This window comes from Coenobita brevimanus, chromosome 94 (genome assembly GCF_032717465.1).
Source record: "Coenobita brevimanus isolate Jiangsu-jjx chromosome 94, ASM3271746v2, whole genome shotgun sequence".
NCBI classification, from domain to species: domain Eukaryota; kingdom Metazoa; phylum Arthropoda; class Malacostraca; order Decapoda; family Coenobitidae; genus Coenobita; species Coenobita brevimanus.
Window position 1 is genome coordinate 4,077,375 of NC_137047.1, and position 144,179 is coordinate 4,221,553.

At 43.4% G+C, this 144,179-nt stretch overlaps 1 protein-coding gene across 1 annotated transcript; it reads left to right on the forward strand.

Annotated features, from left to right (window-relative positions):
- Positions 1-1,634: 1,634 nt before the first annotated feature.
- Positions 1,635-62,726, forward strand: LOC145412979 (uncharacterized). The gene is made up of 6 exons (XM_080282802.1): positions 1,635-1,764; positions 7,269-8,164; positions 22,508-22,693; positions 52,611-52,640; positions 55,756-55,857; positions 62,706-62,726. The coding sequence occupies exons 1-6, from the start codon at positions 1,635-1,637 to the stop codon at positions 62,724-62,726; spliced, it is 1,365 nt and encodes a 454-aa protein (XP_080138928.1).
- Positions 62,727-144,179: the final 81,453 nt, after the last annotated feature.

Consider the following 144,179-nt stretch of genomic DNA (forward strand, 5'->3'; position numbering starts at 1 on the left):
GATCTTGTACTAGATGGACGGTGTCTTAATGGTGACAGCAGGGTTGGCGGGAGTTAATCGGGTTGCATCCCCATTGGCGTGCTGGGAAACTATAGGTTGCACCAGCCACAGAGCGTCAGGGTAAAGCGGCTGCTGCTGCTGAAGTTTTTAATTCATCACAACTCGATGGCATGCGTCAGCATGATGGAGTGAAGGGATCTCATACATTACAATAGGTACTGGACAGCCTTATAGACTACAACAGCTCAATGAACTGTAACCCGATACGTTGCTTTGTAGGCAGTCAGGTGGATCATGGCAAACAAAAATAGGTCAGGACCTTTAGGTGATGTTTACCTTTTGTCAGATAAAGTAGATTTATGCATATCCCAGTACGTTGTTGTGTGGGCAGTCAGTTGGGTCGTGACAAATAATAATGGGTCCAAACTTTTCGGTGTTGTTTACTTTTTATCAGAAAATTAGATTTATGCCTGTCAGTTACACAATAGGTCATTGAGGCAAATAAACATTAATCATAAAATATCTGCGGATAGAACATCCCCGTCCGCTGCGTAGCTTGAATTGGAAATTATCTACTCCGACTGCATACACAGGGTGCTTCATGTGAGTTGTTGCATAGAAGGGCTAGCGACTTATGAAGAAAAAAAAAAAGGGAAAAAAACAAGGGAAAACACTTGCTGATTTCTGACCGTAACTACGAGTAAACTCACTCTACACATAAGTACCGTTTATATTCGCTTATGAAACGTTCTAGAAATTTCCACAACGTTCTACAAACTTTTTTTTTCTTTTCCAATAGCCATCTACGACCTTCCATTTATTCTTTTCGGTAACAAAACATTCTAGGAACCTCGTGAAACTTCTTAATTTGTTCTTTCTCATTTTCTAGAACTTTTAAACTTTTTATATTATTTTTCTATCGTAACCTTCTTAACAGGATTTAATTAATTTAATGAGTTGCGTTTTTAGTATTATTTTCATTCGAATTTCTCATTCCTTCCATATGGGGGGTACCCCCCTCCCCCCGTATGCATGGACCTGTTTATGAGAACTGGGGAACCATGTGTGAAGTCCTCCCCACCCCAGTCAAACCTCAAGCAAACAGTAACTGAGGCACCTAAGTAGAGGTCACCCTTGGACACCAGTTGTGAGGAACACGGCTTCGGAGGCAGCGAAGACGCTATCACTTAGACGGATCAGCATCACTTTTGTAGTGTAGTATCCTTGAACACTACTGATTATGGAGGCTATGTGGTCCCACGTATAAATTTTTGTGTGTTTAATAATGAGTACAATCCGCCGCCATTCTTCCCGTACTTTTCCATCGGACAGAAGAATAAGAAAGAAATATAAACTTGGAAAGTAAAGAGAGTATGTCACTTCATACGCATATGTTTGCTGAGATACGAGACATCCCCGCCACGCACACACACACGGCAGTGTTTCGTACTTGCCACAAACTAAGTGCTGAAGGGGTAGTATTGGGAGAATTTACAAGTAATGAGAACTGTGTACTAACTTTTTAAAAATGCTGCAATGAGAAACTAAATTCTCAGTTGTGCAGACACTATCGTTTAAATCTGGCGCGCCTTGTGGATTGGTCGATGCTCTTCTGACTACCCAAAACAACAGTAATGGCATCTCAGGTGGACGAATTTACTCTCGAGGCTGTGAAGGATTTTATGGTGTCCCGGGGTGGAAGAGTAACAAATCATGAACTAGTGAAGCATTTTAAGGTCTTCTTAACAAATCCTGCGGGAAAAGGTAAGCATTATATATATTATAATCCTGAAATAGCCATGTTTACATTCGAATCTCACCTGTTGCAGTCAGCTGATTTTTGTAAATATTTACATTTCGGACATTTAATTCGACTAAATGTTGATATTTAAACGTCCATGGATATTTTCGAAATGCGTTTAAAGCCATGACAATAAAACAAATGCGACAGAATTCACCGTTTCCCTATATTTGATATATCAGTTAAAGGTGACTCATGTTCAATACCGTTATCGTTATTGCTTGATGGACACTGATTGTTGATCTTGCTTTATGTTTTGCAAGGGTAGATTGATGTGAAAGTACAGGGGCATAGCCATGAATGATATGAATAGCCACTGTTACCGCGTGTTATTTGTATATCTCTAATACCAGGCTCGTTGACTTGGAGCTTTCACCAACTAGTGAAAACCCTAACTGCAGCACTTAAAATACTTTGTATCTCATGATACAGCTCTAAAAGAACTGTGATGTAGACTTTTTGTTTGTATAGGTGATTTAAGTTATTAATGTTACTGTTATTTATCAAGCATTTACCTCGTTTGTGTAGGAGTCAAGTTAGTAAAACCATACTGTGACTTGGATCAAAAGTTCATTTGCTAAATTGAATTGACTTCCATAGACACAGTTGTGTGAAAATTTGGGAAAGCACCCTCTCCTATTTGCCAGGATTTTAGTCTTCTTCAGTAAAATTGCAATTGATTGCCAAAAGAACAGGTTTAAGTGATGCAGAAATCCATAATTTTGACATTGCTGTAATTATAGAACATCAGAGGCAGGTTTTCACGACATTAAAAGCCACGACACTGACTGATCTTGGTATCATACCGGTATACTGATTATTGTGCTGATACCCATGTTTATGAGGACCAGAAGTCAATACAGAACTGAATCTTAGTCAGTATTAGTCAACGTTGCTCCTGAGGTATTTTGACTGATTGACGATATGTTGACTTCTCCTTAATGTAAACACATACAGTGTGTTGGCTTCCAAGATGAAATATAGGCTAGGCTCCTGTGGTGAAGTAAGCAGTTTGCTGGATGTGAACTTAATGTACATAGGCTAAGTCATATCGATGGCAGAGCTATCATGGCATGATAAAGCCAAGTGGAGTTAAATGTGACCACATGATCGGCTGATTTCCAGTTTGGTGACACTTTCCATATACAGTATTGTCAAAATTGGCCAAATTTTGTTTGGATTTAAAATTCTCACTAAAACCTGCCTCAGCAGTCTTAAGCTTGCAGAAAGTGGATGGGCCATTAAACTAAGCCTAATAGGACCTAACCTAACCATGAAAACATTCTTCATTCCCATTCTTGGTATCATTTGGTCTTAATCTTAGTATCGGTATCACTCGGCTGTTAATGGCAGTTATATTATACCTGTTAAGTTCAACTAAGTCAGTTCTCACTAGCCTACGTTATAAGTTCCATATAGTATGAGAATAACATGGATGTGTTCCGTATATATATATATATATATATATATATATTGTCATATAGTAGTTCGTAATTAATAATACCCTCTACATAATTAATATTAAGTGAGAAATGTATGTTAAATTTAAAAATTTGGAGTGAATAGTGTAATCCATAATGAAACGTAAGCTTTTTGTCTGTGCCTGTTGTTTGACTTTTGTTGCTCAGAGGAGTTTACTTTGTTTTTGGTCATTTATATTACTCAGTTAGGGGGGTTTCAAGAATACTCCCCCAGTATCCCTGCTTGTCGTACGAGGCGACTAAAAGGGTTGGTGGTGGGTTAGTGCCCCACCCTGTAAAAAGAACTAACTAAAAAAGCAAATAAAGCGCCTCGGACCCGGACGGACCATACGTTGACGACTAAGGAACGGACAAAGGACATTCTGAGGTTAGGAACGTGGAATGTGAGAGGAATGAATGATGAAGTGAAAGAGAGAGAGATTGTCCAGGTGCTTGAGGATGCAAAAGTGGATATATGTGGATTGACTGAAACTAAATGGAAAGGTGAAAGGATGAGAGAATGGGAATACGGTGTAGGTATATGTGCGGGAGTCAGTGAGAATGAGAGGGCAAGAGAGGGAGTATGTCTGATGATAAGCAAGAAGTGGAAGGAGAATATAAGAGAGTATGGAACAGTGGGTGCAAGGATTGTATGGGTGAGGATGAAAGTAGGTATACAAGCATGGGCGATTGTATGTGTGTATGCTCCAACAGAGGATCGAGTGGCAAGAGTGAAAGATGAGTTTTGGGCGAGAGTAGAAGCATGTATGGACAAGTTTGAGAGGAGCGTGAGAGTGCTGTTGATTGGAGACATGAATGGCAAAGTTGGGAATGTACGAGTGGATGGAGTGGTTGGTCAGTGGGGTGTGCCAGCTGAAGTAGATGGGAATGGTAGTGCTTTGGTGGACATCTGTGCTGGTAAGGGGTTGGCAATAGCCAACACCTACTTTCGTCATAAGATGATCCACCGGTATACATGGAGAGTAATGAGGAGGATGGATGGTGAACTTGTTGAACGAAAGGCAATGATAGACTACGTGTGTGTGGATGAGCGAATGAGAAGACAAGTGTTGGATGCAAGAGTGTGGAGAGGGTGGGGGAATGGAGTTTTTGACCATCACTTAGTGATGGCCAAGGTAGAGCTGCAAAGAAAGTGGTTGAGGAGGCGAAGGGGAAGACAGGAGGAAACAGCTCCTGTGAGAAGAGTGGAGAAATTGCAAGATAGTGAGAAAAGGACAGAGTATAAGAGCATAGTGGAAGAAAGATTGGGAAGGTATGAGCCAGAGCAGATGGAAGGGGTGGAAGACGTATGTAAGATATTCACGGAAGAGATGTTTAAGCGCAGCGCAGAGGCGGTTTGTGGAGTGAGGAGGAGATGCAAGGGTGTGCAAGGGACAGCATGGTGGAATGATAAGGTGAAACGAGCTGTGGAACAAAAAGAAGAAGGCATATGGTGAATGGTTGGCGAGTAGAGGTAGGGGAGAAGATGAGAGAGAGAAGAGAGAGGTATATGTGAGCAGGAGAAGGGAGGTTAAGAGACTGGTGAAGGAGAGTAAGAAGAAAGTGGATGAAGAGTTTGGGAGGAATCTGAGTGTGAAATGGAGGGAGAGTAAGAAATTGTTTTGGAAGGAGATAAAGAAAGTAAGGCAGTGTGAAAGGGGAAATAGTAGGGGAGTGAAAGATAGGAATAATAGATTGTTGGTGGAGAAGAGAGAAAGTGAGGAGATGGAAGGAGCACTTTGAGGATTTGTTGAATGTAGAGAGTGAGGACAGTGTGAGTATAAGTGGTTGGGGAATGGCTGGGAGAAGAAGAGATGAGAGGAGGGAGGAAGAGATCAGTAGGTCGGAAGTAGTGGAAGCGATGAAGAAGATTAAGCTGGGAAAGGCCCCAGGAATTGATGGAGTGTGTGGTGAAATGCTTAGGTATGGGGGTGAGATTGTTGTGGGAGTGGATATGGAAGTTGTGTGTAGATTGGCTTGGGAAGAGGGAAGGGTTCCAGAGGATTGGAAATCAGGTATAATTGTTCCTCTGTACAAAGGAAAAGGGAGAGAGAAGTATGTGGTAACCATAGGGGTATTTGCCTTCTTAGTGTGACTGGTAAAATATATGGTAGAATACTCATTGATAGGGGTAGGCATATGACAGAGGAGCTAGTTGGAGAAGAACAAGGGGATTTAGGAAGGGAAAAGGGTGTGTAGACCAGATATTTGTTCTAAGATGTTTAGTGGAGAAGTATCTAGAGAAGGGAAGGAAAGTGTATGCTGCCTTCATGGACTTGGAGAAAGCTTATGACAGAATAGATAGGCAAGGTATGTGGAAGGTATTAAGAATATATGGAGTGGAGGGGAAATTGTTGAGTGCTGTGAAGAGTATGTATGAGGGAGCTAGGGCTACGGTGCGAGTGGATGGTGAGCTGAGTGAGTTCTTTGATCTCAATGTGGGACTGAAACAGGGGTGTGTAATGTCTCCATGGCTGTTTAATATATATATGGATGGGGTTGTAAAGGAGGTTCAAGGTAGGGCAGTGGATGTAGGGGTGGCCCTAATGAATGAGGGTGAGATTTGGAAGCTTCCGGTGTTGCTGTTTGCTGATGATACAGTATTGTTGAGTGAAGATGAATGGGAGTTGCAAGGTTTGGTGAATGAATTTGGGACAGTGTGTAGGAGGAGGAAGCTGAAAGTTAATGTAAACAAAAGTAAAATTATGGTGTTTGAGAGGAATGAAGTCACAGAGTGTGCAGTGAGGTTGGATGGTGAGGATATGGAGAATGTGAGTGCATTCAAGTACTTGGGTAGTGTGATGAGTAAGGATGGAACTTTTGGGGATGAAGTAAATGAAAGGGTACAGCAGGGAAGGAAGGTTGTTGGTACACTGAAAGCAGTGATGAGAAATAGGGAGGTGAGTATGGAAGTTAAGAAGTCACTGCATGATGGTATTGTGATCCCTACCCTGGCGATGGAAGCGAGGCGTGGACCTTGCAAGAAGGGAACAAGTCAAGAGGAGAGCAGTGGAAATGAGTTACTTGAGAGGAGCATGTGGAGGACGTGAGGGACAGGTTGACGAATGAAGAAGTGAAGGAACGCGTTGTGGGGTAGATGTGGATGTGGTTGAAAAGATTAGGAGAAATACACTGAGGTGGTTTGGACATGTGGAGAGGATGGAGAATGAAAGACTGACTAAGAGGGTGTATGTAGGTGAGGTGGAGGGAGGGAGAGGGAGGGGTAGACCGAGGATGAGTTGGAGGGATGGAGTTCAGAGGTATATGAGGGAGGGGGGGGTGAGTTGGGGGGAGGGGAGTCAAATGGTGGGTGACAGAGTGACTTGGAGGCGTTTTGTCTGCGGCCACCCTTTGCGGGATTAGGGCGTCGGGCTATAGATAGATAGATAGATGTTTCAGAAATAAATACGGTAACACTACAGTAGTTATAGTAGGTGGTAATGACCATTATCCACTCACTTGGTATAGTGCTGCCTACTTCTTCCTTCACCTTTATCATGCTTTTTCTGGCTACCCTCCTCTCATCCTGTTTCTTCCAGCTTTTCTGTTGCTTTTTATCACTCTTCTTTCCTTTTCAGGTGGCTTTACACTGAGTGTTTCCTGATTTACAACACTGGGTGGTAAACCATATAATCAACCCATATGTGTTCCCACACTTGTCAGCAAGTGCGTTGGTGGATGGTTAGTGCCCTTCCCTGTAAAACAACTAACTCAGAGACAAATGGCCACCCCTCGTGGGATCGTGGTGTCTGGTTACAGATAGAATAAATAGTCTGGTAACATTAAACTGGGACCTTGGGAAAATTCTGGGATATTGTTCTGCCTCATTATCCAAATAACAATGATTCGTATGGCACAGTTTATGTGTTTTCGTTTACACAGTAATTTTTATCTCCACATCAGCCTCATAAATGGAGGGTTGACTGTACAGTATAGCAGTACATTATTGTACTGCTGTAAGAGGAGAATTAAACATGTTTTATCTTTTGTTTATTTTCCACTTACAGAAACTGCAAGGAACCAGTTCAAGCAGTATGTGAACACTCTGGCCAACATCAGTCAGGAAGGAGGAGAAAAGTACTTGGTGCTAAAACGGAGATTTCGTGAAGGTACACATTTGGCAGAAACTGTTCACACCAGTCCAGTCAGCCCACCAACCAATCTCTCTAGCCCTGGGTGTGCACCTGGTCACCATTCAAGCCCTGGGCAGTTTAGTGCATATGGGTCCCCTCAGCACCCTACCCCACCATTCAGCCCTCAAGTCTGTGGCTCTGGTACAACTACTATCCCTCCTCCACCCCTACGAGCCACACCACCTTATCGTGCACCCCCACCTTACAGACCTCCCCCACCTGCAACCCCTGCTTATCATGGGTATCCCCCAGGGGAGGAAGGCAAGTATGGAGAACGAAGATACGACCCACCACCTAACCCACACTATAATGGGAGACGTAGCAGTGATCCCAGATACCCTGGAGATCTACTCACTCATCCCCCAGGAGACCCCAGGTATCCACCACCTTCTGAACCACGATATGCTTACCCTTATGAAGATCCAGCAGATCTTGGTATCCCTCCACCTCCTCAAGTAATGCGCTCAGCCAGCTCAGTTTCCTCTCTGCCAGGTAGCATGTCTCCCCATGTTCCACCTCCTTATGGTCCCCCAGTCCCTATGGCACCATTATCAGCTTCCCGCCCCAAGTCACTCTCTGTTCATCAGATGTCAGTGTCATCTCTGTCAGAAGATGGAGATTCTTTATCGATATCAGCAGCAACTACTGTTTCATCTGCTTCAACGCCATCATCCGACGAGCCCCCACCTCCAGTCCCGCCCAGAAGACGACCTGCAGACAACAAAGAAAATATGAGACCATCGCCTGAGGGTGCTGAAGTAGGAAAAAAAGTAAGTACCATTCAGAGATATTTTACATTGTAGTATCAAGTGTAGATATTGAGAGCAGATTTTCTGGGGGGTGGAATGTAATACTGGTAATCTAACACTGTGAAAAATGGATTACAAAATACAGCCAGTTCTGAGGTTGCCATTGGCTTTAGCTAAAAGTTGGGTTGTCCAGCATAGGATGAATTACCCTTTGTTGATAGTTGGAGCTCTCTGGGAATTGATTATGACTTTTGCCAACACTTTTATTCACCTGAGAGAACCATGCCAAAGATTTGAACAATATTTTTCATTTAACTTTAGCCTGTTATAATACTCTGTATTTTTTGTAAGAATTATGCGATTCACCCATCATTTCGTAGACCTGTATTTGACACATTTCACAGTAAAATGTATATTGTTATTTGTTTAGTGGTTTTTGTCACAAAAAGATGAATGCTGAAGACGAAGGAGAGCTGCAAGGCTTGGTGGATGAGTTTGAGAGAGTGTGTAAGAAACGGAATCTAAAGGTGAATGTAGGGAAGAGTAAAGTGATGGTCTTTGAGAGAGGTGAAGTCAGTGAATGTACAGCGAGGTTGGTAGGTGAGGAATTGGAAAATGTGAGTACGTTTAAGTACTTGGGTAGTGTGATGAGTAAGGATGGAGGTTTGGAGGGTGAAGTGCTTGAAAGGGTACAGCAGGGAAGAAAGGTTGCTGGTTCTTTGAAAGCAGTGATAAGAAACAGGGAAGTGAGCATGGAAGTGAAAAAGTTACTACATGACAGTATTGTGATACCAACTCTAACGTACGGAAGTGAAGCTTGGACGTTGTTGGAAGGACACAAGTCAAGAGTGAGAGCCGTGGAAATGAGTTATTTAAGAGGAGCCTGTGGAGTCACATGGAGAGACAGGCTGACGAATGAGGATATAAAGGAGCGTTGTGGTGTTGATGTGGATGTGATAGGAAGCGTTATGAGGAACACACTGAGGTGGTTTGGCCATGTGGAGAGGATGGAGGGTGAAAGACTGACGAAGAGAGTATATGTGAGTGAGGTGGAGGGGGAAAGAGGGAGGGGGAGGCTGAGGATGAGGTGGAGAGATGGGGTGGAGAGATACATGAGAGAGGGGGGTGTGAGTTGGGAGCAGGGGAGTGAAATGGCGGGGGACAGGGCGACTTGGAGGCGATTTGTTTGTGGCCACCCCAAACGGGATTGAGGCGTCTGGCAATAGATAGATAGATAGAAGTTTGTGCAAGTGTAACATATGGAAACAAAGCTTGAACCCTGTTTGAAGGACACAAATCAACATTGAGAACAGTGGAAATGAGTTACTTGAGATGAGCATTTGGTATTACATGGAGAGCTAGACAGACAGTTGAGGAAGTAAAGGAGCATTGTAGTATTGATGTGGATGTGATTAAAAGCACTAAAAGACATAACTACTCTGAGATGGTTTGGCCATTTGAAGAGAATGGGGAATGAGAGACTGACCAGAATAATGTATATGAGTAAGATGGAACGGATGAGGAACAGGGTTAGATCTATGGAGATGGAGGGATGGAATAGAAAGATATACGAGAGAGGGCTATGTGAGTTAGAGGTAGGGGAGTCAAATGGCAGAGGACAAGGTGATGAGGCCACCACTGATGGGATTTAAGTGTCTGGCTGTAGATTGAGAGATAGCCTTATATAAATGTAAGTGAATTTATTATAAGATTTCAGTGTTTTGTATACCGTAAACATGAAGTGGTGCCAAGTGTATGTGTAAAATGTATTTCTGCTTGCCATAACTTTTCTGCCAGCAATGTTGTTGTTGGATAACCCCAGTCTGCCTAGTCAAACAGACACATCAACTGCAGGCAAGCAGTCACCCCTGTAGGGCCATCCCATTGCCTGCTATGTACTGCCATTATTGCTATGTCATATTCAGTGTTTTGACATTTATTTTTCATTGTTATATAGTTGTATATGGTTATGAATTATTTTTATGGAAAGTTAGTTATCCTTGTGGGAGGAAGGAAGGACAGCCAGCCCTTTCTTCATTCTTCATGGGTTCAGTAAAATGTCATTAAGCTCCTCTTTCCCTGTATCATGAGACACCTGAGTGGTGCTTGGTAACATTATTGTTCCATATTAGCCTAATTCATTATGCTTCATTTTTTGTGAAACAGTTTGTAGGTGCATGTTTGACTTTGGGACTTCTTTGACTTTTAAGGATTTCATATGATCATCAGTTACTCAGTGCACTTATTTGCATCGAGAATAAGACCATCATCACTTCCAGACCTGCTCCTCTTCATTCCTCTCAAAGCTGTTGTTGTTTCATTTATCATCATTGTGTAGATCACTGTGGCCACCACTGCATTATCCGTTCCTGTTTGGAGTTGATATTATTTCTGTAAAGCTTTATGTAGAATTCTTTTGCTATTGGTACATAATATTTCTTTTGTTTGTCCTATTGGAATTTTATAGAACAGATATCTGTATTTTGTGTCTGCCAGTGACTAGTCACCGCTTTGATGTTTTCAGGCTTCCTTTAGTCCTTAGAATTTTTCCACATCTGTTGTCTGACCTTTTGGATATCTTCATTCTTTAACTTGTTGTGGTTTTATTCAGTTTGGCTGCCTTTGTGTCATCTCCCCTTGTTCTTACAGCTATGTTCCATCATTTGTTTGCAGTTCCTCTGTATTCTTAAAATGTATCCTTTTTATTTTGGGATTTGTACCTCCTGCTTCAAGAACTAAATCATTTACTAAAGGGTTTTCAAGAAACTTGTAAGTTTCATGTGTTGCCATCTACATCATCCATCAGTTGAGAGATTATTCTGAAATAATAAACCAGCTCCATTGCCTTCTTTCTCATGGCTCAGAATGTACTGATACGGGTGTATATTATTGCCGTAGTTCACAATTTCTAATTTCTACATAGACAGCTATTTAGTCTATGTATTAGGATACTAATACCTATACAATGCAATATGTTTACGTTTTGCTTCTTGTTAAATGCAGTGAAATATCGCATGGTACCCTAGAAGAATGTTATAAGTGATATGTAGCTATACTGTCAAGTAGTAATCTGTTAAGAGGAAAAGTGAGACAAGAGAGAGAGAGAGATAAAGTGTTTCCTGTAGTTGAGTGAGTATGGGTTTTACGTCACTCACACTTCCAGTTTATCCTAGTGGTGGAAGAGTTACCAGTAAAGCTTGGTGTTATTGAACTTGTAGTTTGATGTGGTTATAGAATATTGTATTGTGACTTCTAGAATTTTGGCTGTACATGCTCAGTTTTGTGCTATTACACTTGAATGACAGCTCTTCCCGCGAAATACAGTAGGGTTATTGTAATACAGGAGCTACTGAACTGAATACAAATGTTCTCTGTTGGTGTGCAGTTGCAGTTTTCTGGGATGCCATGATCCCAGTATCAGAACATTAACTTATACATTGTAATTTGTTTGATGACTGTATTTTATTGTAATATGCTACTTAGGACATAAAAGCCAAAAGTCAAGCGAAGATGCTACATCGTTCTGCATCAGACTCACAGATACTGGTGCCACCACCACCAGTGATTATTGTAAGATTTTTTTTTTTCTTTAAGTTACTAATGATGCAGTATTTTCAGTATGACAGTGAGATTATTAAATTATTGCGTTACAGTATGACCTTTTTTTTTTTTTTTTTTTTTTTCTGAGGGGTGGTTTGGGGTTTCTTGTTCATGTAATTGTACTTGTGGGTGAGTGAAGCTGGTCACAAACACCTTAAATGTTGGGACCGAGTAGCCTAGCCCTGAGTCTCTACGCTTCTGTGTATATGGGACAGTCTGGGAGTGGATACTGATGATGATGATATGTACTGTATGTTCAGGAACATTATTGATACAAGGGTGAAGATATTTGACTGCATGATTGTGGTATGCAAAATGAAATTGAGGTGAGCTTGGAGGATAAGAGACAAGATGATTACTCAGAGTGAAAGACGATGTGGAAAAGCTGAGAAACAGAATAATGGCAGATGAATATGAGTGAAGGGTATTAGGGAAGTTAAGAATAATAAATTGGGAACATGTGGATATGAAAAACTTGCAAAGTGCATACAAGAGTGTTTGGTTAGGAATACTAAAACTCGTTTGTGGTGTTACATGAGTACTGTGTTCATTACTAGGAGGGAACAGCTTATTCAGATGTGTGGACTGAAACAACAGTGAAAAAAAAAAAAAAATTGTAAGTGGATGCATGAAAAGAGCTCTGATGAAAGGAGAGAATGTATACAGTATTTGGAGTAAGTACTTGTGTATTGGTTGATGAAGAGAGAGAGAGGGGTAAAAAAATAGTAAGGAAAATGAGACTAAACTTAAGAAAATAGGAGGGGTGGAAAAATGTAAAAATGAGTGTGGGAAACAATATGAAATAATAAGGGATAAGAGCTGAAGAATGCTTACAAAAGGAAGAGAAATAAAGGAGATGGTGGAAATAATATGCCGAAAGACTGCTTAACGAGAATGATGAGAGCAGAGCAGTGGTAAACATGATTAGTTTTAGTGGTTCTCATAAAAAGGAGTAAGATACAGTACAAGTATGTGGGAATATGGGAGTGGCAAAAGTGAAGAGTGCAGTGAAGATATAGAGTGGGATGACAGCAGATATTGATGAGGTATGAGCAGAGATAATAAACAGAGTGGAGAGTGAAATGAAATATTTGTTTGAAATATGCTGGAAAACTTGGATGAGTGGAGTTTATAAGTGGAGTGGAAGCAGGCTGTGACTGCCCTTACATGCAAAAATAAATATGATTGAGGCAAGTGCAAAAATATCATAGGGTAAGTTTGCATAATATTGTGGGGAAGATTTGGAAAAATAATAATAGAGATATTAGAATGAATGGTGAGCTATGGACTTGGGGATTTAGGAGGATGTGTAAGTTAGCTATTTGTACAAGGATAGATAGTGGAGAAGCCATCTGAGAAGGACAGTTAGGTATCTTTGGCAATTATGGATCAGAAGAAAGTGTACGATGAGGTGAAGAGGGATGGATTATAGGTTTAATGAATGTAGGATGTGTGTGGAAAACTGTTCTGTGCTGTAGAGGATTTATTGTGGTAGTGAAGTGTATGTAAAAGTAAATGGATGTTTTAATGTTTGTTGAGCAGTTTAGTAACTGCGTTAGCTGGAGACAAGTTTGTGTGATGTCTCATTGGTAGTCCTGGGTATCTCAGGATGGAATTGTGAGAGGTCAAACCTAACAGTACAAAAAGAAGGAATGGGGTTGGTGATGACTGAGGAAGTGTTGAGTATATCAGATTTGATGTATGAAGCTGGTGCCATACTGCATGTTAAGAGTGAACAGTGGCATTGTTTTTTAAGTAAATGTTGACGAGTAATTTGACTTTCGTTGAGAGAAATGGTGACTTGCAGTACAGTATAATATGCTTGTGAATGGAGAGAGGCTTCATTTGGTGGAAGCATGGTGTGAAAAGCTAAGTATGAGAGTAGTTGTAATTAAGCTGTTAGGAATGCATTGCACAGATTGATTAAGATGAGAAACATAGTGTACTGAGATGGTATGGTTATGTGGAGAGAATGGATAACAATAAAGTAGTGAAAAAGGTATATCTGAGCCAGTTTGAAGGAGGAAAGAGATAAGGTAGGCCAAGGAGAAGGTGGAAGGGTGGATGTGTGTGTGAGGAAGAGATTTATGGAAGCTGGTGAGGCTAGGGGACTGACAAGAGATTGAGCTGCCTGGATGAGTATTGTGAGAAGAAGCGCCTCATCTGGGACGTGGCACCCCATTTTAACGTGACAGTGTCCAGATTGACTCTATGGGATACTTTTATGTGAAGCCTCAGAATGTGGTGAATGTTTTTGGCATATCAGATGGAGCCAGGATTCCGGGGGCTTGAATGAAGAGTGAATGGAAGTGTGGCCCATTGGATGGGCAAACTTAGGCTGTCTGGACATTTCTTCTCCTCACTCTGCCCTGGTGTGGGAAAGGAGGTCCTGATGATGATGATGATGATGATGATGATTTATATATTTTTTTTTTAGATTCTTGATTTATCATTCAGTACAAACCCAGCAGTGTGGGACAGTGTTCCTGAAGATCAAGCACAAGTGATTTGACTAATGCTAATAAACGTCAGTTAGAAATACAGAATGGTTCCTTTATTTTTCTAGCAAAGTTGTAGTACAATATGCCCTTGTTTGACAATGAGGATGCATTTTAAAAAGTTCATTGCATGATGCTTTATTGTATAACAAGTCAGTTATTGCGTGGGTTAAGTGGGGATACATTTTGGGCCAAGGGTCACTCACCCAGCAAAATCTTAAAAACAAGTTTCTAACAGCCAGTTGCAGTTTCACTTCACTGCACTTCATGTGCTACATACCCCCAAAAATAAGTCTAAAACCAAGTTTTCAACTTGCCTATAGTGGTAGTTATTTCACATCAATGCACTTTGCATGCTCCAACACCACACTTGTACCATCACTGACACTAACACACTTGATAGTGACGAGCGGAAAGGCCGTATTTGACCAGACAGATGACTCACAACATGGATGAGGGCAATTGTAAAAGCAAAAATAGTGACCTTATATCAACTAGTGAGGCTTCGTATGGGATTGTAATCATTGTACGAGGTCTGATCAAAAAGTACCCCACATTTAGCTGGTGAAAAAAATAATTCTACTTACTGTATTGAGTTCAGACTTTAATCCCCTTCAAAGTATGCCCCTTGGTACTTAACACACTTAGCCCAGCAGTCCTTCCATTGCTGAAAACATTGTGTAAAGTGCATTTTTTTGGATTGCCAACAAGATCTTTGTTGCACTTGTCTTTATTTCATTTGTGTCCTCAAACCCTGAACCCATCAGCAGTATCTTCAGTTTAGGAAATACAGAAGGGCATCAGGTTTCACACGTAATAGGGACTGTGAAAAGTGCCGCCAAAGTTGATTCTTTCAAAGCTGGGGCATTCACCTTATGGGAAGTAAGCTGATAGTGACTGGGCCCATAAGAGAACTCACCCCCATAGTGTATTTCCTACTTTAAATATGTCCTGAAGTTACCTGAAATGTTGCTGTTAACCTGCCTTTGAACCTCTGTAGGCAACGCTATGAAGCAGTGAACTTTTGGGATGATGCAATGTTATGTTTCTTTGCAACTGCATCATAAAATAGGCAGGCCAGGTCCCTAATTTCAGGCCCTTACACACTAACTCCTTTCTGGGCCCTCCTATTCAGTCACAGTAACAAATAATGTTCAGCCACTAGCATAATTGAGCTCTGCTCTGTTACTGTTTTCACTCATCTGCCTCCGGCGCCTGGTTCATAATACGGTACTTTTTCACAAGGGCTAGATTGGTGGTTAATATTCAGACGTCCTGTACTGATATGCAAATTTAAATGTATTCCTCTTAAAGTTATATATTGGTCCAATGATCAGGAAAAAAATATAATTTCAATGTGCAATTTGTATTTTTTATATTTATTCCAAATCTATTTCCTGTTGAAATTTCTAGGGTGGTAGTCACAGAGCTATCACCCTGCAAATTTTGACAAGAAATAGAATTTGATATAGATATGAAAAATATAAATTGCACAACAAAATTAGATTTTTTTCTTGATCATTGTACTAATATACTTACGAGAAATACATTTAAATTGACAGTTGACTCTAGCACATTATATATTTTGCATATTTCAGAGTTACAAGCACCTTTCTCCATTTCTGCCATGATTTTATTTTTAACTCATCATCATACTTGCATTATTTAACCCCCTTGGGGTGGTAGTTGCTTGGCCCTCCCTTTACAACCTGCTGTTCTAGGTTCGCTCCTTCGTACATGATGTCCGCTATCACCCGGTCCACCTCCAGCTTCACTTGAAGCACATGATAACATATATCTATCAATTACTAATCAAGGATGCAAGAGTGTAACACTCAACTTGCGGACACAATGAACATGTGGGAAAACAGGCTGAAACTGAGTGTTGGCATTGCCATGGCAAGAATTCAAAACTTGTGGTACTGGAAGGTGCGATTTTTTTTTTTTTTTTCCTTGAATGCTCAGTCATGGGAATATTTTATGGCTGCTGTGAAAGTATATTTCACCCAGCTGAATGCCACGAAACCTGGTGCCCTACTGTAGCCATAAGCCACAGTGAGCCATGTCAGGAGAATAGGGAGCCTGCTGGATTTGTTTGATCCTGTGTTTGGCCAAAAAATCCTGGAGATATGATGAGTGGGATGGAGCATTGTCGTGGTGGAGCTGCTAGTCCTCCGCCTGCCACAACTCTCAGCTTTAGCAATGCTCAGCATTCCATAAGTGACAGAGAACTCCCGGGTAGTATTCTTTATTGATTGTTTGGCCTTCTTGAGCACTCTTATCTTGAACAACGCCCTGGTTGACGAAAAAAACTGTCAGCATGAGCTTCACCTTTCTCCGAACCTGTTGTGCCTTCTGTGGCCATAGCTTCATCGTCAAAAGCCTGCTAAATCTTCCTAATACTGTAGTTTCATATTGCATATCACCAAGTTTTTTTTTACAAAATTTTATGATATAACTTTGCTCAAATTCTCTCAGTCATTGTGGCATAAAATGAAACTGTGACGAGCAAGAACACTTTCTCAAACATATGCTGCTCAGCAGCAGTTGGGCTGGGCAGCAGTGCTGAATATATTTGGGCATGTGTACAGCGATTCAGGGTCAAGCTCCACAGAGTCTTATCCCTTTGCTGCTACTGTTTTATGGGAAAAAAATGCAATCGTGTATTTTTCGATCAGACCTCGCATAAGCAGCGATTCTGTTGCATGTTGAAAAAGTTCCTAACCTTTTCATTATTGTGTAAGTGATTCATTGCATACTGGCTCATTGAATAACAAAGGTCTGCTATAGTAGTAGAAGGGCAACATGCCTGTCTGGCTGAGCAGACCCATCAGCAGAGCAGTCCCATGCAATGAACCAATGTTTTCTTGTGACAGACAGCACCTTGCCACAGCTAGGTGCAGGGAAGAGTATGGAGGTTATGTTCCTGGGTGGACATGGCTTTTGTGTCTCTCCACCCAGTTAACAGGGGTACCAAAGTCGACTTACTTGGGTTACAGGAAACCATTAGGCCTGTCACTCAAAACAGAATCACTTACAGGCAGCACTACATCAAATAAGAGGATGGGGGATGTCCCCATGGCAGCATAACATGAATGAGGCTAACTTGACTATCATTCTTGCTGTGTCACTCCTTACTTTGATTCTTTTGTTCTCTTCCAGTTGTACTCTCAGTAACCTCTCCATTGTTAATGTCTGGGTCTAGGAGGTGCTGGGTACCAGAAGGAAGAATACATATTCTGTGCTCCTGGTAACTATCGTACTGCAACAACATGTGGTGGTTCTTGTCTTGTTTTAAGACATCTAACTCTTTTGTCATCCTAATTTATTTATTTATTTATTTTTGTGTGTGTGTGATTTTTTTTTCCTATGTGTATCTAATCCTGGTAGGGATGTTCAAGATGAGAGTTGCATTGGAACTATTAGCCACTCAGATAATTCATGATGATATCCTGTGCACTCTGTTCATACAGTTGGTTAGTGTAGTCTGTCACATAATTCTATTACAGGCAACCTGTGGTTTCTGAACAACCGATGTCCAGGTATTCTCTTATTTGAACTGTCATTTTTTGCACCAAAACCCTTATCCAAATGAGCATTCCTGGTTATTCTAATTCCCAATACTGTATCAAAGATTGCCGTTTTTTTTTTTTTTTTTTTTTTTTTTTTTTTTAAGCTGTACAGACTGCTGGATGCAAAAAAAAAAAATGCCCAGCCACTGCCCTAGAAAGTATTCCTGTACTGTATTTTTGCACAAAACCCTTTAACCAAATCAGTACAGGAATTCTTGTGTGTCTAGGAGTAATCCTCTTTGATCAGCTGACATAACCCCCATGTAACCCATGTGCTATTGAGTGTTACCTGAATTCTGCTGCAGTGTTGTGCTTATGTAAGTGTGTAATTGTGACTGGATATGTACTTATGGGAACTAAAGATACATATGATAAACCTATACAGTATGGCCACCCCATATAACCCATGTGCTCTTGAGAGTTCTCAGAATACTGTTGCAAGTGTTGTGCTTTTTTAAGAGTGTAATTATGACTGCTTGTTTAGTGGGGGGAGGATACTAAAGTCACATATGATAGCCATGTATAGTATGACCACCTGACATCGCCCCATATAACATATGTGTTGTTCTCTGTTATCCGAATTCTGATGCAGGTGTTGTGCAACTGTAAGTTTGCGGTTATGATAGTATGTACTTGTTGGGTAACTAAAGTCACCCGTGATAGCCCTGTACAGTATGACCACCTGAAATAGCCCAATATAAGCCATGTGTTATTGAGTGTTGCTGAATTCTTTTGCAAGAGTTGTGCTGCTGGAAATGTGTAATGGGCTTATTATAACAGGATATGTACTTTGAGGGGGGTGGCAGAAGTCACACAAAAGTAAATCTCCATGGCCACTTGACATAACCCCATAGAACATAGAACCCATTTTATACCCACCTTATTGTCTAAAAAATTGTTAATCGAACTGACTTGATATAGCCCCTTAGGATATTGTGGATGTGTGTAAGTTGGTTATAGCTGGTCAGAGAGCACAGTGGCTAATGCATTATGGTTTGAGTACAAGAGATGGCCAGAAGTTTTTCAGTTTTGTAAACATTAGCCTACCAGGTGCATAGGTTGGTCTCCTACCCTTCACTATTCTGGACTAATGGTGGCTTGGTCTTTTGTCCCTTTGCTCCAGAATGGGGCAGTCTGAGATTTTGCAGTGTTTGACAGTTGTATCAAAATAGGTAGAGAGGAAGGCAATCAACTGCATGAGGATCATTAAGGTAGACTCTCAGTATTTGTTCCCCATGTGATATGACCCACAGTAGTCATTTTACTTTCAGGTACCCATTTTTACCGCACAGTAAACAGGGACAGTGGAGAAAAAACTGTATCCACCTGTCTATTTGACCTGAGAATAGAACTTGGGTTCTTCCATTTGGGTGCTGGGCATGCTAGCCGATACACCACTGGCAATGAAGATGGGTAGGAAAGTCTTGACTGAGGACTCTTGCACTGATTATTGATGGGGTGACGGAAAGGTGTCTCCTCACACATGTCCAACCATTCACATTGTATCGCTTTCACAGCCACAATAGTTGATTAGAATCTCGTTTGAGATAAGATATATGTGTGTATGATATGAGGGCATAGCGTGGAGCTGGGAGGGGAGAGATTGTGAGGTCTTAGTGTCTTTGTCCTGTCACATTTCGTTGGTGTTGGGAATTAACAGTCAGCGAGCAAAATGGGTCAGGTGCGGAGAGGAAAAGCAAGGGGAGGAGAGAGAAATGAAATGGATAAGAAAGAAAATAGAAAATGATAAAACAGTAGGCTTATGTTTAGCCAGAGCTGAGAATAATGTTGGGAGAGTGCACATAAACCGCTTTAGAGGTTCCAATTCAGTTTTGTTTAGTGACCGAGTGATGTGCCATGTGTTAATTAATTCAGCGTAATGTAGATAAGTGGATTAGTGTTTGAGTGATGGTCCATGAGTTACTTCAGTGAAGATTAGTGACCAGTTGATAATGAGTTGACTCAGAATAGCTTGGGGATTCAATGATATCCCGTGTGTTAAAAGAGTTTTGGCGCTGGCGGTGGTGGTGATGTGTAGCTGATGGTGTGTGTGTGTGTGTGTGTGTGTGTGTGTGTCTTGGTGTTGGTGATGGTGGTTGGTGATGTGTGGGTGATGACAGTATGTGAGTTGTTATGGTGATAGTGCTTGGGCAGTGAAGGTGTCGATAGTGATGGTGATTGGGCAGTGATTGTGTGTCGGTGGTCCTGTTGATGGTGATGGTGTGTGGGTAGTGATGTGTTGGTGGTGATGTATGGGTGATGCTGTGTGTGTTTAATGGTAGTGTGTAGGTAGTGATAGTGTGTGGATGTTGGTGGTGATGTGTGGGTGGTGATGGTGACTGTGTGTGGCTGGTGGTAATGTGTGGGTGGGGATGGTGTGTGGGTGGTTGTCACGATGGTGGTGGTGGTGGTGGTGGTTGGAAGTCATTGGAGGTGGTTGTTTGGTGTTTGAATAGAAATGATGTGTAAATGGTAGTGGTGTCAGTCGTAGACATGTGACTGCAGAATAATCGTTTATAATCATTATAGGTTTTCGTGTGTGTAAGTGGTATTGATGTGAGAGGGAAAGGTGTATGTAGGGGTGGCAGTAGTGTGGCAGAGGTAGAGAATGTGGATATGGAAGTATTGTTTTGTTGTGGTGGGTGATAGTGATGTGAGAGTGGAAGTTGTGTTCGAGTGGAAGTGGTGTGTGGGTGGTGGTGGTATGTGGGTGACAGTGGTGGTGTATATTTATCTCTGACTGCCACCACTGCCTCGGTAGTGGTGGTGGTTGAGATTGTATGGAAGGCTTGTCAGTGTATCTAGCCTTGTGTTGCTCCCCAGTGCTATGGAGTCAGAGGTTCAGCCTGTAATCCTCATCAAGGTAAGGTTAGTCCTTTTTAAATGCTGTATCAGTATCGTGTGAGCGGAATATAGAAGATAAAGTATTCATTTTGTAAGAAAATGTGGGCAGTGTAGTAATTTCTTTATTGTATTTTGAAATAATTAAAAGCATAATATTGTGTTGTGACAAAATGATTTGTTATTTGTAATAAGCCGTTTTTGTGGGTTTCTGCTGTGTGTCATTGTGAAGTATGATTTCTGTATTTTAGCTATACATTATTGTTAGCATTTGTTACATGCAGTGCTGTAAGACAGACACACAGCTTGACTTACATATATATATATATATATATTACGGATTATCAATAGTTATAGGTAGATGACCGTGCTGAATGATTAGATAGATTCTCCGATTGATAGACGAACACTTAACCGTCTGGCTGTAATGTACCCACTCTGGTATTTTATTCCGATTGACAATGCTATAGAGGGACGCCTTCACGTGATGGTACCCTCTGCCCAGTTATACAAACGTCCTTCAGCTTTTTCCCAACCCCCGCAGGGAGGATGGTGGACTGCCGGAGAGGGGCAGCGTCAGCCTGCAGTCAACCGGTGCACGTTTAAGATAAAACTGTCACTACTACTACCGACTCACATCAAGCAGTTGTGTTCAGCTTAAGCCAAAATATTGACCCCTTCAATAAGAGTACTTCTTTTACGTTTTGTTCTTGCCATTCCCTGGGGATATAATTCAGCACTAGATAATCTTTTGGAACTGGAAATGTTAGATAGATGCCTTATTAACCTTGTACTAAAACTTTTCGAACTGGAAGGGTCAGATACAGCCTTCATTAACATCTGCCAAAGTTTTCAGACTGGAGGGGTTAGGTACAGCCTTAATTAATCTCTTCATTATCAGGAGGGAGTGCTAGGGTGACTAAAATCGTACTGATGGTGGCAAGATCAAAATGAAAAATACGTCATCGAACTGAAGTGGTTAAGATGACTGCCAGACTTTCGCGGCAGTGGACGTACTTACGTATTTTATGCAGGCTGGCGCTGGGCGATTTTGTGCAGCTGAGAGAAATCTGACTGTCAAGAGGCCAGTAATAAAGTTGGCATACTCGGGAGCATCTCCTCAGCGATTTATTTCATTCTGTTTATTTATGTTTAATTATTGCTTATTTGCCCTTCGTGTTGTACGGTACTGAGGGAAACTGTCTCATTTCTGAAATTAAGTATTATACAGCATAGTATCAAGGTGTAAAATGCACAGTAAGTCGCTAAGACGGTGCGTATAAAGTCTCCAAAGCCACTTAGAATACGGGCCTTAGAGTGTGGCTTGATGATAAGAAAGGCTCGCTCATTGATGGACTAGCCCGCATATAGGTTCGCGGTGGCTGTAACTTTCTCGATTGTGTCATGCCGTCAGGGGGAGTTGGCTGATTATCTACCTCGAAACCTTGAAATCTCTGGTAGCTGACTTAGGTTGTCACTAGGTACTGTAATATTGTTCTCTTGAAAGCCCTAGCAGCAGTGGTAGATCTAACGGAGGGGAGTGGGGGTGTTCAAAAGCCCAGCTCCCCCCCCTCCCCCTTTTTTTTATTTACCTTGCCATTACTTTCTTGCCTTTCAGAAGATATCTTTGACTTTCATTAGTATAAATAGCTGATCTATTACAAGAAACAGGCAAAAGTAAAAAAAAAAAAAAATGAAATAAAAGTAACTCGTGTTCCAGTAGTCCCTTGTGAATTTGACCCCAGTAATTTGGCTCTATTGCAGGTAAAAATTTATTGTACTTGTCCATCACTGATTGCTGGATCCGCCCCAGAGCAGTCAGCTAATACTGGATCTTCTGTCTACGTTAACAGGTGGTGAACGAGGACGGCGATGACGTGGACGTGGGCAGCGACAGCAATGGAGGGGACGGGGAACGCAAGATCTCGGTATCGGTGAAGGAGACGACTCAGAAGTTTAACCGCATGGCCTCGGAGTCTCAGCTGCTCTCCTCCTCCCGCGCCTCCTCCAAGAGCAACCGCAGCTCCCGAAGTGACAAGGTGAGTGCCACACACTTTTTTTTTTTTTTTTTTTTTTTTTTATATAGTCGTGTAGGGTATGTTTCTGACTGGATAATTTGTAGTTTTCGCACTTTTTATATCTTTGCATTTATTTTTCATTTATTATGATATGATAGCTAGCTTTTTTTTTTTTTCAAGTTTTCAGGTGTTTCGAATTAGGTGCTTATTTGATAGCTATTGTTTTTCTCGCCTTATTTTTTATTTTTATTGTTTTTTTTTTTTTTTGCCTATTACTGTATATAGTAGCAGATGTTTATTGTTTTTAATTTTAGGTTTGTATATCTAGCAGAGTAGTATTAGATTATTTGTGTAATATTTTAAGTGGGTTTTCTGTTTATAAACTTTGCGCATCTTGTCTTGCATTGTTTACATTGCTAGTAATTGTTCAAAAAATTTGTCTGTTTATGAAGGGATGACTTCTGGGAATTTATGTACAGCACATTTCAGTAGTCATTGCAACGTTGGTTTTGAAGTGATGCCTGTGTATGTGTTGGAGTAGATGTTTCTTTTATTTATTTATGGTAATGTAAGAAGGTAATGTTGAATGAAGAGGGTGATTGGTAGGGGGTCAGAGTTGATGCTAAATTATAGAAGTTAAGGAGATGAGATTGTTATCAGGCAGGAGGAGTACAGCTGTGACAGAGATGGTACAGACGAAGAGCCAGAAGAGACTGCAGAGGAACGGAATGTGTCAGTGGTGACAGAGGCAGAGTGATCAAGATGAAGATTGAGAGTAGGGAATGCGGTAGATGAAAAAGAAAAGCGAGTTGACATGGAGAGAGAGAGAAGTGGACGGAAGAAAAAATGGTTTGAGAGAGAGAGAGAGAGAGAACGACAAGGGTGACGAAGGAAGGAGTGAGAGTGAAGGAGGGAGGGAAGGGTGGTGTCGGGTGAGGAAGATGGGGATAAGTGGTAGGGCGGAGGGGAGGGTAAAGACGAGGGACGGTGTGGTGTGATGAGGCATAAGGTAACGGTGTTAGGTGGTGCTAGTGATCGTACACAAAATGCAGTGTTATTAATTAATGGATTTTATTTATGATGATTGTTTGATTCAACGTTTGTGTTTCTCTAAGTTAGTTGGCGTAGTGTGCTAAGCTTCACTTCGATGACGTCTCTGTATTTTAATCTTGCTACTATCAGCCGACTGTAATTAGCTCATCGGAGCCATCTTGTTGAGTGAAGTGGATAATGAAGACAAAAATCGTCGGGAGGAAGCAGGAAGGAAATAAAAATGGCCATCTTACTGACATGTGTATGCTTAATGTTTGCATTTTTCGTCAAGGCCTTCTTACCCTCCCTCCCCGTCCCTTGCTATCCCCCTCCTGTGCTTGTTAAGCGTGGGGTCATATGCTTGGTCACGGCCGAAGGTGAGGTGGGTGTATCACTCGTGGGGGGGGGGGGGTGTTGTCCGAGTGTAGAGTTGCAGATAGTAAATACTTGGAGGTGGTTGAGAGGGACTGAAGAACAGAAAAGAGGGGAGGAAAGAAGAAGAAGGAAAGGGTTGGTGAGAGAGAAGGATTGAGTACAGGCAAGGAGGGACGTGGAAGAGAGAGGAGCGGCAAAAGTGAGGCTGGGGGATAAGTTTAGTGTGTCAAGTGTGATTATCGTCGATCATAACAACAGCGACTCCCGTGCTCTATCTCCATCCCCAGTCCCTCCTATGCTCGCTCCGTCGTCGAACCCGCCTTTGCTGCTGGTGTTGGTTAAAGGAAAAACGCGAAGAATAATCCAGCAAGCAGAATAATCATGTACAGAAGTTGCTTGGTGATCATGTGAATGCTGACTGCGATAAGCTCGTCTTGTGATGCCCCCGTCGTGTGTTGGTGTTATAAGCAGAGCGTCTGTTGGGGTAATATTGTAAGACGTACAGTACAGGTTCTATTAGTGGCTAAGTCTCCTCACCCCATCCTTAGGTGAGGAAACATGTCACGATGATCGTGTCATATGGTATCGATGATGCATGATAACTGATACATCCGGTAGTGACTATGTAGCTGTACGGGTATGTTTATCTTTGAGTTTCTTCCCACCAAAACTAAGGAGCGTGACTCCCCGCACAGGGAGATTTTTCCTGGTGAACTTAACATTGCTAAGTGTCATAAGTTCTGTTAGTGATGTCCTCATTGTGCATTGCTGATATAAACCAAGGAATATAACTAGGCCTTCAAAAGACTTTCGTATCGTGAAGTGTGGTATTTGACAAATCTAGTGAATATATGCTCTTTATTTGTTTATTTATTTACGTATTTTTTGCGGGTGGGCTTCGGACATAAATTGCTAGGTGTATAGACAGATTTTTATTACCTTTGCTGAATTTGGACCTCCCGAGCAGAAAACTAAATGCAGTGACTTGGCTTACTTGTAATTTTGCTGTAAGTGAAACGAGGTCTTTGGCTGTGATACTTGTCCCCCCCACCCATGCCGCGAGCAGCACCCCAATTAAGTTCATCTATGCTGTGGCCGTGGTGGTGAGGGAGCCATTTGCATAGGTGGGGTGTTGGTGGTGTTGATGCATGGTGTTGAGTGGAGGAGTAGTGCTATTCACCTGGCCTGGAGAGGAGAGGAAAGGATGCGGATCAGGTCTAGAAAGGGGAGCAGGGTACGGGTAGGTTGTATTTTTCCTGTTTGGGGGGTTACCTGTTTTGTGTGTGTGTGTGTGTGTGTGTGTGTGTGTGTGAAGTTCTGTATGTGTATTTTTCTTTTTTCTTTACTTAGTGTCCTGTATCATCAGCTCTCTCACCCCCAAGTTTGTATCTTTTTTATCAGCTCTTCAGTGAATCACTTTCGTATCTTTTCCTTTGTATTGTGTTATTTGTTGGACTCAGAATATTCACTTGCATGTAGCTTTGAAGGCAAGAATTATTGGCGTATTAAGACTGTCCTTTGTAGCATCCTCTCACTATTTTTAGCTGTCATTTGAAATCTAATTGTCGAATGGTCATATCCTTTCTTTCTTTTCGTTTTTCATTGTAGTCACTTGAATTATTCTGTGCCTTATGCTACTCTTGCAACTCTGTTCTTTACCGTTTCTTGTTATTTTTCTGGCCTGTATTTGCTTTTCCATGGCATTTTTCTTTTTTTAATTCTTTCTCTCGTAGTCCCAATTTCTTTTTGTTTTCGAAATTTGCCTTTGACTGGACGAGGGCAGCTAGCTTCAAGGACGACTGAGTTTTCTGACCGTAACCACTTACTTTTTTCAGTTCATTTTACGTTTTTTGGATGTTATTTCCTTCGTAGTCCCATTTTCTCTTCCCTCCCTCCCTTTCCAATTCGCATCTCTCTCTCTCTCTCTCTCTCTCTCTCTCTCTCTCTCTCTCTCGAAATTTACCTTTTGACGGGACGAGCCCACCAATCATAAAGGAAGCCTGAGAGCGGTGTCGTCCGTGTACTGCCTTGATGGAAGCCCCGCCGACCGCCTCTCCTTTTTCCAGGCGGGGGCCGAGGGACAGGGATGGAAAACTGGGGGAGCTTTGGTTGGGAAAATTGAAGCCTGTGGTTGAGGGAGATTTTGACGAGAGAGAGAGTTTTGTGTGTGTGTGTGTGTGTGTGTGTGTGTGTGTGTGTGTGTGTTGCGTGAGAAAGTGTAGTAATGGAAAATTAAGGGAGCTAGCATGGAGATTTAAGGAGCATTTTGACAGAAAACCATGAGAGGTTTAAGTCGACAGGTCAGAGAGAGAGAGAGAGAGAGAGAATTGCATGAGAAAGCAAAAGAGGTATGGATGGAAAACTGTGGGCGACTGAGATGGACAACCGAGTGATGTGGAAAATTCAGAAAGAGTCGGATGGAACAGAGGGCGATTGGATGAAAAACTGACGGAACTTTGTATGGAAAACCGAAGTAGATTTCTGTGGGACATTGTTGTGGATGTGGCTGGAAAATTTGGGAGAGATTTGGTGGGAAAATTAAGCTTCTTTAGCACAATGGTGACTTCAGTTGTAGTTATCTGATTCAATTATTGTGATTTGAGTACCTGCTGGCGATTATATATTCAGATTAAAGGGAAATGGAAAGTCAGAATTGGGAGGTTGGATAGAAATTAGTGAGAGTTTGTTGATAGAAAACAAGGGATTAAGATACATGCTTAAGTAGGATATTGATGGTTACTCGACCGGTTTGGATTGACATTTGAGAGAGATGTAGATGGATAGTTAAGGGAGAGTTAGAAGGATTGTTAAAGCGTGTTTTGGATGGATATTTGAGGTAGATTTAGATGGATATTAGAGGGTGATTAGATAGGTAATTGTGGGAGATTTGGTTGGGCAGTTTGGGCGAGAAATTGCTTGGAAAACTGAGGTACTTTGAATGGAAAATTGTAATACGGTTGGGGGAGCATTGGGTATTGAAACTGACAGCGATTGGGGATGGAAAGGTGAGAGATTCATATGGACAGCTGGAGGGATGTGGATGAATAATTTATGAACTTTGGGATGTAGGCTGGACAGATGTGGGTGTGGTAAAGGGGGTTTGGTTAGAAAATTAAAGGAGGTTTGGAGGAAATAGCTGAATAAAGGCCTGACCTGTGATTGATGAAATTCTGTAAACGATTTTTCGAGGTTACTGGCTCTTAGGATTTATTAGTACATATATCTGTCTGTTTATCTGTGTCTCTAGCTATCAGTCTGTATAATCTCCGTCTATCATTTATCTGTCTTTCTGTATCTATGTCTGTTTGTCCATCTATCTGGCTGTCTGTATCTACCTATCTGTGTCTGTTATACTGTACTTTATTAATCCTGGTAGCATTGAGTTTTATTTTTACAGTTTAAACCTAGTCTTGCAATTATCATTGTAGTTAGGTTGAGTTTTAGGATTATTTTTCTTGTCTTCATTCGTCAGTCACAAGTAAGAAATTTTCTTTGTGTTCAAACAGAGATCCAAGACAAATTGAAAATTTTGATTATGTTCACTCATCGTTCACCTATTGGCATTTTTGTTTGTATTCACCCAGCAGTTCCAATACCGATCAGTATCTATGAGCCAAGTATTTTCTCAGTATCCCCACGTCTGTTCTACCACACTTCCTATCCCATACCATAGACACCATCATCCCGCGTATCCCAGGCAAAGCCATGTCGGGAAAAAGTCGGTCTCGAGGCCAGGTGGTATTAATACAGTACATACCGGTATAGATCAGCGAATATTTTTAGCGGTGTGTCAGTATGGCTAACATGGCTGATCAGTGTTGTAACACGGGGTGGCTACGAGCAAGCGGGGTGTAGGGAGGATATATATGTGCTTTCGGGTCTCCCCTTGTGGCCGTGTCTCCTTAAGTATGGATGTGCTGTGACGTGTGGGTTGGCACCGGTGGGGGAGTGAAGGTGATGAGTGATTTGATGAGGGCTGGTGTGGGTGTGATGGGTCGTGTGGTGAGTGGTGTGATAGGTGACGTTTGGGTGGTGGTGGTTGCAAGTGGATAGTGTTGGGGGGGACGGGATGAAGAGTGTTAAGAAGATGGATGTAAGAAACATGATGTTGCAGAGTGGTGGGTATCAGTGGGGAGTGAAATGGATGATGTGTGTGTGTGTGCATTGGGGGATGGGAAGTAGAGGAAGGGTGATATGTGTTTTTGTAGGTACATTGGGATGTTTAGCTGGTATGAAGATGAGATGGTTTCTAACCAGGAGTGGAAGGTAATAAACGTTAGTAATAAAATTAGCGTCATGTGTGCTTTTATAATAGTCGTTTAAATTTATTTACTAAGCTGTTTATCATCATTCTCATCCTATTTCTTATTAAAATTGAGGTGGGTGGATCTTGAAATTTGAAAAGGGAAGCATAAAAGTAAGAGAAGTACCATCAGAGTGCCCAGTGAAATGAGTCACGCAGCAGCCCTTCAGATTTTCCTTTGCATATGAAAGGCAAAGCCATTATTGTAATTTCATGTGCCGCACTGGCCTGTGCAAGTAACGTACAGAAAATAATTATACTTGCAGTGATCGCTTAGGCGATAATGTTGATGAATTGCTGTTGTAATAATGAATGTAGTTACCGTGTGAGACTTAGTGTAGGTGCAAATTTAATTTTTACCGTATACTCTGTTGATTCAGCTTGCGCTTGCGGCGACTTTCATTCTGTTCCATTGGTCCTCATAGTCTGATAAAAAGTTTTTGTTTGCTGTTTACAGATTCGGTATTAATAGGTACCTCATTATTCCAGCCGGTTACAAGGATATTGTGTCACAGATAGGTCACTTTCCTCGCAGAAATTTCTTGAGCAGTGTACGTCCCTAGGATTATATATGTTTTGTTGTGGATTAAGTATATGTAACTTGTAAAGTTTGCACCGAGATACGGACAGAACATAGCTATTACTGTAAAGTGTACGGATATTGTGAGTTTTATGGGCTGGTAATTACGATTTTGGACATGAGATCAGTGGCATTTACGAACCGATGCAACAGACGAACAACTTACTTATCATCAGGAACGCCTTTATTTACGAAGTGGTTAACATTGTTCTTACTAACCAGCCTATTTACGACCGGCTTGCGATAGCGAACCGTTTAGTCCTCTTGCCAATGTATTATTTCCACAAAGGGTTAAGCATCTGTGAACATTGTATTTAGGTGTAGGTGGGTATTAGAGTGAGTGCGCCTGGTAAACTCGTCCCACTTGTAGGTAATGGTGAGGGTGAGCAGGGACGAGGGTAAATACAGACTGCTGCTCCACGTCTTACTTCTCCGTGTAATTGTGGCTTGGGATAAGAGCTTTGAATGCGATGATTGCTGGTTTGGATGCCTCCTCCTCCCACTGCTTCTGCGTCTCGTTACAATCTTCCATCTCTGGATTCTTCTTCATGTCTTCGTTGTCTGGCTGTCTCATTCTTCTTCTTCCCTCTTGTCTTCTCGTTACCTTTTTTTTCCGTCTTACATTTCCGTCTTCCTCTATTCTCTTCCTTTTTTCCTTTCCATGCCCAATTATATGTTGTTTTTGTCTTCCTAACCTCTCTTCTGCTTCACATTATTTCTTTGTCTTCCCGTCTTTTCTTTTCTTTCCAACCCTCCCTTCATCATTTACATTTCTTTTCCATCCAGCGCTTTCTTAATCTCTCTACTTTCTTTTCTTCATACCTTCTCTTTTTCCATCCCTTTCTTCGTCTTTCTACCCACTTGTCCTCTTCCTAGCTTCTTCACATCTTTCTGTCTTCCACCTTCTCGTCTTCCTTCATTCTGTTATCGTATTACCTTCTGTTTACCTTCCGGCCGTCTCTTAATCATCCTACCTTGTTTTCTTCCCTCGTCACTTCGTCATCTTATCTTCAGACAATTTTCCTACCTTCTTTTCTTATTCTTACCTTCTCCTCGTCTCCGTATCTTCTCTTCGCTGTTATGTCTCCTTTCTTTATTCTTACAGTTTCTTCATCATCATATTTTCTTGTTATATGCTACCCACTCTTTGTCTTCCAACCTTTTCTTCCTACTCTCTTTTTATCGCTTTATCTCCATTCTTGTGCTTTTATTGTCTGTCTTCTCTTCCTAACTTATCGTTGTCTTATATCCATTTCATAAACCTGCATTTCGTACCCACCGTTTCCTCATCTTCCTAGCCTTTCTTTCCTCTGTGCCTTCCCTTCACATTCCTGCCTTCTCTTTATCTTCGTACTTGTCTCCATTTTCTTACCTTTTTTTTCTACCTTCACGTCATCTTTCTACTTTCTCTTTATCCTCCTATTTCTCTTTATTTTCTTACTTTCTCTCTTCCTACTCTTTCTTCATCTTCCTACCCTCTCTTCATCATCCTGCCTTCTCTTCATCCTCTTACCTTCTCTTTATCTTCCCACTTCTCTTCATTTTCCTGTCATCTCTTCACCTACTTATAGTCTGTTCTTCTCTGTTATTCCCTTCCTCGTTTCCATTTCATTCCATCTCTCCAGCCGTTGGTTCCCTTCTCCCCAACCTTGGTCCTTGTCGTCGTCCCCTCTGCTTCTCCCCATCACCCTCTCTGTCGTGTTCCGTACCGTTCTTTCTGTCCCGTTTTCTTCAGGCTTGTACCTTTCACTAGATTTGATCGCAGTTTGCCCTCCGACTTCCTCTTTTCAACCTGTTAAAGTCGTGCATCGGTCCTAGCTTCTTAATCATCTTCCCTCCCGGATGTTCCTTTTCATACCTCGTCCTTGCTCGCTTTTCCTGTTTGTCTCCCGCATCTCTCCAAACTTATCCCTTCCCTCTCCTTTTGTCGTCCGTTCTTCCTCTTTCTCCTTTTTTCTGACTTTATCCTTCCTTTTTCTCGTCCCTCTTACCTCAGCTGTATATCTCCCCTCCTCTCCTCGCTTTTGTATTTTCTGTTTCCCGGAGTTGTCTTACTTTTCTCACCCTGCACTCTTTTTTTTCCCACATGTCTTCCTCTTTCTCTCTATCCATCATGTCCTTTGTCCTTGTAGTTAACTCACGTGACCTTCCCATTCAGATTTTCAGTGTCTTCCCTGTTTTCTCTTCCCATTTATTCGTCCCCTCTTAATATAAAATCCCTCCACTTCCTCTCTTTCACGTTCTTTCTTCCTTGAACTTTTCTTCCTTCCCCTCTCCCCCCCCCAAGCTAGTTTTCTTCCCCTCATCCCCTCCTATCCTTCCCGTTCTCTCCCCCTCCTTCACTCGTACTTATTCTCTCCCCTCTCATCCTTCTTTATTCTCTCCTCCTCCTTTTCTTCCAGGTGTCGTTTTTCCTCTTTCTCTCATCCTGTCTTCATCTGTCGTTTCAGTCTATTTTCCGTATCTCCTCCCCTTCGTATTCTTTTTCAGGTCTTTTTTATTCTTTCCCTTCTTATGTTTTCACTCTTCTTTCCTTCCAGTTAACTCTGCCCACCTTTATCTCGTCCCCCTCCCCCCACCATCTGACCTTCCCATCCCCCGCACTTCCTTCTCATCCTTCGTCCGTCCTCCCCATTACTTGGAACAACTTAGGAGACGCTAGTAATTACCGGGAGTAAATGAACGACCAGCATTTAGACCTCAGCTGGCAATTTGCAGTCGGGTGCTCAGATATATCCAGTTTATTGCCGATTTTGAGCCACTCTGATTTACGCCTCTGTGTGCACTCGGGGGAAAAAAAAAAGTGCACACGACGCGAAGCAGTCTGATTCTGCTGATGATGGCTGTTGCAAATTCCCGATGAGTCTACCCAGTGTTGGTGAATTTTAGTCAAACTAAGGGGGGGACGTTTAAAGGGCATGTATTAATCCTTCATATCGAAAAGTTTCACTTAAGTTGAATAAAATCATCAAAGTTCCTCCTGACCTGAATAAAGTCGTCTACTGGTACGAAGAATAAAGTGTTAAAGACATCTTCGTTCTGAACAGATTGATGCTTGCGTTTGATGGCTCGTGGCCACCAGGAGTCGTCACTTATTTTTCACCCTGGCATGTGTATCTAGCCACGTCACTATGATGGCTGATTTTTCCCCTTGCAAACTTCACAAACCTATATTACAGCTTAGTAGAGACTCTTCGAACAAGCGAGGTTAGATAAAGCCTTCATTAACCTCTTCAGTGCAAGAGACCTTTCCTAATTTGAATAGAATAGTCAGCAGGTAGAAAGAAGAAAGTATAAAAGATGTCCTCCTATTTAATTACTTGACTTCACGTGTAGAGTAATACGGTATTATTACGTGAAGTGTTTGGTGTTGTGGAGTGCTCCTTGTTGAGTGGTCAGGGTTTTTTGGGATTGGCGTGGGTACCTTCTTGATGAAACCGTGTGTCTGTAGTTGTAATATTTAAAGTACTGGTGTGTCCTAGTGTTTTGTACTTCAACAGGCCACGCACTCTTCACCTTGGTATTAACTTCTCGTGTAATTTGATGTTATTATACGAGATGAATCAGGTTTGGGATTAATGTTCAAGTTTGACAGTCCGTGGTGATCGGGAGTCACCACTGGTTTTTCCCATCATATCGCGTATTAAGTTCTCGTGTAAGACGGTGTTATTATGTGGGGTGTTTCGAGTACTGGATTACTGCTTGTCCAGTGGCTAGGGTGTGTTTGGAGCAGTGTGAGTAGCTTCGTGATTGAATTGTGTGGCTGGTTGTTTAATTGCGGGTGTAGTTGGTTGGTATCAGTGTTGTGGCACAGGTAATGACGGGTGGTTCTGGTAGCTGCAGCCTTCATGATACCTTCATCTGTTTCTTACATCAGCGCACACATACATACCTCTAAATACATACACCGGCACTCCACGTAAACATTTACTCTCGTACCTGTACTGTACATCAGTCAACACGTATACGTCTTTGAATACATACCGTGCTCATACATTGACATTCACAGGCATACTTGTACATTCATACCTGAATTCATAAATACAGTTGATCAACCATTTACTGTACATTCGCCTTCATTGATAAGTATTGCAAGGGATGATGTGCCTATGTTATGCGTCACCACTGTGTTTTTTTTACGTCTCAGTAGTAGTGTGGCTGCTAGACGTGACATAAGTAAATACTCTAGTGTCACATAAAACCTTCAACATACCACTCTCTGTAGTACTTGCGTGCACATGCACGCGATGTGTACGCAGTACATGTAAGATTTTACGTGACGCGCGAGCATTGACAGTTATGCACCACTGCACATAACCTGCCCTGTACATACCTGTACAGACACATAAGCATATGAAGAGAACAGTTCGCACAAACATAGATAGTTTATGTGTGCATGTGCCGTACTGTGGCGAGACATAAGCATTTGTGTAGAGAGAAAAGTATACACAGACTTAGACGCAGTGTGTATGCATGTATGTATGTAACGGCCGGCTTGCACACGTTGGACATGGTCTGGCAGCTCTACTATACATGTTCAAGTCGTGTTTTACTGGTCCTGACGGGCAACTGACCCCTTACGGCCAAGGGTTCTTCCCTAGAGAAGTGACCTGCCCCCACCTATAGTGCTTCACGCATGGGTCTAGGTGTGGAAGGCTTTTGGGGTGTAGTGTCATAAATGTGTGTGGAAATTTGTATTGTTGAGTGGCTGTACTATACATTCACACACCAAACTACATTTACATAGTGCTCATACACCAGCTCAGTCTCACATACGTACAGTGCAGTCAGACTTCTACCAACACACACACCCTACCCTCATTCCCCCCCCCACACACACACACGCACACACACACCACCTTGTCTTGTCCCAGGTATTCAGACATAGGTTAGTCGTTTATTTACAACGCAACTTGGTATCTATACTGTGACAAGTTTAGGAGTCATGTCACAGATAACCATTTACAGCTTTCAGTCAAGTTAGAGTTGTCAGAAACAACAGAGTTTATTGACAGAGAAGTAAATTAAGCCTTGACACTAGTATAGCCTGCCGTGCCTAAGAGTGTACAGTGTTGCGCCGCACTCCGTTCTTCTCTATGCTGCCACCCTTGGACCGTACCTTCAAGTTAGGACAACCACTCCACTAGAGACCCCCTGTGGCATGGTGACCCGGTTTTAGGTCGGTCCCAGAGATTAAAAACCATTGCTGTACACTTTTCTCGCCCCCTCCCGATCTTTTCTTTCAGCTCGTACTCCCAATTTCATATCTCTTATTCACCTCTGCCCCTGTTTTTAACGACAATAGGCATAGACTTTGAAAGTTCACCCATTGAAGTGCGGCAGTCCTGCCATATGCCACACACCTTCGCATGTCACCACTTAGTCGTTTTTCCTGTCACATTCAGCCACCCTGTCCACACTTCTCAATCTATTTCCATAGTTCCCTTAATTAGTCGTCTCCCTCTGCCCTCCGCGTATTCATCCTTCTTTTTATCCTCGTAATTTCTCCTGTCTTTCGCTCCCCTTTCTCCATATCCATGTTTCCCATCCTCTACACCTGTTATTCTTTCACTGATCTCTCCTTCTTTTCCTCCCTCCCTCCTTCCCTTCGCCACATCTCGGCATTTGTACTTTCCATCTCTTCTCTTCTCCAAATTCACATTTCCTTTCATTTTCACCCGTAGTCATTCACTGCTCTCTGCATCATTTCCTCTGTGCATCCCTTTGCCTTCCCATCCTCCCAGTCTTCCTTACATTTATCTTCACCATCCTCTTTCCCATTCCCATCTCCCTTCCTTGTTGGCTTCCTTCCACCCTTCCTTGTTGGTTTCCTTCCGTCCACCTTTCCTTCCTCCCTCCCTCCCTTCCTCTTTTCCTCAAAGCCTCAAACTTATCACCGTTCGTTCACTCGCATTCACTTCCAGATCCATTTAACTCCGTGATCTAAATCCCATTCCCTACATCCACACACACTCTGCCACGTTCATTCTCTTCCTGTATACTCTCCTCCTGCTCATCTACTTTACCATTCCATTTAAAACCAAGCTCACCCTACCTCACACGCGCACCTGTATCTTCTCAACACTTTCCCTTCCCATCCCCTTCATTCACCTCTTAACCCATTCAGCACGAGGACCGTCTTGTTTTATTCTTCCCATTTGCGGGCGATTTTTTTTTTTTTTTTCATAAGGGAGACATCTGGTGGTGAATGGGATAATGACACCTTTATATAAACCCCCATTGTTCGAAAAAATTATTCCCTGCAAGTTAGAGAATCATCGGGCCGTGGGAGGAATAAGATTTTTAAAAGATGTCATCGTTGTGATGGGTTATTTAGGAGAGGGCGGAACAGTGTAGTGGAGATTATTGTAATGTTGTGTTAGGTACTGCCTGCTGTTAAAGGAGGCAATAAGGAAGGAAGGCGTGTTAAGAATTTGGAAAGAAACGCTGGAGGTATGTGAATACGTCCAATAAAGAATGAAGGGGAAAAGAGTTCTTGAGGAGTAATTAATAATGAGAGAGAGAGAGAGAGAGAGAGAGAGAGAGAGAGAGAGAGAGAGAGAGAGAGAGTATTGTGCTATGAGGAGGACATATGGAGACTAGATAAAAATGTCGAATAAAAGGAGTGGCTTTCGAGAACGTGTTGGAGTGGAAGAGAGAAAGGCTGACAATTGAAGAGGAAGAGAGATATATGTGAGGAGGAGAATGGGTGTGTCTGTGAGATAAAGAATGATAGCGCGACAACGATTGCGGGAGCTGTGGATATAAGTAAAGATGTGATAAAAGATTAGATAGCACCGGAGAAGGGGAGTGTACTAAGGAAGGGTGTGTGTGAGGGTAAAGATTTTGAAATAATAGGGATATGCCGTAGGGAAGGAGAGAACTTTAAAGTGAGATAAAGTAGATATGCGATGGTTAAACATCATGAGAAAGGAAAAGTGAATTTGCTGTTTATAAGAATCTAAATGGATGGGAGCTCCAATGTCACAAAGTATGACCACCTGAACACGGGAAAAACTAGCAATGATCAAGTACAGATAACTGGTGCATCATCAGCAATAGAAGCTTCATGTCTACGCAAGGTTGTGCTGAGACTGGTGGTGGGGCTCAGCGGGGTTGCCTCACTGTCTCACTGCCACTCTTCTGCCACACCCTTGCTCGGTATACCGTACCACCTCTGTCATCCACATCCCCTTCCACAGTATCCTTCCCTTTCCACTTATCTTACTTTTTTTTTTTTATGTGACCGACTCTGGGCATAGGTTTCACAGCCTGCTTTCAAGGCCCAGTAGTCCTCCTTCGTACCGCACACCTCTACATGTCACCACTTCGGCGCTAACACCCACCGTCCATACTGAATACATGCTAGGGCTGTCTCATACAGGACTGGTGTATTGGTATTAGCGGGGGTATTTTTACGACATGTCGGTAGGTCTTGTGGTAGATCAGTAAGGTCTGATTTTATGAAATTCAAATCCTTAAACTGTTCCCTGCCACAGCAGGCTTTGAACCCGGGTCCGTTAGGACTGCAAGCCAACTCTTTACCGATTGAGCCACCGCCTCCCCCAGCATCCTTGCCTTTCCGGCCACGACATTCCACTTTTCACTCTTCAGAACTTCGTGTCATACCCTTGCTGTACTTACCTTACCGTACCGTATCTCTGTCTTGCATGCCACGCACTGAAACCTCCCAGTCACACCCCTGCCCTGGTTATCAAACCCCTAATGTGATTTTATTATTGCATCCCAACCCTGCCACGTCCTTGATCCTCCCAACACGTCACACCGCTCCTCTTTTCATATCCTTGTCCTACACGCCAATCTCTAATGTCCATGTCACACACTTAATCTTCCCAGTTACATCTTTGCCCAAGCAGCCATACTTCAGATGTGCAAGCAACACCTTCTCCAAGACGTACCACATCCTTGCACCTCCCTGCCGCCTCACCTCTTCCCTGTTTATCACATCCTGTGCTCTAGTTGCCATACCTTTGCATTGTTGCTCCCAGGCCCAGCGATATTGCACACGTCAGTGGCATGAGAGTTACTGCTTGCTCCTGGGGGACTTGAGGTCAGTGCATGTGTGGCCGGAATATGGGATGATAAATGTTGTTATTGCCAATGCTGATTCTTGTGCTGATAACAGAAAATTGAGGCAATTATTTGCTCCCGAAGTGATGGGAGGCTTGGTGACGAGGTTCAGTTATCAGGGTGGAGAGGTAGAAGCACCACTAGTAGTGCGAACAGCATGGATACCAGCTCGTGTGTTACTTGTGAGTGGGTAAGATAATAACATAATGGTCTTGGTGTGTGAAAATTTACAATGAAACCAGTGGCTGAGGCGTTTCAGACATGTGTGTGTGCAAGGGTATTTTGTTTTTATTTAATGAATTACTTGAGTACTGTACATTATTAACCTTACTGGTGCATTTACAAATGCACCTCTGTTTTAAAGAGTGGTATCAATTTGATAATACTGTAGACTCTGTCTTCTGCAGTGTGTCGTAGTCGGTCTAGAGTGTCACAGGGTGTAGTGAGGTCGATGTCACCTTGTTAAAGAAAACAAGAGCTAGACCTTGCAGGTTGCATGTTTGTCGTCATATTACCCTCTGCTTTGATCCTGTGCGTCTAAGATCTCGTGGACGTGTTTTATCCTCATCTTGTGTACACATTAACCAAGGAGGTAGTTATATGTCTCATTCGTTGTGAAAGAATAGACTTGGCCAGATTATGTGTGTGGGAGGAAAGTAGGCTACAATTAAACTTTAGTCTGTAAACACTGGTATGAGCTTTGGCCAAGGAAGTGCATCTGTCTTTAATATATTAAAGGATCAGAGGTATAATTTGTGTTGGGTAAAAAAAAAAAAAATTAATATTCACCAAAATGATAGTGGAAGTGAGGCGCACAAGCACAGTTGTTGGCATAGTAATGGAAATGAAACTTTGCCGTATAGTACATCAGTGGTGTCTGGTATCTGGTACGGTCCTTGAGTATGTTCTTTAAAGACTTTCCGTTCAGTTTACTATTGATACGGGTAATCAGAGTGTTTCCCTTGCAGTACCGTAAAGAAATAAGAGTGAAGTGAAGAACTGTGTGGAAAAGAAATGGGAGACCAAGAGGAAGAGGTTAGTAGGAACGCTAGAGAAAGACAGCCATCAGTTTGGAACACTAAGCATTTTCTTCACCCATCATTATACATATTTTGCCACGCTTCACACTGTTTTGTCGTAAGTAAAGTATATTCATCGGAAAAAATATATATGGAGGACGATTAATATCTCGTGTTGCCTCACATTCCTGTTCCCCTAATTACCCCCTGCCCTCCATCGGCTCTCTTCTCCCTTCAGCACATCTTACATCTTGTCACACACCCGCCCTCGAAGCATCTCTCCTTGTCTCCTCCTATCTCTTACACCTAACTCACTCCTCCGACTTTTTTTTTTTTTTCTTACCTACCTGCAGATCCCTTTTCCTGTCTTCGTTTTTGTTTCTTCGTTCCGTAGTCATTCGCATGTTTTCTAGCGTCTGATTATTTTTCGTCCGTGTATAGTTAGACCTGCTCATGCAACAGCAATGGAATCGTGTTTAGCTTCTCCGTCCATTTGTAGTTTCATATCGCATCAGTTGGCCAGTCTTGTTATAGTCTGCAGTAGCTTTGTATGCTTGTTGTGGTATAAGAGGGATTCTGAAGGTCTATCTATCTATCTATATACCTAGGCTGCTTCCCCCAAGGAAAGGGAGGTAGCCGAGACAGGACGACTCACTCTCCATTTACTCATCCATTCAAACACATTTATTCGCATCTTAGCCCCAAAGGGGAGAACGGACAGATCCTCACTGCATCACAACGCACAAGGGTCAACTGCGCAATGCAATCAGTGACATCCACAGCAGGGCCCGACAGCAGAACTGGTTTACCCCTGCCACATCATAACAGACCCATCCCCTTACCCGCACCTGACCTGACTAGCTGATCAGACCAAAAGCGGGAGAATATCCCCTCAGGGCTGCGTCATCACTTATTCATTCAATATTTCTCTCCATTTATTTCTGTCACGCACAGCCACTCTTCCTTTGCTCAACAGACATCCCTCTCGCATCCAGCGCTCTCTTCACACTGTCCATCCATCCTATTCGTGGTCTTCCTCTCAGTCTTACACCTCTCACATCAGATCTAGTTATCTTTTTCACCAATCGCTCATTATCCATTCTCTCCATATGCCCAAACCATTGCAACACCCTCTGCTCAACTCTACCAGCCATCTCCCGAACAACTCCAGTTCTCCTTCGCACTTCATCATTTCGCACTCGATCCATACGCGTCACTCCACACATACTCCTCAGACATCTCATCTCCATTACATTCAAACTTTTCCTCTCTGCTACACCCATATTCCATGTTTCAGCCCCATATAATGCAGTCGGTACCACAACACCCTCATACAGCCTTCTCTTTACATCCATTCTAAGCGAACGACATTTAAACACTTTTTTCATTCCTCCCAGCACCTTTCCTACTTCATTTATTCTAAACTTCACTTCTGCATCTATTCTTCCATCCACAGCAACATGTGACCCTAGATATTTAAAACAATCTACCTCCTCAAGCAACTCACCATTCAAAACTATATTCATCCCCCTACCATCTATCAACCTCGTACACTTCATCACTTTACTCTTATTCTCATTTACTTTCAATTTCCTCCTTTCACACACCCTTCCAAACTCCTCTACCAACTGTCTCAATCTCTCCTCTGAATCAGTCACCAGTGCAGTATCATCTGCAAACAGCAGCTGCTTCAGATTCCACTCTCCTCCATCAACATTTACCAGACTCAGACCACCTAAAACTCTTGCATTCACCTCCCTTACAACACCATCCATGTAAATATTAAACAACCAAGGCGACATCACACATCCCTGTCGCAGCCTCACTCTCACGGAAACCAATCACTCACAGCATTTCCCACTCTTACACGCTCTACTATTTACATAAAAACTTTTCACCCCTTTTAGTAACCTACCATCAAGTCCATACAATCATAAAACAGTCCACAAAGCCTCCCTATCAATTCTATCATACACTTTCTCTAAATCCATAAATGCCCAAAACACATCCTTGCCTTTCGCTAAATACTTTTCACACACTTGTCTCACAGCAAACACCTGATCAACGCATCCCCTCCCTCTCCTAAAGCCACACTGCTCATTACTAATCACTCCCTCTGTACCCTCTCTAACTCTCATAATTAACACTCTACCATACACTTTACCTACAACACTCAACAGACTTATACCCCTAAAGCTAGTACATTCATACTTATCACCCTTGCCTTTATACAACGGGACCACACAAGCACTTGCCCAGTCAACTGGCACCATACCTTTCTCAAAGCACACATTCAATAATCTTACTAACCAGTCAACAATATTCACTCCACCACCCTTCAGGCATTCCACAGCACACCCATCCATACCTGCAGCTTTCCCTGTTTTCATCTCCTTTACTGCCTTCTCCACTTCCTCCTTCGTGATCAAAGAATCATTCAACTCTCCCAACACATTTATTCCTTGCACCCTTCTATCTGCCACAATCTCAGCCACCCTTTCCTCCTCTACATTTAACAATCTTTCAAAATACTCTGCCCATCTCTTCCTTACTGCATCCATCTCAATTAACATCCTTCCATCCTCTGCTTTTACTCGTTCTTCCTTCCCAGACTCTCCCTTTCGCACCCTTTTCACCTCCTTCCAAAACATTTTCTTATTCTGTTGAAAATTCTCTGTCAGCCGCCTACCCCACCTCTCATCTGCTGCCACTTTAGCATCACGCACAGCCCTTCTCGCTCTATTCCTCTTTTCCTTATACCTTTCATATGACATCTCATCCTTCCTCTGCAGCCACACTTCATATGCACGTCTCTTCTCAGCCACAGCCATACTTACTTCCTCGCACCACCATTCACTTCCTTTCTTACACCACCCACATGTCTCACACCACACACCTCTTCTGCATGCCCCACCACAGCACTCTTAAACAACTGCCATTCCTCCTCCACGCTGCCATTTTCCCGATCTTTCACTGCGTTCCACTCATCTCTCAATTTCTCCTGATACTCTATCTTTTTCTCTCTTTTATCCAACTCACTCACTTTCAAAACCTCCCTGCCACACCTAACCCTTCTAGCTCTCACCCATCTCTTACCTACTCTTAACGTAAATCGCTTGAATCTTTTTCATGCTTTATTTCAGGAGTTGATCCCTTCACTCTGAGTTTGTAATTTATTTTTTTGTTGTCGCCACTAACGTAGATGATTGTATTTAGATTAGGAGAATTGCCAAGTAATGAAGTGTTTACTGAATGATATCTGACCCATACAGTTCGAAAAATCACGAAGGATAATGAAATCGTGTAGAGATAGAAAATGAAGAATAAAGGAGACATTTTCTTTTTGAAATGGTTAAAACTAATTAATTAGTTACTCCATCTTACCTACCCACTACCACACAGGTACCACAATTTCTAACCTCTTTGTTTCTTCACCATTCATCTCCATTTCCACCCTTTATTCACTCACCCACCCCACGTCACCAGCACATCCACCATTCTTAACCCTCCTGGATAACCTTTACCTCCATCAATTTTATCCACCCTTTTCACCTCACTTCTCCATCGTCGTTATTCCTAATCACCTCATGTTTTCGACCAGCAACTCTTTCACCATCTCATCTTCCTAGCCAGACACCTTCTCATCATTACATGCAGTAGAAGTATGGAGACCCCTGCGTTCGTTGAAATTGGACCTAGGAGATATTTTTCCTTGTTTTTCGTTGTCTGATAGTTCTCAGTACCCGTAATTGAAAACTCAGACTGGTTCAAACTTATCATATTTAAGGAGTGACACTGTATTGATGTTGAAATACTGTTGGGCATATCGATAGGTGCTACAGAATTTCGGAGTGCTTCGTCCTCTGTTTCAAAATGTACGGTCTTGCTGGAGTCGTCTTAGTGTTTTGCTGATTGTACTATTGCCTCTCCTCACCCTCCTCACCTTTTTCCTCCACCACCACGGTTCGTAACCACTTCCTTTCTTCTTCTGTCACCGCCCCTCACCCTCTCCACCTCACATTTTCATTTTAACTCTTTTTCTATGATGCCATGTATCCCTCTACAATACTACTACGTTTTGCACCGCACCTTTCATCTCCAACTCCTCTTTTCTCTATACCATTTATTCCTAAACTCAGTGTCATCCATTCCACGTTACATTTCCACCTCCCTTCCAAAGCATACCTACTGCTCCTCTGCCACTTCCTCTCTACATCACCCTTTGAACCTCATCCACCTTACACAGCCATCCCATCAGTTCATCCACCACGTCCTCCCTCCCTTCCCACTCCAACCACGCCACCTCACTCACCATTCTAAACCATCACATCAATTCTTCGGCCATTTCTTGCCTTGCCTGCTTCGCCTGATTCATCATTCCAAACCATTCCATCATTTCCTCCTCTATTCATCCTCTTCCACACTTCAGTCCCTCCATGTCACACACCGTACTTAACCATTCGGGTAGATCCATCACCATTTTTTTTTTTCCTTCCTCCCCACGTCGCACACTTTTGCTAATTAATCATTCCTCCACCACCTCCTTTCACATCCCAGCGTATTACCTCCCCTTTACGAATATCCCCACCATACCCACCATTGCTAACCATGCCATGTATTCCTCTCCCCTTCCACCCCACCTCAAACCTCCGTTCTGCAACAAACTCAGGCTCACCTACGATGCTATTTCTTCCATCACTTCCTTTCTCCGTCCCATCACACTTATAATTTCGCCATTCCATGTATTGCTCCTTCACCCCTCCAGTCCCCTTCCACCTCACCTCTCTCCACCTCATCCATCTTTGCTAACTATCCCATTTATTCTTCCACTGTTTATCCTCTCCTCCTCCACCGTACTTCAGACCTCCTCTCCCCAAGCTCCTCCACCTCCACCTACCGTTGCTAGCCGTGGCATTTACTTCTAAACTTCTCTTGGCCTGTATCTCATCTCAGACCTCTCCTCCACAAGCATCTCTATCTCACTGTTCAAAACTTTTATTCCTCCAGTCTCCTCCACCCTCCACCTCACCTCAGACACTCCACAAGCATCCCCACCCCACCCACTATGACTATCCCATATATTCTTCCACCACCTCCACTCCTTCCTTTTGCGCCACCGTATAACTCCACTCCTCAAGGCCCCCCACCCCAACCTCACCTCATTTCCATCTCACCCACCACTCCAGTTTACTCATTCCATATCCTGTTCCACCTCACAGGCCTCTACTATCTCCCTTCATAGCCCCACTCATTTTCCCCCCATTCACCCCTGCCCTCTCCTAGGCCCGTTCCCCTTCCCTTACTCCCCTCCCTATACCAGCCAACCACGTACAAGCTAAGGATACTGCAATCTCTCTCTCTCTCTCTCTCTCTCTCTCTCTCTCTCTCTCTTTTCCCTAAGGTTCTGGTTGTTCTCAGTTGGCATTGACTGAACACTTGACTGAAGAACTCCATTAATGTCAGACTTGGGGTTTGGTTCTCGTACTTTAAGTGGACCAACTGAATTATTATATTTTTTATTTTTGAATGCGTGGATGTAAACGCTGGTTTGAAAGGGAAAGTCATATTATCAGGGTTAAGGGCGATGAGAGATTGTAATTTAATTTTATATTGGGGTGGAAAAGAGAGAGAGAGAGAGAGAGAGAGAGAGAGAGTACACGAACCTAAGGAATGGAGGAGAGGAGAGGAAAAAGAGGCGAAGAGACAGAGAGAGAGGGTGCGGCGGTGCTCAAGTCGACGACAAGGTGTTTGGCCAGTCAAGACACTTGTCCTATTATTTAAACTGATAGCGCGTGTCACCCACTGATAAGGCGTGTCGGGGCCCGGGCGCGGCGGGGGCGGGCGGCGGGCTTTGTGTGGCCGGCCTGGGGGACATTAGAATTTTTATGTGGCCCGTGATAATGCCACCCCTAACCCTCTCTACCTCGCTCTCTCGTACTAGCTAGCATTGTCTATTTACTCGTTCACTCCCTCTATCTTTGCTTTTTTTCTCTGTTTCTTTCCTTCTTGCACTACCTATGGCAATCAGAAATTTTTATGTGACCCGTGATCATGCCATCCTTAACCTTTTGTACTTCGTTGTATAGGATTGTCTCTTACTGGCTTACTTTGCCCATGCCTTGCTGTTTTTCTCTGTTTCTCTCTTCCTCAGTCTTTCTCATTCTCTTTACTTGATTTCTTGTGTGGCCAGTCTGAGGGATATTAGAGTTTTTATGTAGCCCTTGATATTGCTACCCGTAACCTTCTCTACCTCAGTCTGTCTTACTAGATAGCATTGTCTCTTTATTCTTTCCTCTAGGTAACTTTGTCTCGCTCGCTCTTCCCATACCTTGCTCTCATCTTTCTGCTGCTCTCTCTGTCTCTCTTTCTCTCTCCCACTCACTGTCTCTGTGGAACATTAGAATTTTTATGTGACCAGTGATGATGCCTCTCCTAACCGTCTCTGCCTCACTCTCCAGGATTGTCTCTCACTCGCTTTCTCTGCCTATACCATGTTTCCTCCTGTGTTTCCCTCTGTCTCTCATTGTCTCTTTACATTCTCGCTTTCCCTTAAGCTAGCTTTCTTTTTTATTTCTGTCTGCGTCTTTTGCACAGTTGTTGGGTGACATTATAATTTCAGACACCCAACCCTTTCTACCTTCCTCTTTTACTAGCAAGCATCGTCTGTTCTCTCCCCGTACCTTGCTGTTTTCCCTCTAATTCTCTCTCTTACTAGCTAGCATTGTGTATTTACTCTCTCTCTCTCTCTCTCTCTCTCTCTCTCTCATTAGCTAGCATTGTCCCTAATCTCTCTCCCTACAGTACCTTGCTCTGTGCTCTGTACAGTGTAAGCTCTGTCAGTACTCGCCCACCCCACCCTCCTATCCTTTTGTCCCCTTGCCTAGCCTCGCTCCACAGTACCTCTTTCTACTCGCTCCATTGATCTTACTATTTAAATCTCGACTCGCTTTCTCTTTCCTTTTATACATTTGTCTCAGCTTGATCACTTACGCTCCCTAAACCAGTTCCATGACTTGCTCGCTCCATCTCCTTTATACCTGTGATTCTTTACCCACTCACTCACTTCACTTCCCTATCACTGTCTTTTTTTCTCGCTTAACCTCCTTATTCCTGTCTCCTCGTGCTTGCCCGACCTCACTTCTCCCTCTTTTTCTCCCTACATTTATTCGCACTTTATTCTCCTTACAATTATTCTCGGCTTATTCTCCCTTTATCCCCTCTCTTGCGCTCTTTCTCCCTGTACTTCGCTAGTTACATTTTTTTTTTCTATATTTCTCTTCTTGCTATTCTTCTCTCTATAATTCGCCGCTCACGTTTTTTCTTCCTATACCTTCCTTCATCCTATACCTCCTTTCTTACTATTTTCCGTGTACCTCTCTTCTTTGTACGTCCTACACCTCACTTCTCACACTTGTTTTCCGTATACCTCAGTTTTTTTTTCTTTTTTTATATATCATTTCCTGCACACTTTCCTCCTGTGCATCTCTTCTTACACTTTTTCTACTAATATCTCGCTTCTCACACTTGTACTTCAAACTGTGTGTGTATGATTTTCACACTTTTGGCCACGAATCGGTTGGTTCTGGCTGTCTTATCTCTTGTACGTTTTTCCTCCTGCTGTCTCCTCTACTTTTCTGCCTCTGTATCTCTTCTCGTCCGCCTTGATTTCTCAGGACCAGCCTGCATGTATCCAGTACTGTCTCGTCTTTGTAGAGTTTACTTCTTCATGTCTTGCTTACTCTGTCCTTTCTGAGGCTTCGCCTCACTCATAAAATTTTATGTTGTGCAGTCAAGGAATCAACTGCCTTCTCAGTTTTGTGTGAAGATCAATTTAAATCTAATTATGTGCTTATATAACCAGAGTCATTTTTGGACTGGTGCGTGTCTGGGATGCTTCGAATTTACTGCAAACCTGAGGAAGATCTTTGATTCCCTTATTGCACATTTGCTCTTTAACTAACTACTGCCCTTGTTTCTGCTTTCTTGTACCTATTCTTTTCTGCCTGTGTCCACTATGTCCACTTTATGGGTCAGTATATCTTTCAGCTGAAATACATAAGTTTACATTCATCAACACCTTTAAGCCTTTCTCATTCAGATTAAGTCCAGTCAGATCCAAGTCCTTAACACTCCAAGCCTCCTCCCCCCTCACTCCACCCACAGCCCAGCTATTCTCAACCCACCCACAAATTGTTCCGGGTGTAAGAAATTTAGAGGAGGTAGCCCAGTTAAGTATGTCACCTTTATGTATAGTTTCCCCTTTCACATATACAGTACATGACGTAAATTCCTTTTTTCCCTTATTATCTTTTTGTATTGATACATGGCTTTAACTTCTTGCTGAGTTGGTCCCGTTTAGGGTTCAGTTGCTGTTGATATTATCTCTCTCTCTCTCTCTCTCTCTCTCTCTCTACTGTAGCTCAGCCATCTCACCTCAGCAACAAATTGTACCTGGTGTAAGGAACTCAGACGAGGTATCCTGGCTTGTAAAGTGTTTATCACCGTTATGCATTGTTCACCTTATCGCCATTATATATACGCGGCTTTAACATCACGCTTGGTTGCGCGCGTGTAGTGGCCAGTTCAGTGTGATATTATTTTCATCAGCATGCTCTCTGATTATTTTTTTTCCTGTGTTTTGTCTGGTACTTGTGTGTGAAATGTTGTCTCTTATTTTTAATGTTGTTCTGTTTTCTTCTATTCTTTTTTCTCCTCCTCTCCGTTTTCTCTGCTTGTTTCAGCCTCATGCATTGTTCCTCTTACCGCCTTTTTTATAGATGTGTGTGTGTGTGTGTGTGTGTGTGTGTGTGTGTGTACGGGAAGCGCGTATACAAGTTATTAAAGATGAACGCTTACTCTCCCCTACCCGACCCCTCACCCATCACTCACTTTTTTTTTTTTTTTTTACCCCTCTGTATATGCGCTCACTCCCATATCAAAAGTTAAATCCCAGAGAGAATTCAGAACTCCGTAGCTTCCTTTATTTACGCAGAGGTAATGAAAAAATAAAGACAGAGAGACAGCGCAACAGAAGGGATCGAAAACTCTTGGAAATGGGGAAAAAAAAAAACTACAGCCTGCCTAGGGTGGGTGACACTGGGTAAGTTTGGAAGGTGGCGAGCGACAGACCCAAATGCTTGTCGGTAAAGGAGGTTTGCTGGCACCTCCCCCTTACCGATTTATTTTTGGATATGGCTGGTTAATATCCTTGTGTACAGTATTTATGAAGAATATGGTGATACTGGACGGATATATATGTATCACAGAGGAGGACAGTAAGGTGTAATAAGCAAAATACGTCGCTTAGGAAAAGATGATTGGGAGCCTCCATAGCCGACAAAAATATGTGCTAGTGTGTGACGTTGTAGAAGGGAGATTAGAGTGAGAATTTAGGAAAGAGTATATTTGATTGTGAATGAATTTGGAAGAGCTATATATATACACGCCAGAATGGGTGATACTGGACTAAGTTTGGAAAATGGAGAGGAATAGATTGTGAGGTAGGAGGGAGACCACAGAAGGCGTGATAATGTAGGAAGGATATTATTCGATTGAGAATGCATGGGAAAAACTACTTATAGACTAAGCTAGATTGTGAGGTTGTAGCACGTTGACGCAGAGGAGTGAAAACATAGGAAGGAGATTATTTGATCAGTAATGCTTGACAGTGGGAAAACTACCTAGAGGCTAAGATGGGTGACGGTGGACCAAGTTTGGAAATTGGAGAGGAGAGGAAAACCGCTTGTGTTAGAGTGTAGGAGGGAGGCTAGAGGAATAAAATTATGGGAAAGAAAATATTTGATTGAGAGTGCCTGACTTTGGGAAATGCTACATATTGGCTCTGTGGGTTAAGTTTGGAACGTGAAGAGGGACGGCTTTGAGAGAGTAGGAGGAAGACCAGAGGAACGAGGAAGTTGGAAGGAGAATATTTGATTGAGGGTGGCGAGGTGAGAGTGCGTGAGTGACAATATTTGATTAAGTCCTCCACCACAAAGCTGTCTTATTTTGTTTTATTTTTATTTCCTCTAAACGATTTTACTTAGCATAGGAAAGAATCGATACTTAACTTTTTCCACCAGTATATGTTAGTTTAATTAGGGTACCCCCAAGCGGTTTTGTTTAATTTGGGAAACCCCTCATGTATTCAAAGGTTTAATGAAAGCAATATCTTGACGCTTCAGGGTAAAAATCCTCACTAAGCTGAAACACGCATGCGGATTGAGAGAGAGAGAGCGAGATTGTGTGTGTGTGTGTGTGTGTGTGTGTGTGTGTGTGTGTGTGTGTGAAGTTTCTCAGGCTGAAGAGTTTACGGGTGCAGGTGTGAGAATGGGTGAGTGACTGTATCAGTGGGAGTTTACGTGATGGTATTAACAGTTTGTGGGGGAACGAATTTTACCTGCCAGAAGTTAAATGCATGCGTGGTTAAGTTAGAATGCTCATGTCAGTTTGAGTGTGATGGCAGAAGTGGTTAAGGTGAGAGTACGCTTGTTAAAGGTAATGAAAATGCATATCTGAGTGATGTACGGTTTGGGTAAGGAAGCATGTGTATAGAGATGTAGAGGCTTGAGTTGATGTACGAATTATAGGTAACTTAAGGAGAGTGAAGGACAGAAGTTAGATTGGAGATAGGAGAGGGTAGTAGTATACCAGTGGTTGAGTGCTTGTGCAGACAGTGAATGATTAAATCCCAGTGTTATAGATTTGGGAATTTAGGTATGTGTGTAGGGTGGTACAGACTGAGTAGGAGTGCCAGAATGATAATGAAGATAATGAAGCTAAGGAGAGTGAAGGAGAAAAGTAAATGGATGTTGGGGAGTTTAGTAGTAAGAGTCTTTGAGTTAACGTAAGATAGTGAGTGATTAATCCCCAGTGCTGTATGGTTGAGATAGGCAGGTACGTGTAGAGTGGTAAGAGTGTCAGAATGATAGGGTAAAGGAAGTAAAGGATTAGAGTATGAGTGGATATAGGGGGTTTAGTAGTAAGAGTCATTGAGTTTATGTAAGGGGTAGGGAGTGGTTAAGCCCCAGTGCTGTATGGTTGAGATAGGCAGGTACGTGTGTAGGGTGGCGGAGCATAGCACAGAGGAGCGGCCGTGGCGGGGAGGGAGGGAAGGGACAAGCGACAGGGACACCCAGACTCCATCTCTTATTTACCTAGGCCCTGTACACGTGAGTCCCTAGCTACCCCTCACCACCCTCACCCCCCCCATTCTCTCTCTCTCTCTCTCTCTCTCTCTCTCTCTCACACACACACACACACACACACACACACACACACACACACACACACACACACACACACACACACACACACACACACACACACACACACACACACACACACACACACACACACACACACACACACACACACACACACACACACACACCTCCCCAAATGTTGTGTGTGTGGATGTTGTAGTGAGTAACATGGGTGACAGAAAGACAAGCGTCCTCACACACTTTAATGCTATAGGTGTTGCACTGACGCAGGAAATGACTGGGCGTATGTGTAGGTGTAGAAGGTAATGGTAGTAGTGAGGTTAAGGGAGCCCTTACTAGTAGGTACACTGGTAGAGTTATTGTACTGACGCAGGGAGAGGCTGGGTGTAGGCTAGTAGGTGTAGTCTAGGAAGAGGTGGTGATGGGATAAAGAGGGCTGGTACTAGTACACTGCTAGAAATGTTGCAGTAACGTGTATTTGGAGGTGTTGGAGGTGGTGGTAATGGTGATGGTGTGGTAAAAGATGTTTTTGCTCCTATGTAAGGTGCTCGAAAGGTTGTACCTACAGACACAGGAAGAGGCTGGGTGTATGTGTAAGAGTAGATGGTGGTGGTATGGTGATGTTGAGGTAGTGGAGGTTCTATGCACTGTAACTACTGACATAAGAAGACACTTGGTGTGTGTGTGTAGGTGTAGATGGTTTTGCTAATTGTGATGTTGAGGTAATAGAGGCTTTGACCACGCTGTACGCTGTTAGAGGTGTTGCACTGACGTAGGAAGAGGCTGGCTGAGTGTGTGTGTATATAGATAGATAGATAGATAGGTAAGTGTGATGTGCATAGCAAGATAAATTTTTCTGAGGAACGTTGGGGCTTACCACTGATACCATCGCAACAACACTCCAGCCATGGACCACACAAACGATCACACGGACGCTCTCGCCCTCACACACAATAGTGCCACCCAAATTTAGCAGATCACAGAATAATAAGGCGAAGCTCCGACCGCCATAAAGAGGAACCCCAAAGCCGGGCAAAAACGTCGGCAAAGTGGAGGCGCTCTTGTGGGCGCAGCTTGGCCAGTCATGTTCTGAGGTCCCGTGAGTGACGGAGCGACCCAGTTTATGAGGTGGTGTGAAGGAGTAGAGGGAGTTGGGTTGAGTGGCGCTTGCAGCCCATGTAGTAAAGTAGAGCGGACACCCCCTTAATTTTGCCCTCAGAATTAACAAGGGCACCAGGGGCCATATTCGTTTAGGATTTTTGCCAGTTTTTGTTATAATTTAGTATTTGGTCTGTTATTGTCAGAAATTGTATTTGTTTTGTCGTATTATTCGCGTTGTTTTTGCCAGATGTAGTTGTAAAGTATTTGGTGGCTGCATGAATGATGGTGAACGTATAAATTGGCAGTCTGGTGCATGGCTTGGCTAAGGGGATTTTATAAATAGAGTTTCATTCAGTTTTCATATACTTTTACGTTAGCACGCCGCATAAAGCCACTGGGTGAACTAACATGGCCCCGGCTCGCTTTACACTCTTACACATACTCCGGTACAAAGCGTAGGACCCGGTGAGTTAGGCAAATCTGGACTCCCAGTAATGGACTTGGCAGGTTTCTTTAACAACTGGGTATGTAAGCATCTCTTGGGCACCGGTACATAGATTGCTGATTCTGTGGGGTGTGTTGTGTGGTACCTTGTGGGTTCACGGTGTAAGGATGCGAAGGAAGCGCAAAGGACGGTAGTGTGAGTAAGCTGGGAATTTAAATTAGACATTGAGCTGGTATTTCTTTCGCCTCCTCAGCCCTAGGACGTTATTTTTTGTTTTATTTTTACTGCTACCTGATAATTTTAATAATCTTAGGCAAGAATCTTAACATTGAAGAAGTTAGCGAAGGTTGTATCTAACCCTTACGTTTTGGATTTCTCACATTAAACAGAATAAAATCGTCTTAAAATAGCACAAGTAAAAGACATCCTTATAGCTATGGGGTTAATGTAGTATTTTTCTGATCATTGGTTGGTCTCGGGTATTTGATTGCATGTGATGTGATCTGATCGGGGTTGTGACTTGGTCGAAGATGAGTTAGCTTGGTCGGGGAATGTGGTCTAGTATGATGACGATGTGGATTTTGGGTATGAGATATTACCTAAACGAAGATGTAGTCTAATCAGGAACGTGGTCTGTTGGATGAGTTACAATACCAGGGCATGGCGAGGTTCAAAATATGATCTGGTCGGGAGTATGGCTTGGACAGGGAATTTTTTGGAGATCTGGTGTGATTCAAGATGTTTATTTAGGGTAGGAATTGATTTTTTGTTTTATATGTCTGGGTTTTGAAATTCTGACTTAAAAAAGAGGTTATATTGGCATGTGACCTGTTTTTAGGGCGTGACCTAACAGAGGATATGATCATGGCCAAGGTGAAGATAAGACATTATGTAAGATATAGCATCGTTGTGGATGGACCGAGGCTAATATGAGCCCCAGCGATATGGCCGTTGTGGAAACTGTCTGGCCCGTCTGACACTCGGATTTATGTAAACTGATTGGGTGGAATGTCGTCGCGATTGGCCAAGTGTTGTTGCAGTTGTTGAAAAGCTCTTGGCGTAGGCGTGTTCTTCGCTTTCCATACTGATGCGACGCGATAGGCAACTTGGCATTTATTGCCTTGTTAACTCAGGCTCATGTTGAGGTGTTATGAGCCTGTGGTCATGTTGGATAGCTTTACATCACTGTTGTGGCGCTGTGGCGTGGGGCCTTGCGTGGATGTTATTGAATTGACGTTGTTTCTGCTTTTGCAGTATGACATTTAAAGGGAAACTGCCCCAGGTAATGTTATGTCGTAACTGGAGGGACTGAAATTTGCGTATATATGTGTTTGTGTGTTAAGGCATGTTTGTATTGGTTGGTCCATGGTGACTTGTGGGTAAGGTGGGTGAGATATGTATCACAAGAAAGAGCTTAATATGTTTGTATCTCTGATGTTCGGAAAACATAGAGCTCTTCCGCTGACGACCGATTTGTAGAGTCAGAGTCTTCTGAGAAAAAAAAAATGCGTTTTCCCTTCCAGCCCAATTGTGTTATTGTATCTGGTTCTCATTATATACCTTGTGTGTTAGGGTGTTCATACGTCAGTAACCACGATGTGTGTGTGTGTGTGTGTGTGTGTGTGTGTGTGTGTGTGTGTGTGTGTGTGTGTGTGCATAATTTTAGCAAATTAAGTTCCATGTTCATTATGAAACAAAAAATTCTTAGATGAATAATTTTGCATGGATACTCAGTACTCGTGATTTTAATTCATTTTTCTTTTCCCACAGGATGATGACGATTCGACTTCAATACATTCAGTAAGTAACATTATCGTCATAGTGTGTCTGGCTCAGGTGGTCATGTTTATGTATGTCCGTGATAGCTCACACCTCACTTGCACACACAAACACACCCGTAGCACCTCTGGCTATGTAATCAGCTGGGTGTTGCCAATGTGACACCTGCCACGCGGCGTCTGGCTGCCTCCACATGTGTCGTGTTGTGTACCCTTGCTGACACCTGTAGTCTGACACATGTCCCCCCCACGCCTTCCCTTGACATGCCCACCCCCTCTTCCCCCTACCGCTACGTCGGTGTTCTGGCCTACACTCACACGCACACACACTGGGACCAGCATGTGTCGCGCCCTGTCGGCCGGTGTTGCGCAGCTGCTACACCTGTGTTGACAGTCATAACCCAGCTCCCATGCTCTGTCACTGTTTGAGTTTTTAATACCAGGCCTCGCGGGATACATTAACACAGGTGTAGTGTTGCATGTAAACTGAAAATTTGGTTATGACGCTTTCGTAACACTATTTTTACAGTAACTCTTTCATATAATGGTTTTCATTTGCTCTCACACAACCGAGGATTTATGCAGGGAGTATTCCTGTTGTATATACCCAGATTCACTTTTCCTAATTATGTGTGGTAGTATTAGGCAGTGTGTTCGGTTACATCCTCCCCAAGCCCTGCACATGCCATATTTCTTCTGCACAAAGTTATGGATTTGTTATTATTATTATTATTATTATTATTATTATATTCTGTTGTATGTTTTCTTGAACGGAAGCTGTAGGTTACACTTGAAAGAATGAGCAAGTTTTCATATTATAACAACATGGGAGTCTGTGGTGCTAGTTGGCAGTGATTCAGAGTAACGGAAATATGCCATCGTAAAATCAGGTGTCATATGTACTGATATTTGTACACGTATACCGTACCCCTACATGCATACCAGCGCACCACTGCACCCATATGCTTAGTCTTGTGTATGAATGTAATGACGATCGTTAGGTGTGGTATCTTGTGAATGGATGCGAACTGTAACAATATTGAGTGAAACTGTGCTTGAAGGGAAGGGAGGAGAGGGATATGGGGATGTACAGAAGGGAAAGTCTAGGTTAGATGTTGGAATCAGTGGACTGGTTGCAGTGCGGTGGTCGAAACTAATGAGAGATGAGTTGTGAGGTTGTGTGAATGAATCCAGTGAAGTAATTACTCGACTGATAAAGGTCGGGATGAGAGTAAGTAGTGAGAAGTGTTTATAGGCCGGATAGTTAGGTGACTGAGAGGAACAGAGAAAGATAAGAAAGGAATTGGGGGAGTTTGGTGTAAGTTATGAGGAGAAAGAGAACATGTGTTAGTACTGTGGGAACTGAATGCAGGAGTTGGAGTGATGGAAGAAATTCCTGGGCAGCATGGGGTGCCGGAGGAGTGTTGAATGAATACCTTAGAGGCGTATGCTGAAGGAGGGATACAATTGGAAACATTCAGGAAAAAAAGCATTTATACATGTACATGGGCCAGTGATGTAGATGGACAGCGGTCATTCATGATTTCAAGGTGATGCTGAATAGGCGTGTCAGGCAGATGCAGGTAGCTGTGAAAATACTGGGAGGGCAGCCAGTAAAATATCGGACTACTCCTTGAAGACGGGAAGTGAAGTTCGCTGTTTTTTTTAACGGGAGGAAGGAAGGAAACAGGGTTGCGAGTAAAGTAAAATTGAAAGAAGTTACGTGCAATTTTTGTATGCAGATTGCCTAGAAAGAATGGGAGAGGAACAGTATAGGATTGAGAGAGATGGTTGGGGAGGCGGTGGCTGAATCGGTAGAGAGGCGGCCTGCAGTCCTAATGGACCCAGGATCGAATCCCGGCAGGGGTATGGAACAGTTTAACGATTTGAATTTCCTAAAAGCAGACATTCCTGATCTACCAGATGACCCGCCGACATGTCATAAAAATACCCCCGCTAATACCAATACAGTAGTCCTGTATGAGACATCCCTAGCATGTATTCAGTATGGATGGTGGGTGTTAGCGCCGAAGTGGTGACATGTGGAGGTGTAGGAGGACTACTGGTCCTTAGGATAGGTCACTGCCCCCAAGAAATAGACCCTGATGCCTTTGCCCAGAGTCGGACACGTAAAAAAAAAATAAATAAAAAGGTACAGTATATACAAGTGCCAGTTGATTGGAAAGTATCCTTAACCCGTTCATCCCGTTTCCTTCATTTATATTTTATTCTTGCTGCTACCATACAATTTTGTTTAGTTTTGAGGGAGACCACCAGAGGGTGAAGGGTTAATGAAGACTATATCGAGCATCTTTTCGTTCACCTAATCTGAATGAAACAATATGCAGTTAATAGCAGTAAAAAAACACAGTACGTTAGGGGACTAAAGTGGTTGACAGTATAATTCGTAACACGCCTGATTGCATATGAGGCAGATGGCAGCCTGAAAATTGGCAGCGACGTAGGGCGTTATTTGGCCCTCGCTGTGCCACGCATTAAACCCAGCGGAATGTTTTGACACAGATACTGAGGTTGTTGAGTGTCATTTCGCAGTATGGACGTAAATAGAACTACAAGTGTCTGTTTCACCTGGTAACTTTTTCAAGTGTATCTATTGTCCCTTTCCTTGGGGGAAGCAGCCTAGGTATATAAATAGATAGATCTATTGTCGTAATATTAGGAAACATTTTTGACAGTTGTCCGACTTTCATACGTTCCAATTTGTCATTTTGTAATAACATGAGAATGAAACGTTAAGACCGTCAAACATGCGTCTTGCTAAATATGTAGGAGTCAGTAAACGCCCTTTAAGTACCTCTCGAGGCTCTTAGTATGAAAATAAAGTAATAAAAAACATCAGTGCAACATTACATTATTAAACAGCTTCATTGTTAGAATTGAATACCATACAAACACATGTATGTGACTGCATAGAACTGTCTGTCCCATGTATGGCCATATGGCCGTGAGTGAATGTATAGATGTGTATGGCTGCTATTAACCGTGAATAAACTGCATGTGGCATTGTATGACTAAAGATGGCCGTCAGTAAACTACATTTGAGTCTAGCGTGATATACATCTGTACGCATAATCCTGTGATATACATCTGTACGCATAATCCTTTAACCCCTGCAGTTCGGACCCGAGGGGCAGGAGTGGCTGGTGGCCTCGGCGAAGAGCGACTTCAACGAGATCTTGAGACTCCTCAAGATCCATCCCACTCTCGCCAGGCATAAGGTAGGTGGCCAGTCACTCATTTTTCTCATTCATTATCGTCCGCATACTGCCTCTTGTATCCCTCTCTCACCCCAGGCATAAGGTTGGTGGTCACTCATACCTTTCTCTCCCGTTATCTGTTTTCACACTTCCTCTTGCATCTGTTACTTACGTCACGCGTAAGATAGGTCATCACTCACCCCCTTCTCTCCCTGTATCTTTCCCATCCTTCCTTTAGTATCTTTCACCCCACTCAAGGCAGTCTTAAGGTAAGTAGCCCCTCAGGTCATCTCTCTCCCTATATCTTTCGCATCTTTCCTTTAGTATCCCTCATCCTATTCTTGCCAGGTTTAAGGTAGGGAGTCACTGACCCTTCTGTCACCCAGTATCTTTCTATTCTTGGGTTAATTCTCTGACTGATGGGATTGATTTCGAATGAACAAAGCCGTATACAACTGCAGGTTGTGCCAATTGCAGTCTGCGCTAGGTAGTTTTTTTGCCTTTGGTACATTTTCGTCTCTAGAACAAATCTTGCATGTAGCTTGAATAAAACAGTTTGTTTCGGACCGAAACAAACGTTTTGAGTATAACTGTAATAAAATATCCAGGTGCACCAGCCGCAGTGAAATGGTCGATAACCTTCACCCTTCCCTTTTCTCTCCCTTCTTATCGCTATGCTCACCTTCTCCTTCCTCACCCTATACTTGGTAGCTGACTTGACCCTTTTCGTAACTACACCTCCCCCCCACTACTTTCGCTACCTTTCGTTCAGAGCTTCTCTCAGAGGCTTAGGCCTATTCACCTCTTTTTCTCTCTTCCTTGTATATTGTAAGTGGGTGAGTGACCTTTTAGGACCATCAAGCTTACTTACTGTTGCAATCTCCAGGTGAGTTTTTATCCTGTGTGTGTGTGTGTGTGTGTGTGTGTGTGTGTGTGTGTGTGTGTGTGAGAGAGAGAGAGAGAGAGAGAGAGAGAGAGAAAGAAAGAAAGAAAGAAAGAAAGAAAGAGAGAGTCACCTGCATTAATGAACATAACAGAGTACCGTCCATTGCATCAAACTCAGCTGTAACATTAAAAAGTCCTCATCCTGAGGACTTCTTTATTAGTATTAGCAGAAGCCGAAAATTTATTTGGCTTTGGAGAAGCGTTTTTGGGTTGAAGAGGTGAAAACTTTTGTACCATTTTTGATGCTGAGTTTACTGTGACGGCGGGATTGTACGGGTTAAATGACTGTTTTCAGTACGGTGTATTGAATTCCTTATCAAAACACCTCGAGTGATTCCTGAGTTTACTGTGATGGACTCTTCTGCAGGCGCATCTGTTTGACACACTGTTGTACTGTATGTTACCTGACCGTTTAACGTATATTGATTATCACTAGCATCATAGTTAAGAGATCATTGTGATTTACTTTATAGATGATTTTTCTACGTCTGTTGGTTTTTATAGATATACTTCACGTTACCATCAACGTCATGCAACGTAACTTACTCAGTTCACGCAGAAATATTACGGTAATTGCAATAATGCATTCTGTATTTTTTTATAGCCATCTACTGTGTTGCAGTAATGGACGGAGTTGTGGAGATTTTGATGCCGCCGGAAAAGTTATCTTAGACATGTGAGGGGCGGAAGCAAGGGTTTGTTTGAAGAAAGGAAGGAATTGAGTGTGTGGTAGGAACGAAGAACGGAGGGGCGAAGTGAATGCGACAGAAATTAGAGGTGGAAGTGGAGGAAATGACAGAAATGGTCAAGGAGTGTGATACGATGGCCTTAACTAATGTGGGCGAATAAGGACTGCTTGAGAGAGAGAGAGAAGGCTGGTAAGGAAGATGTGGAGAAAGGAGGCTGATCTAAGAATGTAAAGCTGGTTTGGAGTTGAGGGTGAGAGAGGGTGAGGAGGGTTGGCCGACTTAGGATAGTGTTAGTAATGAACCAGGTATGATTAGAAAGGATGATAATGGGTGGATGAAGATGGTGTTGGGAGTGAAGTAGGTGAGAGTAGAAAGTTCTGTACAAGTATGGATAATGGTTAGATGACGCATTTATGAAGGAGAAAGATATAAGACGAGGTTGGAGTTGGAAATTAGGCAGATGTAGGTGAGAAAGGCAGAAGCGAATAAAGAAGAGTTAAGCGATCTTTGTCGGAGGCAGGTGTAGATCAGGGACGCAAAAATGGATGTGGAAGTATGTGTGAATAATGGAGTGAGGTAGTTATGAGTAGGTGTATGGCAGATGTATGTGAAAGAGACTGGTACTGGTGAAAGAAAATAGTGGTGGGTGTGGAACAGGTAGAGGCAAGTGTAAGTGAGGAAGGCAGATGTGAATGTGAGGCATGTATAAGCTGGGAAGGTAGGTATCGGCTGAGGAGGAAGATGTCAGGAGTAAGGCAGTCATAGATAAGTGTTAGAGGAAGGTTTTAAATGGGAAAGGCAGTTGTAAGGGGATAAGGCAGATGCTGGGACAAATATGGGTAGGGAAGGCAGATGTGGGTGGAGAGGAAGACAGGAGGCAAATGTCACGGGAGGTGTAGATAGGTGAAGATGGCGTTGAGAGTGAATAGGTACGAGAATGGTTGGGGAGGGAGGGGTAGGGGGCAGAGATATGGTATGATTATTGGTATAGTAGCGTTGAGAGGGAAAGCAGGTGTGGGATGATGATGCTGTTGTTGAGTGAGCAGGTGTAGTTTGGAAAGACAGGTGTGGGTGGGGCTGCCTTATGTGGATAGGGTGTGAAATATAGTTAATGAATTCGATGTGGGTTGATGAGGCAGGTGTTTGGAGTGAGGAAGTGTGGGTTGGGGGGCAAGTGTGGGTAGGGCTGGTGGGTGTGGCTAGGGTGGCAGGTATTGGTATATGAAATAGGTGAGACAGGTGTGGGAAGATAAGGCTGGTGTTAAATGTGAGCAGGTGTGGCTTGGGGAGGCAGGTATGGGTAGGGCTGGCAGGTATGAGTAGATAATATATTCCTTTACCTGTCTGGGCCACGAGTCTGTTTTGATGGAAAGCCAACTCGACATTGCCTTCCCTTCCCTTCTTCACTCCTCTCTTTCAACCTGTATTCTTTCTCTGTTTTTTCTTTTCTATTCTTGATCTTCATTCTTTGACGTTGTGTGTGTGTGTTTGTGTGTGTGTGTGTGTGTGTGTGTGTGTGTGTGTGTGTGTGTGTGTGTGTGTGTGTGTGTGTGTGTGTGTGTGTTTAGTTACTGTAACCCCCACCAGTCAGAGCTATATATGGGTTTAGTTAGCGTTGTCTTTCATCGTGCCTAAGGACTGTTTCCCCCAAATTAATGGGATGGTGCTTCATAAACTATTTTCTCGTAACAGTTATTCGTATTGACTGGACTTTTTTCGCGTACGTTTCATTTTCAGAATATTTAAATTAATTTATGTCTGCGCACTAAATTTTTTGTACTTTGTGTTCATTGATGTTAAAGAAGCTTGGTTGTCTGGTGGTCAGAACGCTCCAGTCGGAGTTTGGCCTTGTCTTGCACATAGGCTGCAAACCTCCAAAGGTGGCTGGAGGCGTTCCCATCATGTATTGCAATTTTGGACGTAGGTCGCTCTTTTACCCATAAATGTTCAGGATTACGTATGTCAAGCTTCGGGTCCGGACACCTCGAAGTGGGTAGTATGGCACTGGATATAACCATTATATACATAGAGAGAGAGAGAGAGAGTATAGATAGATAGATATAGATATATATATGATCTTTCCATTAGGCGTAGCTGCAGCAGCCGGTCAGCCATTCCTCCTCCATAAAATTTTTATAACTTTATTTTTTGTCACTATTGTGTGTGTGTGTTTTTTTTCCCCTTGAGATAGTCTCCCTGGTTCCACTACTTTTAAGATGTAAGGTATAAGACGACATCACTGTAAATATAGTACTTATCTTTCATAGTATTTACTTCTCAGCTTCTCTTTCCCGTGTTTCTTTTGTATTTACAAGTCTGCTTCGTTAGATGCTGCATCACATAATGTTTACTTCTCTTACACCTGTGCTTCATATGCATTTACACGTCCGCTTTTGTCATACCTGCGTTTCTTTTCTGTTTACATTTCTGGTTATCATATTCCTCTGTTTCCTTTTTATTAATATACCTACCTTTCCTGGTACGTGTGTTTCGTGTTATACCCAGGTCTGCTTCACTCGTACCTGTGTTTCTTTTGCATTAACACGCCCTTTTCTCTCCTACTTGTGTTTCTTTGTATTAACACGCCCGCCTCTCTTCGTTACCTGTGTTCTTTTGTACCGGGATGTTCGCGTCTGCTCACCTTGTACCTATGTTTCGTTTCCCTAATTTGCGCGCGTGTTCTACCTGCAGCTTATTGTCTGTCTCTGTGCTCTTTCTCCCCTACACCTCTAATATTCTATACCCTCCTCCCCTACTCTTGTTAAGTTCTCTCTGTACACCTCTCCCACGCTCCTCCCATGCACTTCCACCTCTCCCTCTCCTCCCATGCTTCTCCATACTCTTTCTCTTACCCGTCTTTCCATCTCCCCCTCCCTCATATGTATATCTTCAATTTTTCACATAAACTTCTACTTCTTCCCATAAGCCTTCCTTCCTCACCAAACTTGTGCAGCTTACCCTCCATTGCGCACATATTCTCATCTCTGTCTACCCATTTATTTACATTTTCTGTGCTTTTCATCTGAACCTCACCCGTGTCCGTCTCTTCCACTGCCCGTTCCTCCTGCCCCGTCCCTCTCCCCTCGCAGATGATTCTTCGATTACTTCGCCTCCATTCATTTCCCGTCGGCGGAATTAGCGACGTAATCAGCGGGCCGCGGCTTTGAGTAGATTAATGAAGTGTTTGGTTGTTAGTGATTCTTGGAGCCTCATGATAACCTGTCTAACACCAGCCACTCTCGCCCCCAGCTTGACTCACTCCCCCTAGCTCCTCGTCCAGCCTGCTGACCAGTTTTTAATTTGCAGAATTTTATATCGATTCATTTTTGTGATTGCTCTGAAGATACCTACGGATCAAAGCACCTAATAAACATATCGCTTTTGTATGTTTCTCAGGGATAATGTTACGGAAATTAGCTACAGTTCGTGGACCTCTCCATGTTTTAGGGGGGGAGGGGGAATTTTCGAGATACAGTAGGTGCATTTTTCTTACCACAGGAGATGCACTTTTTTTTTTTTTTTTTTTTTTTTACCACAGTAGATGCATTTTTTTTTTTTGCCATAGTGGATGCATTTTTCTTACCACAGTAGGTGCATTTTTCTTACCACAGTAGATGCATTTTTCTTATCACAGTAGGTGCATTTTTCTCACCACAGTAGGTGCATTTTTCTTACCACATTTAAGTAGTTTATCTCATATTGCACGGCCAGCACACGGTACGCGTTACGCTTAACTTTTGCCTGCTGGGATTACTCTCAGGTGAAAAATAACCCCTCGAGTTCGTCCAGAATAGAATGCGTAATTGCTTTCAAAGGAGCGAATTAATTGAGATAGTTTAAGATCCTTCTTAGCTTTAAAACCCATTTACTGTTAGCGTGAATAAAGTATCTAAGCGTGTCCATAATAGCAGAAGAGTTAATCGGTGAACTGTATGGAGACATAAATGTTTGTTTAGTTTATTCGTACTTTATGCTAACTTATGCAGCTGAATTTATGTATTTTTTACACGTATCAGTAATGTATTTTGATCGAGTTAAAAAGAAAGGTAGGATATTGTTTCCAAATGTTTGCAGTGATAGCTGTCACCATGAAATTCTTGACCACTTCAGCTGTAGGACCTTTTTTTTTTTTTTTTTTTTTTTTTTTTTTTTTTTTCCAAAAGAGTTTATTCAGATTAAAGGAGTTCTCAAGTATTGAATGGATTAAGGAAGACCGTAATTAATCTGAGCTGAATAAAATCGTCCAGGAATGATAACAGTATGAAAAACCTTACTCAGTTTGAAATAACAGTATGGAAAAAGCTCGCTCAGTTTGAAGGATTAATAAGTCTAGAATAAAAAAGCAGGTGTTTTTGCCTTTCATGACAATCTTAACCCATTGAGTCCTTTGGCATGTTTTTAGTTTGCAATTCGGCGATTTTTTTTTTAGCTTAGGAAGGACTTTTAGTAGTGAAGGGGTAGGTGAAGGCTTGATCTAACGTCTCTTGTTCTAAGTCTGTCCCGTCTCTAAAATATTGACTGGAGATAGCAAGAAAAAATGAAAAATATAAATCATCTGGAGGTAAGGAAAAATGAAAACGTAATCGGATTGAAGAGAGTAAACAGTGCAGTAAAGTTCGTGATTCAGAAAGCACAGTCGTCGTCGGGTTTTTTTTTTTTTTTTTTTTTTTTTTTTTGCCAGTACAGGTTGTCTGGTCTGGCCAACAGCTTTCTTGGTCGCAGGAATGTCTCTTCTGGTCCTCTGGTTGTCCCTCTTATCGCCGCTATTAGACCGCCACCCATTTATTTTGGTTTTAAGCATCGCCAACAAACATCACCAACATTTTAGAGCCCCGGGGACCGATAGTGTTGTGCTCACCCTCGGTCCCATTGGCTTTGGCAGTGGTGAGGGTTCGTAGCACGCTTTTCTTAGCGACTCATTTCTTACCTTAGACCTTATTCTCTTATATTTTATTGCTTTAAGCCTTGTTGATATTAGAAATGCACAACTAAGGTAGTGTACAATTGAAGTGCGGTATATTGCTCACCCTGGGTCGCTTTTTCGGTGTCACTGGAGGCTCAGTAGCAATTTTTCCCGACGATATATTTCTTACCTTACACCTTCTTACCCGTTTTTGTGTTACCAGTGCAAACACTGTTGATATTAGACAGACATTACTAGCATACAAGGTGAAATAGTTCGCACACCTTTTTATACCATTATTTGTTAACTCATATACTATCATTTGTTACCAGTGCCAGCCACATCAGTATTAGAAGCACATAATTAGCTTATAAATCAATATCATGGTTGGCACTGGACGCATTTTAACCCTTTTGGAGATGTGTTTCCTACCTTACACAGAATTATCATTTTATAATTTATGTTGCCGATACTAATGTAAACCGTGTCGATATTAAAAACAATACAGGTAATATACAAGAGAATGACTAAGTGTAATATGCAAAGAACATCGCGAAGGAAGAAGTGTTGTGGCGTCCAATGCGAACAAGACTGGCCACTTTTCAGATCGGGTGGGTACTTTGGGGTCTGTGCGAGTATGTTCGTGTCTCTGGCTATTTGTTATTTCTCAGTATTCGTCTATTTATCTGCCAGGCTCTCGGATTTATATGTCGAGTTGGGAGATAAAGAAGAAGACGGGTCATCAGCTTCGGGTTTTGAGTGTTGGTATTGTAGTATGTGTACTTGGCATATGTATACAGATAAGGAAGTCACACTAAGGAACTTCAACATACCTAACTCCTTCAGTGCAGTGACGTCTCTCTTTACTTTATCTTCGCTGCCTCCAGGCGAGTTTATTCAACTAATTCAGCTTATGAAAGGGTTAAAATGGGTTCTGTCAAATCCCAGTTTTTGGTTCTCCTCTTAGCAGAATAAAATCGTGTGTTGATGGCAGACGAATTACCCGTAAAAGATGTTGTCGGGTTGAAGGCGTTAAACTCCGGATGGGCGCACAGGGACTTGATGTTTTGATGGTCGTCGCGTCAGTGGTGGATGTAGATTTAGTTGCTAGAAGGAGACAGGGGATGGGGATTGATGGTATGGACTCAATGACAGGACTAGATAAACCACCACTGTAGCTGAGGGCACACTGGAGAGGCCACCCTTTGAGCTAGGTCTGTGTCTTGTCTCACTTCTTGGTTTTCCCCTCATTTCATTACTGAAAGAAAGGACTTTCTTGTTTTTTCGTTTAGTGGTATTTGCAGTGCTACGTACCGGGAGTCGCATTTTAAAGGAAACTTGGCGCAGGGGGCTTTCCGATATACTGCTATGTATTTGCAAGTGAAAAAATGAAATCTGGGTTTGTTATTAGTTTTAACTATATGACCTATTGCATGTATCTCCGAAAACTCTGTGGGATTGAGGAATACTTGAGGATAAACGTATTGGGAGAATATTCAGTAATGCTGGCATTTCATGCAGAGGAATTTTAAGACACAGGGTATATATGTATATATATATAATGTGTGTGTGTATATGTGTGTGTGTGTGTGTGTGCGTGTGTGTGTGTGTGTGTGTGTGTGTGTGTGTGTGTGTGTGTGTGTGTGTGTGTGTGTAATTAACTTAGGTTGTAGAAGAGGATCCAAAGAGATGACGCTGTATTCATTATGATAGGGGTGACATTTAACTTGGATACGGTGAAGTGAACAAGATTCGATTACTGTCACTTGTTGGCTGACAAGTAACTTAGTATTTTGTGATGGGTTTTAGTTTCGACATGATTGCAGTGAGGTAGTTCTTGAAGTTCGGATACACGAAGAAAAATATATTGTAGAGATGGAACTGTAGTCATATACATAGGGAGATACATTGATTGATATAGATATTTATTTATGAATGGGAATAGGCGACGATAGTAAAACAAGAGACTGAGGGGAAAAAAAAAAAGCGATAGAGAGATGGAGGAAGAGATAGTTGGGTGTGTCCCCGTAGCCAGGAAGTGAGTGCGAGGGTAACACGGTTTGGGCTGATAAGGCAGCGGTAGACGACACCACCAGCAACCACACCAGGACTCACCCACCACCTGCACCCTCTGCCACTTCAAAGGGTTCCGCCACGCTACCCTCATTGCCTCGATATCCAACCTCCTTCTCCTCCTTCTCCTTCTCCACCTGCCCTCGTTCCTATCCCAGCCCATTCCATGCCTATTCTTGCCCCTGTTGTCTTATCCCAGTCCATCCCCATCCACCCTCCTCCCCTTTTTTATTTCTTAACCCAGTTCATCTCTCTCTCTCTCTCTCTCTCTCTCTCTCTCTCTCTCTCTCTCTCAGATGTCCAGTCCTACGTTGTATCCGATTCTCTCTCTCTCTCTCTCTCTCTCTCTCTCTCTCTCTCACACACACACACACACACACACACACACACACACACACACACACACACACACACACACACACACACACACACACACACAGACAGAGGCAAGCCCTTCCCTGTTTTCTCTCTTTCTCATTTCCTTCGTATTCTGTTTACTCCAACCCTTACTTATGTCCCGCCCCCTCCAGTTTCACAACTTATCTCATCCTTTCCTGTGTCTGATATCTGTTCCTCCGTGTCTTTTAATAATCCAACATTTTTATCTTATCATTAACCTGCACTGTCCCTCCCCTCTGCTTGTACCTAACTCTTGTGCCAGTCCATTCCCAGCTTATCCAAACTGCGTCCTGTAACCCTTCTATCTTGTTCAACTTATCCGTCCTCGCCTGTTTTAGTGTTCATAACCCATTCTCATCTCCGTCTGCCTCATTTCATATTATCACCTGTCTGTTCATAGCTCAATCCATCCTCCTTCCCTGTCCATTCCCATCTTATCCAAACTCCGTCCTGTAACTCTTCTATCTTGTTCAGCACATAAGCCCTTGTCTGTCTTAGTGTTCGTAACCCATTCTCACCTCCGTCTGCCTCATTTCATATTACCACCTGTCTCTTCGTAGCTTAGCCCAGCCTCCTTCCTGTCTTACCGTACCGGTACCTTATTCATTCGTACCGTACCACACTTTGCCTAACCTCCGTCCACATGACCTCATTTACATCTCATCTCACCTCAGCATTAATCACTTCGGCATGACTCATCTCCGTTTCTGTCTTGCTTACCTCACTCCGACCAGCCTCACCTCAACCTGCCATGCCCGTTTGCTTTACCCAGCCACTCCCAAGCTTATTTCCTTCCTTTTTAATTAAATTCCATCTGCCTCACTCTAAACATGCCTTTTCCTTTCAGTTCGGTGACCTCTTATATTGAATTTTTTCCTACCCGCAGACGACTGTATTCAGCTTAAAGGAGATAAACTGTGGTGAAAAGATTGTTATTGATTCCTGTTGTTAAAAAATTTCCAGAGCGAAACACATTTATCTGCATATAGCAAGAATAAAATGAAAAAGTGGCATCGTATTGAAGGGGTTAACTCGTATCTTGTGCAGGTCTCATCCCAGCTTCACCGAACAATTTGTCAAGGTAATGAAGCAATTGGTGGCTGAGCTGACGTTGCGGTTTTATTTTCTTTCTGTTTGGCCGGAGCGAAGTGTGGCTTGGTGACCCCTGGGAGTCTGTTCACTGACCTGGATTATATCACAGGCTTTCTTCCCGATCCCATGACCTTTAAATTGTGGTGTTAATGCTTTCTGTAGTTACTTTTATTTCTTACACACACACACACACACACACACACACACACACACACACACACACACACACACACACACACACACACACACACACACACACTGAAGTGCAGTCGTTCATTACATCCCAGTCCGCCTTGCAGCACATTCTCCTCAAACCGGCCCTTCAGTCTGATTCTTCATACCCTTCCTCATTTCCTCTTCCATAAAAACAGATATGTAAAGAGTAAACACGACATTTGCAGTTTGGTGTGCAACATTTCAAGGAGAACCGAGACAGTAATTGAATACTGGGGATAAGTTAAGGGAGAATATTGTTACTGTAGTTTCAGTGTAAAATAGACAGTTGTAGTTGAAGCGATTATAATAGAATGGATGGTGAAATACCCGTCCTAGTTACGGGTTGGTGTGATGAATGAGCTGGTATGTAGGGTGAGGTCGTGTGGATCAGGTCTGCGATAAGAGTGTAGGCAGTAGCTCCAGAGATACTTAATTGCAGTGTAGGAGAAAGGAGGGCGGGGAGGGTGGAGGATGAGCATAAGTAAGAGAAGACATTTGGAGAGAGAGAGAGAGAGAGAGAGAGAGAGAGAGAGGCTAAAAAAAAAAAAAAAAAAAAAAGTTGAGTAATCGAAGTGAGTTGTGTAGCAGGTGATGTTGTAGGTGTGTGAATGCGGCAGGTGTGGCAGAGGGTAAAGCAGTCAGTCGTGAGGGTGTATCATGTTCACCCACGCGATAATTGAGGGAACCAGGTGGCAGAGAGAGGATGGAGTAAGCAAGGCAGAGAGGTATGGCAGTCAGGTGTGTAGGTATGGGACGGGAACTGTAGATTGTAGGAGCTGTATGGTAGGGTATGGTCTGTGATGAGCAAATTTCAACGCGTACAATGTAAGAGAATTATTTGGGTGGTGAAGGATTTTTGAAACTATAATATTTTAAAGGATGAACAGAATGGATGTCTACCTAACCAAGAGGAAGAAAGGCAATTGATGCAAGGTTAGGAGGAAGGGTAGTGACACAGGGAGGGGGCAGGGCAGGACGTGAGGGCAGCAGGGACCCAGGACACAGACGCCCCCAGCGGGCGGCCAGGCAGTGTCGCCAAGATACTATTGTGGTGCTGTCATGCTGCAGCCCCACCGACCACCACCCGCCTCCCGCTGCTGCTGCTGCCCCTGCCCTGCTGTGCCCTGTTCTGCCCTGCCTCCATTTCTTATATCATGCCCTGACCTGCGAGTGCCTGTCACGTCTTTTGCCACGTCTCGGCCTCCGTTACAGCTCCTGCGTCCTTTCACCCACGTGACCTTTCCGCCACTGCCACTGGCATATAGCACTAAATAACCCGAATGACATACTGCGGGGTGTCTGTGAATCATTGCAGTAACTTCGTGACTGACTTAAACTGGTAGCTGTTATTTTTTTAAAGGAAAAAAAAAAAACAACGCCACTGCTTAGTGCTCGTGAGTGCCTGGTGGCAGTGAGGGTGAGCAGCAGCAAGAGGTGGATCGCGGGAGGGGCGGGCTGGCCTGGCCACAGGGGCCCATGGCTCCCCGGGGCTGCCTCGCTGGGGGGTACGGCAGCCTCGGAGGGGGGTCTCCGCGCCCAGCTGGGGGCCGCCTGGCACCCACCCGGACTGCCATAACCAGAGTTTATCTGAGCAAATAATGTGCCTAATATATTATACCTGCCCGCTGGACCCTGCCAGCAAGTTTATTTTGATCTAGGGAGCGCCGTCACGAGCCTTCCTCCGCTACATCTCTCACCCGCTGCTGCTGCTGCTGCCTCACCAAGCCAGCCTCTCACCCTTTCTCACCCAGCCTGCTTCTGCTCACCCTTTCTCACCCAGCCTGCTTCTGCTCACCCTTTCTCACCCAGCTTGCTTCTGCTCACCCTTTCTCACCCAGCCTGCTTCTGCTCACCCTTCCTCACCCAGCCTGCCTCTGCTCACCCTTCCTCACCCAGCCTGCCTCTGCTCACCCTTCCTCACCCAGCCTGCCTCTGCTCACCCTTCCTCACCCAGCCTGCCTCTGCTCACCCTTCCTCACCCAGCCTGCCTCTGCTCACCCTTTCTCATCCAGCCTGTCTCTGCTCTCCTTACCTTACATAGCCTGTCTCTGCTTTCATCCTCCTCACCCAGATTGCCTCTGCTCTCACTCTTCCTCACCTAACTTGCATATGCACTCACCCATGTCTGCCCGCCCAGCCTTTCACCCTACTTTACCCAGTATGCCTATGCTCTAACCTTTCACCCTGCTTCACCAGTATGTCTGTGCTCTCACCTTTCACCCTGCCTCACCTGGCTTACATTTGCTTTCTCTCATTTTCACCGGGTTCTCCTCATTATTCATGTTTCATTACATCGGTCACCTCACCCTTTTTCACCAGACCTGTTTCCTGTCTCACCTTGCCCTGCCATCACACTCATCGAACTTGCCTCCATTCGCACATGGCCTGCCTTTCTCTCTCTCCCGGCCTTTCCTTCTTCCTCACCTTTCACCAGATCTACCTCCATTCCTATCAGACCTACTTTAACTCTGACCCATCACCATATTTACTTCTTATTTGGCCTGCCTCAACACCCAGCAGATGCAGGTATTCCGTTTACAAGGTCGAAAATTTAAGAGCGAAGAAAGGACCCGAAACCTGCACATCTACCCTTAATTAAACACTTCAGGTTTCGAAATTGTATCGTTTACATATAGCTTTCATTGCAGAGAAAGCTCGATAATAGGTCGACATTCAGAGTTTAAAGACTGCAGTCATAACAAAGCTCTTCGTTAATGCAGACTCTAGGTTTCACACTAAAAGTGTCAAAATTCCTGGACGGATTAATCTGTCCCGACTCCACCTTCACCCTTATTTACCAAGCCTGCCCCAACCCGAATTCCTTTTCAGCTGGCCTGTCTTCTCCCTCACCCGTATTCATCAAGCTCGCCCTAGTCCTCATTCTTATTCAGCTGGCCTGCCTTCACCTTCACCCTTAGTCACTAAGACTGCCTCACTCCTCATCCTTAGTCACCTGGCTTGCCTCCACCCTCATCAGTTATCACGCCTGCCTTCATTCTCACTTCACCTGGCTCCACACTCACCTCTTTCTTTATTTGGCTTAAATTGCACCTCAACGTCTGTTAAACGACATAACCCGAGAGTTAGTTTCTCCGTCTGCTTAGTTGACCCGTTTTCACATTTAACCTTCCTCACATAGACCAACCTCACCCTCACCTTCTCTGCCTCTATACCCTTCCAAACCTCGCCTGCCTCCACCCTTACCTTCTTACCCTCATCCAATCTTTCTTATCCCTCACAGGTGTCTTCCTCCTTTGTCTTTGCCTCCTTTGTTATGAGCCCTAGCATACAAGCCCTTCCTCATCTCTCTGCTTACTTCTCACAGCTTTCCTGCCCTGGTTTACATGACTCACCTCCGTCCTCACCTGCCCCATCTCCATCTTAACATTTTCTTACTTAACCCTTTCAACTCTGTGACGTCTTATTTGTTTTATTCATGCTGTATTCAGACAAATTTTATTCAGCTTAGGAGACTTCGAATTGGAGGAGTTGGATCTACGGCAGCGACCATTAACCCTTTCACTAGGGGTTCTCCCAGTTTGAATAAAGCAGTCTTGAAGTTGTAAGAGTAAGTTAAATAATTCCGGTACGTTCTGATTCAAGGGGTAGACCTGCTTGCGTCCTCACTTAGTCAGCCACCACCCTCAGTCTCTCTCACTTGGCCATCCACTATTCTCACTCTCCATCATTCGCACTGCCTCCACCCTCACCCGATCACTATGCAATTTCTTTTTATTTTGCTTTCTACTTATATGACCTCCCTCTCCCCCTTGCAACACGCCCACTAACACCACGTTACCAATTTGGCCCTTCCGCCTGCCTTCCAATCTTCCACGTCATTTCTTTTTCCCTTGCAAACGCTTCCATCCCAATCATTTTTTTTTTTTCATTGTGTTGCATATTAAAGCTCTGGTTCTCGTCTTGCCTCTCACTGGTATGTAACAACCTCCATAGCTCCAGCCACCACTCTGACTAACTAAATCTTGATCTTCTCGTACTATACTTTGCCAGCAGCCATATTGTGTTGAGTATTGTACTTCTCGTGTATTACGTGTAGTGCAACACACGCATGCAGACAAACATTACACACAAAGTCGCACACAGAACAACAGTAACAACAAAAGGAAAAAAAATCATCCGAGCAGAACCTGTTTATGAAGCAAGATAGACAATTGCAGGATTTGAAGAGAGTTTATTACAGTGTTGATTTCATCGATATGTTATTTATGTGTTCCTGTACGTACCTGTGTATGTTATATATATATATATATATACAGTAGAGAGAGAGAGAGAGAGAGAAATGAAGGTAAACCTCACTACCTGACGTAGGAAGAGATCATACGGTATCACATCAAGTAAATTAATAGAAAAAAGAATCATGGATCTCCGGGGGGGGGGGAGTAATACCCGAAACTAGAGGGAGACGGGAAAGCATTTTGTCTTGGAGAGGATATTCCTGACTTTTTTCTCTCTCCTGTCATTGAAACCTTGTGTGTGTGTGTGTGTGTGTGTGTGTGTGTGTGTGTGTGTGTGTGTAATTCACCGGGTCGGTCAGGATCACTTGATGGTCGTGATCGTCAGCTTTTTACCCTCCCGGAAGGGAGCTGAGAGCTCATATAGTCCGATCTAAGGGCAAGGCTGTGACCTTCACACACGCACACACCCGTCCCCTTGCTCAAGGGGGACAGTAACCACCCACTTCGTCAGTGAAACTTTTCGCAACCTGAGCGAGGCGCGAACTCCCGTCCACCAGTTGGCAAGCGAGAACGTTACCACTGCACCAGCGAGCGGTGTGTGTGTGTGTGTGTGTGTGTGTGTGAGAGAGAGAGAGAGAGAGAGAGAGAGAGAGAGAGAGTTTAAAAATAAATAGATGTGCTGTACAATAAAATCATGAGAGTAAGCCTTTCATTTGAGCGTGGAAGAGAAGGATATACATCACCTTTCGTAGGGATTCCGAGTGTGAAAATCTGAAGTACAGGACACTTAAAAAAAAAAAAAAAGCAAAACAGTATTATGTCACTTTTGAACGTTAAGCAGTGAAGCTTGTGTTGTATCGGTAAACAAACGCTTTTGTTTTGTGAATATAGAACAGCGATATGTTTGCAGTCCAAGCTGAAAGTAACAGGAATCTAAAATAATAAAAAACATACTTGCGATTACTACTCGTGCATGTACCCATTTAAAAAGTAAATAAATTGCTAAAAGAGTAATGGAACTGTATAGAGCCTGAAAGAACAAGGGAGAAATTGAATAAACATGTAGATACAAAGCAATATATAGATTAATAGACAAAGAATCATGAAGAAAGTGAATAATACAAAGCTAACTGAAAACTTACGTATAGGCTGAAAGGTAAAGAATAAGTAGGTAAAGAGCAATAGCTTCTTACAGCTTGAGAAGTAAAGACTAGGGACGTAAAAGTAGTAGGTATATGTAGTCTGGAAAGTAAAGAATTAAGTAGGTAAAAGTAATAGGTATGTATAGATTGAAATGTAAGGAATAGACAAAAATAGATACGCCTTGATTGAAAAGTAAAGAAAGTATGATACAGTGAGGCATACTTTTGGCTCCAACTGTACAGGTCGGCTTGCAAGGGCCCCACTCCATCACCCCTTTATTTATGCCCCGGATGTGACTGGCATACGGACGACCTGGCCACCTGGAGTAAGGCGTCTCTATTCAAGATTTAAGGCCTCTAAATATTGCGAGTCCATTTAACATATCTTTGTAACAGTTTTAATAATGTTATCGCGATAAGCTGATCTCTTCGCGTACCTTTATGCACTCTGCAGTTACATACATTATATCTTTATCTGCATCTATTTCATTAATGTTAACTTGATGTTGTTATCTCTTCACCTTCCTTTCCGCGCTGCAAACTCGCATAAAGCGTTCGCTTATGTTTACTGCTGCTGTGGATTTATCGTGTTTTCATGTCCAGTCATCACTACTTACCGAGAAGTGGATACATGGAGACGTACATGGATTATCAGTATAATGAGAAGCACAACAAAATATAAGAATATGACTGTTGGACATATCTTACCAACCACAGGATCAACAATACACATCACCAGAACATAGCATCCAGGGGCAACAATAACAGCAGCAGCAGCAAGGGAACAAAAACAACAATAAGACAGTCACAAAGGCCAACATCTGACAACCCCCACAACAAGACAACATCAACAATAACACCACAACAATATTAGTGTTTTATCGCCGCTCAGATGCAATTTATGTGCCACGCCGCATGAATTTGTGGTCCGCCCGATGCCTGGCCGGCCAAGGATAAACAAATTTGTCCTCTGTAAATGGTATCGTAAAGGAGAGAAGTACAGACGGGCTCAGTAGTTGGTGCCTGAGTGTTGATCATGGAGCTTGAGAAGGCATAGGACTGTGGAATTCACTTATATAGCCTGTGAGGTTGTGGAGGCGCCAGGAGGATGCATTTCACTGATCGGCATTGCAGAAAAATAGTTCTTCTTAACGAGTCTTTATAGTTTTTCGTCTTACTACATGTACGGTAATATTACGTGTGGAAATAGCACACCTAAACAGGACTAATAATTGTCTGTCCCTCGCAAATCTTTACCGATCTTGAAACATTTCGGCGCATTAGAGTTCTGTGTTAAAAACTTCTGTCGAGAGATGAGGGGAAAGGGACAGGGGTCGTTTATGCACATGGGTATTGCGGGTTTCCTTTTAGTTTGTGTGCGAATCTCCTGTTTGTGTGTGTGTGTGTGTGTGTGTGTGTGTGTGTGTGTGTGAGAGAGAGAGAGAGAGATCCCTTGTGCTGTTTATTTCTCTTCCGCATTATTTCATACCCAACTTTCCCATGTTCTCTTCTGTTCCCTTTCCATTCTACCGCTCCCTCGTTTGACCACACTGTTTTCCTCCAAGTCAGGTGTTAGACTGGGATGACAGACGTTGAAAAAGGCATTGGTTACGGAGATAAATGGTAGGAATTTTCACCAGGATCTTTCTAGTATAATGGGGATTCGATTTGGCCGCAGATCTTAATGATATACTTGTCGGTAGAGCAAACGTTTTGTATTTCCGAAGTTTGGCTTCCAATTTTCCAACTGCTTAACACCTTGGAGACCTTGGGCCTTCTGAAAGTACCAACATCCTTACCAATATGTCATAAGCTAACATCATGAGGTACGTTTTACATCTCCCTAATGAAGAGATCCTGTTCTACAATGGATCAGTCATGGGCTGACCGTGTTTATTTAGGTTTGGTTGATAGAGAAATAATGGCATGCATAGGAATGGCATGAGGACGAGAATGTAAGGGAAGAGTGACTTTTTTAGGCTGAGATAAGGAAGGGATTAAAAAGGTTGTATGAAGGAAGGGAGAAGATGCTGAGAGGGATGGTATGAAGTGGTTTGAAGAGAATGTGGGAAACGGGTGTGGGGAAGACAGAGGCAAGGTTGAGAGAGGGATAGGTATTGTGTGTCGGAGGGAGAGGCTGGTGTGAGGGAGGAAGAGAAGGACGAAAAAGGATAGGTGGATGGGTAAGAGGAAATGGTTGATATCAGGGAAGGAAAGGTGAGTTGGAGGGAGGGGACAGTGAGTAGTGTGGGAGTTAGAGGGTAGGATGAAAGGAGAGGCCGTTGTGAGAGCTGGAAAAAAAAAAGGGGGGGGGGTGGAAGGGAGGGGGCAAAAATGAAAATGGAGAGGTGGATGGGTCAGAGGAAAAGGGTGGTATTAGATAGGGAGAAGGTGATATGACGGAGAGAGAGGATAGTAGGTAGGTATAAGATGTGTTGCGGAAGGGAGAGGACAGGGAGAACAGACAGTGTGGGAGGAAGATGGGATGAGGGAGAAACAGAAGAGTGTGAGAATTAGAAGGTAGGTTCAGGATGGGAGAGAACAAAATAAGAAAGAAAAAAAAGACATCGTTGGAGGGAGTGTGTGAACAGGATGAGATAGAGAAAAGACAGTCTGGGAGGGAGAAGAAGTAGTGAGGGAGTGAGGAGACGGGGTGGGAAGGAGGGAAGGGTGAGGGTGGGGGGAGAGGGTGTGGGAGGGAGAAAATGGTCAGAGGGAAGAAGAGGATATTGTATGGGAAAAGAGAGCGAGCGAGCGAGCGAGAGAGAGAGAGAGAGAGAGAGAGAGAGAGAGAGAGAGTGTGTGTGTGTGTGTGTGTGTGTGTGCGTGTGTGCGTGTGAGACAGAGGAAAGGGTGAAGGTGGGGAAGAGTATTGTGATTTGTGAGCGGGAAGGGGAGGGGGTGATAGAGAAGACAGAAGGTGGGAGGAGAAGGTGGAATGAGAGAGTAAAAGGACATAGTGTGGGAAGGAGGGAAGGGTGGGAATGTTGTGAGGGGGGAGCGAAGGAGGCAGGGGGACCGTGGCGAGGTGGGGTGGATGATGTACAGGGGAGCGGGGTGCACTTGACACCTCCCGCAGCACCCAGCAAAATTACTCCATAGGGAGCCTCTCTCTTACTCCCTCCGTTTAACCCATTCCTCTCTCTCATCCCCTTCCTTTATCTTCGTTTCTCCTTTCTTTTGATTTTATTCTTTATCGTTCCACCGTCCATTAGTTACTGTTCTCATTCCTCGATTACGTATAGCCTAAATACGTTCTTATTTTGTGTTGATAACACAGTACTGTGCATGGCTCAGGTAGAAGAATTATGTGTATATGGAAATTTCCCCGTAATCAGCACATCCTTATGGGTATAATTCTCTCATTCACGCCTAAAATTCTCCATGCACTGTGACTGAAATATAGTGGCTCATTTCACTGAAGATGGGCAGTGTAGTCCGGAACGATTGAGAAGTGAATTTGCTCTCTACATATGTATTTACCTCCAGCCCATGTGTATCGTATTGTATTATATATATAGATAGATAGATAGATATAGATAGGTAGATAGATAGATAGATGTATATATACCCCTCAAGGATATGCATCTGAGGGTGGTTTGGGTGTATTGTTCACTAAATGCCACTTAGGGGTAGGTGAGGCTAGTCACCTTCGTCTTAAATGTCGGAACTGAGTAGCCGAGCCCCGGGCCCCTATGCTTCTGATGGAGCAGTAAATGACTGAATGGATGAGACTCTGTTCTCGGTTATTTTGCCATTGCATCTGTGTCCATATCTGTGTGCGGCCGTAGCCTCGCATGAGCGAGAGAATTATGGGCGGTGTTGGGCGAGGCAGGGAGGGAGGAACGGGGTGGCCGGGAGGGGGACAGGACCCAGGGAACCCCAGGAGGTGAGGGGCAGGCAGGAGGGATGTGGGAATCAGGGAACAAGTAAGAGGGAATTGGTGAGAGGCAGGAGACAAAGTACTGAGAGAGAGAGACTGCTGTACATGCAGATGAAAGCAAGAGGGAAGTGGAGTATATGCAGACAAAAGAGATGTAGGATTCAGGCAAAAGCTGAGTAAGGAAGGGGTCAGTAATCTGGAAGGAGGAGTGGAGAAGAATGAAGAAGTGAACAGACGGGAGGAGGTAAGCAGGAGGGAGAGTGATGTGTGGCAGTGAAAACAGTACGAAGAGATAGTAATACGTAGGAGCAGAGAGAGAGAAAGAGAGAGTTGGAGAATCTTGCGATGAGAAGAAACGAGGTACGTGAGGGTGAGGACAAGATTAGGAAGACATGAGGTAAATTAGAGGGTAGGAGGAGGAGTCAGGTGATGAGGAGAAGTGAGGTATGTGATGGTGAGAACAGGATTAGGAAGGCAGGGTATGGAGTGAGGAGGGAGTGAGATGTTGAGGAGGAGGGAGGTGTGCGACGATGAGAAAAGGATTAGGAAGACTTAGTTGTTTACAAAGAAATACAAAGGAAAACAAACAGCAACAGACCGAATGGTCCTTTCGAGGCTGCAATCAGCAGATCAGTAAAAGATAGACAATGAGCTGGAGGGATTAGGTGCAGCCTAGAACCCTTGGAATCCGGTGACTTTTTTCCCCTGCCACCCCAGACATTTTTTTCTATTGAATTTAAGAAGAATCTGTTTAGTGAAGTTCGAAAAAAATCTCATAAGCTGTATCAAATCGTTGAGAGACCGCAAAAATAAATTATTAATACGTCTGCGGATTCAGGGAGGTAACCTTTTCACCACCATGGCTCTCCCAACCAGAAGATTGACTGATATACGACAGGAAGAATATACTGCAAGAAAGATTTATCTGATTGAAGGGGCTAAGAAATGCAAGGGTAAGGCAGAGATAGTTAAGAAATGCAAGGGTAAAACAGAGATAGTTAAGCAATGCATGGGTAAGGCAGAGATAGTTAAGCAATGCATGGGTAAGGCAGAGGTAGTTGTGAGGCCGCTGGCAGTATGGGAGTGGAAGGTTTGGAGGAGGGAGAGAAAGAATGTGAAAGGCATCATAAGAGTTGGGGCAGTGGTACAGCAGAGGGGGCAAGACAAGAATGAGGAGAAGAAAGATGCAGATCTTAACCCTTGTCGGCTAAGGAGTCCGCCTAATATTCATTCTTTCAATATTCATTTAGTTCTGCATAAAGCACCTGAATATTTACGTATGTGTGTCTTGGTATCACTGTGCCATGAATTGTTGAAAAGGAAGAACTTATATTTCGAAAAGCTATTTATTGAGGGGATAGAACAGTTTCGGCCCGACTTGGATCCCCTTCTGAATCGGACCGAAGTTTTGTAATCTCTCTCATAAAGAATTTTCGTAATGTGGGTATGCTCATCCATTCTCTTTTACTTTATAATTGCAAACTTTGTCGATCTTTCTTCTGCATGATGTGATTGCAAACTGTTTCGAAATTGTAAGCTATAAGTAACGTATAAGAATGTAGCAAGATGTAGTTTGCAAAATAAGTCTTAAAGTAGGAGAGTTTGAAGGCTTAAACCAACGAGAACACAAACCATGGTGTGAATGTGAGCATTGGCCTGACTAACTGTGAGGAAGGGTGATTAATATGAAAAGGGAGTACTATAAAGGAGTTAGTGCGAAAGATGGAGCATCAGTACCAGATTATAGGTAGAAATCGTTTGACAAAGAGAGAAAGAAAGGCAGAGAAAGAGAACTTTGCAACGGGTATGGTATGGGGCGGCAGAGAAGCAAGGGATGAATTTATGTACAGTAAGTAGAGGTTGGGAGAGAGTGGTTTGGTAAGAGAATCATCGATGCGTTGTGCGGCAGGTTAACTCCTTTCAGTCAAGGGATTTTATTCAGCATAGAACAACTCTTCGTGGTAAAAGGGTTAATGAGAGCAGTTTGTTGCATCTCCAGTTCGAAAAATATATCCAAGGTTGAATGAATTCGATTAGTGATAAGATTAAAATGAAAAATAAATCCTCATGTTTAGGAATTAGCATAGAGCAGGGACAGATAAAAACATACATGAAGGTTGGCAAGAAGGTAGAAGAGAAGGCTCTGGGCGGCAAGGAAGGGAGGGCAGGGAAAGTTAAGGGATGACAGGGAGGGCAGAGGCATGAGGAAGGGATGGTAGGGAGGGCGGAGGGTAGAGGCATGAAGAAGGACATAGGGTGGCAGGGAGAGCTGAGGCAGGAGGGAGGGCACAGGGCGGCAGAGAGAAAGAGAGAGAGAGCAGGGGCATGAGGGAGAGTGGAGGATAGAGGCATGGGGGAGGCAGGGTCGGGAGGGGCGTCAGGGCATCATAGCGAGTAAGTTATGAGCTGTTTGCGTGGGGATGACACGGCGTAGGGCCGCTACCCAAATAAAACAGCAGGGAACTCCCACATTATGGCCACGCTATGGTAATGTGCTCCCCCCACCTCCTCTTCCCTCGTACCCTCCCTCCCTCTCTCTTCTTGCCTTTGAGTCTGCCTTCTTTTACTCCTCCCTCCTGTTCGTCCTCTCCCCTTCCTTTCCTCCCTCCCCCAAGTCCTCTTCCAATCCTTCTTCACTGCTTCCCCTCTTCACCCTTTTCTCTCTTCTCGTCCCCACCCCTTCTCCCTCTCTTCTCCCCATTTTTCATTTGCTTCCCCCTTCCTCCCTCACCCTCGCCCCTTGCTGCCACTCTCTCAGCTTCCTCTGTTTTCTCCTCCCTCCTTCCCTCTCCTACGTTTTCCTTCCGCTGTTCTCCGATTCCCCTCCCTCTCTCTTCGCCGCTTCCGCTCCCCCTCTCCTTTCTGCTTCCCCCTCCTTCGCATCTCTTCACTCATAATCCTTTCCCTCTGCGTCCCATCCGTGCCTTACCCCGTTACCCTGCTTTTCCTCTCCTGCCTCTTCATTCCTTTCTTCTTTCTCCTCTCATTCTTCACCTCATACCTTCTCTAATTTTTGCGCATTCGTACGATTAACACTTGTTTATGTAGCTCCTCAGCTGTATCTTATTTTTTATTTTATTAGCTGTATCACACCTTGTAATTTATTCATACTTACAACTGGGGATAATTTTACTCATTTCACGAGACCACCCTGGTAGTAAAGAGGTTATTGAAGGCCTTAGCTTACCTCTCCAAGTCAAAAAATCTCTCAGGAGCTAAATGGAGTTATCTGATGATAACAGGAATGTAACGAAATTCATGTCTTCTACATGAAGAAGTTAAATATATTCATTCTCTTCTTCCCACTTCTCATATTTCCCTCGTCACCCACATATCACAAACACTCCCCTCTCTTCTGACACCCACACTGTACAGCCTATATCTTTGCCTGTGACCCATTCAACTTGAGAACGTCAGTTTTATTCAATTTTTTGCAACCTACCGACGATTTTTTTCAGTGTTGGGATGAATACTGGTAGTGAGTTGATTATATAATGTGGATTGTATGTAAACACCTGCAGTTTGAAATACATCATCTGAGCTAAATAAAATCGTCTGACTGTGTAACAGTACAGTAAAATAAAGGAGACATCATCGAATGGAGAGTGTTAGTGACCACATTACTCGTCTAGACAGCACAGGCCTCATTTGACGTCTTCACTCATGACACCCCACACTCATGGAACCCCTTCTTCGGGTACACGCATGGAACCCCCTCATCTGTCACCCATACCCATCAGATTCTTTCATCAGACACTCACACCCATCAAGCCCCATCATCTGACACCCAGATCCGTCAGCCGGTAATATGACACTCATGTTCCTCATCTGACATTACATCTCCTGGTTGATACCCTTTCACCTAACCTAACCCCATCATCTCGTGTATCCTCGACCCTCCCGACACACTCTTCCCATACATCGTAAACACACTTATCCTTTCAGCAAAATTATCATCTCCTCTGCCGTTCCCTCACTTCCTCCTAAAAAAAGAAAAAAAGAAAAGAAAAAAAAAAGTCTCCCTCATCCACTGCAGTCCCTTTCACACCCTCTCATAACTCCCACTCCCACTCTCCTGTCGCCACTACCACGACGAGCTCTTCATCCATGATATTCTTCTGTCTCTCATGCTTCGTCTTTCGATCATATGGACTCTTTGACTAGTGTTCTTCAAGTGATACCTGTAATTAGTTTATGTACAATATGGGTAAAAACATAGTGCCTTCAGATAGACATAATTTCTTATAGTTTTAGTGATTGTGTCTAATTATTTATACCTTTTTATAATGACAGTGAAATAAGTAGACATGTCTGAATTATTCACATGACTATATTCTCATGGCGCCATCAATAGTGGTAGTCGTTCAGTGTATTTGTTAACCCAGTATGATCATATGGCTAAGGCTGGTCGTCATGCTCCATTTGTGCCGAAAACAATTATTCCCGCTCCTAAATGTAGACCTCATCACCAGATTATGTAAACAGATGTATGGAGGGCGCGTGTGTGCTGAATAATGTATGACTGGCGATGAATGAGGGCGTAGTCAGCCAAGGAGAGAGGGAGGGTGGAGGGGGGGGAGTGTTGACTGCGGGGGGGCTGCCTTACGAATGATCAGTTTTGTTTTACTTCCATGTACAGTTGTGTTTCTCTCTCACTGTCTTTGTATTTTGCTAAACCCATTCATCTTGGTATATTTGATTATATGATTTTTCCCTATATAACAGTTACCGCATCACCTGATTATTATATATATATATATGTATATATATATATATATATATATATATATATATATATATATATATATAATTGTGCTGCAGTCTCCAGATTTTATTCAGCTCAGAGGATTTTTGAACTTGAGAACTTAGATATACCATAGCTTACCATTAACCCCTTCAGTACGAGAAACTTTAATACTATCGCGTGTTCTTAGCAGGAATAAGTTACAAAGAAAAAAGTCATCTGATTCAGTGGGTAATTGAAAAAACAAACAAACAAACAAAGCTAGTCACGAATTATACAGCTTCCCCAGAGTTGTTTTCCTCCAAATTTCAACCCACAACTGCTCAAGTCTAACTGTTACAGATATTTTATGAATAGAGGACACCAGTAATCAGGTGTATGGATTATTTTTTTTTCCCCATTTGTTTTTCCTTCCTCCGTTCTGTTATTAAAAAAAAAAAAAAAAAAAAGTGTCCAGCTGCTTTTCACATAAGTTGCACATGTCCAGTTACTCCGTTAAGGCTCTACCGTGTCTGGCCGCAGAAGAGCTATTGGTTGTACGGTACTGTGTCTTGTCGTTCGTTGCCCACTGATTTCATACGTTTTGGGTTATATGTCCCCCACCCACACACCCACGCACTGTGTGATGTAGTCCTAGCATAGTGTACCTCTCAAATAAGTCCACCCCATAGCATGAAGTAGGAGTATATTATAAGTTTGTTATGCATTGTAATACAGTATATAGTCATTCACTCCTTAACCGCCGATCAATTACTGTACATATACCTACGGTAGAGTATTACATGTCTCAAGCTCACTTGACTTACTCTGTGCTGGATAAATTCGCCGGGCGCTTGCTGAAATAAAATATAAAGAGTTGTCTCGACCATCAGTGAGTTAATGATAATATTAACACTCGGGATCTCATGAATTACTTTCAGCAGAATAACATTGTCTGGCATCAGCTGAAATAGACTACCTGTACTAGAACTGGCCTGATCATGGCAGTGGCAGAGTTAAATAATTAATGGTACTGTTGAGTTCAGTTATTGAATGCTTAGAAGACGTGAAGGCAAAGTAGTACCCTGATTTATATTTATATTTCGCAGGTATGTGAGGACGGTTTTGATGTCGTTGTTTTCAGACTTTGGTGAGTACTGGGTCATAACATTACCATTTACTAATTTGCTTATTGTAACATAATGGTACTGGAGCTGTGTGCGGTGATAAGCTGCATTTCAGAGTAGGTCTTGTGCAAAATCCATATTTTGTACTGTACTTTACTAATGGCGCCTCGCGTGTGTGGATCTTCGTTTTATGAAGAACCGATGTGGAATAATATCTAGGACATAAGAGGTCTCTCTAGTTTTTGTCAGTGGCTTTTCTTCATCTGTTATTCATAGGAATTAAAGAACGATAATTCGGTACTCTCTCGCGACTTCAGATGGAACTAGAACATGTTGGTGTGAATATTACGAAAACATAAAGGTGTGCTGTAACAGATGCGTTTTGAAACTTTGATAGAAAGTGAAATGACGGATGAATTAAAGCATAGTTAATCATCAATACTGGCCCGGGTGAGAACTGCAGGAATGTGTCTGGGCAGTGTGGCGACGCGAGGTGGTGGTAGAATCGGGATGCAGGTGGGTGTAGTGTGGGTGGCGGCAAGATGTTAAACAGCGGGGCCTCGGTCACGCTGTCCCTGGCACGCTGAGAATGTCTCCCTTCCATCGTTGCCTCCTTCAGCCCCCTCCTGCAGTTTTCCGCCGTATTTTAGCTTATGTTGTCATTGATGCTCTTAAAGTCCAGTGTTCTTATGCATAGGTTTGGGTCTTATAATCATGCCTTTTATCATTATGCAGGAGGCTGTGAAAGGTAGCTGTGTAATAAAAAAAAAAAAAAAAAAACACCAGACAGTTCAGTCCTTGCGTAGAGTATCCCCCTTTCACGTGGCAATATGCATTTCCTTTATTATCACCCCTAACATTGCTCCTAACTTATGTGTTCATCTTCACCTAAGCCCATTTTACCTTCGTTGTATAAAGTTTCAGTACCGTACGTTTCCCCTTTTCTCGTTGCTCCCTCACGTCGTCACCTTCCTCCTGTCCTTTTCCAGACTTCTTATTTCCCTCTCCCTTCGTTAACCCCCTCCCTTCCCCTCTTCCCCCCTGCCCTGTAGTCCCCCTCCCCTCCTATCGTTTTCCTCCTCCCTCGTTGACCCCTGCTTCTCGTCATTTTCCTTCTCCCTTGTTGTCACCCTCCCTCTTATCGTTTTCCTCCTCTCGTTGTCCCTCTCCCCTCCCCTCCTGTCGACTTCCCCTTTTTCATCGTCGTCTCCCTCACCTCTTGTTGTTTTCCCCTTTCCCATAGTTATCCCCATCCCTTCCCCCCTTGTCCCTTTCCGTTTCTTTTGACCCCTACCTAGGTGTTGTCCTTCCCTTCCTTTGATGTCCCTTTCCCTCCTGTCTTTGTCTCCCTTCCCTCATTTCAACTGTCTCCTCACTTCGTATCTCTATTCCCCTGACACTGATGATGTCCTCCATGATATTACTGTCCCCCTTCCCCTTTCTCCACTTTTCAGGTGTCTCTTATATGCTGAAGACATCCACCTTTCGCATCTGACTGTCTCCCTTCCACCTCCTGCACACGAATAACTAAACGCCTCCCTCGTCGTCTATGGCTGTTTATCTCCTCTCCACGTTTCTGTACCACCCTTCATGATCTCTTTCCCGTAGCCCTCTGCACTGTCTTCCGTTTTCCCTCATGATCTGTTTCTCCATCCGCCTAGCTATAAATGCTTCCTTTTTCGTTAGTGTTCTTTCTACTTCCTACTATACCTACCTTCATTTACGTTTCCCTCTGTTTCGTACTATCTCATGTTTCCACTTTCCTCATTTGCTTCCTACCTGTGTCTCTCCCTTCCCTGTGTCCCTGGTGTCCCTCTGATGTGTCCCATCAAATTCGTCTCCTCCAGTGGAGCCAGCTTTTCATGGCCTTGGTGTCCCATCTCTGAAAATCATCCGCCTTTCTTCAGTCATATTAGAACTCGCGTGTCAGATGTAAATGATCGTAAAGAACTGGTGTATATAGTTGCGTAAATAGTGTAATGTATTTTATTACTGCTTTGCTGATTTCTGGAGGTATTATATTGGTATGAAGTGTCATGAACATGTCGAGGAAGCAGAGGGCGGTTCTCATTTAAGCAAATGCATAATTAAGTTTCATTCTAAGAATAGAGTGAGATGGGAAGAGATAGTGAAGTGGCCAGTCCGGCGTGTGCAGCGGGCGGTGAGTGGCGCTGTGGGCGGATGTGGGTGGTCTGGTGATGGTATGGGCGGCGTGGGTGGTCAGCTGGTGATCCTGGCTCTCGGGACTCTAAGCTCAATTCTTAGAACTCTTTCATGCACCTTACATATCTGGTCCTCATGGGCATTATTTGGGACATGCTCACTCTAATACCCGAAGCGAATGACTACAGTGGTAAATTTTTGGGTGAGCTTAACCAGTAAGTCGTTGCTGATTGTTTTCTGTTTGTTGATGATGGCATGTCCGGCGAATTAACGCTCTGTGATTTTTGTATTCCGCATGTCCGGCGAATTAACGCTCTGTGATTTTTGTATTCCTTTCTGAGATGTTTATGCATAAGTTCGAAACATTTATGACAATAAAAACTTGAAAGAAAATAGTATCCCTTCTCCTTGTTATCACAGATGACTTTGGATAGTATTAGAAAAACCTCCTGTGTTTCGTTCAAGTGATGTTGGGATTATATAGTCCAACCAGAGTAGGTGAAATTTAGTTGTGTGTTGGTATCCTGAGGTGTGGTGTGACGTACCTTCCGCCGCAACTTTCACCTGCTCATTAGCGTAACGAGCCGTCCATGGAGTTTACCTTTGCCCTGATGAATCCCCAGTGCTACACCCGGGAAATTCCAACCTCCCTCCTCAGGCCTTCGACTGTATCGTCTGTGTGGGCAGCAGCAAGAGGACAGGCCGTTTAGCTCGAGAATTATTACAGGAAGGCCGACGTGGCTGTTGACCCAAAAGGAAATAACCCATTCACAGGCCCACCTTTTAGTTCATAGATGAGAACCCAATCTTAACAGCAATTTGTATCGTCACTAGATTTACCTTTCATTTGCATTCGAAGAAAATTAGGGTACTGGAATTTATTTTGGAAAAAGTGCAGAAACTTGTCCGAGTATCATTAGTGAACATACTCTAGGAAAATTGTTGAGATCACTGTTGAGAAGGCAGCACTGGTGTTTCCGGTAATTTCGTCAGCCTTTTTTTTTTTTTTTTAATGATAGCAGCTTTCAAAGAAATGCCGGTACTAATAAGAATAAGGCATCGGTCGGAGTGATTACCTTGTTATGTGTAAGGGTTCCAACTCCCGGAGGTGACAGGTTATTCGATCATTTACTGCAGTCAGGGGCGTAGATAGGTCTCTTAAGTCTTAAATGTACGGGACTAGTCTTGGTCCCCAACATCTCGAAAAGAATAATGTAGAATAACCTGTTTCCGTAACCGTTTCATATTCATCGCTGCGTCCTGACCTAACCTAAAACATTTGAAGCTGTCTTAAGTTATTCAAAACTCAATGGCGTCTCTCGGGCATTTGTGAATAATCTACAGTACTTCTATACACAGGGTTGAATCACTAGGGGACCAGGGCTGTGGGAAAATAATGAATACCACAGAAACATCGTTCTGCTGTGACTGATGGTTCGACATACAGGGAAAACACCTCAGCCAAAATCGAATAATATTAAAGCCACAGCTCGAGGTGTTTGAAGTGTTTTATATTTATATCAACATTTGCAGTTACTTCTCTTTTGTATTCATCTTTTTGTATGGACTTTGATCGCCAGTGAATAGTAACGTTACTCTCTTAACATTTATGCAGTACTAAACCTAGTGTGAAAAATATGTGGATAAAGAAATAAAGTAATGGGGAGGTATCAGTGAAGAAAAAAAAAGTGACAAGTAAGATCAGAATAAACATTTTTTTTAAGGAGCCTCCTCAGTGCCCCTTCCGATGTGTCTTTCTCTCCTCACAGTAAAGGAAGTAGGTGATGGCTATCATGCAGAGGCAGCAGACCACCGAGACTATAAAAGCGATGAGGAAACCGTCAGTGTTCGCGCGGGCGGGGTAGCTGGAGGATGTGGTGTCACGGGGGGAGGCCTTTCTTTCCCTCTTGACTCTCATCTGCTTGACCGTAGGCGAGGGGTCGGGGCTGTTGTAGGGCAAGGTAGTGATCAGGCCCATCGGGATGTTTAAGGAGTGGTAGAGGTCCCACGTGTACCCTTGCCCCTGCATCCCTAGGCCGTCCCCCGTCACCGCCAGCCCATCCCCTGTCACGTGCTGGCACCCCAGGCAGTACACCAACTGGTCCCCCTGGTCCTCCATCTCAACTTATATATATGATTTTTTTTTTAATTCAAGATATCACATGCAGGCGAATTTAAAGAGGAACCACAATTCTGATATAGAAGGGAGTTCATTAGAGGCATAACTACGATAGAGGATAGTTTGTCCTGCGAGGAGAAACATCGTTGATCGGATAACTGACATTGCGGGGCAAGATGAAGAGAGGTGGACCTCAATTTGTTGTTTAGCCAGATAGAGGGAATACAAAGTGAACTGTTATCTGGATGCTTGGGATAGGGTCAGGGTGTTTTTAACTCAGGTTCTTATTTCGTATAAATAATGTGCTCTGTGGGCAAGGTCGTCGTAATTTTTGGTGCACCTCGTAGGGAAGTGGTAGTGGGGCTGTGAAAGAAGCGATGCTTACTGAAAGTTCGTTTGATTTTTTGAGACTTAGGATCAGGAATGTCTTTGGAACCCTCCTAGTAGTGAATGTTACTGAGGATAAGGTTTGGGTAAATTGGGTCAGCCATGAAACCCACTACTGCAGTAACGTATTCATCGTTTGTGCTTGGTGTCGGACAGACTCATTTATGCAGTTGAATGGGGACCTCTTTTGGTGAAGGAGTTAATGAAGGCCACAGGTATATCTAACCCGTCTCCTTCGAATAGTCTCTCCAGAAATGAATAAAATAACCCTTTGGTAGCAAGACTAAAATGAAAAAAAGGAAAAAAAAAAAAAAAGAGGTGTGGTCCTGTACCTGAAAGGATAATTAATAGGCATAAGTTCGATTTCCTAGAATTAGCTAACAGAACGATACCGCTATAATAGGCTGTACGTGAGTAGTAAGAAACGTTGACATCTTTTGCTAAGGCCATTCTTGATTGGGTGCAGTGTCAGGCAGTGAACACTCCCTCCCACACCCAACACACACACAAGCCTATTGAGAAGAAAATAGGACAAATATACACACAAAGATAGATGTAAAAAACTGTACTTATGTGAGGAAGAGCTACCATAACCCTGCTAGTCAGAAGCTGGAAGAGGAGTAGTAACATAACAGTACTCAGGAAGTGCGTATGTTAAGAAAATTATTCCTCAAAAAAATAATAATAATAATAATAATAATAAATAACCAAATGTGCCTGTAGTTTTCTCTAGATGGCTAGGCCTGTGAAGTGGAGTTAGTTTTATTTGGATCACTGCTAACCCCATCGTTCGTGTGAAAAAGTCTGACTGGTGATAATGTTGATGATGATGATTTAGAAGTGTGTGTGAAAACAGCAAGAAACTTGAGGTGGAATACGTGGGATAGGAGTGGAGAGCGGTGTGAGCAAGCAAGAGTTAACAAATGAAACGAACCAGTGGCTATTTCATACTGTGTGGGATCAAGAGTGTGGCAATGTTTATTCCGGATTAAAATGAAAACGCATCAAGATTAGTACCGATATGTAAATTCGGCCGTGGCAGTTGTGTATGTGTTTTTTTTTTTAAGGGTAAATGTTTTAAATGTGTACTGTTACATGTGTATATAGGTATGTAGTCAGTCTTTGTGTTTGTGTGTGCTCAATTTTGGTGTGTGTATATATATCCAAATAATAAAGTCAAGCTGCGTATGTATGTATCTATCTGTGCGTTTGTTCGTTTCTTTCACGAGAACGGTAATATTCTTTTTGTATTAGGTTGGGATGATTTCAGAGAGTGTCAAAAAAGTATCAGACAGATTTTGGCGATCGCATGCGACACGACAGCACAAAATTGTCACAAATCGCGACCTGCGAAAATATTTTTTTGTCTGTGTTTTTTTTTTCTTCAAAATTGACCATTTTGGGCTCAGTAACGTTATGGAAACGAAGATAATGGTGTTTGCAAGCACTTTTTGATGGAAAGTGTATTATTTAGTTAGTCCCGCATTTTTTTTTTCTCTCTCTAATATATATATATATATATATATATATATATATATATATATATATATATATATATATATATATATATATATATATAATATTATATATAATATATATATATATATATATATATATATATATATATATATATATATATATATATATATATATATATATATATATTATATTATATATCTATCTATCTATCTATATATATATATATATATATATATATATATATATATATGTGTGTGTGTGTGTGTGTGTGTGTGTGTGTGTGTGTGTTCCTGCGTCCTTGGTGTGTGGTGCCAATTAGCGTGAGTCGTGTCTTGAGCGTGTCCAGCAGTCTGCCTCGATACCATCACCGCTGTCCACTACCTCCCCACCGACTTGCTGTGATCATTCCGCCTCCTCACCAGCCACACTTAACTAGCCCAGCACTGTAGTTCGTCACTCCTTCACTATAGGTCGTCTAACTAACTTTGTGGAGGTTTTCGTCCTTGGGTAATTTATTTCCCCATAGTTCATTGAGGACCTTGTAGTTTGTCTAATAAAACTTTATTTTTTTCTTTCTTTCTAGAGTTTTCGTCATTTTGTGGCTTATTTCCTTTAGAGTGATAGAATAAGACAGTACACTTCGTCTGTCATAACTTGTGGAGATTATCGTCCTCGTGTATCGTATTTCTCTTAGTTTGGTGGTAGAATATGACAACTCTGTTCGTCTGACGTTACTTTGAGATGTTCATCCATTTGTAGTTCATTTCTCTTAGTTTCGAGGTAAAATAAGACATCAGTGTGACCCAGCATTCTTTCCACAACACGTCGTGATTACCACCATATTCTATTGTTAATATCTTTCTACATTCCAGCAGTCAGGGTGGAGAGATGAAGCCAGGTTATAGCGGACAAGGGAGAGGGAGGGGGGGTGAAAGACAGTTATTGTCACTTTCCCATTTGTTTTCAAGTTTATCCTATTTGACGGCTTCCCCATCTCTCCAGTGTCTCGTCCATTTATATAGTTCGCTGTCATTCCAAAGTTAATGACCCATTGCAAAACCTGGCTGGCTTTTTTCGTGGAAGGAGAGCGACACGCAGAGTTAACCATTCCTCATGCTGCCAAAGTACGGATCGGGATAAGATGTATAATGAGTATCTTCATTCTTTTTCATTTGCTTTTCTTTCCGGATCTGGCCCATCAGCCCTTCTACGCATCATTTGTCAGCGACGCCAGACATCTCCACATGTTATTATGGCTATGTTTATGTATGTTGGTATTAACGAATAAGCTAGCCGACAAACATGTGCAGGGATAGAGGACATACTGCCTGCGTCTACTTCAAATGTCGACAACTACTGGATTACAAACCATAGAAAAGAAGGCGAATGCGGAAACCACTAAAGCGCACTGATGCCATACTGCCCTCTACCTCTTCCTTGTAAAAATCTGCTTTCCCAGTTTGCTATGCACTTCTTTCGTTTTACCGATAACTTTCCATTTACCAAAGCTTTCCTATGTTGTTCCCATAACCCAGTAGTGACACAGAAGCTCAGAATTAAATAAGCGTCGTCCATGATGGCTTAAGTTATATCACTCGGTCTGTGTGTCGTGAAATAATGGTAGGATTATGATGAAGCTTGTGGCTATGATCCTGTTGAGCCAAGAAGCATGTGACAAAGTGTGTTGACTGCGCCAAAATACAAGGACGCATTGTGGATATAGATAAGAGAGGATAGTGTGTTTAGGTCAGCTCTAGAAATGTGGAGATGTGCTTCTGTCGACATTCCTCAAGGATTGACCTGATATAGTATATGAATTTCTCTCTCTCTCTCTCTCTCTCTCTCTCTCTCTCTCTATATATATATATATATATATATATATATATATATATATATATATATCACTGGGATAACATTTTCCTTTTGTATTTCGAAGTAGATTCAAGATATTAATGCTAATATCATTACATTTTTGGTGAGTTTTGTATAAGGTTAATGTATTTTTAATTCTTTATCGTTTTTAGTATGTTATGGCCTTAGTTTGCTGCGACCTTGGTAGTAAAAACTCTAAGGTCAAAGCACAAGTCCCCGCTTCACCTTGACACCAGGCGGGTATGTTAACCTCGTGTTTACATGGCTCCTGCGGCAGATATCAGGGTCCTCGGGATCAGCCCACCTCGTGAATAGAGAGAGGGGACGGAGAGAGCCAGCTAAGCCTATTAGTGAGGTAAGCTGGGGGAAGGAAGGATTTTTAAGTAGCTTTCTGCTGAGGGTAGTAGGACGTGATAGGTGAGGAAGAGGGTAGGAGGTCGTTGTGGGAGTGAAAGAAGAAAGGCTTGTTGGCCGCTGTATTGGGAAGATAGTGAGGTTTTTGATAAATCTTGTAGTGCGGTCGAAAAACTTCTTAAAACTCCCATAAAAGGCTTTGTCGTGGCTGGCTTTAAATTTTAGGCTTTAGTGTCCCGCTACTAAGGTCTGAGGTTGGGTGTCGCTGCTGATCTATGGAGACGTCTGATATCTCCCGCTGGCATAAATTGTGACAAAGATCTTCAATAATGAGCCTCAGATAGCAGGCAGGTCCTTCTAGCACACTTTTGCCCCAAGTCGTCGACAGTGGACCGTGAACTCAGTGGTGGCAGGACACTTGGAAATTTGGCTATATAAATTAGTTATGTCTACAGAATATGACTGTAAAAAATTCGAAGCCTGCACGGGAAGACTGGATGTGTCAATAACCTTTATCAGCTTTCGTTTTACAAGCCAGGTTACTACCTTCACCGGCTAAACTCAATGGGCGTGATTGTCACAAGCGTTTACGGTCAATTCTTTTGTCTGAAATGTGTTTGTACAGCTATATATATATATATATATATATATATATATATATATATATATATATATATATATATATATATATAGTGTACTGGTATATGATGTGAGTGTGTATGTATGTATATGCATATATTTATGGATGTATATATAAATGTCTGTCTGTCTGTATGTATGTATGCATGCATGTTTGTACAGTATGTATATATATGCCTTTGAGCTGGCAGAGTGCGCACCCTTAACACTGCGACAAGGATCATCTCTTAATTAATGCCAGGGAACACGTTTTTATAAGCCAGATGGACGGCTAGCAGGAATTAACTTGTGGAAGACTTGCGAGGTGGAAGAGGAGGAAGATGTACGGGGTGAATAGGGAGGAGGAAAAGGTGGAGAGTCAACAAAAGAGAGGAGGTAGATCTTGAGAATAAATGGTAGAGAGAAGAGTCTGTAGAAGGAAAGGCGAAGAGAGGATTAAGATTAGAGAGTAAGTGGAAGAGAGAGGAAAATGTGCATAGAGGGAGAACAGGAAGCGAAATGAGTAAAATGAAAAGAGAGAATAAGAGAGGAGAAGGATGTAGAGAGTGAGTATAAGAAGAAAGGAGGAAGATGCAAGCAGAGGGGAATAATAGAGAGGATGAAGATGTAGAGAGGGAATAGGGGAAGAGACGAGGCAGAGTAGATATTGCACAACAGAGGAGAGGAGGAAAATGCAGATAATGGATAGAAGAGAGGAGGGGGAATATCTAGAGAGTTTATAAGAGAAGAGGAAGAAGTACAGAGTGGACAGGAGAAAAAAGCTAGGACGGTGTAGAGAGTGAACACGAGAACAGAAATAATAAAGAGGAGAAGAGAGAAGGAAGAAGTTAAGAAGGAGAATGAAAGTTATAGATGGAACACAGCTTAAAAATAATGAGCATAAACAAGAAAGGTGAGCTAGAAAAAGAAAGTAAGAGAGAGGGAGAGAGAGAGTTGTACACTTCATCGTCTTTCTCTTCACCACCTCGTATGTTCTTTCCGTTTCTTCTTTTCCCATTCTCTGTATTTCCGTCACTCTTCCCATCTCGCCCTTTGCGTCACACATGTATCTGTCTTTTTTCTCTCATCTCACTTTTCTTATCTTCTGTCTCCCTCTCTTAATTTACTCCTTACCTCCCCCCCCCATCCTTCCTTAACTTTACTAATTCGTTTTTATATTTTTTTTTTCTTGAAGAGGGAGGGAGACATAATGGTCACCCTGTAATTCTTCCCTTCTCCAATATTTGTCTCTTCTTTTTGTATAGTCCCACCCCCACCTTTCCGCCTTATCCACCCCTCGTTTTCCTTCATTTCTAACTTCACCCCCTTTCATTCACTTCTCTCCTTGGCAACCTTCTCCTTGTTCTTTTCTTAGATTTTACACGTTTCCATCCCCTTTTGTCTCGTTCCTTTCAGCCACTTCATCATATCTCTTTTGATGTTCACTTTCAAATTTTCTTGCTGCTTAGGCCATTATTTTTTCAGACTTCATCACCAGGACATGTTCTCTTCTGCCTGTACCAACATTAGCTTCTTCGCAGCTTCACTTCCCTCCATCCATCGTCCCCTTTTCTACCTTTTCTGTTATTCCTTTTCTCCCTTCCATTCTCAACCCATTCCATCCCCGGACGAATTTCTCATGCTCTTTCTTTTTATTTTCTCGTGGCAGGTGTCCCCTTCCTCACCTTTCTTGCATCTCCCTTTCCCCTCGGTTCTTTTCCCTCTCTCCCTTCATGCTTTTTCCCATCAATCTTTTCTTTTCCCTCCTGGCTCACTACATTCCCCTCCTTGTCGTTCTCCTATATTGTTCTTTTCCCTCTCTTCTCCTCCTCATTCCTTTTCCTCACCCACTTTTTATTCCCTCCATCCTAGCTCCTTCCTTCCATGTGTCTGCATCCCTTGTGTCCTTCATCCCTCCGTCCTTATCCTCCTCTGCCAGTCAGTCCCTCTCATCCCACCATTCATTGATCCCGTCCGTCCTTCCTTTCGTCCCTCCCTCCCAACCATCTTTGGCTCCATCTCACCCACGTCTCTGTCCATCCTTCCATCCATTCTTCCCTTCCATCCTTAACCCTCGTTTCTCCCTCCTATCCATTCTGTCCCTCGTCTCCCCCTCTCACCCACCCAGCCCCTCATCTCGCTGCCCGTCCATTCTGACCCTCGCCTACTTCTCTCGTCCATCGTGCCACTCATCTCTTCCTATCCATTTCTCGTATCCCTTATCACTCCTCCCATCCTTCCTTTCCTCCTCTCGTCCGTTCCATTCTTCCCTCCTCTGTTCCCATCCCACCTACAGCACCCAACATCCCACTTTCCAATCCATCCAGACGCCCCTCTTTCCTACTCATGTCATTCTTTTTCCTATTGTTCTTCCCTATTCCCTCCCCCACACACACTTTCCACCCCACATCCTTTCCGTCTTTCTTATTTCTTACCTTCTCTCCATCCTGTCCGTCATCCCTCTGACCCATTTTCTCCCATACTTATCTCTTTCATTCTGAGCTTCATCCTCTCCACATATTCTCTCCCTCCCCCCTCCCACCCACCCTCCTAGTCATCCTTTCCATCCATCTTACTTCTTACCTCTTACCCCTATCATGTTTCTCTCCCTCCCCTTCCCTCCTACACCTCACCCTTTCTCCTCTTATCTACACTCCTACTACTGATCTTTCGCCTCCCTTTTTTTCCTCATTTCGTTTATGGTCTTCACTACAGATCCTTTCCCTCCCTCCCCCTTCCTTCCACTTCATTCCCATATATCCTTCCCCCCGTCTTCCCTCTTTCTATCTCTCTCCCAGTCTCCTCCCTCTCTTATCCATCATTCTCCTCCCTGTCTGTCATTCCTGCATCTCTGCCAAGCTGTTTTTGCTGTTCCTTCCTATCGATTACCCCCTGCTCGTGGCCTCCTACCTCACCTATCTGTACCACCCTCTTATCCCACTTCACCTGCGTCTTCTCCTTCCCTCGGTCTCCTACTCCTCTTGTCTATCATCCCTTCTTCGTATTCTGCTCCACCTGTATGTTTTCTTTCCTCCCAGTTTTCTTTTCTTCCCATAGCCTTTTCGTTTCCCTCTCGTCCCCTTTTACCTTCCATCTCTTCTGTCCTCGCCTAACTATCCTCCATTCCTTCCACATCTTCATCCATCTGCCCTGTCCATCTGCGCCCATGCTCGTCCATACCACTTCATCCCATCCACTACTCTCCACCCCCCTCCCCTGTGAGTGTGGTGTGGGTTGGCGGGGTAAAAGGGTGAATAATGTGTGTTTGTCCTGGGCGAGGGAAGGGGCGGTACCGTGGCCAATTGCTCAGTGGTGCGGCCTGCTACTGTATACCACACACACACACACACACACACTTCCGTTCCTGTCTTTCCATTTCTACTCATACCCTTATATCTCTCAGTGTGTCTGTTGCTTTTGTTTCAGTGCTGTCTCACACACACCTTTACCTCGTTCATTTCTTTCTGTGACTTCTTCCTTTCCTGCTTCTACACCCCTTTTCCGTCTGTCTGTCTCTTGCTCCCTTCTGTAACTCAGGCTTCTATTTCCCTGACCGTTGTGTATCTTATTTGCATTTCCCCCCTTTTCTGTCTTTGTTTTTTCACTCCCTGGCTTCCATTTCTCTCCTCCCTCTCTAACACGCTTCCCCTTTTGTCTCTGTTCACTAGCTTTCGTTTCGCACAATGTCTGACTGTTTCGTGTACATCTTTTTATGAATTTCAGTGTATATATTATTATTATTGTTGTTATTATTTTTTATTATTATTATCATTATTATTATTATTATTATTTCCATGATACTTCCTAGCTAATACCATTTTTATCATTTAAACTTTCACTACGATGGCGTTCTTATTTCGTTAATTCTGTTGTCAGTTGCGTTTGTTTATTCAGCGTAGGAGAGACTATTGATTGGTGGAGTAAGACAGTCTTCACGTCTTCCTTCAGTATGAGACCCCTTTCCCAGGCCGAATACAGGTGTCTGGACATAGCAAGACTGAATTATAAATGACATTACTGGATTGGCGGGGTTGATCATAATTTTTTCCTTATTTCCTAAGTCCCTCCTAATTATCTATATCGCCTTCCGTCTTTTACCTGCTTCGGTGTTTTGTTATAATTGCTTTTCTCCATACTGCTAGATCTACATACGTGTTATTAGCTTTTTCATTACTTAGTTTAACCCTTTTTAATCCCTTTTTTATCTCGTTTCCTAATGTTCTCCCAGTTATTTGTATCCTGCACCTTCCTTCATCTTTTCCAGTGCTTTGTTTATAATTCGTTTTCTTCATGCTGCCAGCCTTTCTTTCATTCTTCCTTCTTTTCTTTCTTTTTTCTTTTCTTCTTTTCGCAAGGTCGCCCCTATTATATTTGCTGTACATTCCTTCACTACTTCAGTGCCTCTAGATATTTTGTTGTCTCTTTGTCTTTATCTTATCTTTTTCGTTTTATTATTATAATTTTTATCAGTTTCCTCATTTCGTTACTCCGTCTCTTATTTGTATCCCTCTACCTTTCTTCACCTGGTTCATTGCCTTTTTAATGTAAGGTCTTTATGATGCTGCCCGTGTACCTCACTATATATTTTTTTCTGTTATACCATTATCTGCTTTGTCATAGTTTACCTTTTATTCTCATTTACAAAGTCCCTTCCTGTTTTCTTTAGGCCAATACCTTATCGTCTTTGAGTACTAAATAACTTCTTTTTCTTCACGGTGATACCTCTGTACCGCACCATATCTCTTATCTTACTCTTGTCATGTTTTATCGTTCACTAAAATTCTCTCTCTTAAATTTAACCTCCTACCTTTCTTCACCAGTTTTAATGCCTTGATCATTTGTTCCTTCCATAGTATTATCTCCGTTCCTTATACTGTTTTTTTCATTTACATAATATTCTGTATGTGTTCCCTTAACTTCCCTCACCCGCTTTAGTGCCATGTTCTCTCACCTTTTGCTCACTTACCGCCTTTCAGGAACCACCGTCGCTTAGTTTCATTCCCTCTCATTTACCCCACTCGCCTTTCTCCCGCGTAAAGCAGAGGGAAGGGTGGAGGGCAAAAGGGGAAAGGAGAAGGGAAGGGAAAATAAGAGTGACACCAGAAAGAGGGGACAAAAGGGTGCATGAGAAAGTGAGGGTGGGAAGGGTGAGAGGGAAGGAAGGAGGGCGGAGGAAGGGACGCCGGAGTGTAGCAAAAGTTGTACCGAGTATATCGCTGAAGGCACACGATGGCAGGGGAAATATGCACCGTCAGTTTAGAGTAGAAGTTTGATAAAGGCCGACCTAGGGTTTTGTGAGAGGTTTGTGCGTATCATTAGGAGAAAAAAGGGATAATTCTGCGTCTGGGTAATATGATACGGACTTAAGGACATTTTTTTTTTTTTTTACCGTCTTTAGGTTTTAGATGAGTATAGAATCAAGAGAGTTTTTGGTGAACGATTCCACGTCATTACTGAGGTTCACGACCAAGATGTTGCTGTTGATTTCAGGGGAGAGTTGTTACTTAGATGATAGCCGGGTGGACATAGGTATTAATGTATTTATTGTTCAGGCAGCAGTAATATATTTTAAACCTGTATTCAGAGAAAACTGAGAAACCGTCTCGGTATCCGGCACTTCACAGTACGCATAAAAGCAGAACACAGTTATCTTTTTTGTGCTCATACTTTCACATACTATTCAGTTACATTGTTTAATTTTGTTTCATATAAACATTTCATAGGTAAGACTTAGTAATATCAGTATATCCCTTCTTTGATTACTTCTGTATTGATAAGTGATGTGTTTGCGAAAAAAAGGCACAGCGTAGAGTACGGGGTTTGTATTTGTAACAGCGGCATTAAATTTTGTATGTAAGTTGTGGGCGTGTATGTGAAGTGTGTAGAGTGTGAGGCGTGGCGGTGTCATGCAGTGAGCGGTCAACACGTGTGCGGTAGTCCCTCGGGGTTGTGGTGACAGACGCCAGAATGAGAGGGGCTCTTTACCTCCCTGGTGGGGCCAACACGAGGCTACACGTGTATTGTGTCAGGCGCTGGCCGTCCTCGCCTCACCGCGGCTCGGGGGCCAGTCACACCGTTCTCCTCAAAAGCCTCGCCACGGGGATGCCGGCCGCTTTTAAAGGAGTGAGCCCCACGCGCCGAGAGGCCTGAAAGGGATCCTTAATGGAGTTTACAGTGGAGAGGGTAATTGGGCTGACGGCGGGACCAGCGGGGGAATTAGTGTGCGGGTGTGTGAGCGGCACCTCGCGGGGCGCCGGTGTGGAGGAAGGGCAGGGTGACGCAGCAGGGGCCAGGGAGGGAACGCCCAGGGGAACAAGGGGCGTTCGTTAGGGAGCGGCCCGGCCCTTATACGTTAATGTGACCAGACCTTTATCCCAGGCCGCCACCACCACTCCCGCACTTCCTGCCTACGCCGACACGCAGGATGGCCCCACCTTGAGACCTCTCTAAATTTGTCGTTGGAAACAACAGGACGAACCAGTCAAAATTTATGGTCCAACTGTAAAGGTACTTTCAACCCTAATTGACTCGTGTTCATTCTGCAGGTTTAGAAGTCACATACATTACTGTAATTAGACGCTCATGTTTGTAGAACATGATGTGAATCTTTGACTTCATTAGGCAATGTAATTTACGCATGTGTAGTATGGTAGTTATAGTCTTACAGTACTTAAAGTGAAATAGCAAATTTCTTGCGTCGTCAGAAAGATTTTTTTTTTTTTTCTGGGTGCCATTTTTTTTCACGGTTGAAAATTAATGAAGAGTTTCCACTTTCTCAACATGTAATGCACTCCATTTTCTATCCAATATAATCTTGCGTTCCCCTTCCTTGGTGCTGGAGAGGAATACCTTCACGTGATGGCACCGATATAAGTTGGTGACTGGTCTGCTCAGTTATATAAACGTTCTCCAGGTCCCTCCCTATCTCCGGAAAGGAGGGTGGTGAACTGCAGAAGGGTAGCTTTGGTCTGCAGTCAACCAAATTCACGTCCAGATGAACCCTGTGCAACAACAGCAGAAAGAGATTCCTTTCTTCGGATTCCTTTGCATTTACTGAGTGCCTGCGGTGCCCGTTGTCCACATTACCTAGAAGAGCGAGGCAGTGTTGACCTCTTCGTTTACTGTCTTGGAGTTGGCTGTGTAAATTCGCGATTTGCATAACTTGACCATGCTCGCTGGGCTTAGAGTTGAGTTATAGGAGATAATTGATTGTATGTGCAATATGTCAGGGTGTTTTATTTTTATACCGGCCTTAATCTGGAGTGCGACACGGTGAACTTGTCAGGCGTGCTGAGGTAACCGACCAGCAGGTGTTGTACAAAGTGGGATTATGCCTCGTGATGGATGTAATGCTGAGTGATGGCGTTTATGCTTAACAGGGGTGAATACTTCATTAATTTCCCCTCTCCAGGGTAACGTAAGTAAATATAAGTAATAATTTTACCTTAAGGAACAGTATGTGTCTTCTCGGTAATTTAATGAAGATGGGGTCTGCTGTAGGTGAGTTTGATCCACCAGCCACTCATACATAGGCTGTTATGTTTATTTCGCTCTCCTTTATACTGAATGCTTGATGAATATACGATATTTAGGTCCACACGGTCTCTGTGAACTGATTCTACGTTCCAGCCAACACATTCACACTATCTCGTCCTATCCCCAAGATCTTTACACCTTCAATCCAAAGACTTTTTTTTTTTATTTCTTGCCAACACTAGACGATTATATTTAGCTTAGGGGATACGTCTTTCAGTGAGAGAATTGTTGAAAACTGTATCCAATTCCTAGAGCTCGAGAAGTCTATCCAAGGCGAATAAAATCGTGTCAAGGTAGGGGAAATAAAATACAGAATACCTTATAGTACTGAAGGGGTTAAGTCCATTATGTTCGAAGTGCCGAAGCAAGCGTCCGGACCCAGGAGGTGAAGGTCCTGGGGCCGCATTTATAAAGGAGCCTAGTTAATTTTCACGACGAATAATAAGTCTTCATAACAGTTAACAATGTCACAAGTGGTTTTTGATTTTCTTTCTTTCTCCCTTTATATATTTATGTTTTATTTTAATATTTGCTTCTTCATTATAATTTGATTGTGAAGTGTGTGGCATAGCTTGATGAATGAAGACGAGCGTACCGATCATGATACCTATATACGACTTGAGCCTAGGCAAGTTTGTAAATGCGATTCTACTGTCGGCGTGGTGAATAAGACGTCATGGAGGGCGGGAGAGCGCGTGGAGGTGCTCACCATAACTCACCTTAACGATGGGATTCACCGGGTCTTGCCGCTTCCTACTCCACCTGCACCACCCCATTGCTGACTCCGCTGTTATTTTTCACTCAGCACCGACTGCGTTTGTGTTGCTTCGTGTACATCAGCGTATAATAAAATGTCGGTGCGTATATTTTCCTCCTCTGCTGCTTATTTCCCTTGCAGTTTATCGGTACCGAGGTTACATGTAGGTGTCACTTGTGCCTGGATGTCCTCGTCTGTCCCTCTCCTCGCCTTTGAGCCGAGGGGACCCGCATTCCTCCGCTCCACCGCTGAATAAGTTGTAAGTCGAAGGATTATCCTGTGGTGGGCCCGAGGAGAAACCTGCTCGTCTGCAAGGAAAAATAGGATTCACCGCCTCAAAAGACGAGAGGTTTGGGAGGGAGTATGGTAGGGTGGTTAGAGAGGGTGGGTGGGGTGTTGGTGGTGGTGGTTGTTGGAGTGGGTTCGGTGTGTGTGTGTGTGTGTGTGTGTGTGTGTGTGTGTGTGTGTGTGTGTGTGCGCGCGCGCGTGCTGCGCTCGCGCGCACGTCTAGGTGCTAGGGTGTTTGTTCATTTTTGTGTGTTGGTGGTAGGGTGTTCGTGTGGGTGTTAGAGTTATTATATCTGTAGAGGAGTGGAGAATATCTTAGTTACAGGACTAGAGTACGAGGAGTAGGTGGTAGGATATGGGGAAAAGTTTTAAATATGCTTGAGGAAACGGTTATTTTTACAGAATACGTCAGAGGGAAAGGGTTTAGAATGTGGGTGAGGTTAGTGAGTGACAGCTGGAAGGGGAAGGGTTTTAGACCTGAGAGAGGGTTGTGGTTACGGTGAGAGGGGAGGGTGTCCAAATGAACGGATATATTTACTGTGGGTATAATTGGGAAGGGTTTGTGGGTGGTGTGAGGGAGGATGGCGATCTGTTAAAGAGCTGGAGTAAGGGTTCCAGACTTTGTGCACGGTAATGGTTACAAAGTGCATTAGGGAAAGTTGTCAGGATGAAGGAAACTCTTTATTGTGAGGGAGGGTTAGTTTTGTGCAGCGTCTGTGTTGTATTTGCTGGAAGGGAATTGGGTGCTACGCAGCATTTGTATTAAGGTGATTTGGTGCGACGTTACATTTGTGTGAAGGTGATCGAGCTTGAAGGTGTTCGGGAGGTAGTGAATGGGAACGAAGTAATTGAAAGATTGTGAGGGATTGATTTGAAACTGAGGAAGACGATGCTGGTAACAAGGAAGAAGGGTCAGAGCTGCTGAGCTACTGTGTGTGTGTGTGTGTTTGTGTGTGAAGAAGAGGGGGGAGGTGTCGGAATGAGAAGGCTTGTGGTTACAGAGGGAGAGAGAAGGAAGGGTGCGATAGGAGGAGTGAACGGTCTGATGAAACGGGGTTAACTGAATGCCCATTTTCCTGTCGTTGTTTCTTTGTGTGTTGTGTCGGCGGAGGCTATAGCTTTTGTGCAGCGGACACTTTGTAAACTGACAGAGCTGGAGAAACCGAGACAGTGAAACACTGTCAGTGGGTTAAGTCATTTTACACGCTTTTCTTACTATTTTGTAATCCTTTTTAATATCTGTAATTCGTACCTTTTGTTATTGGCTTTGTACGTTGAGGGAATAATTGAAAGTGACAAATTACTGTATAGTTGACTGGCTATGATTGCAATCACAAGTCATTAAAAATAAGTAAAATGATCCCTGTGTATTAAGGTAATGTCAAAATATCACCTGTTCTTGTCTAACTTAAAACTGGAGCATGATATTTTGGGTACACAACGAATGTTAGCTTTAGATTTATGTGGGATTTCCTGTGACTCTCACAACTGAAATCCTTTTCCTTAACACTTACTTTTGAACTCAGGTTCGTTGGGAAACTCTTCCTTTTCCACGTCTCGTCACAGTGAAAAGGGAACTAAAAAGTTTCGGAAAGAAGTCGAGAGAAAGAATGTTAAGCTGCGAGTCTCCTCCAACCGCAGCCGCCACTAATACTCCAAAGCCAGTCCATAAGGCTGATACTCTTAGCCTTTGACACTGGAGCCTCAACCTTATGGAAGTTATGGTTTGTGCCCTTATCTTGCACCGGCCGCTAGGATTACGCACTCAAAGGAAAATAATGGCAGGAATTAACAAAAGAACCGGAGAAGGTCGGGATGACGGGATGAGCTGGCTATGAAGACGGTTTGCTTGTGTTGTTTTACAGAGGCTGGGGTGTCTCCTTCCCATTCTTTGGTTGCTATCTTTTTTCTCCGTCACTTCTCTTGGTCTTTTGTCGTCAGTTGTTCTTTTTCCCCTTGTCGTCCCTCAGCCACATTTTCTGCATAGTTGTGTCATTGTCGGTTCACGTAGGTCAGGGATGGCGGCCACTCATGGATGCTACCGCTCCGTGGGATAGGTAGACAGGTCATGTTTTGAGGTATAGTCTCTTCGAAATTTCTGTTACAGTTTCATTTTATTTTTCTCTTGTAGATTCATTTGCTGTTTTTCTGCGTATCCATTTGAAGAAGGAAAAAAAGATATTTGTTCGGTACCTTGAAACTACCATTTCAGAGTAGATGTGATCAATTTAAATACATGAAGGATAATCATCTACACAGGCACTGTATAAGTTATCCCATTGACGATAGAAACAGTCGCACTTAAAGCCAAAGGACCTTGTGCCCATGGCTTAGTGAAGAAATAATTGATTTTGGATAACCTTATGTATGCTCATAAATTCATTTGCCTGTACAGTGTTACATAATAGAGCTGTGATAATTAGTGAACAGAAAAGTCAAACCAAGCTAAACGGATCAATTCAAATAAAAGTTCTTGGTGTCATGAGATTTTTTTTTTCCCATTATTCTCTGCCTACATTGTATGTGGTTGTTATTTTAGAGCTGAAAATAATTACATAAGTACTAGGTAGGTGCTGGATCATTATTGCCGTAATATGGCGTATTGCTAAAGTTTAAGGGAGTGAAGCAGTTTGCGTCTGAAAAACTTGACGGAGTAACTGACAGACCGGACAGCTGCAAGAGATGCCTCCGGTTCTAAAAATCACCACCTGAACGCAAATCGCAAAACTTCTAACATTTCTTTTTGAATTTAATTCCCGACAACTTAGGAAAGACTGCGAACTGAAGGGGTTAGACAGTATTCACGAGCGACTTCAGCATGAGAGACGTTTCTTGAGCTGAGTCAAATCGCACGGAGGTAGCAAGAATACACCCAACAGTGAAGTGGTTAATATGACATAGTGTACAGTGCAGTGTTCAGGAGGCCACGGAAGGGGCATTGATATAAGGTACCATGATAATACAACAATTGATATTCGTGTTCTTTATTATGCACATGTACCGGTACCTGCTTTGACACACGAATGTACAGATATAATTTTTGACACGTTTTATTTTACGGTACACACACACACACACACACACACACACACACACACACACACACACACACACACACACACACACACACACACACACACACACACACACACACACACACACACACACACACACACACACACACACACACACACACACACACACACACACACACACACACACACACACACACACACACACACACACACACACACACACACACACACCATAAATTTTCAAGTCCACTAAAAGTCAGACACGTGTTAAAAAGTGCGAGAAAGTTAGCTGTAAGGGAATGAGGCTATCAGTGGGGTCGAGAGGTGGAGAGATAGCAGCGAGGGCGTGGGAGGTGTGCAGTGTAGGGACAGGGTTGTGTTTAGGGGTGTGGGTAGAGAGGGAGGATCGGTGGGGATGAGGTAGGGGATAGAGAGGAAGGGAATTTTTGAGGTTGTAATATATTCCATACAGCTTTTTGTCACTATTTTCCGTTTCATCGTCAGTATTTTCTTTACCAAACCTGCGAGCAAAGAAGAAGAGGAAGAAGAAGAAATTTTGATGGTACTAGAGGGTACTAGGAGAATAAGTTAAGTGGAAAGGAGGGAGGGAGGAAGCTAGAACCAATTATTGAAGGTGTGGAATGGTCGTGGATATTAGAGAAGACACTAAGGGAGGATTTAGTTTGTAGGGGTGAAGGGGGATGTGTGGGTGTAGAATTGTATGGGAAGGGCGGGGGGGGGGGGGTTGAAGTTAGGGGGTAGAAAGAGGAGGAGGGATGTGAAGAGTGAAGTGAATACGAGTAGAACCACGGGAGAGGGACCGTGAGAAGTGTTATCTGAGGAACAAGGTAGGGCGGACGTGCCGAGGTGAAGGAAGAGAGGCATAGGGGATCGGGGGAGGAAAAGAGAGAAAGAAACAGAGATAACTTATGGAGAGTAAGAAGGAAATGTGATGAGAGGTTGAAGAAAAAAAAAAAAGGTGCAAGGCAGGGAAACATGCAGGGATAAATGGAGAAAAGGTATGAAAGATCGAAAGAGGAATGAGGGCGAGGAAAGAAGGGATAAATCAGAAAAGAAGTAGAGGAATGGGAGAGTTAGGGAGAAGTAGAAGGAAGAAAGGCAAAATAAAAAGATGATTATGAAGATGTTACGACCTTGAGGAAGAAAGACATGAAAGACTAAGAGAAGAAAAGGGACTGAGAAAGTAGGTTCAATCGGAAGAGAAGAAGGGGATGGAAGAGGCTGGAGGAAGTAGGAGGGAAAAAGAAAAAGTAGATAAGAATTGGAGAAACACAGTGAGCAGACGAGAGGCAAAAAAAAAAAAAAAAAAAAAAAGTGATGATGAAGAAGAGCATGGAAACATCAAGAAGGGAATGGGGAACGACGGCGGGGAAAAGCTTGAAGATGAGACTGGAAGGAGTGGGAGAAAGAGGAGTGAAAGGGGTAGAGAAAGGGCTTATCTAATTTGTGGCTCGTCTTCCACACACACACTCACACCTCCCTCCCATTAGGCCTAAACAGGTAACACGTGGAAATGTTGTGGACACACACACACACACACACACACACACACACACACACACACACACACACACACACACACACACACACACACACACACACACACACACACACACACACACACACACACACACACACACACACACACACACACACACACACACACACACACACACACACACACACACACACACACACACACACACACACACACACACACACACACAAGCAGCAAAACAGACAAGATGGTAGCTTAGGTATGCAAACGAGAGGCAGAATGACAGACAGGCAAGACAGACTAGGTAAGGACAAGGTGGGGAGAGACAGGTACGGCAAATTACCCCTTTTTTCGGCAGGCAATTTCCCTTACCTGAGTAAAAACCACTTGAAAATCGTCAGGAAAAATAACCCGAAGCGAGACCGCCGACTTTACGCCTCTCGCAGTGCAGCCTTTTATTCTTGCATCCTTCAGACGATTTTATTCATATTAGTAAACGAAAGTATGTCATAATGAAAGCATAAAAGTCTCAACCCCTTCACAAAACCCACAAGCTGAACTAAATTGATTGACAATAATAAATATCAAAATAGAACAGACGTTATCGAAGTAAAAGGAGTTCGAAGTGTCAAAACAGACGTTATCGTAGTAAAAGGAGTTCAAAGTGTTCAGCTGGCCAGATGGATTGATAATGACTGGAAGGACAAATAGTGCCGGTAGTAGTAGTAGTAATTAGCATCTTCAGTCTGAGGACGAGTCTTTCCCACGATCATGTAGTAGTCTGTTGCAAAAATCATATGGCCATGATTGTGTCATAAGTTTGCTACGTTGCTATTTGCGCTTACACTTGACGTCGACCCAGATGATGTGTGGCTGTCATCAGAGTGTAGATATAGAGAGAGGGTATGGTTGAGTAGATAAGTATAATTCAGTGTGTTTGCATATGGTGGATGTAGTTCAGTGTCATGCATATTAAGTTGAATTATCTCCAGTGGTTGTGTTTATGTGAATGTGTGATGCGGATGTCGGAATATGAAATGTATGGTTTTGATGCGAATGTATGATTGTATTAGTTGTGTTGGTAGGTTTGTTGAACAGATGGATTTAAGTAGTTAAATGTAAGTTAGATTTAATTCTGAATCTTGTTGCCTTTCCAGGTTTGTAGCAACAGTAACTATCTGGAACTAGCCATATTAGGTCCAGTGCAGGAGCATATCTTACCATGGCCAAAATGGTGACGGAATACGGACGGGTGAGAGGTGTCTGTTGGGAGAGTAATGCATGTTAGATTGTTGCAATGGCTGTGTTTTTATGTCAGGATCGGTGTATGTCATCGGTAGAACAGACAGTGTGTGTTTTTTTTTTTTCCAACTTACGAGAGGACAATACCATCACCCACCTTTACTGTTCACCACGGTTTGAGTTTCGGACCCGTAACTACAAGCACCGCGAGATGAGCATGCTAACCACTACGCCACCGCAGCTCCTGTAGCAGTAGAGTGATCTATAGTTTAGTATTTTCCTTAGATAAGATAGTGTTTGATTCATACATAATGGCCAGTATAGATGGGTGTCGGGTTTTCCTCGGCTGAATATATTTGTCCGATAACAACCTGCATAATGCACCTGATTACGATTTTAATGCCCAAGGGGTTAATTACGTGTTGCAATCGTGTGTTCGATGTACAGTTAGAATACATATGCAGTGTTTAATGGTGAGTGTTATTGCGCTTTGACTGCTGGGTTCTCTCTCAACCGGAGAACTGTTTGATGTTTGCTTGAAAATCATTCCTAGGTATGCCAATAGCGGAATAAGGTTACTCGACGTAATTCTTGAAGCCATTAACTGTTAGGATTTTTATTGGTGGAATAAAATCTTCTGGTGTTACTTTGAATTTAAGTGCACCGGCTATAACGAAAGAGTTAATTAACTAGTATACTTGGGCTGTGTTTATAGGCGAGTAAATGTGCTCACTGTAATGTTAAGTTTGGTGCGGTAATGTGCATCTTCACCGTTTAGTACAGTAAGTGTATGTGCATCTGACTGCGTTCTATGAGTGATTTGATGAGCATGTTGTTGAGTGGATCAGTTAGGCATATCGGTTTAGCATAATACGTATTGTGTTTGCGCAGATAAATCGTGTGTGAATTTTGCTTGAACATGCAGTGACTGTAAGACTGATGGTCATGTGTAAAAAGACATGTGCTCGTAGATGAGTGCGTCAGCATTACATAGACGTCACAGAGCCCTTCATTTCTCACCCCACTTGAAGGCCATGTCCAAAGGCGGCCAGGAATAGGTAGGAGAGAGAGAGAAAGAGAGAGAGAGAGAGAGAGCCGACAAAGGGTTAAACTTAGGCAGAGGGGAAGAGGATGTCCGATTTATAAGAAAGAGGGAAGGGCGAGGGGAAGGAGATAGGGGAGTCGGAACATGTGCGGAGAGAAGGAAGGGGACCAGAGGTGAACCAGTTGCGATGGAGAGTAAGACGTCGTGCCTCGTTACCTTTTCATTCAACTGCTTTCTGTTCTTTGTCTTTCAGAATCACGTATGTTTATTATACGGATATGTCATTATCTGCCGATCATTTTTTTTATTTTGAGTTTTACCTAGTAGCATACCCCGGGAGAGTCAGAAAAATTTCTTAGATGATTGTTTACTTTGAAGGAATAATATGTTGTGCTAATGTCACCCTCACGTTTCCTTCCCATAAATTAAAAGCTAAATGAATGCACTGTAATATGAGAAGAATGAATATTTGTGCTGTCAGAAACATATTACGGTAAAAACTAATTGTATGCAATATACGGCCTGCAGAATGAAGTATTTTGTCATCATAACATGTTACATAAAAAGTTTGAGAAGAGTTATTGACTGAGTTGATATTACTGTTATAGGAACGGTATCATCCTATCTGTGTGAAGTCGCTCATATTAACTCTTTGATTGTTGCGGATTCCCTGTTCATTAGTGTAGTAGTGTGTTGTTTGCCAGAATGAATACCAGGCGAAGGGTTAATTGAGCAAACCCTCGGTGGTGTAATTTATAGAGGTACATTTCACACACACACACCCACACACACACACACACACACACAGTCATTGTTCACAGCAAATGTTTTATAGAATTCAGTTGTCTGTAAAGCAGATGAATACCACGGAACATCGATTATCCAGGATTAGCCAACCCTTTCAGCTTTATTAAGAACTGCATTGTTTATTAGAGAGAGAAAGAGAGAGAGAGAGAGAGAGAGAGAGAGTGTGTGTGTGTGTGTGTGTGTGTGTGTGTGTGTGTGTGTGTGTGTGTGTGTGTGTTTAAAGTACACTTTTAAGTCTATAAGTTATTCCTGCGCCTGAGTACGTGTTGTGGTGGATGAGTTTATATGTGTGTGCCTTGATGTGTTTTGCAAACATGTACGCCAGCGTATGTATTTGTGCCGCGGTGCGTATGTTTGTGTGTGCCATGGTGAAATGTTTTGGGCTGGCTAGTTGGCGAGTGAGGAGAGTGGTGGGTGAGAGGGTTTAGGGGGTGTGAGGCTTCGGGGGCGGGGGGAGTGATCGTGTAACAGCAAGGAACCTCCATGACGGGGCGGGGCGGGGCGGGTCTGGATCGGGTCGTGTCCCTCGCTGTCCCCTGCATACACAAACACCAGCTTCCCCTGGCCTCGCCACAGGAATTCTCACCGGAATATTATTGGCCGTACGTGAGGCTTTGAATTATTGAGGAGGCACTGGATTACTTAGTATTCGCGTGGCCTGAAGTTCGAAGTGATAAAAAGTAGGAGTTGCGATGAAGGATTTTTCGAAGCTCGAAAATCGGTTCGGTTTTCGAGTCCCATGATTTTGGTGCCATGAAATCTCTGTGTTGGCACTTCGTAGTTATTTTGTAGTGTCGGCTTAGCTCATGGAAAAATTTTAGAATGAGTGAAGAAGCATTACCTGGTGAACTGTTGAGATTTGGGGTATCAGTAGTTGTTTTGATTATGTGTGATAGTAACCCCGTCCATTAAAGTTGGTTACTTTCTCACAAGGACGTTAATGATGTATTAGTTGTAGCTACAAAGGTCAGTTATAAAGTCTGTCACTACTGATATTAACTTGTAGATTAGTTGATAAGTTGATGTGTTATTTTATCACTCTATGGCCTACTTGAAAACATTATTTGATGAGGTAGGACAATTAAGTGCTTGATTGTTTCAAAGCAGAAGCTAGTGGTGCTGATCATAGGGGTTGCGTTCATTTTCAGATTGCTGTGTAAATAAGATTTTGGCAAACCAGAGTTATTGATAAACGCACTATTTGTTTTTATTATTGGCAATGGGTTAGATTATTTGAAGAATTGGTTTACACGATTTCTTTTTGAACCTAACCTAGCAAGTGAGTCTTTAGACATGGAGGTCGGGTATAACTTGACGTCGCATATTTACACTCTAGAGGTGGATAAATAACCATATCATATCCTTTTAGCTCTCTGAAGCATATTTGCGTGCACTCATACCATTTATACGTGATATGGTAGCACGGTTATAGAAGCGCTTTTGTGAGTATTTGTACTGTAACATATTAAAGGTTTTGGTTAGTATTGAAGTCACTTCGCCGGTGTTCGTGACTGAAGTCGCTGGTCGTGGTTGGTTCCTGTATAAATACTAATCATTGTCAGTTTTGCAGCTCACTACCAGTTAATTTTTTTATTCATCACTTTTTCGTCTCATCCACCTGCTCACTCGCTTCGTAAGACACCTAGGAATTCTCTCTCTCTCTTTATCCCTTACACTCATTAAGTTTAAGCTACCCGCATGCCTATCCATTAGTCCGAATGCTTAAATTATACAGTATATGTTCTGTTCGTGTCTTTCATTACCTCTGTGTTTGGTTTCCACCCCCTGTCTCATACTCGTTTACCCAACTACTCACTCACCTGCCGAGAGTCAATAGTTCATATTTACACATACATATACAGACGTACATGTACAGTATCGTTCGTCTACGTAATATATCAGTCATCAACATCTGCACACGTGTCATCCATGAACACTTATACTCGTAGTGTATACCTCACCTATCAACACACACACACACACACACACACACACACACACACACACACACACACACACACACACACACACACACACACACACGAGAAAAGTCGTACGGAGCCGCTTACGCACTTTTCCCCCCATACACACCTGTGCCTTTCTCTCGTGTTGGGTCGAGCGCCCCTTCATGCATACAACCTCCCACTCTGGCGTACAACCCTTCCTTCTTCCTCCCTTCCAGCTGTTCCCTCGAGCACTCCCTCACGAACCCTGGAGGCATGGAAGGAAAGAAGGAATGAAGATAGATAGAGAAGGAGGGAGGGAGGGAAGGTGGGAGACACAGAGAGAGAAGGAAAAATAATCTGCAGCATGTTACTATTGCTAGGCCGTGTGGCGGTGTTGTGCAGGCTGGATATTCTGCCGCTGTTGCGATAGGAAAGGAGGGAGGGTTGTGGTGGGTGTTTCAGAGGGAAAGGAAAATAAGCTGGAGATTTTACTGAGCACCGGTGTCAGAGTGGAGGGCGGAAAAGGGGAAGGTGATGAATGGAGTGAGAGTGGTAGAGAATATTGAGGAAAAGTTAAGAAATAGGTTTAGCATAATAGCGAAACGAGTCATCGTAAATAAATGATAGGGGTACAGTTGAAACCTCGTGGGAAATGCTTAGTAGTTATCACATTTCACTTAAGTATATAGGTCTAAAAATTGAGTAGAGGATTGATGTCACTGAATGAGGGCAGGGTAGGTATAAGAGGCTTGAAGGTACAGGGTGCATTGTGAATGGGCGCATGTGGGGTGACTCTTTGAACGTGAGTCGCGATGGACATGATAGGAATAGTGAAAAAGATCGTGGAGGGTTGGCGAAGCTGAGAGGCATGTAAACAAACGAGGAGAAGGTGTGTAGATCTAGATCTGCGAAAGAGAAGGGTTATATAGGGATGAGGTATGGAGGGTAAAGTAAAATTAGGGATAAGGGGAAAGGTAAGGTGAGCATTGGACTTATTAGTAACCTTGATAAGAGTATGATTGTGCTTTTGAATATTGAACGTTGTGTGCTTTGAGCAATTTGGCAAAACAGTAGTTGTGCTTGGTAGTGTGTGCTCTGAGTTTGGGGAGGTTAGTGTGGGATGACTGAGGAGGACAGGCCAGGCTGGTTTGTGTGAGAGTGAGTAGGAGGAAGCTTAGGAGGGTAGGGCAGGTTAGGGTGTGAGTGAGCGGGAGAGGGGCGAGGAGGGCAGGACAGGGTAGGGCTAGTGTGGGCGCGAGATGTCTGGGCAATGGAGCTGAGGGGAGGGTGCCGTGTGAGGGGTAGGGAGTGGGAGGCGGGGCTGACACGGGGACCTGTGCTGTAATATTGAGGCGACCAGGAAATGCTCTCCTTGTCAGCATCGCGTCCTGCCGTGTCCTCCTGCGTCAGCTACAAGGCAGGAGCGCCGCCCTGTCTTATTCATACTCCGCTCCTGAACATTCACGGGGGAACCGGGCCGTGTAGCGGGGGAGCGCACCGCCCTGCATTGTTTTGCAACCTGGGGGAAGGTGCCGCTATTGTTGCATGGCCGGGACGTGTTGCTCCACTGTTGCAATGCAGCTCGGCCCGGGTGTGAAGGTGTGGCTCTGGCTGCAAGATTGTATCTCTTGGCCGGGAAGATATTTGCCACCTCGATTGCAGAATGCAACAATATTTATTGCATGGAGGGGAGATTCAGATGTAAAATGTTATATGTATGTGCTTTTGCGTGTACGTGTGTGTTTGTATGAGAGTGTGTATGTTTGAGTGAACTGATTTAGCACCGATAGTTTTATTGGTAATCTGCATTCATTTTATTTATTCCATCATCATTGCGTCATCAGTACTCGTAGATAAGATTGAATGGAATATGAACAATATCGGAAAGAAGTCGGGCATTACTATTCCATTCCCATGTAACCCCCTCATATATTATAATTATGTTTATGGTAATTATTGTCTGTTCCTTGCTTATTAATGCGAATTCACTATGCACTGTAGGAAGGTATCCTGCTGAACTGTGGTTGTTGTTGTTGTACCAGTAATTAGTTATCATTTATCGATGAAAACTTGTGATACATGAATGTAGTGTTCCAGTACATGAAGAGGCTGCGCCCAACGCTACATGCGCAGCTACGTCTTAAATGCAAGGCAACAGTAACTGAAAGTTTTAGTACAGTTGTTGGCCAACTTAAGCCATTACGTAATAGGCAGATGCAGCACTTTTCCATATTTTTGTTTTGTAAAACTTACTTCTTTACCTTCGGACTACCATGTCACATCGTTAACATTGGTACCATCCGCTTGCAGCATCCTTTGCTCATTCGTCGGCCCTTGTTCCATTTCTTCACCCATTTCCTCATCCTTAAACTTCACTTTACTCTTCTTCATCCGACAGATTTTAACACGATGCTGACGAGACTGATCCCTTACTGATAGTGTTTTGTTGGGAACATAGTTGTTGAAATATGTAAATGTTAATGTGCTTATTATGAAGAATCTGTGTTCCCATGTCTACACTGTGTATTGCTGCATTCTGTGGACCTTGTACATGGCATTGCTTCCTATCCTGCTAGGAGACGAGGTCCCTGCCATCCATGCTTCTCCTGTCGGTGGATGTATTACCTTCTGATTTACACCTTAATGTTTGTTTTGCACCGAAATTATGTTCCTGTGGTCTGGTGCACGTGTTGATAATGCACACGAACCCCTCGCCTTTGCACAACATCATTTTCGGTATTATGAAGAAATATTGTGGTAGTGTAAACAGGAGGGGCGGCGGCCATGTGCCACCTTGGTATAAGGGTGTCAGGCCAGGGTGCGGGGAGTCATCAGCCATGCACTGGCCCTCATATCCAGTTCTATATCTTGGCTGCAGGCCGTGTTGACAGCGTCTCCCCTGGTTTTATATTTTGTGCAGCGCCGCCAAACTCAGACATCATTTATGAGACACAAAGTATGAGCAGATGGAGGGTGTCGGGCGGGCGGGGTCACCTGCCGCGTCTGCGACTCCGCGCTCACAGCTGAATTTTGCACTGGAGGTCAGAGGGCGCCGCCTCCCCGCCTTGTCCCGCCCCTCCTGGCCGCAGGATGGTGAATCTGTGAAGGGGAAGGCGGGTGAGGCGGGTAATTTGCGTGGTTGAGGTGAAGGGTGCTGTGGCCGCGAGGGGGAGCCAGCGTCGGAAAAGCCTTGGTATGGCCGGCCACTTAGTGCAGGGGAGGGGGGGGGTAGGAGGAACTGCCGGGGAACATCAGCACACATACGTTATTTTACATAAGTTAACGTATTTGATTAGAGAATAAATTCTAATACATAGATGCACGTGTCCCTCCGCTGATCCGCTGCTGATGACAAGAGTGATGATGAATTTATATAAACGAGAATGCTCGATAAGTTCATGCATCTTGCAGGGGCGTTTAATGAGCTGAGTTTCAGGAGGGATTGCGAGGGTGTGAACGAGCTGGAGAGTGGGTGATTGAGGGTGCGAATGAGCTGATGGAGGCAAGTATGAGTGAGCCCAAATTGGAGAGAGCCAGAGTTTGAATGAGTCTGAATGATATGTCATAGAAAGAGCTTACGAGTCAAGTTATCGACAGCTAAATTCCTTTACAAACTCACTGACCCATATATTCAATTTTCATACACTTACCAAGTCGTTATTACTTTGCCTCTTACACATTTACTCGCTTTCTCCAGGTTTAGACCAATTATAGCTTCACACGTTCAGGAACTCCATAGCCAGCTTTAATAATTTTTGCAGCAGTACTGTATGTCATTACATACTATACAGTGAATTTTGAACAAAGAACAGACATTTGTAAACAATTACATGCTTCCATGATCTTAATGTATACTGTACAAACCCAGGTGTTACTTGTTGCACTCATTAGATTTTACAGTGAGAATATAAGAGAGGATTGGGGAGCTCCTGTTTAAGGTTAGGACATAACTACACATTAAGAGCAAGGCAAGTACGTTGAAGAGGATATTACATAATTCTTGCCACAGAGCAAAGACATGCCGTTATATTGCCCTTAAAACATAAATTTTAGGGCACAGCGTGGACAAGAGCACCATTTTAATGCTGTTATGTTCACTAAATGTTAGACACGCAAATCCTCAGAACTTACTCATTTAAATCCCCATTTGTTTCAGTTCATCATGCATACTCTGCTTTCAGTTTGTCATTTGCGGTTTTAGTTTAACGTTGTAGTCATTCCCTTTTCATTCTAATGCTTATATATAAGATTAATTCTTATCAGTCTGTCTTTACGCGTCTTTTGGATTACATGTAAACGAACAGGCAGATCATGATGAAACTATGTGGATATTCCTATAAAATTGTACGGCTAAAGTTACTCGTATTGAAATTTGAGGAAAGTACATCAAAGAACGAAGACAGTAGAAAATTTGACTAAGCTAGCTTCATGGGGCATAGCGGAAGTTTGCTGACAGCTGAGAAGTGCCACTCGATTGTAGTAATTTCTGTGTTCGTGTTCATCCATAAATTGGTGATGAATTTCTTCTGCCCCTGTTTACTTGCACACAAATACTCAAGTTCATATTCATATTTAATCACACACCCTCATTCCCGGTATTAAATTTTGGATGAACGTCAGGGAATGCGCTTGTACAGTTACCCTCTTAAATCCGATGACTCTTTCTTTTTACAGTGTCTAGTTCCCCTGTGACCCAGTTTTAGTGTGTAATAACTAAAGCGTGACAGCTTTGTGAAATAAGGAGTAAGTAAGTAGAGGTGGGGTTAGAAACAGGCTCCATTACTTCCTTTACAACCTGATTTCTTTTCCCGTGCCACATCAGCTCGTCTTAGGGTGGCAAATAAATAAATAAATACGAGCAAAATACTGTACGTTATCGGATTATTTTTATTTTTAATTGACTAGCTGTAATTTCCGCTGAGTATGTTGATAGAGGCCTGGGTAATTTTGGGTCGCACGGATGATGTCAGGGAATGTGTAGGTTTGAAGAGTATATTATAATGATTTTGCGTCTTGTGTGATGAAAGGAGAGACAAGAATTATCGAGGAAAATTTGAGAAAGGAGGAAAGTCATTGTCGAGTGACTTGTAGGAATACGAAGGAAAGAAAGGAAGACGTACAAGGAAGTAATAACACATGAAGGAAATGAGAACGGGAGAGGAGGCAGGGACGAGAGAATTAACCCCTTCACCCCGATGGGATTTTTCATTATAGCAAGGGTATCATGGGAAATTGTTTTCATCTTAGTAATTACCTCTATTAATGATGGGTTAATTATGGCTATTATCTAACCTCTCCGGTACGAAAAGTCATTCCTTAGCTGACTAAATTCGTCTGATGGAAGCAGGAGTAAGATATAAATGACGTACTCGGACTGAACGGGCTTAAGAGATGATGTGTCGAAATATGTTGATGAATAAGACGAAGTCTTTTTTATTAATGAAGTGAATCTGAAGGGAGTTAAACAAGATGGCGCGAGTTGTTACAGACAGGATGAGGAGCGACAGAGACATCTGGAGTTATAGAGATGAAGTGTCAGAATGTTGATGGCTAAGACAAAGTATATAAGAGAAGCAAATTTGAAGCGAGTAGCAAAATATGGTGCGTAGCAAAATGTGGTGCGAGTAATAGAGGTTGAAGAGAGTGAAAGTTAATCATTTCGGAGGAGGGAAACAAGTGTGGACATTAAGCAAGCTGTGTGTTGAAGCCTATATTGATGGTTGTGTTTTGTTTAAAGAGGCAGTATGTCGAAATTTTTGTTGATGGTTGAGATGCAGTATATTGTTGAAGTAAGTTTTAAGGAAGTTACAAAAGGTCGTGTGATTTTATAGAGTGAGGGTGAGGAGGGAGAGGGCCATCATCCACTTGGCCCTCATTAACCTCTTGTAGGGGAGCATTGACCCGAGGCGACCACCGCACGTGCCCTCTCTGACTACGGGGCCAACACGTGCCAGGGGTCATTATATGCAGCACGTGGCGCCAATCACCAGGAATAACTTTGCTTACATACTCGTTAGTCTAATGTATTATTCACTGTGATGGCGTCTTTTTGTAGCTTATTCTTGCATCTTCATTTGATTACTTTATTCAGTTCCGAAGAGCGACTTTTCGATCTGGAGGAGTTAGTTTTAGCCTTCATTTAATGTGCCAGTAATCGGTTGGCGGTAATGTAATTTTTTCGTGAAGTATTTTACTGTGGTTGATAGAGCGACACCAGACACTTAAGTGTTTTAGTGTAATGATAATGATTAATAAAAACTATCTCGGTGTTTTTGGTTATGTGAAGAGGGAGAACAGGGTGAATTTTTCTTACTGTCAGTTGTTGATCACGGTTTTCAACAACACTGACTGGAGTTGACATAATTTATCTCTTTGTTTCTCCAACGCGATGAAACGTGAGGGACACATTTTATCCGCTCCTAGGATAATTCGATAGAGGTTATGCGAATTCAGTGGAAACAGAGATCAGTCATAGTGACACCCAGGAATTGGTATGAACTCACCCAAGAGCGTAATCTGATGGTCTTCACTGACTTTCGCGGCGGAAGTGCGACTGGTCAGTTAAGGTTGGATGTCTGCGGTGATGCGGGCACAATAGTTTGTCTTGTAAACGTATAAAGATCAATTTTTATTTAGCAATGTTTTGTGGTGAAGCTGCTGACGTAATTTTTGTAATAAGATTACTGTAATTGGGAAGTGGCAGCAGCATGTGGGTGGTGGTTGTTTGTAAGGCGGTGGAAAATGAGGGATTTATTGTTATGTCTTAAAGAAATATATCAAGCTCCATGATATACGACTCTCCTAATCGTATTAGATATATAGCATTTCGAGTAATCTTTCATAAGATGCATAAAATCGTCTGATGGTAGCCAGAATTAGATTAATGAACTTTATTTGAGTGGACGAGGAGTTAATATAATTACATAAAAAAAATAATGTTTGTACATTATTAATGGAGGATGTTCCTTGTTCCACATCTGGTGTGTTCGACCAAGGTAAAACACCAGAGGATTCATGAAGCAGTAGTTCAGTATTCAGCGACAATACATATATATGTTTCACATGTTGTACGATAATATCAATGCTAATGAAAATGTGGAGGGTGAAAGTAAGGATATCCAGTAACAGTGTGGGAGAGTTAAGCAAGGGGTACAGGGAAGTGTTAGATGGGGGAGAGGCAGGGGTTAGTGGAATGTGTGTGGGGAGGGCAGAGACGAGGGGAAGTGTTAGGGGGCGTGCATGGGTGACGCCTCAGGTAGGGCATCGCCGCCTGTGTGCCACGTGCCAGCCCTCCCCTCATTACTCACCGCGTCTCAACTACCGTCTCCCTTCTCCACCATCACTCCTGCCTTTCCTCCTCCTTCATGCTCTTTCAGTTCATTGTTCACCTCCTCCTCCTCCTCCTCTCACCATCTCCACTGCTGCCTTTGCTCTTCCTTGATGGCATTCCTTTCAAGGTTCACTTCCTCTCCTCTCTACAATCACCGCTTTTTTCCTTCTTCATACTGTTTCCCATCATTCATCACCTCGGGTCCTCTTCAGCGTCATTGCTGCCTTTCCTCCATGGTGCTGTGTCCCATCATTGTTCTTCTCTCCTTTCTTCACATGTGCATTTCTTGTCATGACGGCTGCGATCTGTCTTCATCAGTTATCCTTCCTCCCCCTACCACTGCCTCCTCCTCACTTTGCTTATCTTTTTTCTCACGTTACTTTCATACCCCCACTGCTGATCTTCACCGCTGTCCTATCCTCCCCGCACTATTAATCTGTTTTTACTGCGCACCATCCAGTCTTTACTTCACCTCGCTACTCCTTCATTCGTATTCCTCTGTTCTCTCCCTCCATTATTTACTTCACTGCTGCTCGTTTCATTCTGTCTAGCCACAATTCCACTCTTGGTTCTTCATAGTTCTGTAGCACTGACACCCATTGCATAATTTTGTACTTACTCGTGTTCATTTTGATGTCACAGTTTCTCTCATCACATTTGACTTTACATTAGCTCCACTCATTTTTCAGAAAACATGGCTTGTTGAAGGAATGAATAGTAGAATAACAGCTAAGGAGAGAGGAAAAGATAAAGTGCATTGTGTATAAGATGAATATAAAAGGATGGGTGAAAAACTAGTCAAGTCTTGGTCTGATAAGAGAAAGAGCTGAGAATTTGAGGAGGAAGGGTTAGTATAAGGTAAGAGGAGAAGGATAGATGTGAAGCCCAGCAGAGGGCAAGAGGTTGGTCAACGAAGAGGATAATGGTTTTATTAGGCAAAAAGGACGGTGATGAAATAGGTATAAAAGCCACTTGATTTAAGAAACAATGAAGACATTGGGAAGGATACTAAGTATAGGACACTGGAAGTGCAGAATCATGTAGGAAAGGAAAACGAAAGATCAGATAATGATACTGGAGGGAGGACAAGCTTGAGAATGAGGGGAAAGTAAATGAGGGAAAATTGAAGAGTAACTTGAGACGTGACATAAAGTAATGAAACAGGATGTAAGGAGTAAAGAGATCGCCTTGTGGCACGAAAGAAATCAAGGGGATTCGGGGTAAGGGAGCAGAGAGAGCATTAACTTGGGGACGAACATAAAAATGGGGGGACAGGATTGGCGAATAGAGAAATAAGGAATAATTTGCGACATGGGATTGAAAACTGAAGTAACTAAAGACGGGGAGTGGTAGGGGGGGGGGAGGAATACTGAGGAGAGAAAGAGAGAGAGAGGTTTTAGGATCATGGGTCAGGAGAGGGGAAGAGCGCGGTCACTCCTAGTAAACTGTTTGGGCGGAAGTGGTGTAACAAGATGACGGTGGCTCTTACCCTCATCCTCCCCCCAGATCTCCCCTCCCCTGTCCTACCCCACCGTCATTCCCCTCTGCCCTGCCCTGCCATGTCCTACCCTGCCTCACTGTAATTCCCATCTTCCCTACCCTGTCCTGCTCCACTTTCACTCTCCTCTACCCTGCCATGCCTTGACCCTGCCTTAACTCTCCTCTTCACTGCCCCACCTTGCCTTGTTCTTCCTTCTCTTTCCCTGCCCTAACTTCTTTGTGGCATATCCTGCCCTGCCATAATCCTTGTTCTGTTCAGCATTGTTATCATTCCTCACCATCCCTGCCTTGTCCTGCCGTCATTCCTCTCTGTCCTGCCCTGTCTTGTCATGTCGTGTTATGTCATTCCCATCCATCCATTCCTTTCACCATTTCCCTCTACATTACCTCGAAATGAACGGATTTTGAATTTGGCATTCTTTTATATTGTTTTTGTTTTTTTCTTGGAAGGAACGGTTTTGCGGGCTCCTGGCCTTTGGTTCCTTCTTTCTTGCATTAAAAAAAAAAAAAAACTCGTTTCACCCTGTCATTTCCTTCTGCCATTTCTCTGTCTTGTCCTGTTCTTTAGTCCCATCTTTTCTTCCCGTCTTACTGTCTCTTCCTATGCTTTCCTTCAGTCACGCCCTTCAGCCCTCCTCTCACATACAACTTCATTCTTCCTTTCATATTCCCTCTCGAGTTTTTACCCTTCGCTAATATAGTTGATCCCATTATTGTGTATTATTTCAGCGCTATATTATCCGTCCTCCGATGCAACATTATTTTGGCGTCATTCTACTTTGTGTTTAGTACTGATGTGGTTGAAAACACTTAATTTCGAAATAGTAAGAAATTTGATTGGTACGGTACTCTTGTTCATGTAAATTTGATCTGAAAGTATATTGTATTCTGTATCTAAGGAAATTTAGTCTTACAATACGAGGTGGTACTTTAAAGGACACAAGTTTACTGTCTGTAATTAATGAGGACCATTTCAATTGTTTTCCATTTTATTTCTGTAAGTCACCATTTGAGCTTGGCACACTACGTTTTGTTCCATGTAGTCTACGGTGTTTGGGGGCCTTATTTGAAAACGAGTTTTGAAAAAGTAAGTTTATTCTTTTTATATTTGAATTTGTTTATAATCAGTGAGTCAGTACAGAACTGTATGTAGGCAAATGTCTTTTTCTTCATTCTCGAATGATATTTTGCTAGTAATGTAAAGAAGCGTTATGCCATTCTTGCATTTAGCGGTGAATTGCTGTTAAGTTGCAGCTGTTGCTACCATTATTGCTACCTGTCGCTGTTATTGTCGTTGTATTACTGTGGTTGAATGTGAGTGATGTCCTTCATTTCCTGGCCCTGTATAACCAGAGACGTGCGTGTGGTGGAGCTCTGTGACAGCCACCGGGATAATTGTTGCTCCCTCTTCGTCTCCGCTGCCTCTTCTTCCTCCTGATGTTAGTCTTTTATAACCGTCAGTCCCTCAATCCATCCGTCTGTCTGGCCGTGTTGTCCACCTTCCCAGCTTCCCCTAATCATCCCTTTGTCACTGCAGTCCCCCATCAGGAATCCCAAACTGCAGAGGGTCATAGTCCCCCAGTAGCCCACAACCTTTAACTCCCCTTCCCTCATCTTTCATTATCCTCGTCTTGTGCATCTATTGCCCTAGTTAATTATCTCGTTTTCCCCCATTGCTTATTTGGTTATCAAATCCGACACACGTAATGTGAGTTTAGTAATACTACATTCCTTTTTATTATCATCTAATCACCTTTATCATCAGCGTCACCGCCCTCACCTTCTGTCTCACCTTTTCCCTTACCGTCATTGTAGCTTCTGTCTTCCCTTTTCAGCTTAATATTCCTCCACTTTTTATATCCCCTCCCTTATTACCCTTTGCCCTCCCTCATTTTCCTTTGCTTCTTCCTCATCCCTCCCCCCCCCCTCACCCTAACTCACAAACTTATAATTTTTCTTGGCCTTGCGAGATCTGTTCCTCATTACTGTTAAGTTCTTTAACCCTTCAGTTAGGTGACGTCTTATGTAGTTTTTATTTGCTAAATCGGCGGCTTTTATTCAACATATTATGGATATTGAAACGTGTAAGGGATAGATACAGCCTTCATTAACACACTCAGCACTATACCCACCACCAAGTAAATTGTCTTTTAAGCTCCGGAGAGTGGGTGAGAAGAGGCGAGGCCAAGATGTCAAGAAGGAGTCACCCTGCCCGACCTCCACCCTTGCAGTTGTTACCCTACTCACTTTACTCTTTCTCTTTCCTCGTGACTCAGTACCATATACCCTTTATCACACCCCTGCCCCTCCCTCACCTTTCACAACTACCCCTTTATCCCTGCCTCATCCCCACCTACCCCGTCTGCCATCCATTTTCGTCACCACACTTTGACTGTCACTACTTTCCTGTATTCCACTCAGCCCCCATCTTCCTCATGGCATTCTCCTGACCCCTACGTCGCCTAAACCTGTACTCCCTCATCCTTATCTCCCCTCCCATCACCCACGGTCCTCCATCCCTTCATCACCTGTAGACAATCAGCACTTCCTTCCCCCCTTTCTTTAACCTCACCTTCCCTTCTCCTTCCCCCCCCCCCCAAAAAAAAAAAGAAAAAAAAAAAAGAATAAGGATGAGTGTGTGGGATGAGGATGCGTGTATGAGGATGTGGCGTTGACAGGTGAAGATGGAGGTGCTACTGATTACCGTAATTGGGGGAACAGCGGCCCAGGTCGAACCGTGTCTCGTGTTATTTGCATACGTTCTGGTAGCGGCGTGACACTAGGCTCCCGGTTTGTTACAGGAGCCTCACACGCTCACCGAGGAGGCTCTTCACATTTGTAGGAGGTTGATTCACAGACTTACTTGAGGCCACAACACAAACAATGGCAAAAGCAAGAACAACGACAACAATCAACGTCATAGCGATGTCTTTGCAGGATGGAAAAAGATAGGAGCGTATACACCCTCTCCATTTCTCTCGTCCTTCCCCCCAAAGCAAGTCTTTGTTTGGAGATATTACTATGTTGAATTTTTTCCAGATCTCTGATTATTTCACCAGAGTAATGCATACATGTTAATATTGATCAAACGCTTGTTTGATGAATTCAGCTTTTATATCTTACTTTCAGTGTTCCTTTTAATGTACACATCCTGATTTTGCGATTCATTGGCATCTGTTGCATACTCGGTCCAGTTGCAGACCCGATGCAGAGGCCCCACTTTCTTTATCTGACACGTACGTACTTGTAGATTGTATGAAAGGAACTGGGCGGCTGGCTGAAAATTATTTACCACACAGAGTTTTATAGATCTCACAAACCAGGATCAATATTTTCGGATAGCGAGCCACAAACATTAGGTCGCTCTACAATGTTTATCGACACCATGCACGTAAATTTTTTTTAAGTAATGTGTATAATTAAATAATGAAAATACTAAAACTTACTATTCCTATTTATATATTCAGGTATAAGGTTACTTTAACGTGGTTTACACCGTTTAAGAGTGCCGTATATGACTGCTGTACGCTCCATTGTGCCACAATAACATTGTGATCGAATAACGTCCAGCTGCTTCTTGGGGGATTTGACCTGAGTGCGCGGGTGTGTGTGTGTGTATATATATATATATATATATATATATATATATATATATATATATATATATATATATATATATATATATATATATACACACACACACAACGTTGACGGCGCTCATCAAACAACCGTGTTAAGAAATAAACACGGCTGTATGGAGACCAGGAGCAGTGACAGTAGTCGTGATATTGCTTGACTATGGAATAATCTGCGGGAATTAGTAGTTGAATAATTAGTGACTGTTTTGCCTAATGGCCACGCTTCCTGCCGTCACTGAGATGTCTTGAGTTAATCCGTCATAGTGAAATGTAGCAAGACAGGTTTTTTCTGACTTGGTCTAGAGTTGCAGATAGGAGCACCTGTGATATGCAGCTTGGGTGCTTAGCGTATATTTTGGTTTAATGGTATGCTTCCGGGTCTGTCCTCGTATTATGCAATACACACAAGGTCTGCTGTAGGCCTTATCGAGGGATGTAATTTAGCTGCTGAAGGTTTTTAATATTGTAGCAGTACTGGGAGTGATCATTTCATTTGTAATAATATATAACAAAGCAAACTAATTAGAATTGTTGTAAGCTTAAGTATTAATTTTATTATATCGCTGCTCTCGAAAAGTCATTCATTTACTAATGTTTTATTATCTGGCAGATTTGTGTGATAAGTTTATTAAGGTGCTTTTTACGTAACTACGAGAACTTAGCTTTTCATGGAACTCCTTTTCCGCCCCTGATGAAACTTAAATGGCAACAAAAGCTTGTGGTGGCGCTGAAGGTGTCGAGGCTGTGCCAGCGACGACCGGCCTGTGGCGACGGCTGCGGCGGACAGTAGGAGCGGTGCAGAACAGTAAAGAAAAAGAGCGGTGAAGAACAGTAAGAGCATGAGCGGTCAATAACAAAACAAGGAAGATGTGAAGAACAGTTAGAACAAGAACGGTGAAGAACAGAACGAGGTGAAAAGCAGGTAGAACAAAAACGGTGAAGAACTGTAGGAACGAAAACGGCAGAGAGGAAGAAGAACGAGAACGCTGAAAAACAGTAAGAACAAGGGCGGCGGAGGACAAAACGAAGAACAGATAAACATAATTCAAGTCTGAGAAAAATTAGTGTTAAACCAGGACATTGACGTGGACGAGCAGCATCAGAAGCAGCGTCGACGATGTAAAGCTGATCACATAGCCTAACACATATCTTGTAGTGATTGAAACTTTGGCGATGATAGACAGAGCCTCTCACATACGATAGTGTCAGCGAGAATACCCTAACTGTGATGACGTTGTTTTGCATTATACTCAGGGCGCCACCAGACTCATTTTTTTCAAGGACCTCAACTAATGAAGGGACCACTGAAGGCTTAATCTAATCCCTCAGTCCGGAAAGTGTCTCTAAGCTGATTGAGGTCCTGTAGTTGTAGCTGGAATATAATAAAGAAGACTGTTGAAAGGATTAAGAAGGCTAACGATCGTGAATTTGGATTTTTCGAAATGGTAAATTCTGTGGCAACGAGAGGAAAGCGGGATAGAGAACAGCGAAGAAATAAAGCAATATTTACCAGAGGAGCAGCGGCAACGACCATAGTGAAAGTGGGAGAAATTATTGCCGGGAACAAGTAAAGGGCACAGGCAGTATCGGGAAGGTAGGCAGCAGTAATGAAGTACGCCCGTTTTTACAGATATATTCATCGCCATAAAATCTCATTTATTTAGGAGAAAATTCGATGTTAGCCCTCTCATGGTTGACACAAACTTAGTAATCGGAAATTATATTTAGCGTTTTTCACTAATAGATGTTCAAAAAAAAAAGAAAAAGAAAGAAAGAATAGAAGAAAAGAAAAGTAAATAGAGATCACCAAAGTAAAACAGAAATGGCATAATCGTAGTGAAGCAGTTAATGGACGCTGCCCCTTCACAACAAGAGAACCTTTCTAAACAAAAGAATTCATTGATAATTATTGGTGGCCGAAATCAAATGTATGTGTCGTTATCGTTGAGAATTGGTTAACATAGGTGGCATATGGCTGTATCTTTGTTTGGTTAGGAGTATGGATTTCTTGAGAAAACTTGGTGTAAATCCCAGTTGTGACTTAGGTGGGAAGATAAATGCTGAACCATTACCCAACCGCAGGCGCTGGGGGTCAAGTTACCAGCTCCACATGCCCTCCCCTTCTTCCCTTCCCTCCCTTTTCCTTCTCTTTCCTTCCCTCCACTCGCCTTCCCACTCCTTCCTACCCACTGCTCTCTTCCCTTCCCTTCCCTGTCTACCCTCCATTCTGCCTTTTTTTCTACCTGTAGTAGCCTTCAAAAGAGGCCAAAATAATTATTAACTCCTATTTCCCTTCCCTTTCCATCCCTCACGTCACCTTACCTTATCTCTTATCCCCAGCATCCACGAAATAATCATCTTACCTCCCTCTCTCCACTGTCTAGCACATCTACAGCTTTGCATGTCTCCATCTTCATCTCCAAATGACTTCCTCTTCTGCATGCTTCCCCCTTACCTCTCTTCCTTTCGTGTCCATTCTTCCTTCCCCCACCGCCACCCCCAAACCTCCTGTCCTCAAGTCACTCTCAATCTACATGTTCCGTCAACTAAAATATCTTCTTTCCTCCTAAATACGTCCCTCCCTTTTCTACTTCTCTTTATATCCACATACTATTCCCACCTCCCTCATCCCACATTGCAAGTCCCCCTCTGACCACCCCACTCCACATTACAGGTCCTCTTATCCCCAAACACTCACACTCAGCGGAGGTATTCCACCTAGCAACATGTCTTCTTTTCCCCCAAAATACATCCCTCCCTTCACTTGCATTTCCCCTTCCCAAATTCATTGCATCACCCCCTTCCCCTGCTTACAAGCCTTCCCTCTCCCAGGGCTCACTTTCAGCTTATTGTTCCATCTGCCCATATGTCTTCTGCCGTAAATACATCCTATCCATTACCCACTTTTCTCCATCCCCACTTTACATGCCCACATCCTCACTCCTCCCCATTACAGTCCTCCCTGTCTCTCTTCACCCCAACCAGTCACTCTTAGCTTACATGTTCCGTCTAACTACATATAATTCTGAGTACATATTCCCTTTCACCCACTCTTCATCGTTCCTCATCTCCATACAAGCTTAGGTTTCCCTCTTTCCCATCCCATCTTAACAGGCATCGTCTCCCCTTCTCACTCTCTCTCAGCCTACATGGTCCATCTGCCCACATGTCCTTTTTCTTCCTAAAAACACCTTCCCTTTACCCATATTATCCCTTCCTCACTTCCCACTCTGGTGATATCTCACATCCCACACCTCCTCTTACAAGCCTTCACTTTCCCACTCAGTCACTTTATCACCCTACATGTTCCATCTACCCACTTGTCTTCCATACTTCTAAATACATCCCTCCCTTTTCCGCTCCCCACTCAGGTGATCCTCTCTCACACACCCACATTACAATCCTTCCCTCCCCCACCCTCAGCCTACTTGTCCTATCTGCCCACATGCCTTTCTTCTCCTAAATGCAACCTCCCTTCACAAACATTACCCTTTCTTGAACTCCTTACTTGCCCACTTCATCATTCCACCCCACTTTACAAGCCTCCTCTATCGCAAAATCTCTCTCAGCGTACATGCTCCATCTACCCACATGTTTTTTCTTTCTTTCTACATACGGTACTTCCTTCACCCGCCATTTCCCACATCGTTACGTGCCCACTTCGTCCCACCACCACACATTATAAGTCCTCTCTCCCACAAAATCCCTCCCAGCCTACATGTTCCATCTACCCACATATATCCTTTCCTCTTTGGCGCATCCATACTTTATCAACATTTCCCCTTCCCCACCCCGATGACCCTTCTGTCAGATGACCTTCTCTTGTATAATCTCACTTCTTCGCTCTGATGACCCTTCTCCTCTCAAATGACCTTCTCTTTTATAACCTCACTTCCCGTTTTAACTCATTCCCCCACATAGTCCCTACGTTAACATGTTCTCTTCCCTCACATCACCGCGTCTTCCTCGTTCGTGCCCGCTTTTTGTTTTCTCATTATGTTGTCTTTTATAACCCCACCTCCTCTTTTAACTCATTCCCCCACATAGTCTCAAAGTTAACATGCTCGCTTCCCCTGTATCATTGCGATCGTGTTGCTCGTGCTTTTTTTTCCTCCCGCTTTTAATACAATATCCGTCTCATTTTTATCTTTAAGCCCTTATTGCTGCGAGGGGTCCTGTCTAAGATGAATAAAATCGTGTGGCAGGATTATTATAATGGAAGACTTAATTGATAATGTAAAATAAGACTCAGGCACAAAAAAAGAAAAGATACAGAAGTACGAGAACACTCAAATGGCAGTAGCAAGAATAAAATATGAAAACACCGCATCGTAATGAGAGGGTTAATTCAGTCCTCTCCTTAGCCTGTCCTATTGATTCCCTTCGTGTTTCGTCGCTGTTATTTCTGTATTATTTGTAATTATATTTTATGATTTTCTTTTGTGGGTATTATTTCTTCCCTCCAGCCCTCTATTTTTAATTTAGTGCCAGTACTATTATTGATAATGATGCTTCTTTAATGTGTTGTGTACATTGATATTGTTGACCCCCTCGTTTACTCTTATTACCACCTGGCGTTCTTTTTTTTTTTTAATCAGATTAATGGAGTTCCCTCGTTTAAAAGAGTTGGTGTGATAAGAGAAAGTTTAGGTAGTTTTGTTAACAGTAGTATAATTGTATGGTGGCAAAAATGTTAGTGGGTTAATGTGGTATAGAAGTTCTTGATCTGTTGTAAACGCTTGTGTAATGGAATGGTACTAAAATTGTTGGTGTTTGTTTAGGCAGAACCGTAGTGGAGGTGGGGGTGGTATGGGTCACAATCTGTCACGGCAGTTTATGTGACACGCGACCCGTTGTGACCCTTGGCTGCCCTAGGTCCTCGCCCTGACATCCATCCTCACCCATCCTCTCTCCAGCAGAGCCCCACCTCACCATCACTGCCTCACCTCTCACCCTTCTCACCATCAGTGCCTCACCTCTAACCCCTCTCATCGTCACTGCCTCACCTATCACCTCTCTCACCCCTACTATCTGATCTCTCACCTTCTCACCCAAACTGTCTTATCTTTTACCCTCTCATCCTCACTATCTCATCTCATACTCTCACCCACACTGTCTTGCCTCTCACCATCATTACCTTATGGCTCACTCTCTCTCATCTTTCACCACTTTCTCCTCTCTTCCTCTCACCCTCATTGTCGCACCCTCTCACCATCACTGTCTTCCTTCTCACCCCTTCCCGTATTCATCACTACTTCTTAACATTATCCATTTCCACTCTCTCACTGTCTCTAGTACCCATCCCCTCTCTTTCAGACTTAGTGTAATCATAGCCGGCAGTCGTATTATGTGAAATCGATTTCACGCCTTTCAAGAGCCGTAAATGCTGTTCAGTTTCGCAGAAGGAAAGGTAATCGTAATCTTGTTTGATTCCAGGGCAGAAGGAATTGTAATCATGGTTTCCTGTCATGATTATATTTTGGTGAACACTGTTTTGTTCAATTATTGCTATTAATTATCTTATTTTTCTCACTTTTTCATGAATTCAAAATTTGTCACTTCGTATAAGAGCAAATGTTCAATATTATATTTCACATACTGTTCCACTGTATGCTTGAGGACAGTTATTCAGTTTTTCTCCCTTATTTAGCTTGGAATCGTAGATGTAATCGATTTCATCTGCATTTGGAATCGTAGTCGTGATTGATTACATTATCTTTAGAATCGAAATGGCACTCTTAGGCAACACTCTCTTTACTCTGACTTGGCCTAAAACAGCACGTCTCTCCACCTTGAATGCTGCATTGTAACAGCAGTTTAACACTAGCCTAGGATACTAGCACGAAGAAGCGCTGTGGAGAGAAATTAGAGCCGTGGCATTCACTTCTGTAACAGAGCTGTGTGAAATACAGTAACTATACCGTACAAAAAGACGCAAATCTGGGCCAAATTAAAGTTAAAGAGCTATAGTTGGGTAATGTTAAGCGTACCGTAAATAGATTCTACGTTAGGGAGAATCATAAAACTCTGTCAGTCTTAATTCCTCAACTGCTTTCCACTCTCCCCCTGTCCTATGACCACCTCAGACCCCTCTGCTCCCCCACCATCACTGACCCACCCCTCAAACTTCCTCACCTTTTCCTTATCACTGCCTCATCTTTCTACCCTCTCACCATCATTCCGAAACCTCCCTACCCTCTCGCCATCACTACCTCACTTCTCTACCCTCTTACCATGACTTTCTCACCACCACTGCCTCACCTCTCCCCTCTCACCACCACTGCCTCACCTCTCCCCTCTCACCACCACACCCTCACCTCTCCCCTCTCACCACCACTGCCTCACCTCTCCCCTCTCACCACCACTGCCTCACCTCTCCCCTCTCACCACCACTGCCTCACCTCTACGGTCTCACCACCACTGCCTCACCTCTACGGTCTCACCACCACTGCCTCACCTCTACTCTCTCATCACCACTGCCTCACCTCTACCTCCTCACCATCATTGCCTCACCTCTACCCTCTCACCAGCACTGCCTCACCCCTACCCTCTCACCACCACTACTTTACCTCTCTGCCCTCTCACCATTACTGCCTTACCTCTGCCTCCTCACCACCACTGCCTCACCTCTACCCCGTCACCGTCACTACCGTACCTCTATACCATCTCACCATTACTGCCTCACCTATAATTCCTCTCCTCCACCGCAGCCAGAGCCTATTTACACTAAACCCCTAGTGTATTTTACAATGTAATAATAATTTTATAGAATTAATATTTCGTTCCTGTAATGATTATTTGGCACATTTTCCGAATTTTACTTCTGTTAAACTGTATGCATCCCTTCTGAATTGTTACTTGCATTTGCTTTTACTAGTAGAATTTTTTATGTGGAACCCTGAAGACGTAGTGTGTTAGCATGTAGGCTGCCGGCAGTCTTGTCTCACTGAGAGTAAAGAATCATAAATAAACCTGTTGAGCTCATGTACCGCCTCGCGTTTTAGTCTGCGTATACTCGAGATCGTAGCGCCGTCATCTAGTTCGGAGGCGAGTATGTGTGTGTATGTGGGGGTGGGGGAGACAAGTACACATGAGGTCTGAGCCATTTTTCTGCGAGGCGCCTGTCAGAGGGACACCGTAAAACATGTGCGTGTCGCGTGTTGTCGGCAGCTTTTTGCATCCTGGGGATTAGATGAGCCTTAAAAGAATCGTCCACTACTGGTGTTGAGGGAGGGCCACGCAAGAAACCGGAGTAAACAAGTGGCCGCAACAAGTGACATCAAGAAATCAGAGGCGCCAGCGTGGAGGTGAAGGTTCTAGTGTCGCGCGCAAAGTCTGGCAGGCTCAGCGCAGGTCTACATCCTCCTCGTCACCTTCCTCAGCGTCTACAAGGTCGCCACTGTTGTCTCGGCCCAGGTATTTCGTACTGCCTCATCTGATACAGTGATGACTCTCTGGCTTGGTACATGTTCACCACGAGCAATTCTTGAGAAGGTTGATTTTTTTTTTTTTTTTTTATGACATCATTGGAGGGAGGTTTATAATTTTCTTTCATCACGGAGACATTGATTCTCAGAAATGTTCAGTAAGAAGTATGAAAGATTAGTGACGCGTGTATGTGCAGAGCTTAACGTTCTGTAGATTTTACGTGACATATGAGGCCGGTATCACCATCTCATATTTTTACCGTAACATAACAGGAAACTTAAGTTAGGCCATGGTGTCAAGATTTTTTTTTTTCTCAAGCTTTGTCTTGCCTCTTCATTTCCATAGCCCACCCTTTACATCACCACTCCATTCCCAGATCAGTGACAGCTCACCCTCCCACTCCAAGCAATCTTCCTCCCACTCGACGTCGCATCTCTTTCCTCGCCTGTCCACAGCTGTTGCAAACCCTCCACTTTGTCTTCTCTTCTCATAGTTTTTTTTTTTTTTTTCCCTCCTCAGTTTCTTTTCTCGCCACGTCCCTCCTTCTCTCCTCTCTTATTCCTCCTTCCTCCTGCAAGCCACAAACATTACGGACATTTTCAACGAATTCGCGGAAGTAAATGGGTAATGGGTGAGGTGGGTGGCTGGGAACGGGTGACACTGGCTCCCTCATCCCATATGTAAGGGACACAGCATGGGTGATGGTGGCAGGCAGGGAGACAAACATGGCACTCAGGCACTGCTCCGCCCTCATCCCCCCTTCATCACCCCTCTCTCTCATCCCCTTCATACCTTCTTCCACTTTCCCTCTCACTCTCTCCCCGCCTCTTGTTCTTTACTCCACCTCCCCTCTTCCTCTTCCCCTTCTTCAGTCCTCTCTCCTCCCCCCTCCCTTCCTTCTCCTCTTCCCTTCTTCAGTCCTGTCTCCCCTCCCCTAGCTCTTGTCTCTCTGTCCCTCCTTCACCCCACTTCAAGTATCCCTTCCTTCCTCCCTCACATCTTTCCCCCCTTCCCCCCCCCTGCAGATCCCCCCGTTCCTTACTCCCCGCACCTTGAACCCCTGTATCAACTCCCTCTTCCCTTGTTCTCCCCTTCGGCACACCTCGCTCGGTCATTTATTTTCATGCCTTCACCGTCACCTTTTACTTTTTTCTTCCGTGGACTCCTATCCTTCGTAGCTTTCCCCTCTCCAACATATCGTCGTCGGCATCATCATCTAAGATCTTTTATTATGACACTTAACCCTATCAACTCTTAATCACCCTTGTCCCCCTTTCTGCCTCGCCTCACCACCTTTCCTTTTCTCTCCCTGCCTCCAACGACGCCCTTCCCCATCACCACTCTTTGTTCGCTCTTCATTTTTCTCTTATCATCACCCTTCCCCCTCCCTCCCACATCCATCGTAACTCCTTCCTTCCCTCGACCTTCATCACGTGTCCCACACTTTCGTCTGATACAGTCGTCACCCCTTCTCCGCCCTCCGTTTTGCAGACCCCGTTATCATTCTTCTTACTTCTTATTCTTTTGCAATCCACTGTTTCCTTTCATCCACCATCGTCCTCGACCCTCGTCATCATCGACCTCACCATCATCATCAACGACCCTTACTTACATCCCCCTCTCCCTTCCTTCCTTCCTTTTGTCTTTAGCAACAGTCATATCATCACAGTTCCACTTCCTCCTCTTTGGCAAGCCCCCATCATCACTCATCCTCCCTTTTTAACCCAAACTTTTATCACCACTCTTCCACCCACACCATGACCCTCCCCCGTCATCATCACCACACACCCCCAACCTCCTTCCCGTACCCCCATCGGCCGCCTTTTCTCCCAGCATCATCACCTAATGCTCTATCACCTTCAGTTTTATCCCAGCTTCGTCCCTCCGTCTCTTGCCTTTAACCCGCCGTCCAAGCTGTGCCCGTCGCCATTTTCTTCTCCACTTCCTGCCCATCCACCCGCATCACCCTTTCGCCTTGGGTATGGCCATGCTTAAAAGTCTGATATACACTTTTTACTTATATATTGTAATGGTATTATTCAAAAGTGTCTTTTTATCACTTGAGCATTGTCGTTTACCCTGTATTAGTAAATATTTTGCTGATGGTTAAGTGACTGAGTTAATACTTAGAAGTTTGCACTGATACTGTTGTTAAAAAAGAGCATTTCATGTACTGTTATGTACTAGTTTTGTGTAATTATTGTAATCATAAGCGTCCTCGTCTTATCTCTTTTATGTCATTTACACAAGCCAGCATGTTAGATGTTATGTGGCTGCAGTAATTATTCAGATGTTTGGTTGGTAAATTCCGTTTAAGGAGAAGTATTAGATATAGAAAATGAAAATATCGGTAAAAATGTAAAGAGGGTTAGAATGAGAATGAAACAGATTCTTATATATATAGAATGAGAATGAAACAGATTCTTATATGTATAGAATGAGAATGAAACAGATTCTTATATGTATAGAATGAGAATGAAACAGATTCTTATATATATAGAATGAGAATGAAACAGATTCTTATATATATAGAATGAGAATGAAACAGATTCTTATATATATATATATATATATATATATATATATATATATATATATATATATATCCCCAGTACTTTTCCTCCTCCTCCTCCCCCTCCCATTGATCCCTGCCGTTTGTTCTTTAGCCTTCATTCCCTTCATTATATACTTCTTTTCCTCCTTCATCACCTTTACATACTTCTTTGTCAACTTACCAATATTTCTTTTACTCCTCTTCATCTCTCTGCCCAGGCCCCTAACCTCTCTAACATGCATATCCTATCACTTCCATTTCCTCCTGCCTTCGTCCTCTGTCTTCAACCTCCTTCATCACTTCCCTCTGCCTGTGACCTCCAGTCTTTTAAACGCAAAGGATACAGGAATCTCGAAGCAAACGGATCTTGAATTTGGCTCCGTTGTTTAGTTTATCCAGGAAAGAGCATATTTTGTAGGTTTCCAGCCTTGGTTCCTTCTCTGCATTAAAAAAGAAAAAAAAAAATCCCTTTTTCATCTCAGCTCTTCGCCGACTCATTTCCAGTTGTCTTACTCCTCCATTGTCCGCTTTCCAGTCTTCTAACCTTTCCTCTGACAGCCTTTTTTCACAGCCGTTGTCATTCTGTCGTCCCTCTCCTTTGTCTGCTCCTCGGCCCACTTTATTACATCTTTCCATTTCCACCTCATCATCTTTACATCCTCCTCTTCACAATTCCACCTCTTTCTAGTTCTTGCACCTCTCCCTCACCCCACTCCCAAGTCAGTCAACCCTTCCCTTGACCCCCTGCTGTCAATTTTCAACCTCCTTTATCACATCTTTCCATCTCTCTTCACCTTTACCTCTGCATTAACCTCCAGTTCTTTTCCTCCTTCTTCAGTCCCCTTCTCAGTCCACGAACCCCTCCCATGACCCCCTCTTATCCACCTTTCCTCCCAGATACCAGTTCCTCGGCCTCGTCCCCTCGCCCAACCCTTTGCCCTTTCCGCCTGACCCCATATAAATAGGAATGAATAGGACAAAACAGCGGGGCCTTTATTCCAATACAGCGAGATGCGAACACAACAAGGCCATGCAGACACACCCGGGCCGCATGAAGAAGTGAAGTCCCGGAAGCAAAACTCGTGTTACTGACAAAAGAAAAATTGGGGAAAGAACGACAAAATTCCCTTTCAGACACAACACACACCATTGCAACTTTCCTCCTCCTCCTCCTCCTTCTCCTCCTCCTCCTCCTCCTCCTCCTCCCTCGAACTATTTTTTTTTTTTCGTTCCATTGTCTTCTTTTTATTAAGCAACTTTTTCCTGCTCATTTCACCGTTTTCTTCTCACCCTCTCTTGTTCCGGTGGCTTTTACCTGTTGGCTTTCTGTCGGCCTTTAGTTACCTGTCATCTTCTTTCTGTATGGTAAATGGATTTGAAGTGGCACCCTTCGAGGAGGGTTTTTACAAAGTGGGTGTTTTATTGTGTAGGAGGCAGTGATTGTTGAGTGTCTAGCTTGAGTGTTTGGTGTTGTAAGAGATGATCGGTGTATTTTTTTTAGGTGTGTGTGTGTGTGTGTGTGTGTGTGTCTGTCTGTCTGTCTGTCTGTGTCTGTGTGTGCGCGCGCGCTTGCTTGCTGAGAAAGAAAGTGGCATATGGGAATTTTTTTTACGATGAAGAGGAGAGCGTATGCTTAGTGGAAATATTATGTCGAGATCATAATTGAAGTGGAATTTAATGTGTGTGTGTGTGTGTGTGTGTGTGTGTGTGTGTGTGCTTGCGCGCGCGTCCTTAAAATTAAGGTAACCATCTTTTATTCTTCTTTTCCTTGTTCTCATATCTTCACTTTCTGTCTCTCTGTGTTCAGGGATTTCTTGTATTCACCTGATATTTTAGCTCATTTTTCCCCTTATTTCTTTTTCTCCTTGATTTCATGTGTACCATCTTTTTATTCTTGCTCTTTATCACCATCCTGTCTTTTGCTGTCTTCCTCAGTTGAAGTTAACAAAAATTGCATGGTTAAAATTTCCGTCCTGATGAGGGAGTTCATGAAGACAATTTTTAAGCTCTAAACTGAATGGAATCGTATGGCAACAGCAAGAATGAGATAGATAAGATTTTCGTTATTTTTAGAGCGTTAGTGGAGACTGTATTAACCTTTAGATTGTGGTTGGCTTATCTTTAACTCAATAACCTCCTTTATTCCTTTATTAGTAGGAAAAACAAAATGGTAATAGCGGTAATGATTTGTGGGGTAATTTTTCACGTTTTCCTATCCAGTCTTACGGTCTTCATCGTCGTTTACTCGCTTCTTAAGTTTCCCAAGCCGTCCTACAAACCCTAGTGTCTTTTTCCTCCTTGCTCAGAATTCCATCCAGTCTTTCGACCAGCGATATCCTTTTCCCACGTGCCTAGATTACGGTCCATTCAAACAGACCCCAGTATGCTCTTCCCCCTTGCTGTTTCCCATTCACTCTTCCGCACCCCAGTATCTAATTCTCCCTTGCTCAGTTATTCGTCTGCTCTCACGAACTCCTCTATCCTTATCCTTCTTTCCTAGTTTCTCACCCATGTCTTACGAACCCCAATGCATGTCTTCCTTTGCTCCGTTCCGTGGTTGAGTCATATTTTTACAGGGCTCTGCTGGTCATTAGAGTTGTTTTGTCCCTGGGTAGGATAAACATACTCCCGCAAACACAAACACGTGTAAGAAGATGAGAGGATAATGATGTATGACGTAGAGAGAGAGAGGGGGGTGGGGTTTGTAGCAGTTGTTTAGATGGAAGTAGAAGTGAGAGAGGTTCTTAAATAAGAAAGTTGGAAAGGAATGAAGCGGTTATTAGCATTGAAAAGAATTAACAGCACAGTAAAAGCAACGAATGACACACGGAGAAACACCACACACACACACACACACACACACACACACACACACACACACACACACACGCGCAGTGGGGGGGGGGACGCTAGTGACGAGGAATAATAAGATAAGGATCAGCAAACAGAAGGAGGGAGAGAACGAGGCACGTGGTGGGCATCAGTCAAGCTTGTCATCAGTGTCTCCCCTCCTCCCCTCCCCTCACCCTCTTTGACCCCACACCCCTCCTTATCTGTCCTCACTTCAGTTCCCCCTCACGTCTCCACCTCCCGACTTCCTTCGCCTCATTCCATCATCACAGTCCTCCACCTTCTTCCTACCATCAGGCTCCATACATATCTTCCTACCCTCCCTTCCATTTGTCCTGACCTCTCACAGCCCTTCACCTCTTCTCTACGCTTCAGTTCCCCTCACCCCTCTGGCTACTTCTCCATTTCCTTCACCTCACTCCATCATCACTGCCCTCATTGCCCCCCCCCCTCTCCCTATCAATCCCTCCTTCATCGACCAGCGCCTCTCCTCTTCTGCCTTTACCTCATATCCCTTCACCCCTCCTGCTCCTCCTCGATTTGCTTCACCTAACTCCATATCATTGTCCTTCCCCCCCCCCCTACTCTCACCCTCCATCTGCATCTCCTCATGCCTCCTCTCCTGCCCTTACTTCATTTCCCCGTCACCGTTCCTTCTCCTCTTTGACTTGCTTCACCGTACTTCGTCGTCAGGGTCCCCCACACACATACCTTCCGTTCGCGTCCCCTCTTTCCTTCCCCTCCTCGATTCCCCTCAGTCTGAAGTTATTCTTTGGTTCCCCTTACCCCGTACCATCCTCGCTTCACCAGCTCTGTCCTGTCCTGGTACTATTTCATTTCCTCTCACCCCTTTTGCTGTGTCCTTGCTTCAGTTCACTTTGCTCCCTGTACTGTTTCCTCGCTTCAGTACCCGTTACCACTCCTGCCCGTCCCTGCCTGCCTTCATCCCACCCCACCACCCGCGTCATTCACCCTCCACTTCCCATCACATGCCCTGGTCCTACCCGAGTCATCTTACTTTTCCTGTTGTTTTCCAAATTCTTCATTTTTTACTGCCCTTCCCTACCTTCCCTCATCTTTTCTGCCCATGGTATTCTCCCTTGACTTCACGTATCTTCCCCTTAATCCTAATGAGCATTCTCCTTGCTCCCATCTGCATACCCTTCTGTATTGTGCCCTGCCGACTCCACCTTCCGATGTCTTCCATTTTTTTTTTTTTTTTCGTACATCATCATTTATCGCAATTTAGTCTCATCCCATCCTATAATTATTTTTCCCATTCTTCTCCCCCGTGACTTCACTCCTCAGTACTATCAGCATTTCCTTTTTCGTCCCAGTCACCCCTATCTACTTTTCAACTCCTTACTCCTTGCTGTACAACTCCTTCATTTTATTTTTTCTTGATTTCATCCTGCCCCCATCCCCCTCCTCCTCCCCACCACACAGACTCTACACCCGAGTAAACACGCCCTCGCCCACCAGCTTGTTTGTTTTGTAAGGCAGTAGAAGAACCCCGACTGAGCTGTCCCTTGGCCGCCCACACTCGCCTCTTGCTCACACCCAATGTTATCCACCTCCACACTTTGTCCTGCAATTTTATGTTTTGTCCAGGAGTTTTATGGTTAGTCTTTCTGTACTACACTTTGTTCGTTCGCCCCGCACTTTGTCAAAGAATTTTCAGCTTCGTATATGTGAACTGCACTTTGTTCACTCCTGCCACGCTTTGGTTTAAAATTTTATGTTCTGTCTTTCGGAACTTTACTTTCTTCGCTCTTCCTACAAATTACTCAATATTTTTTTTTTTACTTTACCTTATTTAGTCTTTCCATACGTTGTTCAGTAGTTTTATGGTTATTATATCTACACTACTATACTCGTAGGTTCACTCTTCCCACACTGTCCAGTAGTTTCATGTATTGTTTTTCTCTTCTGTACGTCTTCTGTCGTCCCATATATTATCCAGCAGTGCCTCATTTTGCTCAAGTACTTGAAATTAGCCCTTTTGTTCCTTATTTTTGCTCATTTCCCACACTTTTACAGTTATACATTTTATCTATTAGGGACCATAATGTGTCCGTCTGTTCCTTGTTTCGATTATCGTTTCACACTTTATCTTACAATTTTAGTTTTCTTCTTAATCATGTTATGTTCTCGACATTAAGTTCTGCTCTGCCAACCTGCGCATTGTCCTGCCCATCCATGCTTTAAATTGCACTTTCATATTTTGTCATGCTCTGTCGCTTTTTCCTCTTCGGCTTTACACACTGTCTTTTTAGCTCACGTTGTTTCATGCCTCCTCAATACAGTTCACACTGCAGTCTATTACATTATCATTTTCTTTTAGCGCACTTGGTATTGGCTACTCATGTTAACATTTCTGCCAGTTTTTATGCTTGGGTTGTGTGTTATAAGCAGTCCATGTCATTAATTTATACTGTCTGCTTTTGTCTCGTCGTGTTGCAGAGAAACGCTGCACAAAGCGAGCAGTGGTTAGAAATGTTTTTGGCGTCCGATTCAGAGTTCATGATCGCAGCCTGAATTCCAAGCACCTCCTTCATGACATTATTTGCAAACATCGCCTACCTATAGCCTATTTATTTTTTTAACAGCCTCCTTCTGTTATGCCTCATCCCTCATTTATGTCAGCATCCATCATACCATTGAACCATATTCCCAGCTTCCTCATCATATGCCTCTCTCATAATCTCCTTCCAAATACTCGTCTTTCTCATACCCACTTTTATCATGCCCACTTCCCTCGCCAGCCACCCACGGGACTGCTTTCCTAATGTTTATGATTAACATTCTCACAACCCATCCACCTCCCGCCTATCCTCCTCTCTCACAGACACCTCCCAGATACCCACTCTCCATAAACTCATGTCCTATTTTAGCACCTCCCACATATCCACCTTCTCATATCCACCCCTTACAAATCAGGCTCACCAGTGTCCACCCTACTTTTGCCCTCTCAGCTTATCCTAACGTCCCACATATATACCTCTCATCTTTCAGTCTCCCGTATTTGCTTTCTTGTAGTTTCACCCTTCTATTGCCAACCTACCTAATATCCACTTAAATCATACCCATCTATCCACAGACCGTCACTTCCACACATCTTCCCACATACCCACACATCCACCACCCAGCTGTCATGTCTCCTGTGTGGGTGAGCCTGCCCCGGACTAACTCTTTCCCGTGTAGCCCAGAGGTGCAGGAATGCGGGCGGGAATCTGAGAAATGAGGGGTAATTTAGACATCCTCCTGCCCTGCCCGCCTTGAGACGACGCAGGCGGAATATTCAAGGCTCCGGTAAATAAACTGTGACGGAGGTGAAGTTAGCCGGGAGAGCGATGGAGTTGTGTGTGTGTGTGTGTGTGTGTGTGTGTGTGTGTGTGTGTGTGTGTGTGTGTGTGTGTCAGAGAGAGAGAGAGAGAGATAATGTAACTGATTTGGAGTGTAAAGAAGATGGAATGTGACGCTTGTGTTTGATGGGCGGGTCACGAAGATGTGAAACATGGTGATGTCACGAGCTGATGTTGTCTTGCACGGTTAAACGCCTTTACCAACGTAGCATCCAGTCACAGTCATAAAAGCTGGATTTATTGTGTTGGCATAATATGAATACAAGGCGACACTCACTCCGGCACTAACACAACACAACACACATGAACACTACACACATACACAGCTTCTGCGTGTTATTCTTATTTTATGTTTCCCTGCTTCTCAGATCTCTGGTGCCCTCTGCGTTTTTTTTTTTTTACACTCTCTCAATACCTAGTCCTCATACATTTATTAATCTCACCAGTTTGTAAGTTGAATAAAATTTTCTGTTCGAATACATGAGGAAGCGACAATACTTTAAGAGGAAACCACTAGTTGTTTCTGCGTTCACGGCGTTATTGTGTTTGTTCACAGTGCTTCTTTGTACAGGTGTATGTGTCGGGACGTAATGAACGCTATTGTACTAGTTAAATGGAAGACAGAAATACATATACTGTGCATAACAAAGGAGAGAGAGAGAGAGAGAGAGAGAGAGAGAGAGAGAATGTAAAGTGTATATAGACGACAGTGAGAGAGGGAGGGCCTGAAGGTGGGAGGGTTGAGGGGTGGCTAGCGAGGATTAGGGAGACAGGAGTAGCAGCTCAGGAAGGCGTGACTCCCGGCCCTCTCCCCGCAGGAAACAGCGCCACCACCATCTCACTCCCCGGAAATATATATCGCTGAGCCTGGGATGTGTGGTCTGGGCGCAGGATTAACAAGTTTACTGTGAGGTGCTTCCAAATTATTTCACTCAACTTAAAGAAGACTGTTCGAAGTGCGTGTTTGTGGCTTAATTAACTCTGTCGCATCGATATGTGGCTGGTAATTTGGATGAAATCGTATGAACATAGCAAGGGAAAAAAAAAAAATTGGAAGGGGTGTGGTCTGAGGGAAGGGATTTAGCACTTTTCTACTGGTAATTGATTGGGGAGATTTCGTGTTTGTATTTGGGAGGAGGCCGGACAGTAATTGCCCAATACGTCTTTGCGAAATAGAGTAATAAATTACACTTGTAGACCCACTGTGACTGCGTTACTGTTCGCTCATTGCAGTGAACACAAACACACATGAACAGAACCATCATTAATTAATTCAGTGAGTGATAGAACTTCCCTCAGTTGTAAAAATTCGTCCTGTTTGAGTTAACGTAGCTGATGAGGGCCAGAGCCGCGAAGTGGTTAATCAAGACCGTTTTTACCCTTTGATGCTAGAATTTCCCTCAGTTGAATAAAACTGTACAATATTCACCTGAATAAATAGGAGTCACATACCATTGGAAGGTTAAATATAATGGGACAGTCTAAAGAAGGCCGGTGAAGACGAGGGGAATTCTGGTAAACATCATCAATATAGCCAGCCACCACACTGTTGAAGTAAGTGCGTGGTAGAACACTGAAAACACCCATAACGACCGTGTGACCACCTCGAGCAGGCGTGTACCGTCTCCCAGGAATCTCACCCAGATTGTGTCGCGTCCCGTGCTGCTGCTGCTCTCTTGTCGTCTAAGCTGTGGCGATGTGTCGTTAGTTAGACGAGAACTAATTATTGTGGACGTAAAAAGGATTTCAGCCTCAGTGGCACGATTCTTGGCAGTTTTAGTTGTAGTTCCACATGGTGACTACATTTGTTGAGAGCCCCTTTGTGAGCATGAGTTGATAGTTACATTTTAAGTACAGAATAATGAACGAGCAAACACTGAGAAAACACTGGTTATGTAAATGTTTGGTCAGCGAGACCAAGTTGTTTTAAACATCTGAGTATACGTATGTAGCAGTGTATCGTTGTTGCATTATTTTTATTTATTTTTTATTTTATTTTTCTTGTTCCAGAAGTGCCAAATCATTCATTTCTTTATATATTTTGCCTCCCAGAGCATAAAAACAGCACCTGTGGCAGTATATAAAGACAGCGTTCTGTGCCTCAGCCGTTACACAAATACTGAACGTCTCACTCCTTCAGCTAATCCGCAAAACAAAATCGTGGTGTTGGAATTATACACTTCTCTGTCTTGTTCCTCCTCTCTCTCAGCTTCTCATTTTACTTTCTTCCTACCAGCCTTTGTTTTCTGGTCACTTCCATGTCTCGCAGTCATTTCTTTCACAGTTTCTTGTCTTATCACTGTTCTTTTACACTTTCCAGTCCGACGTTTTTTCTCTTTCGTTTTCGTCACTTACTTCCTACATTGTTTTTCTTATATCCGTTCTTTTCTTCCCTTCCTTACCACCATTTCTCCACCACGCCACATCCCTCCCCACCACCACCGTTCCTTTTTATACTTCTGTCATCCCCATTTCTCCATCACCTCACCATTCGCCATTATTTTCATTCTGTGTCCATTGGCACCAGTTTTCTTTTCACGTATACTTCTCACGATTTATTTCCTCCTAACATTCCCCCACACATATGGTAGATCATGATTGTGTTTTCCTATTTTTTCATGTATTTCTTATCAGGTAATTTTCATGTGCCACACCTCAGTGAAGTGACACAAATTGGCGAAGATGTTGATGCTGTGCTCGTATATTATCAAGAGAACTTCTGAAATTTTTGCGGTTGTTATGTATTTGGGCGTGATAAAGACTCTTAGGTCAAAACGTGGCAGACATTCTAGATTTTGTATCCATTTCATTATTTGTACGTATGTCATTGTTTTTTCTGTGAATCTTGTTATGCCCTTTACATTGTGGGTTTTTTTTTTTTTTCCCCTCCTCTCCCCCTCTCTGGTAACTAGGAATAAATTTTGGTGGCTATAGGATGTTTTGTTTTCGCTTCTCAATACACAGTTGTGGTTCAAAGTTTGTTTTAGTAGTAATTTCACGTCACCCAACCATAATTGTTTTAGCATGTGTGTGTAGCGGTTTGTGGCGAGGTGGACAGTGGGTGTGGGCAGGGCGGGGTGGACAGTGGGTGTGGGCAGGGCGGGGTGGTAAGGGACACGCGCCGGACACTGGCAGGGGGGCTTCCGGTCACGCTGATATGTGGCGCTGGACGGGGCATGGGAGGTGGCTGGGGGAAGGGGAGGGAGGAAGTGACTGGGGAGGGAGAAGAGGAAGAAGATGGGGAGGAAGGCAGGGAGGAGAGGAAGATGATAGGGAAGAGATGGATGGAAGAAAATGGGAGGAGCAGTGATAATGTCAGAGGGGAAATAGTAGAGAGTATGGGAAACGAAGGTAGTACAGTGAAAAAGAGGGGGTGGAAGGGGTAGAGGTGATGCAGAAGGGAAATAACTGAGAGGACTTGTGAGGAAGATGATACAGAGAAAGAGACAAAGTGGCAGAGAAGAGAGTCCGGGGAAGAGGAAAATGAAAGGTATTGCAACTGGGAGGGGCTAGAGGGATAGCGGAAGGAGTATCACGGAAAAGATCGGAAAAGAAAATCGTACAGAGGAGGAGAGGAGATTGAAGAAGGGGTGAGGGACACAGGAAAAGAGGGAGGACAGGAGGGGCAGGGGTGATAGTGAAATTTTCATCACAGAGAAAGCAGGGAAAGAAAATGATGCAGAAGAGGAGAGAGATATGAGAATGGGTGATGGGGGCGAAGGAAGAGGAGAGTTAGAACAGATGGGGAGAGGCAGGAATGATGGCAGAGAGGAGGTGAGTTAGAGGATGATAAGATGGACGGGAATGCCAGTGGGAAGGAGCAGAGGAAGAAAGGAAGGACAATGGCAGGGGTGATGTCGGAGGGGATGGGTAAGGAAAATAGTTTCAAAGCAGAAGGCAGATGGGAGAGGAAAGAATAATGCAAGAGCGTAGGTGACATGCGATTGATGGAGATAGTTTTCAGAAGCTGACATTGGCGAGGTGGAAGGGTGATGGTAAAGGGGAGAGAGAGGGGTGAGAGGGAGGGGAACTGGTAGGGAGGTGGTAGGAAAACTGGGTAGGGGAGATGTTGGAGGGAAGCGGGGCGTGGGGAGGGGAAAGGGGAAGTTCTGGCGCCAGGCTGGGGACACTCGCCGGGGGTGTGGGGAGGGGGGTGGGTGTGACCACCAGCTGGACAAGACAGGCATACCTCCTGTTCCTCACACTTCCTGGGGTCACGACACTTTCCTCACCACTTTCTTAAGTTACACAGGCATGGGCAGTCTGGCACCAGTTTCTGATTTTGTTGGTATAGTATTATTGTCGTGACAGTGAATTATATGTCTTTTAAAATGTCCCTTAAGTTTAGTCATCAGTTACCTTCAGTGACATGTAAAAACGGTATGAACTAAGGTAATAGAGCTGCCCCCATCTCAGGCGTGTGGAAGCCCGCCGCTACAGTATCATATGTACGCACATACATCAGCAAAGTGTAAAGGTAAATATACATACGATCCGTCATACAGTATAAAGAAAAGGATTGTGTGTGTGTGTGTGTGTGTGTGTGTGTGTGTGTGTGTGTGTGTGTGTGTGTGTGTGTGTGTGTGTGTGTGTGTTTAGGAATCTGCATTTTATGATGTGAAAAATGATACAGTACATAAAACTATTACGCGGCTAACGATCTTGGTAAAATATTAGTGTCATAAATGTAGCAGTTAAGGGAATATTAAGTAACATTAACCCTTGTTGAGCCTCGTTAAGGACTGACCGTGACACCGTTGTTGTGGGGTGTCCTAATGACCGGGGGTGGGCTGAGGCTGGGGGGGGAGGGGAGAGAAAAGAGGAAAGGAAGAAGTGAGGAATGAAGAGGAGGTAAGGATGGAAGGGAGGAAAGAGGAAGGTAAAGTCAGGAAGGAAAGGAGGAGGATGGTAAGAACAAAAGAGAAAAGAAAGTAGAGGGTAAAGAGGCGAGAAAGTTAGGAAGTAAGGAGAAAGTGACAGAAGGATACAAGCGTAGGAAGGAAGAGAAGAGGAGGCAGCAAGACAGCAAGATGAAGTTACGGAAAGGAAGAAAGACTGGGAGATCAGTGTAAGGGGTAAAAGATAGGAAGGTAGGTAAGCCGAGAGGGTGATGATAGTAAAGGGAGGAAGTAAGAAGAGAAGAAGAGACGTGGTAGAGGATGGGGAGAAAGAAGAGGGAAAAAACCGTACAAGACAGGATATTAAGTGCAGACACGATGATAGAAGATAGGGGTAGGAGGAGAGGAGGAAGCAAGAAGAGAAGTATTAGAGAGGAGAGAAAATCAAAAGATGGGAGAAAGAAAAAAAAAAAAAGATTAGGAGGAAGGAAATGGAGGGTGATATTAGAGGCAAACGGAGAGAAAAGGAAAGAAAATGGGAGAGATAGAAGAACATAGGAAAAAATGGAAGTGATTGATAAGTAAGAAAATCAGGGAAGACAGATTAAAGAACGTTGGGTGAGATGGGGAAAAAAAAAAAAGAGACGTAGCCTAGTGAATGACAGATGAGAGATACATTATAACAAAGGAAGTGGTTGTGAGAGCTGGTGAGGTAAAGGATGCGAGTGTGTTATGTAAAGCGGGAATTAAAGATGCTGTGGTGAAAGGGACTCGGGTGCACTGGAATATGGATGATGATGGACTGGGGTATGGGAAGTGATGAATTAGGTAGGGTGTGGGTGATGATCGTAAGTGATGATGAATTAGGTTAGGTAGCTATGGGTGGTGATGAAGTAGGTAGCATAAGAGCAGAGATAAACAGAGTAGGATGTGAGTGGTGATGGACCAAGAAGCATAAGAGTGATGTTGGATTAGGTGGAGTATAGGTGATGATAGACAAAGTAGAATAAGAGTGATGGTGGATTAGGTAGCATATGGTTAGCCTAATGTTGGACTATGGGTAAGGTATAGATGATGATAAAGGCAGGGGTGTGGGTGAAGTTGAACTAAGGTATGGAATCATTAAGTACCAGAGTATGAGAAACAGAATGGATGTTTTTTTTGTGGATTAATTTGAGCAAGTGAAAAAAATACCAAATAGGTGCGGGAGATTCAGTATAGGGATTTGCTGAAGTCGATTAAGTCTATGTAACTGAAGCCTCTCGATTCTGATAAACGTTAACGAGTGACGGACGGACAGGACAGTTACTAGAGATGTTCCCGGATTAAAAAATGGAAACACATGTACAGGTGTATCCGGAATGGCGTCATGGATAGAATGATTTGCTGATATTTAGTAATGGGGTGTTGCACTGTTGGTAAAAGGAGTGTAGTGTTCATAGCGTTTTGGAGCAAAGAGATTAGATGTTGTGGATGTGACATAGGAACAGGCATAAGTATACGTGTGATATTTTAGTTTTTCTTGGTCGTTTAGGTACTGATCGTTACGGTTGTGGTTGATGGTGGTTTACTATAGATGTGATGGCTATAGGTGTTGATGTGTAGTGTTGATAGAGGTATTAGTGGTGGTATTTTAAATTTGTGGTGGTTGCAGTTGATGACGTTTAAGTTGTTGGTGGCGATGATTGTTGTAGTTAATGATAGTGACTTTATATAATGGTTAGAGCTGACAATGGTGGAGGTATAGTTGGTGGTTGTTGTAGGTGGTGGTGGTGTAGACGGTATTGTTGTAGTTGGTTGAATTGTGGTTTGGGTGGTAAAGGTTAGCCAGCAACATGGCCTCTCCGGGGAAATGTTGCACTGCCCATCTTTTTTTATCTTTTTTTCTGGGGGGGGGAGGGGTAGAGGGGTCGGGGGGTTTTGGGGGTTGTTATGGGATCCCGACAGTGTCACTTCCGACGGTTTTTCCCGATTCCTGACAGCTTTTTCACCGCGGCAATATTGGGAACATTTTGTATACATGGAACTTTTTCTCACAGCATAACCACCGAGGAAAGATTTGGCCAGTTTTGGAATACGTTGTGTGTGTGTGTGTGTGTGTGTGTGTGTGTGTGTGTGTGTGTGTGTGTGTTGAATGTGTGTGTTTGTGTGTTTTTTATCATGTTGACCTCACTCGCCTCACGCCCCTGTCCCCACCCCCCATCCCTCCCTCCCCGCATCATACCCCATTATTCTCATTCCAATTCGTCTCCTCATCAGTATTATTTTACTTAACTATCCAACGC

Coding starts and splice junctions, on each gene's coding strand:
- LOC145412979 (XM_080282802.1), top strand. CDS start 1,635: ATGGCATCTCAGGTGGACGAATTTACTCTCGAGGCTGTGAAGGATTTT. Junction 8,165..22,507: donor GTGCTGAAGTAGGAAAAAAA/GTAAGTACCATT, acceptor CTACGTTAACAG/GTGGTGAACGAGGACGGCGA. Junction 22,694..52,610: donor GCAGCTCCCGAAGTGACAAG/GTGAGTGCCACA, acceptor CTTTTCCCACAG/GATGATGACGATTCGACTTC.